General features: G+C 35.8%; 1 protein-coding gene across 1 annotated transcript; it reads right to left on the bottom strand.

Annotated features, from left to right (window-relative positions):
- Positions 1 to 63,472: 63,472 nt before the first annotated feature.
- Positions 63,473 to 131,038, bottom strand: TTC21B (tetratricopeptide repeat domain 21B). Its single transcript, XM_045559363.1, has 29 exons — positions 130,920 to 131,038; positions 127,135 to 127,264; positions 126,934 to 127,044; positions 123,866 to 124,032; positions 119,889 to 120,011; positions 117,014 to 117,171; positions 115,372 to 115,456; positions 114,139 to 114,237; positions 112,206 to 112,398; positions 111,679 to 111,776; positions 111,149 to 111,349; positions 107,114 to 107,243; positions 103,727 to 103,884; positions 101,986 to 102,210; positions 99,953 to 100,191; positions 98,321 to 98,393; positions 97,612 to 97,722; positions 96,745 to 96,883; positions 93,414 to 93,520; positions 87,219 to 87,407; positions 85,949 to 86,059; positions 84,865 to 84,946; positions 77,056 to 77,206; positions 76,700 to 76,861; positions 74,506 to 74,701; positions 70,034 to 70,258; positions 66,935 to 67,055; positions 65,151 to 65,218; positions 63,473 to 63,922 (listed from the first exon to the last, which is right to left on the bottom strand). Exons 1-29 carry the CDS (start codon positions 130,938 to 130,940, stop codon positions 63,845 to 63,847), a joined length of 3,951 nt encoding a protein of 1,316 aa, XP_045415319.1. The 5' UTR covers positions 130,941 to 131,038; the 3' UTR covers positions 63,473 to 63,844.
- Between the last annotated feature and the right edge of the window lie 325 nt (positions 131,039 to 131,363).

The raw sequence follows: 131,363 nt of genomic DNA, 5'->3' as shown, positions 1-131,363 counted from the left end.
CACTATTTTTTCCTTTTGTGGTATTCACAACTTTCTGTTTCAGCCTTCTTTCTGCTGTTAAGGCAAACACTGACGCACCCAAGACTGGGACTTAAAATGGCCTTTATACCTTTCTGTGAACTCATTTATTTGGCTCCATCTCAAAAGTACATAGGAATATCAATAGAAAAATAGCTAAAAACTTTTTGGTGGCATCTTTAATTATATGGTGGCAGGTTTTCCTATAAAGTTTAGCTGTGGCCTTCCTCCTACATTTTGACCCCATACTCTTATGGTGCTTATTTACTGGTTTATTAGTGTTATGTGTGACCTAAAAATAAGGTTTGAAATACTGGTTAGTGCAGTATGAACAAGTGTACCTTTAGTACTTGGCTAATCTTAAGACATTGATTTTGGCATCTGTAGTACTATTTTATACTATGACACTATGACACTATGAATTAGGTTTAAGGCGTTAGGTAATTCTTTGTTCATTTTGTATATTGTGGATTTTTTGCAAACATAAAGGAAACTTTATGTGTTTGTAACATTTTAATATCAGTACCCACAAGCAATTTTAAGGTCCCCCCCCAAAAAAAACAGTTCAGGAGATACTTGTATATATTACCGCACTAACTTGGTAATGTTTGTCCTTAAGTACAGAACTGAAAACACTAACTCCCCAAATTCCCTTCTCTTTTTGTCAGTCCTGCAACTTTCTTTGCTGTTTGCCTCTAAATGGAGGTAGTGGTTAGTCTTTGGAAATTTGGGGAGATACACTAAATGTACAACCAAAAAGTCTGTATCCTTTGTCATACACCACCCATCTCTAAATGAGGCAAGAGCCAAAGATTGTCAGAGTTTTGATGTCCCATCAGGCGGAGAGCAACAATTTTCACTTGACAATCAGGACAGAGCAGATGGATATAGAATAGCAATCTGGAATCCAAAGACTGGGATACATTGACAGCAAGACTAGTAACATTAAATAACAACTGAAATGAGAAGCCAGGGCAGACCTATAAAAAGAGAGAGCAAGGATATAGGACCAAAATGCTGTCTGAGGAGTGAAAAAGAGAACAGAGAAATATAAAAATGACCAGGTGTTACTAAAAATTGACTGTCAGTTTTACAATGGAGACAGATAATTTAAAGAAGGAAGTGGTATTTCTGAGTCTGGCATTACTTGTACAGGTTGAGTATCCCTTGTTGGAAATGCTTGGAACCAAAAGTGTTTTGGATTTTGAATTTTTTTCCAGATTTTAGAATATTCATATATATATAATGAGATATCTTGGGGATAAGACCCAAGTCTAAAACAAAATTTATGCTTCATATACACCTTATACACATAGCCTGAAGGTAATTTTATACAATATTTTTAATAATTTTATATATGGAACAAATTATGTGTGGAATTTTCCACTTGTCACGTTGACACTCAGAAAGTTTTGAATTTCGGAGCAGTTCAGATTCTGGATCTTTAGATCAGGGATGCTCAAACTGTACTATTTCATAACAACATTAGTTGTACTATTTCATATCATTCTTAAAGCAAAGCCTTAAAATTAATAAGGGTTTTTCTACTTCACAATAAGATCAAAATGCTGCAGGCCCAGGAAAAATTATTATGCTGAAATGTTTAATGCCCCCAAATCTAATAAGATGCACAATTCTGAAAGTACCATTGTATTCAAAATTATGAAATAAAGAATCTTCTATGAAGGAAAAATTAGCATTTCATCATAAAGTAAAACCCAGGAGCCTAGTTTAGACATGCTTCTCTAAAACAAGCTAATTTTAATAGCACATGTTTGGCACATAATAGCAGTTAAGATAGAAACTTTGGCAGTTGTTACACAGGAAAGACAAGAAAAAAGTACACACCCTCCCTTCCTCTCTCTCTCTCTCTCTCTCTCTCCATATATATGTATATATATATATATATATATATATATATATATACATACACACACACATACATACACATACACACACACACACACATATACACACACAGGACCAGCCACAAAATGTTCATTTATATGGTTTTGAAACAATATTCACTCTTTAATAATTTCTGTTACAATTTGAATTAATGCGAAGACCAGTACCTGGTACTTAATAGGTACTCAATACATATCTGTTAAATGAGTAAATTGATCCACCAAATACCATGGGGGCAAAAAAAAAAGCAATATGCACAGTGTCTTGAGCAAATTACAGGTCCAAAGAATGGTTTAACCCAACAGTAGGGAGAACTAATCCAGGGCAAGTAAGAGCAATGGACTGGTTGTTATCTGAAGGACAAGTTTCTAACAACAATAGCTACCAGTTTTCACATACCTGTGAAAAGCAACTTACACTCCTACAAGTTACTTTACTTCTGGCTCAAATTTTCTCATCCACAAAATAAAATAGTGGAACAAGATAATCCCCAGGTTCCTTTACACTCAGATTCATGTAAACTCCATGCTAAGAGAATTTTTTTGGGGGGGGAAACAAAAAAACATCTTCTGGATATAGCAATAATAATTAATGAGCAATAAAGATGAAGAAAAATAATTGAAATATGTAATATAATGAGCACATTTGTACAGGGTTACTAAGCTCAACTTTAAACAATTTTGGTTTGTTAATTGTTGGTTACCCAGTGTTTAGCAACTTTAGTTTGAAACATACTTCCTGATTTAGCCTTTAAAAACAGTTTTGCCTTATGAAAGAACTGGAGTCTTTAGTCAGGATCTCAAAGTCAAATTGAGAGCCTTTGGCTCAAAGGCTAAACAGATTGAAATAATTTCTACTAAAAGATGTTGAATTGAAATGTTGATTTGAATGGAGAATAGAGGTGGTATTATAGTGAAGAGCCACAAATATGTGAATTTTTTAAAACAATAATTCAGCATAATCCTACATTATGCTTAAAATATTACAAGAGTTAAAACAGTGAGAAGACAGATTATTTTAGTATGAATTTTCCTGGATATTGTTTTGTATGAATTTTTTTCCCTCTAGAATATTATCAGAACAAACACCCTAGAGTTTCAAAGCAGACCACAATACTATGAGGACACTTACTGACCTAAATTGCAACAGAACTATGTCTTGTTAATCTTATATCCTTAATGCTTGGCACATAGTAGGTGCTCAATAAATATTTGATGAAATGTATTGAATAGAGTACAGACTTCCAAGCTTTTAAGCATTAGCAAAAGAGCAAAAGGAAATGCCATGCTGAGTCAGACTAATATTCAATCTAGCTAGCCCTAAATTCTGACAGAGGCACCAAAGACTATTTTGTGGGAAAATATGGTGATGGTCTTGCATGATGTTGACTTCAGAGATGTATTCAAGAATTCTTGACTCAATCTTTCCCTAAATTGATTTCTCTTTTTCTGTAAAATGATGTTTTAAATTGCAAAGCAATTACTACTATTCATTAAAGAAAAATCCGAAAATACGGAAAACTAAAAGGAATTAGTTTTGAAATACCCAGAATTACTCATACCAAGATGAATCAGCACTATCAGACCCTTTCTATCATACAGCTTTCCAGATTTTTTTTTGTTGTTGAAAAAGATGGGGAGTATAATGGGAGGAAGACAGAAACATGGTTATAGAATAAAAACTAGATCATTTTTGAGACTTGTTCTGTAGCCAGTTTTCTACTTAATGTATCATTCCACGTCAATACATTCATTTTTACAGCACTGTTTTTAATGGTTACATATTATCCCTTTGTATGGATATATTTTAATAGTTTTGTATTGTTGGGCAATGAAGATTGCTTTCAGATTTTGCTATTGCAAGCAGTGCTGTCATGATCATACTCTTTATCTGTTGAAACACTTTTAATGATTTTCTTCTGACTTTGATTAAGCAACCTTGTGCCAATTATCCAGATGCTAAAGCATGACAATATCATTAGAGGCATCATATCACAAAAACAAGTAAAATAAAATAAATTAACAATTTACCATTTTGTATTTGGAAGAATAAGAATACTAAGAATATTACTAATAATTATAGTTACCGGACCTTTATGTAAAGAATGCTCACTATAATTAAAACTTTATAACTTTAGAAATATAGAAGTAGAATACCCCACTTATTTCAGAAAACTCAGATCTCTTACTTTCCCCTGATCATACCACATGCACTTTCACACCTCTGAAAAGTCTATGTATCTCTTAAAATGATTTTCTTCCCTCTCTTTGCCTCTGCAAATCCCTGCCAGCCAACTGAGACTCCTGGATCAGTTCAAATCACCTCGATATTTATTAATTCCAGTGCAGTGGCATAAAGTAAATTTCCTTCCTGCCTTGGTCCTCAGCACCCTCCTGACTCCAACAACATGAAGTAAGAATTGAGGAGAGATGCTACCTAGGCATGGTATCATTCATTGCCAGATAAGTTATGATAATTTGTTAAGGAACTCAAGCCATAGTGGATGAAGATGTGCTTTTAGCCTAACAGATTTGAGATATTAGGCCAAAATAAATAGCATCATTGTAATTAAGTTAAAAAGAGAAATACTGATTTTTTTCATGCATGTCAGTAGGGGAATTCTGAAGGAAATTAGACTTTTTCAGTGTCTTCATATATTTATTTTCAATTTACTAGGAGAAAATTCATTTGTTGTCCAAGGTAGGATCCCTTTGACATACCTCCTCCCCTGGTCACAGAACCAGAGTGCACCTATCCTGCATTCCCAAGCAAGTTCACAGACCTAAGGTCACACCCCTCTCCCCTCCCTGACATGCTGCTGACATTTGGAGTGCAGACATAAAGTCACTGCTGGGGAAGGAAACTTATTTCTATCGGAAGGGCTAGTGGATAACAGATAAAAGGGGAATGGAGACAGGGAGATTGCAGTGGGAAAGAGGTTAAAGGGTTTGGGAATGGTAAAGAAAGGGAGGATGAGAGGGCAAAAAACATCATCCATGTGGGGCATCCTCTAAAGGCCCAGGGAGAATCTTTGGGGACACACTCCCCCCAAGGTTTGAGGAAGTAGCTTCACTCCCAAGAGTGTATAGGAGCCAGGAACAACATCCAATGCAATTTCTTTTTCTCTCACTTTCTCCTCCCACTGCAAACACTGTACAGCTTTGGCATTAACTACCTAAACTTTTGAGTAAAAATCTTAGCCTTCATCAAGATCCAGTGTGTATTTGCTTCACAGAAAGTTGGTATCCAGCAGGGCCTCCATTGGCCTCAACAATGCTTTGTGTGAATTAGAAAACATCCACACTGGACAGAGAGGGTCTGCAGCACATAGCTTGGCAAGTGGATGGCCCTTCCTGCTAGTGGAAACAAATCCCCTTCAGGGCATCCAGCTGGCTGAACGGAACCTCAGCTGCATTTCAGCCCTATTTCCCTTTTATAAGGTACCTTTATATAGGGCACAACCTATACAACCCACTGTCCAGTCAGGTATCAACCCCATCCTCTTATAGCCACCTACCGTCAGATGACCACCATGATGAGCACATGAAAAGGTTGCCCTCAGCTACAACCTTGGCCTTGGGTAGGTGGTGGATTGTAAAAGCATGGCTGCATATTCCTCCCACCACAGTAAGCACGTCTTACTGCAATGTGCCTTGCTGCTCTTCCATCAAAGGTAAAGTCTGTTTCCTTACCATTTTAATCTAGGGTAGGTATGTGACTTGCTTTGACCAAGAGAATACGGTGGCAGTGATGTATGTGACTTCCAAGGTTAGGCCTTAAGAGATTTTTCACCTTCTGCTTTCACTCACTTGGAATGTTGCCCTAAAACTACCATGTCATGAAGAAGCCTGGGATGAATGAAAGACCACGTAGAGAGAGAGGCCCAACTTCCCCAGATGTGCTTGCTGAGCTCAGACCCCAGCCAACTGCCAGCTCAATGCAAACTTAACAGAGTCCAAGCAAATACTGGCAGAAGAACTACCTGAATCATGAAAAATAGTAATTTGTTGTTGTTTTAAACCACTAAGTTTTGGGGAAGTTTTTTATTTAACTATTTCATCTAAGTTTAGTCTCTCAACACAAACATAAGCACTTTTTACATTTGTACACCCTTTCTACACTCTCTATTCATGGAGAGAAAGCTTTTGAGGTAGAAGACCTTGAATTTATTGGAATTTTGCAAGTCTAAGCCTTGAAGGATTCTACACAAAATATATACCACAATCCATATATTTTGAAGAATATGTTTTCAGACTAAGCCATTTTTCTATTCCCACCCCAAGTCTTGATAATATTTGTGCAGAATGGAGAAAGAGAAGATTTTCAGGGTAGGGTGGTGGTGGGTGGGCATTGGGCATTGGGCTACAGGGCTTCTTCTTAGGTAGAAGAATGCCCTGTAGCCCCTCGCCATGCTGGACCATATTGCACAACTACAAGGGCTACCATTCACATAGAATAACATGTTGAGTAATGTGAACTTGACCTTTGAAACCAGACTAGTGAGGGGGCTCTGAGAACAAAAGAGAAGCTGGGCTCATAAGCCCTACTCTGGAGAGCAGTTAAGACCCCAGGGTTATTCCTTGCCCAGTGTTGAGTAAGAACAGAAAACATTTCTAAATAGGGTCCTGAGGCAGACAGGCCTTGGACAACCCCACAGTCCCCATATGCCCCAGAAAGACTTAGCCAAAACAAAGTTCTTCAATGCAGGTGGGAATGGTTTAGAGCCGTATGTTTTAGTAAATTAAGTGTTACTGGAAGAGAGACATGCCCACTTATTTACCTATTGTCTATGGCTGCTTTGAGGCTACAATAGCAAAGTTGAGTAGTTGTGACAGAGATATATGGTCCACAAAGCCTAAGATATTTAGTATCTGGTCATTTATAAAACAAAAATCCTCATTTTAGATGAAGCACAAATAACTGGGAAAACTTAAACCTTGTGTGTTAACACAAAACAAAATTAAACTGCGTAGATCATAATCAAAGGGCCCATTGGGACCAGGATGTAGTGTCAGTACATCTGGATACCTGTGATGACCTAACACCAATCGTCTCACACAAATACATCCTACCATTCCCATCCCAGACTTGTACTAGGAAGTACCTATGGAATGTAGCTGCATCTCTAGTAAAATAGGGTAAGTCCCTGGTTTTATTGAGATTTAGTTATTACTACATAGTATAATAGGGATTTAAGAGAGAAATTAACCTTAGGTATACATGTAGAAAAACAGTGTTATATTAAGGTTCTTCTATATCTGGTTCTGTCTTCAGAAACTAGTACCCACTATAAGGCCTTCCATAATGATAAACACAAAATTGATACAAAAGATATACAGGTTGAATGTTCAGCTCAGTGAAGTTTCCCTTGGTCTCTTACAAAACTACATGATGGCATTGCCGTTCCATATAGGAAGCATGTTATTCAAAACTCACGTCTTATATTAACTTTTTCTGATGACAATGTGATGATGATGACTTATTAACTTTCAGCTCCTTCCTCCACTGTAAATTTTTCTATTTTCTGAGACAACTATTTCCTTCTCTTGTCCTAAACCCCAAGGATGAAAGAGGTGCACAGGAAAACATCTATGAAATGAGTGGGAGGAGGCAGGAGGGCAGGGATGCTGAGGTCTGTGGTTTATCTCACAAAAACCACTGGGGAGAGCTTTGAAGGATAAGGAAGTAGCTTATTATCTTTGCAATGGCCTAATGTTCTTGTATTAAGAAAATTTCTCTTCCACTCTGAGCTGGGGTGTGGGAGCAGGGGGAACATTTACTGAGTACTAATTCTGTGCCAGGAATTATTCCTCCATTATCTCATTTAGTCTCCACAAAAGCCCTATGTATTCTTTCTGGTGAGGAGACCTCAGTGACAAGCACAAATAGGCAGAGCTAAAGAGCTGAAATGTGAAAGCAGATCTGTCAGACTCAGAAACCCATGCTCTATAAATTACATCACGGAAATTGTAAAATAATTTTGCCCTGAATCCAAGGGTGAATGATTTGTCATGTTCAGCTTGTCCTTAGGCATTCATTAACAATTTCTACTTTCCTGGTCTTTATTTCATTCACATAGGGATAACAGATGGAAAAGGTAAGTGATATCAGGTTTTGTTTTCACATATAAATTTTACAGTATCTTCAAATATATTAAAACCAAAATTTTTAATTTCCCTTCATATAGGGATTCCTTTAAATATAAGATGCTATGAAACACGATGTCATGTCAAAGCAAACACATCAATTTCTACGATAATGACATTGAGGAACACAGGAATCTATAGACTCAAGGGGATAAAAGGGAGTACAATTTATGTCAGTACAGTGCTTCATTTAATGATAGCAACATAGTGACTTATCACTATGTTGCTATCATATTTGTTCATTTGGCTGCTGTAAATATAACTTTAAATATAATGAAAATTCCAAAAAAAAAGGATTGTTACTATTTTGGTATAATTGTATAATAACTTGGTATGTAGTATTTTAAAACATAAAATACTTCAAAGTAATACTTTATAATATTTAATAGTATAATTTTGCCCATTTAGTTATAACTAGAAAAATATTCATAAAATACCTCCAGATTAATATTTTGATGTAAAAATAAGGGTCTTTCTGATAAATAATATGTAAACTCTTGTTGAAAGTAAAAGACTTTTGGACCAACAATTCTTAACTAAAATTTCTTGACAGAAGCAAAAATGTGAAATGAGACGATACAATAAATGTCATTAATATTAAAAAAGAAACTGTGAGTTTTGTAATTTAATTGTATTGGAGCACATAGAAACACACTAAATATGTGTGGAATTTCAGAACCTGGATTGCATTTAAAAAATCATTCTAGAAGCATATAATATAAAACTATTTCATGAAAAGACAGATCATGAATTTATTTTACAATATGTCCGTGAGAGAGTCTTCACAATAACTTTTCATTTCTAAACATTGTCAAACACAAAAGACCTGGGACAGCCTGTCGAGTGCTTTATGGAATTTGACCTTTGTAGCATCACAGACCACAGTGAACCAGACTTACCAGTTTTGCCGTCTTTTCTTTTTCTTTTTACAGCAATTAAATACTGCCATAATATCATAGACATCAGGAAATAATGTTCCAGACCACACACAAATGGATGGGTCATGAAGGACTGAAAGATTATATTACTCTTCAAATATTTTGCTTAGATAGGATAATGGCAATGATTGTTTAGCTCCCTTTATTTTACTGTTTTTACCAAATATTGAGTAGTTTTAAACGAAGACTTATTAAATACATGCAATGTATAAAGAATCATAATGTAATCAACAAGCATGTACCTACCACCTACTTAAAGAAAACAAATATTGTTTTGATTATCTCCTGTGGAATCATCTCAAGTCCTAATTTTGAATTTTGTGTTCATCATTCTCTTTCTTTTCTTTAGATTTTTGCCACACACATTTGTATGCCTAAGCAAAATGCTGGTTAATGTCATACATTCTGAGCTTTAAGTATTAATGAAATGTGTTATATGTGTATTATTTGGCTACTTGATTTTTTTGTTCAACATTGTGTGCATGATATTTGTAGATGTTGTGACACGTAGCTATAAGTAATTTTCACACTGTGTTGTGTTAATCCATTCTGTTCTTGATGAACATTTGAAAAATCTCCAGGTGTGCGTGTATATGTAAGAGAGATTATAAACAATGCTGCTCAGAACATTCTTACACTTGCTTCTTGTTAAAGAGCATGTGAAAGAGCATCTCTTGGAAAAATGATTGAAATTGATGGTTTATAGCAAATTTACCAGATAATGCCCAATTATTTTCCAAAGTGGATATATAACACATCCTTATGGTTTTATGGCATGTTTCTTTACTAATCTATTACATATACATGATATATGTATCCTTTTATTTTATATACATATAACTCTTTTTCTGAAAATTATTTTATATACTAGAAATCTAAATAACAGTATTAGTTCTGCATTTTCAAAGAACCAAGAATTATGAAAGATGTGGTTGATTAGGAATTTTTGTCACTTGTTGCCAGGAAACATATTATTAAGGAAAAAATGGGAAGAATGTTTTAGTTGTGTCATAACAGATGGAAAAACAAATGTATTTATCTTTCACTTGCCTTCCATTACACTGCCGATGTCTTCATTTCTAAGACTGAAATAGGCATTCACTCCATTTTCAATCTTGGTCTTTGGTTTTCTAAAGAAATCCAAGGGCTGATTGATGACATTCAAAATAATGTGTTATACAAGAAACCAATTTCAGGGATGGACCATACATCTTCAGCTACAATTCCCAAAAATCATCAGAATGAGAACACTAGAAAAGAGTTTAATATGTTTTTGTCTCTTCTATAACTCTTTATATATATTTTTGTCTCTTATGACAATTATCCACTTTAAGTTGAAGAGGATCCACTTAACTGTCCAACTGGGTATATTTCAAATACTCTAAAAATTTAGATGTGACTTAACTAAAATCCTCTTGGTACAATACCACCAGAAGCACAGGCTTCTCTCTTATATCTAATAAAGTTTCTTTAATCAGTGCAGGCCTATAAAAACTTGTTCTTTAAAAGAAACATTTTGCAAAATGCCAAAAAAGATGTCTTTCATACCCCCTTTGTGTAAACAGCCTATTTTTCAAAGCTACCCAATGTTATAAGAACTTCAAATTATTTAAATTAGAATCAATCAAATGGTAACATTATCTTGAAAGTTCCTTGAGTGGTACCCTCCTGACTCTTGTGCTCTGTTAATTAATGTGTGTGCTCCTGATGGTCTCCTGTACTAGGACCAGAAAGCTGCAAGACCCTATCTTGCAATTAAGATACAGTGGCTTAGGTATTTCAATTTGTGTTTATTTCAGTGGAGCAGTAATTCACTACTATGCTTTATAAATACTAGGTGAGTAACCAGAGGTATTTATAAACAATCATTGATAATAACCTAATGAGGAATTTATTGGACATTAAATACTACCATAAGAAACCTATCATAGTTCTTTATTGCAAATTAAATGGAGAATTGCAGAAATATTCTGGGTTTTCTAAGCAAAATATATTGAGCCCCAAATTATTTGGTTATTATTATTGCTTTGCTGATGGAGAGCTACTCAGTGCAGAGATGCTTTCTAATCTGTAATCCAATATTGCAAAGCAAGCATATCAGCTGTTAAAAAAATAAAACATCTTAAGTTCAAATAATAATGATATAAAGTGAATATTAATGATTGCTTATTACATGTATGAAGAATTTTGTACACCCTATCTCACTTAATCTGTACAAAAGCCCTTTGAAGTAATATTACTACCCTGTTACAGAGGAGAAAACAGCCTTAGAAGATTATGTGAGTTACTCAAGGCTACAAAGCTAGTGAGCAGCAGAGTGAAGATTCAGCTCATGCAGGCTAATGTAGAAGCTGTGTCCTTACCACACCATGCAAATCTAATAAGATGTGTCCTCCATTTATACCTTCCTTCTCACAGCTATGAACTCTGATGGTCCAAACCTACATAACCACCAGGTATATACACTCATGACTCTGAATGAAATGCCCGCCATGAGCACCGTGCTGTGGGAAGTAATATAAGGACTCATTCATCCTTTCCCCAAAGATCTTACAATGTAGATGAGGGATAAGACATGAATACAAATACACTGTACATATAATCAAAAGCAAAATATGTCAAGTGTCATAAGAGACACTGTGGCAATGTACAAAGAAAAGAAATCCTTTTGGCTAGAGGGACAAGAGTCTTTTTAAAAAAGGAAGGTAATGCAAATCTTTTGGGGAGGGGTGAAGTGGAAAGTTAGGATTTTGCACAAGGTATGCTTTATATCCAAAAATCTTAATTTATGTTGTAGGCAGACTTGTTTTATTCTGGCTGGGCTAGGGCAGAGTATGTAAAAAGAAGACCTAGATGCCGGGGTGAGGGATTTGTACTGAATTATTAGACAATGGGAAACCACTATAGGTTTTGAAGCAGGGAATGATATTATTAATTCAATAAATATTTGTGGGGTGCCAGTATGTGCCAGATACTGTGCTAGATGCTGGGAATATTGGGGTGAACAAGACCAGTCCATTCCCTGCCCTCATAGCTCCTGTAAGCTGATGAAGGAGAAGCTAATTTTCACTATGACTGAGAAAATAATGGTTGTCTGTAAAATAGGAGGAAAAACTTTGATGTCTTTGTTTATGTTTCCTCTGTTACTGCTTTTTAAATAAACATTTTATTTTACAATAATTTTATATTCTATTATCATTTTAAATTTACTTTAAAATAGTACTATATTTTTATATATATTTTATATACATATATAGATGATATCTTTCTCTATTTTTTAAAAAAATCTTACATAATGAAACTGAACTTCATTATTTTCACAGCTATGCAAAACATTTTCTTAATAATAGTTTTCAGTAAAGGCAATTTAGAAAATTCATCTCAATCACTATTAATATTGATATTTGATCATTTAAGGCAAATCATTCTATGTCAGAACTCTGGGGGACAAATTTCAGAAAGACTAACACATTTATACATTGGTTAGTTGTACAATCCAAACTGCTACTGTGACTAAATAGACATGTTAAAGAAATGTCTTGGGTATATCTGTATTTGGCTCTGATCGCTCTGAATATAGCAAATCACAAAATGTTACTGGAGTTGGAAAATTTTGTAATGACCAATAAGTATTACAAATACAGGAAGGCTAGTTTTTAAAGAAGTCAACAGAAAAGGTATATGAACTCTCAACTATGATCAAACACCTCCTTGAAAAAAATTTTGTGGGTGAGACCTGCTTGTATTAAAAGTTTATAATAGGCTTAGAAGCATAAAACTCAGATATTTATGAAAAAATGAAAAGTAAAGAAGATTGCTAAATTAATCCTGAGGCAAATAATGTCTCAGTAGACATTAACAGTAAGCTAAGCACTCCAAAAGAAATTAGTATGGGAACACAAAGTGATTTGGGGATGGGGGCTGCGATCAGTTAGGAATAAGAAATCAGACTGCAACCAAATTTTTTAAAAATTTAAATGGAATATACTGAGGCTTAGTTTCCTTTAAGTATTTCAACACATGATATTGACAAATGTGGAGACAGCTGGTAAAATTGTGTGTTAATTGACAACATTGTATAACTAATATTTACTATAAAAAATTTCCCCCAAATAACTTTTTTTATCATCAGATAGCCATAAATGTCTAGCATTCTCTGTTTGTGTTTTAAGATGTATATATTATATTTTTCCTTCTCCTTTCAGTATTAAAATATAATTTTTTGTTCCCTAATGTATCTACTTTAAGAATATTCTAAATATTGAAAATCAAAATGTTTTCCTATAAAGTCCTACTGACAGCTGTTCTTTGCTTATCATTTCTTATCGATATGAAGAGTTTATTTGCTCAAATAAATTGTGTTCTTATGAGAAGGAGCTTCTCAGAAAAAACTTTCCCTTTTCCATTTTTTTCCACACCAATGATATTTCGCCCTACTGCTTACTTTTCCTGAAATTTCACAGCAGCAGAAATTCTGCTATACATTATCCTTTTATCTGGCATTTATTAAAAATGCATTTGGCTTCAATTTACAAAAAATATAACTAATAATGATTTAAATGGAGGTTTATTTTCTCATGTAACAAGTCTAGAAGTAGGTGGTTGCTGCCTTTAGTTCAGTTATTCAGCAATATAATCAATAACTTTCTTCTCTTTTTGTATTTCTGTTCCACTTTTTTTAGCATGTTGGTTTTCCTTTCTCATGGTTGTCATAACAGGGTCACATGATGGCTGCTGCTGGCCAGCAGTACTTGCATGTTCAAGCCAGGGCAGGACGGAGGCAGGGGCTGCCAGCCATATCTGTCTCTTTGTGTCAGAAAAGCAAACGCTTTCCCAGAAGCTCCCTTAGTGATTTCTCCTTACATCTCAAGGCCACCACAAACTTAAAGGAGGCTGGGAATGCAGAAAGCAAGATTCTCGTGATTGCCTTAGACCATTGTGAGACATTGCCTAGGGGTGGGTACACTGATAGTTCAAACAATCTTAAATTCTATTAGCCAGAAGGAGGGAAGAATGAATATTTGGTAGGGAAAAGAAAGGATCTGCCTAAATGCTCTAGTTCATTTGGAATGTAAAGTTCTTAAAGACCGGGATTATGTCTATTTTCTTTCTTATGTGTAGGACTTAGGTTGTAACAAAATATTACTGACACTACAAATCCTATATACTAAGGCAGTATACTTGAATTTCACTCAGTTGTCCTAATACAAGAGGTGCTATCTGAGTTCAAAACTAGAGGGTGATTATAAATATACATATTCTTAGCTCAAGCTGCTATCACAAATATACTAGGGGGCTTGAACGACAGAAATTATTTTTGCACAGTTCTAGAGGCTGGGAAGTTCAAAATCAAGGTGCCAACAGATACAGTTTCTGGTGAGAGCCCTCTTCTTAGCTTACAGTCTCCTTCTTGCTGCGCCCTCACATGGTGGAGAGAGAATCCTCTGGTCTGACTTCCTCTTCTTGTAAGGACACTAATTCCATCATGGGGGTCTTACCCTCATGTCCTAATCTGAACCTAATCACCTCCCAAAGGCTCCACATCCAAATACCATCACACTGGGAGTTAAGGCTTTAACATAGGAATTGGAGGCAGAAGGGGTGTATGGACACAATCATTTAGACCATAATATATATTATATGTTAAAAATAATGTAGAATATGCCTGAGAATAGATTTTGGTTCCATGTCTTAGAGTATTTATTATACCTTCCTGTGCCCAGCAAAATTGTAGACACTGAAAAATACCAGCAGAAAATGGTCCCAGCTTTTAATACATTTAAGCTGAGATGAAATTATAAATACAGATCCAAGGTGAGGTAAAATGTTATGTAATCTATATGCTATTGACATTTTACCTCATGCCTATTATGTGTTAGCACTATAACATATTTTATGTTATTTAATCTCTATAACACTGCCAGGTAGTTATTAGCCTCATTTTTAAAGATTAGGAAACTGAGGACACAGAGAGGTTAAGTAACTTCTTCAAGGTCACCCAGGTCATAGGCAATGGAGCTGAAGTTTAGACTACATCTCTTTTTTCCACAAGCCATGTGTGCACATAGGACACACACCATTACATGCTGATTACTTCATTTTGTGCATAAAATATTCCCTCATTTTATAATTTGGGTATGTTTTTACCCTTTTTCATTTTAAACTTTGTCACTGGTGACTTATATAAATGAGTAGATGGAAATAAGAACAGATTATTAGGAGATGATAAAATGATGACGGATCAGATTATTGAGAGAAATAAAGTTAAGAGGTCAAGGTGAATGGAACGGTAGAAGAAGAGGGAAAAGCTTAGTAAATTGTGAAGGGAATAAATAAACAGGAAAGAAAAGAGAGAAGAAGGGAGTGAAAACTGACTGGGTACTTCTCTGGGTACTGTGGATCGGATGGAATGGTAGCATCCCATTCTGTGGCCCTGTCTTCTCTGATCTGTGGCCAAGCGTGTGGGTTGGCAGAGTACAGCTAACAGAAGAGTTCTGGGGAGAGGCTCATAGTAATGACTGAATTACACTTTCCCTAGCTATTCTTGTGTTCTGATCCTCCCCTGAATGTCTTTTATGGTTAATCTCAAACCATATAAATATTTAACTCTCCTTTTAGTTACATTCCAGAAGCCTGTTCTCAAACAAGTATAAGTTAATACTCTCAAGTTTCAGTAACCACAGCCTGAGATGAATCTACCCTAATGTCACTGTGTTCTTCCTCTTCCAGTGAGTTTAAAGCATTGATGTACAAAATTGGCTGTGCTCATTTTGCACCTCCTTTTACTTATTTCCTGTTAATGTAGCATAGAAGCTCAGATATGGAAAGGAGATTAAGGTCCAACTACTCAGCCAAAATTAAAATCCACCTCTCTCCCTGACTTTTTTTTTTTAATATACATTTTCCAAAGGGGTCTTAAAGCTCTCTTCTCTGTTTGATTACTTTCAGTCTAGGGAACTCAACACTTCTTCAAGTAGTCCTTTCCATCCTTGTACAACTCCAATTTTTAGAGAGTGCTTTCTTATTTTATTGGTCAGGACAGCTAAGCAACTAATGACCCTAAAATGTCAGGCTTATTTTTCTCTTACATTATGTGTCTGTCGCAGATCACCTTGGCCCTGCTCTTCCATTGATTTCCTCTGAGATCCTGGCTGAGGGAGAAGCCCCTCTCTGGGACATTTCCAGTCTCATGGCAGAGAAAAAGAGGTCGCGGTGAATCACATACTGGCCGTTAGAGTTTTCACTTTTCATTGGGCAACACAATTCACACAGAATCATCCCACAAGGAAGGACAAGGCAAGGAGCAAGACAACCCAGACAAAGGCAGTGAAGATTTGGAATAATAATGCAATCTACCACATATTTATTGAATCAAACCCTTTTCCAACTGATGTCTGTCCTTGCTCGTTGCCTTTTCTCTCTACTAGCTCTACAGATGTTAGAAAGCCTCAGCCATGCTTTCCTTGAGCTGTCTCTTTTCTAGTTGAATCGGCTCCAATTCTTTTATCAACCCGTTTACTGTAATTAGTGGTCTCACCTAACATCCTATTGGGAGTCTGTTCAGCTGTCTTGGGTCATCTGGTGAGAAAATTGTTGGTCTATTCTCTGAAAGAGGGTACCTTGACATACCCCCCTTCAGGATGACAGCTTTGGCTGTGACTGAACCTTCTGGACCAAAAAGCTTTCCTTAATACCTACCTAATAGGCCTCCAAATATTTTGGCAGCTCACATCTTTAGGTTTTTCACAAACACCCAGGACCCTTGCCTATTACTCATTAGACTGTAGAGATCTTTGAACACTTCTGGAGGGCAGAAGTCACATTCCTGAGTACACTTGAGGTAAGTTAGCAATTTGAAGAAGTCTTTGAATGGAAAAAAAATAGTTGAATTGGCAAAATTCAAATCTTCTATTGTTACATAGGACTGGTTCAGAACACAAACTTGGAAATCAATTGGTCTTAGATCAAACCCTGATTCCCCTAAGTACTACCTGTATGCTATATGACCTTTGGCAAGTTAATTAATCCTGAGCTTTTATCTTCTCATCTAAAGCGATGGAGATAATAATAGTAATCTTCCTCACGTGCTTGTTGGGACGGCTAAATGGCACAACAGTGGGGCTCAATTGGTGTCTTCCCTTGTTGGCATGCTGGGGTCCCAGCACTCAGAGCTATCTCTGCTCCCATGCAAGGATGAGGTCCTCTAGCATCCCCTGGGCTTACCATGGCTGTAAGTACTGCCCTTCTCTCCCACCAGGTGTCCTCCTGTCCTGAAATGTTTCATTCTCCAGTCAGCATTATCCAAGTTTTACCAGCATCTTTCAAAGTGTTGTCTTTAGAATAAGCAGTGCTGAAATTGTCTGAAGGATCACGTGACTCCCTTTCTAACTGACAGAATTAGAATACCGAACTGGTAAATCCGCATTTTGACATGCTCCTCCAGCTATGTCACCAGATAAAATATAGGGCATCCAGTTGAATATGAATTTCAGATAAATAACAAATAACTTTTTTAGCATAAGTATGTCCCATGCAATATTTGGAACATATACAAAAAATATTTATTGTTTATTTGAAATTCAAATTTAACTGTATGTTCTGTATTTTTTTAATTGCTAAACCTGAAAAACCAATCCCAAAGATTCTGATGCTTACTAAATTTGAGGACCACTGGTCTAAGACATTTGGCAAAAATCTCAAATTCAACTTTATACAGCTTCCCCTCAAGCAAAAAAAGAAAGACAGGAAGGAAGGAAGGAAGGAAGGGAGGGAGGGAAGAAGGAAGAAAACCAAGCCCAAAGAAGTCACCTAGATGGCCCATGCATCCCCAAAACAAATATGCAGAAGAGCAAGGGCATAGTTTTCTCTTCTTCAGAGTAGGATAGCCTTTGTTTCAGCAGCCACAGTAGCAAAAGCAGACAATCCAGCAGCTAGAGAAAAATTCACTTCTTTCTTTCCCTCATACTATTGTATCCTTGGGTCAGACTTTCACTGTCTCTATCTTCTTCTTCTTCTTCTTTTTTTTTTTTTTTGGTCTAAACATCCCCATGCCACACCAGCAGTCTTCCATTTGCTATTTCCTCTTTTGCTTTCCTAGAAGGCATCTTGGGCCCATATCAGAATATCTCATGACGTAGCCATCTTTCTCCCTCTAATATTAAGTCTAGACTCCCTCAATTTAAGTTCTCTGATAGGAAGTTCCTAATTGTCAACGTATTCTGCTTTATGTGAAATAAGGTAATGTGTTGTGTTTGTATGGTTCGTGTATGTTTATAGAGTCCTTAAAGTAAACATTATCTTAGCTGATTTTCACAATAACTCCATAACCTAAGCAGACGAAGAACTGAGGCCCAGAAAGTTTAACAGAAGCTGAGACTTCAGTCTGGAGCTTTTTATTCTAGACCAAGATGCTTTTCACTCAAACATTGCTTCATCTCAGGTTATTCCACTCACATTGCTCATTTGTCATTTTAGGGTAGTGATTAAAGCACAGCTGTATAACCTCGAGCAAGTTTTTTTTTAAGCCCATGCTTCCATTTCTTCATTTGCAAACTTAGGTTAACAAGTACCTACATCTTGGCCACTGAGTTTAATGAGGTGATCAAAGTCTTAGCACCCTGACTGCACATTGTAAGCACTTAGAAAATATTAGCCATTATGAAAACTACCTTGCGGGCTGTCTCCTTTCTGGGCCCAGCTTTCCTAATGTTGTCTTTCAATAAATAGTGACAGAAAATGGGAAATTTAGATCAAACCCAGGGAAAGGAGATGAATCAATGGCTGCGCAAGGAAGTAATACAGATCCACGCTGAATTTTCTCTTGGCAAACAATTCCTTTTGCATACCACTCCCTCCCCAAACTTTTCACTCCTATAATTTTATGTTAGGTAGAGTGAAAAATATAACTATCCTAACCTATACTTAGCAGTCCGGAGAGTAACTGATTGAAATATTGCATCTTTAGTCAAAAGCAGGAACTAGAGTGTGATACTAAGAATGGTAATTTAATTATTTGCAACTTGTCTATCTTCCCTATCAATACTAGCCTCCTTTACTTTTACTTCATTCCGTGGTAACTATGGTGTCCCAATGGTAGCTGTCTGGGGCTACAATAATTACCACTGTGTTCATCTTCTTTTCCCATTAGATTCTTTATATGATAAGTGTAATATGATATTTCTAATGAATGAGATAGAGTGGCCCATACATGAGTGAGCTCCAAACACTTTTTTTGCACTGCAGATGCAGTGCAAAATTAGGAATATTGGGAAAATCAGGACCATTTTCTTCAGAAAACACACAGGGCAATGCTACTGTGGGTAATGAGAAACAAATGGTGGGTTTTGCACAAGGAAAACGAATGTCAAAGTATTGAATAAGGAAAAAGGGAATCCATCTAGACCAGTAAGTCTCAAGTCAGGGTCACTGTGCAGTACCAGACGAGACAAAGCAGAGAAGCTCTCTTTTCATGACCATGTTGGCACTTAACATCACCATTGCCTTTCTTCTTAGAAGCAGCAAACAACTATCTCAAAGAAAAAAATAAAAAACCAACAACATGCTTAGGACACAAGAAAGCAGACTCCTACTAGCATTTTTGGGGGAAGAAAATTGATATTTGATTTTTTTTTAAAGTCATCAACAGTGGAAAAATTTGGAATTTCACAGGATTTTTATAGAATTATTTTTGGTTTAGAGAATGTTTTTATGTTTGTTTTTAACTATATTTTTGGAAGGGTGGAGGATGGATGGACATTGTAATGTTTTTTAGTGTTCAGAAACTCTAACTATCTTAATCTTAGTCCAATACTACATAGGGATTACTTGATTTTTGCCATTGAGATAGATATCATAGTCCTTTTACCATTCTATCTGGAGAATGTTGATACTTTTCCCCCCTCTAAGATGTGGAATTTCTCAGTATCATCACTCCCTTATGACTAACAGGTCAGAGTATGCATAAGTATTCTACACGGGCCCTCCCATAAAAACTGCCTCTGAAACCTCTAGTGGCTCAAATACTTTTGTCTTTGAATGGTATAAGGAAGTAAAATATACCTGGGGCATAGACAATACTTGCCTTTCTCTGCTTATTGACATTCTAATACTTTGGTGAGGCCCATTTTATTTACTATGTAATTCAACAAACAGCTCAATCTCACAAATAGTGTGTAAGTACCATGTGCAAAGGATTCATTCAATGAATATTTTCAACTCTTACCATGTATCATACATAAGAGATTCACCTAGAAAGAGGAGGAGGAGGAGGAGGAGGAATCCCAGTTCTCAGGAGCGTCTTATCTTCCCAGGGAGAAGACATGCAAGCATAAGGGAATACAGTTCATGCGTTCCCTCTGTGGATTGAGAGTGAGAGGGAACAGATCCTTGAAGAAATAACAGTGTGCTATAAGGAAATAGATGCTGGGCAGGCAAAAACTTCTGCCGAAAATTACAAACTGAGACTGGAGTCATGCCCTATGGTGAGGTCGGCGTTTTATTCCAGCTGAAGCATAAGCAGTAGAAAATGTATGGATTTGGGAGTTAAATATAATACTGAACACATCTTTGTCAATAAGCTGTGTGACCCTGAACAAGTTATGTTACCTCTCTGAGCCTCGTCTCTAAAATAGGAATTGTGATGCTTAGCCCAAAGTGTTGATGTATACATCTGCTCAAGCCTCGAGGCAGTGTCCTGGCCCAGAGCATGGACTCTAAAGCCAGACTGCCTGAGTTTGAAGTCTGGTGCCAACATTTTGCTATTAAACTTGGGCAAATTACTGAACTTATCAGTGCCTCAGTTTCCATATGTGAAAATGAAATGATGATACCAGCAAACTGACTTCTCATGGTAGTGAGAATTAAATAAATTAATTATGTAAAATACTTAAAAAGGTGCTACACATGGCAAGCCCTATTAACCATTTGCTATCATTGCCAAGTGTTTAATGATGCAATATAAGCCATAAATTAGTATATCGCCTGGATAGTAGATGCTCAGTAAACTTTTTATTAAATATAGTGCACTGTGCTAAACATCATGAGAATATAAACCTGTATTTTCGGGAAGGACAATGAAAGAAATTATAGCCTAGTCATAAGTAACAGTCACAGTAACCATAATAAAGATGGTATGTGATAAATATTGCAAGAAAGAACAGATGTGTCCTCTTAATAGTTCAGAAGAATAAGAGATCAGGAAGAAAACTAAAGAAAACTACAGTAGACATATGCCCTGAGCATGGGATGCTAGGGGAAGGAGTTGGTATATTTTCCAGGGTAAAAGGAGAGGTAATAATCGTTAGTCAGCAGCGCAAAGATAGGTAGGCTGTTGCTGGATGGATTAATATAGGGAAGCCGTTCCTAAAAAACCAACAATGGGTTCAAAGGCACAGAAGCATGAGAGGGCCATGTGTGTGTATGTTGCAGAGAAAAGCAAAGCATTCAGGATAGATAGATCATAAGATGTGTACTTGGGGACATCACATGACAGATAGGGATACAAAGATGAATAAGACATGAAATATTTTTCAATGATGCATGCTGGAGACTGTTTTTTGTTTCTTGTGTCCTTTCTTCCTTACCTCCCTCCTACACTTCCTCCACCATTTCTTCCTTCAAAATATAATTATTGATACCTACAATATGCCAGAGAAATGTATTTTCCATTATGTCACTTCTTATGTAACATAGCTTTGTCGTATGAGAAATGATATAATAGAAAGTCCCTCATGTCAAAGTTATGTCATGTGAGATGTGATATGATAAATATTTTTCGAAGATACAATAAAAATAGGCTCCAAATAGGGCTGTTTCCTTAAACACCTTGTTTGTGCAGTTGCTTTCTCTCATTCCCATGTCCCTGGAGAGCAAGAACAGTACAGAATTGTTTGTTTTTCAGACTATGTGGGCTTAGCAAAGTATGGGCAGGCAATGGACACTTGCAGAATTCAACTGAATTGCTAGAGAATTTGGTTTCAAATGCTCTAGAAGGTATCCTCTTCACAATTTGGTGACAAATTCTTTCAGGAACTAAAAGTTGCATGTTTTTTAAAGGAGCATAAACTTGTGGAGAGCCTTTCTTTTTGGTTTAATGGCTTTTACATGATTTTTTTTTATGTACTGAATATTCAAAAATGAGTATTTTATTGACCTTTAATCATTGCCCATTACTGTTCATATTTTATACAGCAAACACCTTGTTTTTTTTTAATATTTTCAGTGCAAAATTATTCAAATGAAAAGATAAAACTTTGTCAAATCTATTCACCAGGGAGCATTTGAAATGAGGCAGAGACTTTGACCTAGCAATTCCACTTCTAGAACCTCACCCTGCTTACTCATACTTACGCATATGTGCAAAGACATGTATATCTGAATGTTTATTGTTTATTGAAGCATGGTTTGTATGGGGGAAAAAAGAAGCAGGTAACAACCCACTACCCTCTGATAGAGAATTAACTAAATAAATTGTGAAATATCCATATAATTAAATATTATGTGCTCATTAGAAAGAGTGAAATAGATTTATACGGGCTTATTTGGAATGAACTCCAGGACATTTTGAATTTAAACACACACACACACACACACACACACACACACACGAACAAACAAAAGAGAGAAATAAAAATACAGAATGGGCATAAGGAAGAAAATTTTCATTTGCAAGACATATGAATATTTATCTGTGTGTGTATTTTATATTCATTTATTACACATGAATGCTGTGATTGCACAGAAAATTTCTGAAAAGATAAGCAAGAAAGTACAATAGTGATTACTTTTGGGTGGAAATCTGGACCAAGCACCATGCACATTTTTCATTGCATATCCTTTGTATTCTGTAATTTTTCCCATGCTTATGTATTTTTTATTAAAAATTATCTAATTATGTTCCTGTGATAGTGACTTAAAAATTAAAAAATCTAATTAAAGAAAGAAAATAACTAATGGAAAGAAACCATTTTTGTCAACTCCATAGTGGCCAGTTACATACTAAGTAATATGCAATCTTAACATTAATGCCCAAATTAATAAACCAATATTTCCCAGCCCTGGTTTTATTACAAGGGCATTTCTGAAAAGCTCAAGAACATGTAGAATTATTTTAAAGATCTCAAAATAAAGATAAATGGCAATTTGCTTTAATTTTAAAAGGAAATATGTTTCATACAGTTTGGGAAAGAGAGGTATTGTTTTCAAAAAGGGAACAGTGCCTTAATGAACAATCCATTTGCATTTCTGTGTATCTTTAAGCTGAGAACCTACTTTAAAAAAATTGTTCTTGTGGAGTACACTGTAAAATTGCTCTCATTTCCCTATAATCAAAGGTCAAAACATCAGAGATCCTATTGCTCTTAACTTCAACTCATTTGAGTAATGTTTCTCTTTGCTCTGGAACACAGTTAGCTCTTGGGAAAAGAGGCCTACTTTTCAGTTTCTGCTTTTCATGGTTTCTGTCTTCCCCTCTGCTTCGGTGCAGGTCAGTCACACAGATAAGCATTATGCCCAGAATAAAACTGGCTCTGTTTATCTGGACTAATAAATGAATGGAACCAGTTATTTTCATTGGCTTGGTCTGGAAGGAAACCAAACTAATTTCCACAAACCTTAAATTGGACCAAACCAAGTTACTTGTCCTCATTAATAAGAGCAATAACAATGAACCCAAGTATAAAAGTAAAAATTTTTGCAAAGGTAATACATATTTGCTATAGGAAAAGGAAATTTGGTTAAAGCTAGGAACTGATACTGGGGACTCTCAAAGCTCTGAGAGATCTGCTTCATTTCCATTTCAATGAGCTTGAGCCTTGCAGGTCAGTGCAAACTGTCTTTATGTTCTAGAGCTCAAGTTTCTCTGTGGTCAATTTTCCTGAACAAGTTATGCTGTCTTCTGCTAATGAGCAGAAAATACTTATGTAGTACAGTCAAAACTTTTGCATAGACTTCTGTCTTACTTAAGAAACTTAAAAATTCACATTTGTATCCCCAGGATTTCTGACACACTGGCATACTTTATTTTACAATTTGTTCGTGAAGTGGTGAGATTTTGACTTCCATTATGCACATGTAACAAAATGTTCTCATCAGTGATATTTACTCAGTTTATGAATAAGGTTACTACCTCTACCCAAAAGGCATTGCTGTTCTCATTTAAGATTTATGGTTGGCCTTTTAATTATACTCCCAACACTGTCCCTAAATATATTCCCATGGAAATTATATGAAAATATTTCACTTAATTATTATCTTGCTCAAAGATAGGGACAATTTCTTATAGTTGCTTCCAGGACTATCGTTTTATCATGTGAAGGTTGTTTACTTCTTTTTCGCAATAGTTAATTCAGATATATTGAAAATGGAATAAACTCTTTGTTGGAAGGACTTGTAAAGAACTTAAATCAAAGAGTAATTAATTTCCTATGGTACATATTTTAAATGAAAGTAGCTTATTCTTTCTTTCTGATTAAAAAATATTGCCTACTTGTGGTAAAGCAAAATCAGACAATTCATTAAAATTTAAAAAATACAATGAAACCCACCCATATTCCTAGGTACCCAAAGAAAACCACTGTAAAAATTTCCATGTACATTCTCTCAGCTGTATATATAGATAGATATTAGGTATACACACATTTTTTAAGACAAATGGGATCATAACGAAGAAGTTTAAGACATGACACCCCCAAATATGCCCATCTGGCATGTTGATTATTTTGAGCTGAAGGCACTTGAAAAATAGCAGGTGCAGAAGGGATTTCTGACCTCCTCTTTATTACCTAGAAACAGGCCATAAAATTTCTCATGAGAAAGATGCCCTCCCTGTACCCGGAAGAGAAAAACATCTTTATTACCAGGGACTGAAATGAATCTGTATAAACTTACTAAAATAACTTATTGCCCACTAGTGTCCCTCAATATATCTCTTAGTCACTTCCCCATAATTACTACCTCAGCTCAAACCCCTTTATCTTGTCACTTCTTCAACAAATTCATCATTTCTTTGTCTAAAACTATATAAGCTTTCTGCTCCAGTCACTTCTTCAGGTCTTCATTTTCTTGTGAAGATTCTCAGGTACATCTAAAATTCTAATAAAACTTGTATGTTTTTCTCCTGTTAATCTGTCTCATGTCAGTTTAATTTTCAGGCCCACTCAGAGGCCCTAAGACAAAGTTTTTGGAGATAAATTTTTCTTCTCCTACACTACCATAGTCCTTTTCAATTAACAATACACCCTTGAAACCTTTAACACATTGACTGCCACACTAGAAAAAAATCTTTTTTCCCTCGAGCCACGGTGTCTTATTAAAACAAAATGATCATTTCTAATTTATTATTCTTTATTGTTTTCTGTGTGAGAGTTATATGCAATGCAATCCATATTTTTAGAATTAAATTGTCGATATTAATTTTAACAATGAGAACATCAACAAGTAAGATTTCACGAACCAACTGCAGGGTTTTGCTTCATGTGCCCCCAGGCTCAAAACTAGCCTGAGTTAAATACAATTCACATAGCAGTCAATGGATTAAAGCATATAAATATAGATAGATGATTAGACAGATAGATAAATAGATCTATCTTCATCTCACCACTTAAAAGGCTCCATAGTGTCTGTTCTATTGTATGTATTTCATCAGTCCACCACTGATGAAATCTTAAGTAATTTCAATTCAATTTTAAATAACATTGTAGCAAAATATCTATGTGCATTTGTTGGATTACCTTTGTAGGTTTTATTCCCAAAAGTTACTATGAATATTTGAAATGTATTCTCAATTTGTTTTCCAAAAATGTTAAAACCCATAGCATGGTTTTCATGTCCTTAAAAGGTAGTTTCTACTTTACACAAAAGTTATTTGGAAAGAGCTTTAGGGTGAAGGAACTTCTTAAGAGGGATGGAGGATTAAGAGATAAAGATAAAACTAGATATAGTTCTTAAGGAAAAAACATCTGTGAGAAGTGTTAAAACAGAGATCATAGGACTGACAGAACGACTCTTAGTGGCAATAAAATATCAAATTATAAATAAGACTTAAGTCTATGCCAGATAAGGGTTAAGTCATGCACCACTACACTTAAAGAATAAACTGTGTTCTAACTGCCACAAGGTTTTTCTTTTTCTCTAGCAGCTAACCAAGCACTGGTGTTGAGACAAGTGATGCTAAAACAACTACAGCTCACTGACCACCAGACACTGACTAACTGACCCCCTCTTCTACAAGCCATCACTACAGCTTTGATTGGACAAGAGACTGAGTTCAGTAACTTTCTCTGATATGAGACCACTGACCATGGACTGGTTCTGGATAGTTTATAGGGGCTGCACACTGAGTGCCTTTGTGTCCTCTGTTTCACCTTTTGATGCATAGGACCTAACAGTAATGCTTTTAAGTGTTAAGTCTCCAGCCCAAAGTGAACACAGGACATATAACTAGCATGTTTGCTTATTACACATGCATACACCCCCTTCATGAATATTCATAGCTCCTCCTATAACCTATTGAATATATACACTTATCCAACCCATTCAATGTAAATTCCTGTCTCATCCTTCCCTTTCTCAAAGTGCTCATTTTCATTTTTCACCTGCAGATTGTGAGCTTGTTCTTAAGAAATAAAGCTCCCTCTCCAAATTTATGAACTCCTATCTTTTTAGTTGAAGGAAGGTAGAAAAATGAATATAGCTCAGAGATTTTTAAAAAATAACAATAATGAAAAAGGCATGTCTTACATGAAGTCAGGCACCTATCCAAAGAAATTGATGAGAGAACGATCTTGTAAAGCTACAAGTTACCTACAAGAGAAAAACCACAAAGTTTTAGTATGAATGGGCTGGAAGGCTCCTGTTTTGCTCAGGAGATTGGACAAGATAGCAAGAGATCTTGCCTAAATCTATTAATATTTCCAAATTTAATATTACTAATTTTTTAAATGGGCTATAAAAATAAATCTTCTGTTTCTCACTACAGTTAAAAAATGCATCGTCCTCTTTCCCCCATCCTTCTTCCATTTGTACCAACACCCAATGGGTTAAATCTAGTTAACAAACATTTCTAGGGAAAATACATTTAGAGAAAAAAAAAGTTATTGTTTTGCAATTTTTTAAAAATGAATTAAGATAATTCTTACACTTCTAGAGATATTTAAGTACAGGTATGTTTGCTAGATGGCTAAAACCACAGAGGTCTTTGGTTTTGTAAAACAAGCCCATGGCAAACCAGTGCAATGGAAAAATGTATCCTTCTGGACACTAGTGTCCAATCTTCCCCACGCTTTCTTGGGTGCACAACCTTTCCAAATAACACTGCTACACCCCTCCAAGCCTCTTCTCCAGTCTGGCTCCACCTCTTCTGACAGAATGCCAGGTGGGGCCCCCGAAACCAGATTTACCTCATTCTCTACGCCCTCTGAATGCTTTAGTCGGACTTTGTTTCCTCAAGACACTCCTAAATAATGCTCACTTATTTGATGAACGATTTTGAAAATTAACGATTAAAGGTAGTACAGTGTGTTACTACCCCAGGCAACAAGAGCAATGTAAAAGTGGCCTTTAATGCCTAAGTGGAAAGAAATCTCTTTAAAAGGAATTCAGGCTTCTTGCAACAGGATGTTTTCAGTTAAACCAACTATCATACCAATGGGGCAACAGCTCTTAGTTTTTCACAATCATAGATACTCGTAAAGAGATACCCATAAATATTATTTCAATGGAGCTTCAATTTTATTTAATTGTTAATTTTATCAGAGTAATACACATATGCATACTTTTAACAAGTAAAATAGCACTTTAAAGCTTTTAATAAAAATAAATAATAAAAATGTTTTTATTTTAATAAAAATAGCTTGGCTGCTCTATTGTCCTACTTCAAAAGCAGGATCTTCAGCACTTGATTTATTTATATGTATCCCCAAATTTCTAAACTACCTACTAACTCTATTGACTTTTCAATTTTAGATATTACTGAATGAGGTACCTGTATGAAAAATGAAGGTTAGCAATCTGATATACCCTTCCTACCACACACCACAGATACATGTGCCTCTTCGCAGCATTCCACTCTATTTACAGCAGACATTGGAGTTAAATCAATATTTAATATTTACATTGCTATAACTGTGCATATCACTCATAGTTGAACCATACCATGTTTTATAATTTACATTTCTTTTCTTGTATTAATCATCATTATTCTTGGTCTCTGAAATAGCACTGCACTGTTTTGTTTCCTTAGTTTCTTATGTACCTATCATTCATGCACCCACAAATATTATGACGCTGCTGCTAAACCCTTACTAAAATCAGACACATTAGGTAAACTGTCAGTGTGACTCTACATAGAGACCATCTTCCTGGGGTCTACCCTTTTCCTCCCCAGGCCTGCTGCCTTGGTGTGTACTGGAAATCCTATCTGCTCTTATTCTGGGTATTCTCATTATTTCTAATTTGTAATCAACCCTTTACAGTTTGGATTTTATGTCTTCCTCTTTTTTATTTACTCTCTCATTTCGAAGAAGTAAATGGTTCAGCAACTTCTTGAGAAGGAGGACTTTGAGGTAAATATGTTGAAGTACTGCATGTCAAAAAATATCTTTATTCTTTCCTTGCATTTGATTGTGGTTTGGCACGGTTCAGAACTCAAGGTTGGAAATCATTTTCACTCGTAATGCTAAAGGCAATGCTCCAACTGGAACGTGGCCCATGTTGCTGTTGAGAAGTCCAGTGGAATCTGATCCTGATTCTGAATCCTTATAATCAGAGCTGATTTTTCTTCCTGGGAAACTTTTAAGGTCTTTTCTTTATCTCTGGCTTTCTGGGGATGAGCCTTGGTGTGGGTCTTTCTTTATTCACTGTGCTAGATTCTTAATCAGTCCTTTCAATCCAAAAATGTGTCCTTCAGTTCCAAAAAGTTTTATTCTCCTATTTCTTTCATAATGTCCCCTGTTAATACTCATCCCTGTTTGTAGAACTCTTGTTAATTGGATAGGAGGCCTCTGATTCTTGTCTTTTCTAACCTATTTTCATCTCTTTGCTTTTTATTCTATTTTTTGAAAGACTTTCTCAAATTTTGTGTTTCAATTCTTCTGTTTTTATTTGTGCTACTTAATTTTGAAATTTTAAAGAATTTTCCCCCCCAAATGTTCCTTTCAGATAGCATTCTGTTCTTTTTCATGGGTGCAAAGTCTATTTTTGTCTCTGAGGACATTGCTTATAGAAACTATTCCTATCTCTCTATGAATGGTTTCTAGTATGTGGTGTAATGGTTAGAAGCTTAGACTCTACAGCCAGTTCAAATGCCAGTTAGTACTGCCGTTGACAGTGCCTATGACTTTAGGCAAGTTATCTGACCTCTGTTCATCAGTTTTCTCAGTCAAATCGAATTAATAAGAGGATTCATCACATAGCATTGTTGTGAGGTACAAATGAGATTAATACGTACCAAGCACTTAGAACAGTAAGCCTATATGATATGTTATTGTAACAATGTCTTCAGAGTTCCTTTTCGCCCCCTATGTTTTGTTTTATTTTAGTCTTTATCATTTGTGTTAGGCACTTTCCTCGAATGCCTGCTGATCCTTGGCTGTGTGTTCATGTTTAAGAATGAGGAGCTGAAAAGCAGGTTGGAAGCTCTCTGTGTGTCTTTGAACCCCATGTGGGAAAACTAATACCCTAAAGCTGCAATGCTGGAGAGACCACACGATGGCAGACAGAGGTGCTCAAGGACTGCCAGGTGTTTCAATCACCACCTGCAACCACATGAGACACCCCACATGAAAACCACCTTGCTGAGTCCAGTCAACCCCCAAAAGCACGAGAAGTCATAATAATAATAAATAAATTGCTGCTGATTTATGCCATTCAGTCATGTAACAATAGATGAACGGTGTGGAGAATACGCCCTAGAATGAACAAAGGTCCCAGCTAGTCTCAGAGCTTTTAACTTGTAAATTTCAATTAGTTGTCCAGAAACAGCCTCTCCATCTCCATTCCTTTAAAATCTATCAGGAAAAATCCTTGTTTGATTCTCTACAGACATACTAAAATGTTTATCTCTCTTTGCAGTTTAAAATAGGTCATAGAATCACGGCCGGAGGTAGGGTGGGGTATAGAAGATGCTCCACAAAGGCATAGTAATCACTCATTTTCTAAGCATTGAGATAATGCATAATGATAAACCACCTACAACAAACACAGTGTAATTGTTACCTGGATTAATAACCCTCTTTTACTCTTTGCATCTCATCAGTTCCACCACTCATCTAAATTCATTCCTGTGCCAAAAACAGAACTTCAGAAAAGAGATTGCTTTGCAAACTCAAAAGACTGCCTTAAAAAAAAAAAAAGAAAGAAAAAAAAAAAAAGAGAAAAGCAAGTAAGCTAAGTAAGATGAGAATGCCAGAGAAACCTTCTCAGAAGCTAAAGCAATCCTTTGAAAAGAGATGCCCACACACATTAAGGCTTGACTTTTAGAAGCAGATGATTCAGTATTAAATGAGGTGCAACATAATTGTTAAAGAGTATATTCTTTTAAACTGTGAGACAACTATTATATTGTGAAGAGGTTTTCTGGACTTTTTGACAAAGACCTTGAGTCTAAGACAGATTTATTTCAAGTCAGTAGATGTTGTTTACGTTTCACTGCTCACTTTATTTCTGTCACTGAGAATGAGATTAGACTTCCCTCAAAGAAGTCATTGCTCCAAGGAAGGGTAACAACAGAGAGTAGTCAAGGAGATCTCACAGAGGAAGGTAACTAAGCATCCAAATTGAAACCCTTAAGTAACAGCTGTAAACCATGTAATCAGCCATTCAAAACATTAACTGTCAAATTTGGCTCCACTTATTGAAAATTCTACTCTGCATTTATTTGAAATGTTTCAAAACTCTAAGTTTAGGATGAGAATCATATTAGGCGAGCAGGGGAAATTTTACCTATTCTAATTTTATTAAGTTACAGTGAACTACAGGGAAGCTGGCACAAGTTGCCTGGAAGATATTTACTGAAACTGCTGCCAACACCATGGACAAGTTGAACCTTAACCCTCAGCAGTCAAATGCTGGGTATAAGAACATGCAGCAGGGAAAAAAAATCTATCCTTTAAGTGATTTTTATTGAAAAAAGAGATTTACACCTTTCAAAATCTTACATTATCTCAAAAAATAATGCAGCTACTGTTTTAATAGATTACCTTTTTGTGAAGGGGTCCTGGGCCACAGACTGTGATCTAGGCAGTTGTAAACTATGGAAAAGAGCAGCGGTTCTCAAACTTAAACACACAGCAAACACACCTGGAGAGCTGGAGGAGCCACAGCTTTCTGGGCCCCACCCCCACAGCTTTTGATGCAATACATCTGGAATGAGCCTGTTAATTTACAGTTCAAATAAGGTCCCAGGTGACGCTGATGCTGCAGGCCCAGGGGCTACACTTTGAGAACCACCGGAGTAGAGCCATCATTGTGAGGACCCGTAATAAATGCTGTGTGTTTTCAAATTCACATGCACAAACGGCAAAACTGGCAGTTTTAGGAGGAAACACTTGCATTCTTTGACAGTTTGCATGTGTTTCCATGAAAAATAAGATAAAGTTAAATAAAATTAAAATGAGCACAATTCACTCACAGATAATAAAACCCCAAACCAGATTGGTGGTCCAGAAACATGGTCCTAACGGCCTTCATAGTGAAGCTGTCGTTAAGCGCTCTTTTCACATTATCTCCTTCAGAACTTGTAACAGTGTTGTGATAAATGTGTCTATATGCCTGCTCTACATTTGAGAAAACTGATGTTTGCAGAGGCTAAGAAAAATGGTGAACAACCATCCTGATTTTCCCTGGACTTAGAGGTTTCCTAGGGTGTGGAACTTTTACTGCTAATACTGGGAGAATCCTGGAAAAACCAGGATGGTTGGTTGCCCTGCACAGCGGCAGGTCAATTAGTTACCAACTGGTTATGGAGGGCATGGCTAGGCCTACTGCATGGAAAGTTTGAGAACACTACATAGTGGCAAGCATTTTTTCTCTGTAGGAGGGTGTTTTTCTGAGTGCTAACTTACATACTCACCCCTGCCCCCATCCTCAGACCTGAGAGATGCTCATTTTGTATGATCTGCTAAAGCAACACAGTTTGAACACACCCCTGTGTACCTATGAGGTTTAAAGAGCACTATTCACATGTATCTGACATAATACCTACTTTTATGATAGAAAAAACCTGAAGTCCAGAGAGGCTCCACTACTTAACCAAGGTGCCATTTAATTTGATTTCTGTCAATCACCTTGAAAGTAAAAGAAACAGATTGTTTATCCTTTCCATTAGCAATCCTTAGTACCTGGACTAGGTACAAAGGGTAAACTGTCAAGAAGGTAAGATATTAGTTCTCTTTTGAGAAGAAGACAGTATTTGAAACTGGTGATACTGCATGTTAAAAATACATGCTCTTTAATGTGTGCTGTATTGTTTGAGGATAGTTAATTCAGCTAGAGAAGACAAGAAAACAAACAGGATGGGTGAAACTCAGAAGATGCATTAAGCATAGGTAAGTAGATTAGTAACCTCTAAGACATGTTCAACATAAATAAGGTCAGTAGAGCATATGTATGTGAATATAGATAGAAAGGGATTAAAGGACCAAGTGACAATAATCATTTATGATACATGAATTATATATGTGGCATATGAGGTACCAAATAGTCACATCACACAAAATGCGCAATGTTATGTGGCAAGTGCTCAGAAAAGGAGTTCTTAAACCAGATGTGAAAGGGAGGGTTCATTGAAGAGGTGATACCCAAACCCAATTCCAAAGGCTCAGTGTAGGTAAGGGTGGGCTGGGGAGGGCCTTTCATATGGAGCCCACCAGTAGGTTGCTGGGTAGATGGACATGGGAAGGAATCACTGTGAGTTGATTCTGTGGAAGTGACTGAGATTTCAAAAGAAAGCACAGGCCAGAAAAGTACCCAGGATGAAACTCAAGGGGCTCACAGGCTACTGAGGAAATAGATAAGACAATGTGTAGCTGCTGACTTACTTACAGTGAAAAGGTCTCAAAGCATGTGTGAATGTCTTTAGTAATACTAGATCTAGGATGGGCCTTGGGAACATGTATAGATGTGGACTTATCTCATTGAGTCAAAAGATATTAATGTTTAAGAATTTTGTTACCATGTCATCTCATATATCTTTACTCAGGGATCTAGGAGGTTTTCTTTGAATATCAATACAGTAACCGAAAAGGGTAAGATCTTGACTAGCATCTATCAAATAGAAAATGTTACCATCCATCATCATTATCATCCTAGTTGTAGTCATCATTGTGGTCATCATCATGATCATCTTTGCTATTTTATTATTTAAATTAATCTTCATTGTATTAAATAATTATCACACATTATCATACTATAAAATAGGTACAATAGTCCCCCCTTATCCTCAGGGGATATATTGCAAGATTCCCAGTGGATGCCTGAAACCTTGGATAGTTTGGAACCAAACTGCTATTATCTAAACTTGTTTCTGTTCACACACAAAGAACCTGATCATCACCTGTGAGACAGCACATGCAAAATCACTAAGTCAGGAACTTGAACCAATGACTTTCTGGTTCATTGAGCAAGGGATCTAAAGTGCCATCTGAGTGGGTCAAAGTCTTCACCATTCAAAGGAGGGATTTGAAGTGTTTCTCCCTGGACCCGTGAACACTCGGGGGCTAAGTCATGTGTTTTGAGAAATAGTGCCATGCAGTGAAAGACAGTGGCCTTCTTTCTAGAAAGCCCCCTTAGTGTTTCTCTTGGGCAAAAAGAAAAACAGAATTTCACAGAAAATTAAAGCTTCATTCTTTCTCCTTTGATGAAGAAATCTGGCAAGAATCATCACATAGTTCAACGAACATTAGTCATTCAAGGATCCAAATTGCTAAAGAACACAAAAACCTGTTGATACAAGTTTCTTGTCAGGAGTGGCTGGTACTGACCAGGCTGCCTCTCCCACATAATTTGGCCACTGGATCTCAAAGACATAAACTTTTAGAGGTGTATTTAGGTCATGGGTAATTTTAGTTCTATTGAAGAGCCCTGCCATTTTGATAAACTTGAAGATATGATTTGTGTGCATTTGTCTATTGTATCTATTCGTAATAAGAGAGAGACAGCAAGCTGCATAAGAGCAAGAAATGTGTTGTGTCCAGTTTTATTTATTTATTCACTGAATGAATAAATAAAACAAAAGCCTACGAAATAATTTTCATGCTTACATTTTGGGAAGTTTTAATGATGAAGAATGTGGTAAGAATTAAACAGAATAAGAAGAAGAAATAAAACCACTAATTCATCATGTTATTAAACATATTTCGAAAATAAAGCCAATAAACCCAGAAAAGCTGAGCTTGAGAAACCTGCAGAGAAATGAAGCAGAAACCTGCCTTATCTCTGGATTAGTGTCGAAACAATGTGTTTCCTCATCGCTCAAACAAGTTTTTCTATTATTTGTAACTAAAAAGTATAAAAATTGATTCAAGATCAATGTGTTTACTTCCAGTGGGACGTATTCATTCCAATAACCACATTGCATTTGTTTCTTCCCCTAGACATTCCTTCCTCTACTGTAACATCTAAGAAATCAGATTAGTTATCGGAAGTTCCTCTCCTCCCATACCTCTCTCCCCTCCTGCGTGTAGAGTTCTTTAAAAAGGGAATGGGATGTTTTTTCAGAGTTTTAACTAAATGTTTAGAAATCTTGTTGAAGTATTGCTACCCAGAAACAGGGTGAAGTGCCCTCTCTAGTCACTGAGAGATTTAAGATGCTCCATAGCAAGATCTTTTTTTTTCCTTCTTGATCAACGGTAAAGACCCTCTGTCCTTGTTTTCTTCTTTGCTTCTCTTTGTGTAGACCACTATTCAAAACAAAGATAACATGAGCCTCAAATGCAAGCTACATATGAAATTTAAAATTTTCTAGTAGCTAAATTTAAAAAGTAAAAAGGAATAGGTGAAAATGAAGTTGATGACATACATTATTTAACCCAATACAGCTAAAATGTCATTTCAACATATAGTTAATATAAAAATTACTAATGAGTTATTTTACACTCTAACTTTTGTACTAAGTCTTCCAAATCCTGTGCATATTTTATACTTACAGCACACCTTAATTTGGACAAGACACATTTTAAGTGCTCAATAGACAGCACAGCTGTAGCCACATACAAATCTCCTTAACTTGTTACAGCATAAAACACTTAGATACATAACCTTTAGTATCCAATTAATTATGTAACTATATTACATTGTTATTGCACTCATCATTAAACTGCTGTCTTTCCATCCCTACATTGGATTTAATGCAATTTTACATAACATGGTTTCTAATATTGAGGTACAAGCCAGTCTTGATTGGTATAGGGCTGTTATTTCTCTTTATCCAAGGATTTCCTTATTATTCTTTACTGAATGCCACTTTTGCAGCTATTAAATGGAAATATTATAATTCATCCTAGAAACTCCTATTTTTAAACTATTGACCAAAAGTACACACACATGGGGTGTCTGTTTATTTCTGGTAGCAGAATAGCTAATACAGCAAACAGATACTCAAACCAAAAGCATCTCTGCTAGTTGAGCTTTTGGTTAACTGTGTTTTGTATCTGATTAGTTGAATTTGAACTATTTTAGGAAAGATATTAAGAGTACAAGAGACAGTTTACTATGGTGGAAAGAGCATGAGCTTCAGAGTCAAACAAACTTAACACTATTACTTACTAACTGTGTAACACTGGACATATTTATTAACTTCTCCCTTGTAGAATGAGAATCATAACATTATGACTGAGACTGCTAGTTTTACCCCAATGCTATTCTCCCCTTCACCATCAGTAAAACACCCCAAAAGTTAGGTAGATACAGATTCCCAGAAAAAAAGTCCATGTTTCCAAACTTTCATGCCACAAGGGTGTATTTATGTGGCTAATTTCTGGCCAAAGGGGTAAAAATAGAAGTTGTGTTTGCAACTTCCAAGTATCCATAATAGAGGAGAAAGGATGCCATATTCTGTCCACTTTGCCTGCCTGGTAGCTGGAATTCTGACATGATGGGTGGAGCTGGAGCAGCCATCTTGAACCATGAGATGCAAACTGTGTTGAGGACAGCACGGCAAGAGCAGGGACCCAGGCCCCTTACGATCTGGAACCACCACAAAAGCCCTAGACCATTTACCCGGGCTTTTAGAGAAGAGAGAAATGCATTTCTCTTTTGTTTGAGCCATTATTGTTGTCTATTTTCTGTAACTTGCAGCTGAACATAATACATGCTTAGCCTATGGGACTGTTTTGAGGATTACATTGGGTAGCATACATAGGACACTTTGTACAGTGCCTGGCACATGGGAATGCAGGTGCTTAATAGATGACTGCTATTATTACTAGGATAAAATATCTTCTTAAAAGGGTCACTGGAAGGGCCAAATGAAAACTATAAGTTAGCATGTTTTTTAATCTGTAAATCTGAAAATCACTGTATAAATGTTGGCCATAATTATCATCATCATTAAATTATTACAAGGGATTAGCTAATTGCCATCATACTCTATGTGGATCAATCTATTTAGGTCAATTTAAAAATAGATACAGACAATTTTACTTTTGTTAGGTTTACTTAGCTTTAGTCAATTATGGATGTTTATAGGCTTGTCATTACATTGATTTAAAGCTAGATGAAGCACTCATTTGGTTAGTATAACGAAAATGCTTTGAACTTGAGGCTATGGCATCTTTATTGATTTATTTTTACCTTAAAAAGTTCTCTATTACAAAAATCAATGTAGTGTTTGTAGTTAAATCATAATTGGCCAGGCATGATGGCTATTGCCTGTAGTCCCAGCACTTTGGAAAGCCAAGCCAGGAGGATTGCTTGAAGCCAGCAGTTCAAGATGAGCCCGAGCAACTTAGAAAGACCCTGTTTCTACAAAAAAATAAGAAAAATTAGCTGGGGGTGGTGGCACGTGCCTGTAGTTCTAGCTACTCGGGAGGCTGAGGCAGGAAGATCCCTTGAGCCCAGGAGTTTGAGGCTGCAATGAGCTATGATGACACCACTGCACTTCAGTTAAGACAACAGTTTATTTTTAAATAAACTGTTTTATTATTTATTTACTATTTATTATTAAATAAATAAATTAATTAATTAATAAAAAGACTTGAGTAAAGTCAAAGAGGAGAGTTCACCCCCTTTCTTCTCTCTTTTGTCCCATTCTTTAGAATTAACCATATTAACAATTTAATTAACTGTATTAACAATATGATGAATAATTCATTGTATGTATCTTTTTAAAAATTTCACAATATTAAGGAGGTACAAATATTTTTGGTTACATGGATTACTTTTGTAAGCTTAAGTCATGGCTATAGGTGTGCCCATCACCCAGATAGTGTTCATTGTACCCATTGGGTAGGGTTTTGCTCCTCCCCTCCTACCCCCTCCTGCCTGCTTGATTTCCACTGAGTTTTACTTCCATCTGTGTACATGTGTGCTCATTGGTTAGTTTCAACTTAATAATGAGTATATATGGTGTTTGTTTCTCCAATTTTGAGATACTTTACTTAGGAGAATGATCTCTAGTTCCATCTAAATTATTGCAAAAGGCAATAATTCATCCTTTTTTAAGGCTCAGTAGTGCTTCATGGTATACATAAATCACTAAAAATCTTCTGCACATCTAGGGAAACAATCAACAGAGCAAATATACAGCCTACAGTATGGGAGACAATATTAGCAAGCTATACTTCTGATAAAGGGCTAATAACCAGAATCTATAAAGAACTCGAGCAAATCAGCAAGAAAAAAACAATTCCATTAAAATGTGGGCAAAAGACATTAACTGAAGCTTTTCAAAAGAAGATACACAAATGGCCAATAAACATACAAAGAATGCTCAACATGAGTAATCATCAGGGAAATGCAAATTAAAATCACTTTACCCCTATTAGAATGGCTTTTATTAAAAAGTCCCAAAACAATAGATGCTGGCATGAACGCAAAGAGAAAGGAACGCTTATACACTGTGGGACTAAAAATTAGTACAATCTTTATGGGAAACAGTATTAAGATTCCTCAAAGAACTAAAAGTAGACCTACCATTCCATCCAGCAGTCCCACTACTGGGTATTTACCCAAAAGAAAAGAAGTCATTTTATCAAAAAGACACCTGCACTTGAATGTTTACTGCAGCACAATTCACAATTGCAAAGATGTGGAATCAATACAAGTGCCCATCAATTCATGAGTGGATTAGTAAAATATCTTTTTTTAATAATGAGTTATACAAATGTATAATATACATTTTCTCTTTCCAAACAAACTGAAACAAAGAATCATTTTTGCAGAAAGTTCAAAATTGCCAAAAAGAAACATTTGCAACAGCTTTTTTTGTTTTAGTCTAGTTTATTTCTCAGTTTAAAATATGCCCTGGACATTTTTCCATGTAAATACATATTCACCAATCTCATTTTTTAACACCTTCTAGGAAGTCATTTAAACATTTTTACTAATTAGTTATTGTGAAATTCTTTGTAAAATAAAGGAGACTGCCATTAAAATAAGTTGAATAGTAGATAGCATTCAGCATTGTGAGGATTTAATTAAATAATTCAGGAAAATGCTTAGCAAAAGCCCAGCACATAGGGAATGATTAATAAATAAATATTAACCACTATGACTTTGATGATAATGATGATTAAATTTGACCATCTCTCTGGACTCAGTCTCAATAAATTTTTATTGTTAGAGAAGTGGTTTCTTATACATACATACATAATTACCCAATACGTGTAATATTTTCCATTTTATTCTTTCACTTTAAGGACCCCTCTTGGGCTCTGTCATATGGTGGAGGTGTGTGCTGTGTCCTGGAAAGACTGTCAGACTCAGGTTGGCTCCCTCCAGGATCTGCCCAGCTCATGACTATCCAGGTCAGTGCCAAAATTGAGCAAAAAACCAGCCTATCCATCTGTCAGTTGGTGAGGCAGCAAAGAAGGTATTTAGCTTCTAGGGCATTTAAGAACCTAAATAAGCCCTATCCGAAAGAAAGACTCCTGCTGGGTGGGACTCACTTCCTTTGAGCCTTTGAAACCAGTGGGGATTTAAATGGATATAATGACTCCTGAATAGCCACCAGGTAACCAGTGGTGCAGCCTACCCCTCTGGTGGGAGGTGACTCACAGGGTGCAGTGTGGGTTAACAAGTCCCTGGGAGGAGTGAAGAGGGGTATCTGGGTCTTAAGAAAGGGATGAAATGCTGACTGTCAGCTCTGGGGCAGTGGAGGGGCTGCAACAGGGGTCTTCACCCAGAAGGGGCAAATGGTAAATCCACACTGATAGACAGTGGCCTTCACCTTGTACATCTGATCATTTTGTCATTTTCAAAACATCTTAAGTGTAATTATACCAAAGCCTGAAAAAATACTGGGTAAGGAAAAACCTGAAATAGATTTTTTTATGCAAACACATAGTTCTGCTTTCAAAAATGTTAGGAGTCCAGGTAAATGGTGTTAAAAAGAATCCAAGAGCACCTCACTTTCTAAACTGGAGTGTGCAGGAATTTACATCCATATAAGGTGGTAGTGACAGTGGACAAATCACTACCTGGTCCTCTGCCAGAACATGTCTGGTTTCTTATGAAGCTGGCAACTGGAATGGTCACGAATGACCAGATATGCCACTGACCTCTGGACCATCATGTACTTTTTTCCGACTCTGTACAAGGGCATCTGGGGACCTGAAACCAATCCTTCACAGCTCTTGAAAAGCTTTGTGCCTAGAAGGATGTCTTGTTGTGTCTACCAGAAGGGGGCGTCTTTTTATAATTCACACAGAAGCCTTGCTAGTGGAGGTCCTGCCTGGATGAACAGACTAGTTTTGTATCTCAGCTGAAGTATCTTCCAGCAGCATCATTCCTGTTAACATAACGGCCATTCTCAATCCTACAGATTCATAGGATTGTAAAGACTCGTGGAATTTCAAACCAGTTAAATGCCTTAGAAATTACCAATTCCAACCCATTTTATAAATGAGAGAACTGAAGCATAGAGACGTAAAGAGTTTTGCCCAAGTTAAGATAGCTAATAATAATTTTTATTAAATGATACTTAATGAGTTCATTTATAGACCCCCTTTTTTAAAAAAAAAACTAAACTAATGGATCCCTAAAACTCTATGTACTTATTAACTGAGGCTTAAGCTATTAATACAATATCAAGCAAGCATGTGAAAATAAAGATAATTTGGCTTGTTCTTTAGATCATAAATATTTAGTCCTCAGTGTAGATTTTCCCCTTCCATCGCTTTGCTGCTGTTCTATGTTTTTAACTAAAATGTTGCAGTCACTTCCTATAAGAAGTCTTTCTTCTCCCCTCCAGTGTGAGTTGGGTAACCCTCCCAGGCTGGGTCACCTGAGCATCATCTTGGGCTTTCTGTCTCATAACTTTTGTGAAATTATCTTGGAATTGTCTATATAATGTTGGTTCCCTAGCAATTTGTAAGCTCTATGAAGATGAAGACTAACTAGGTATCTTTTTTCTTTTTACCATTGTATCCCCCGTACTTAAAAAATAGTGTTTGAAACTATAAAAGGGGCTAAATAAACATTCACAGAAAGAAGAAAGAAGGAAGGAAGCAGAGATGGAGGGAGGGATTCACATAGAAATTGATATGAAAAAGTAGAATGGAAAACACCTGTTAAAGAATAAGAGTTATAAGTAGAAATAAATGTAAAGAATTGAATAGTTATGTAATTTACAAAGTTTTAAGACTTTTCTGTAAGTAGTTGACAGAGCATAACACAAGTCAGCAGAGCTTTCTGTCATTGTTTGTCTACTCACAAGTGGTGTTACTGGAGGCATGTGGCAGAAACACTCCAAGGGGCTGGGCTCTCTGTGATTCTGCCTTTGTGTAATTCCTTGTCCTTGAATGTGGCCAGGACCTGTGACTTGCCTCTAACCCAGAGAATATGTCAAAGGTCATGAGGTGTCACTTTTGTGATCCTGTTACGTTTGTATAAGATTCTGTCTTGCTGGCAGACTGCTCTAGAGACTCTCCTTGCAGGCTTGTTGCAGTTAGTAGCCATGTTTTGCAGGCCCATGTGGCAAAGAACTGCAGGTGGCCTCTGGGCACTGAGGGTGGCCTCGAGGAGAGGAGCCGCGGGTAACCTGCAGCCAGCACGCAGCAAGAAGCCAGGGCCCTCTGTTCTACAACTTGTGAGGGAATTAATTCTGCCAGCAATTCTAATAAACTTGGAAACAGATTATTCCCTAGTTATGCCTCCAGATGAGAATACAACCTAGGTGACGTCTTGCTTGCAGCCTTGTGAGACCCTAAGCAAAGGCCCAAACTAAGCCATGCCCAGTCTCTTAACTCACAGTAACTGTGAGCTAATAAATGTGTGTTGTTTTAGGATACTAAGTTTGTGATAATTTATTAGACAGCAATACGTAAGTAATATGTAAAGTGTTTGGTTATAAAAGAGCTATAAAAATAAATAGCATCTCCATAGAAAGAAAGAAAGAAGAAAGGGCTAAAGGAAAAAATGAGAGAGAGAAGAAGGGAAGGAGGAAGAAAAGATGGAAGGAATATGGCCTTGGTTAAAATTTCTGGATTTTTTTAGGTTTGATTTGGTAATTTTAAAATCAACACAGAAAACATCCAAAGAAATGATCTTATAGGATTTTAAGAAAATAAACTGATGAACATCAGATATTTATCAGATCTGCAAGGGAACATAAGAAATCTGACAACCCATCACCACTAAAATTTAGGCAAATTTGTATGAGTGAATTCTATGAATACACAGGACTGGAAAAGATCTTAAGAAGACAAATAGTCTACATTTATCATCAGGTAAGGCTTTTCCTACATCCTTCTAAACGATGATGATGATGACATGAATATTATGAGCTTTCATTATTGAGTTCTTCATATATATCAGACAGAATAAGAGGAAACCGATGTTTATGGAGCACCTACAATTGTCCATGCATTGTACTGCAAACTTTATGCAAGTAATCTTATAGCAAATAACAATGAACCTCTCACAATAAGCCAGTTATTATTTTACACACACACACACACACACACACACACATACACACACCTAGCCAGAGAAATAAAGTACCTTGCTATAAGTCACCAGCAACTAAGTTGTAAAACTGTGATTGAAACCCATATTTAACAGTTCTTTCTATTTGAGAATATCTCCAAGTAATTTGATTTCCATCTCTCTTTTTTTTTTTTTTGAGACAGAGTGTTGCTCTGTCACCCTGGATAGAGTACATTGGCGTCATCATCATCATAGCTCACTGCAACCTCAAACTCCTGGGCTCAAGGCATCCTCTTGTCTCAGCTTCTAGAGTAGCTGGGACTATAGGCACACTCCACGGCACCTGGCTGATTTTTCTATTTTTAGTAAACATACGGTATCTCTCTTGCTCAGGCTGGTCTAGACCTCCTGAGCTCAAGCAATCCTCCTAGGATTACAGGCGTGAGCCACCGCGCCCAGCCTAATTTCCGACTTTTATGCCATATTTTAAGACAAAAAAAATGTTATATAGGTAAACATGCTAATTCATTCCAATCATTATATACTCAAAAAATGGTGAATATGCTATGAACATATTCAGCAAATTTAAATAATGGCAAAAGCTGTGAAAAGGTAATTAATAGAAGAGAACTTCAAGTGGCTAATAATACATGGTAAAAGGGTCATCATCCCTAATAACCAGAGAAACACAAATTAAAATGAGATAGCCCTTTATACTCATCTGGTTGGTAAAAATTAGAATTTTCAGTAATACTAAGTGTTGTTAAGACAGTGAGACTTGGGAGCCTTAGTGGGAATCTACAACTGATAAGTTCAGTTTGCAATATTTGGAAAAATTTAGCGTATGTACTCTAGACCCAGCACTAGGGTCCCCTACCTATTTCATGGGAGCTGGTATCAAACAAGACCTATTATTAGGGAATGGATAGATAAGATGTGTTGGATGTGTACTATAGAATAACATGCAGCAGTTAGAAGCAACAAATTAGTACATAGAGCATCATCTTAAAAATAAAGTGTTTAGTGAATAAAAAGTATGGCAGAGAATGAAATCTAATGCACAATATCACTTATGTAAATTAAAACATGCATGCACATAATGATTTTATATATTTTTCAAAGATATTTATACATTCAATGACATATATCAAATTTGTTAGAATGGCTGCCTGTGGGGGAAGACGAAATGGAAATGAGGTCAGAAATGAACTGAAAAAAAATCAAGAAAAAGAAGAGAGGGGCCTTGACCAGACTGATAATGACTGAACATTATGAACTAGAAAACGTGACTAACTCATCTCTTGGCGCTTGAAGTCTCCCAAAAGGCAACTAACAATGTGTGGAATGAAGCTCTGTTGTTATCGGCTGAAGAGTTTATGCTGACCTGAAATATTTGAATTACAAAACAAATAATATATTACCCAACTTTTTATTGGGCAAAGAAGCTACGTCAGAAAAATTCACTCTAAAATGCTAAGGGAACAGAAGAAAATTTTTTCTAAAAATAAAATAATTAATTTCTTAGATTTGTACTTGGAGAAAACACAATGGCAAAAGTTTTGGCTCGGTGTTAGAACTTGTGCAATAGTCTTGTCTTAATGGAAGAGGATCTGTTTGACAAAATCATTGCACTTGAGCAGAACAAGCTTGTGGTAGATCTTTACTCTACGTATAAACAGCCAAAAAGAGTTTCAGCCGGGGTTCCAACACCACTCCCTCTCTCACACTCACTAACTCAGGTCTATGTAGAACCTAGCTCAACAGGCAGAACACACCAATGGAATTGTTCTCTTATCCTGGTCAGTTTGATTTCACAAAGAAGAAATTACTAGGAATAGCTGATATATTCCTTCTCCAAATAATCACATACCTTTAACATTTTTAGACATGATATCTGAAATATACTTTCAGTTCATTGTTTAAGAACTCACTTAGGAAGTTAGAAATTATACATGAATAAATAAATAAACAACTTAAAAGAAACGAAACAATAGAAAATCTAGGATACAGGTTCTTACCCTCAATATAACTATCACTCTTGGCTACAGATTTGAGGAAGTATGTCCAACAATAAATGTTATGATTTGGCTGAAAATGATTTTTCGCTATTTTGATAAGTATCAGATAGATGGAGGAAAAAGAAAAAAACAAGGTGAATAAAAAATAACTTCATTTATCTAAACTTTTTGAGAATGATGAGGTATTTTATGTAAGTGATTCCTCACTTAACCTGATGACTCCTTCATTTTAGTTCATGCCCCCTTTAAAAAGATCCAAATGCTTTCAATAGAATTTTCTAGTTCCTATAGTAATTAGAAATTATTAATATCTATACATGTTTAGGTACAAAATCTCCAGGTATTCATCAACTATTTTAATGTGCCTTAACACAGTAATGTCTACAAGGGCCATTGAAGTACGAGGTCTTGGCATTATGCAAATAGCTCTGAACTTCCACATGTTTACAAACCCAATCTGCCTTTTATTGGTATTTTTCCTGTCTTCTGTTACTTCTTTTTGCCATAATTGTTCTTTTCTCTTTTACACCCTCACTTGGCTGTCCTCATCCCTACCACTGTCTCATCCTTTCCTGTGGAAAAAAAAATACATGAGTTTTATAACAACCATGTAGAGAAGTTACTTTCTCCTTACTTCAGGGTATGTGTATCTACCACAAGGGAAATCCTAAAAGCTTCATGGTACCCAGAGTAAGAAATGCTTTCTGTTCAAAATTATTTTAAATAAAGTGTCAAGGTTTTCCTTAGGATTTTCCTGTCTACTAATAGTTATATGTGTTCCTCTTGGGGTTCATATTTTATTTCATTCTACAAGGTGATCAACCAAAAGCACCAGATAGAATTTTAGTAGTACCTCTTTTATTTTGCAGGTCCTGAATTTTACTAGTGAGTTCAAAATAAGGGTTTGGTTTTTTTTTTCCTTTTCTCTCTTCTGCTAACTGCAAAATTTTCAGAGACTAACAAAATCTGAATTTTGTTTGGTTCTAGTTATAGCAACAGCAAAACTTAGCATTGGAAGGTACAAACATTACTTCATCTGAAGAGGTATGAATAAAACTTCGCAGTCTTTTTTCTCATTAGAATGCTGCTTTCCAGATACATAGAGTAAACCTTGTGAATGGAGCTATGTATACGGGCTTAGCAGGGGAATTGTAGCAAAATTACAGTAACCACCTTTTTGTTGGAAGTTCTCTGAAGTTGGGCTGTTAGCATAACCAACAGTACCTAAAGTGCAACCTGCAAATAGGGCCTTTCAAACACCAAATACAATGCCCTATCTATAGCAGGCACTCTATAAATAGCAGAACACCATTTCCTTTCTCTTAATCCTTAAAACAGCCTTAACTGGTAAACATTGTCATCTCATTTTTAAGAATAAAAAAACAATAACTGCTTGGCCCCACTTGGTCATTATAAAAGAAGATATATCTGACTACCCAAGATGGTTACACAAGCTCAGTGGCGAAACCATTTCTGAATTGGTCTGCATTCTCTCAACTTAAGAATCTTGCCTTAAGCATTGGCCATCATCTCTCTTTGCAGAAGTGCAATTGTTGAAGAAGGATTGGGTGTGCTGGCTGTGCACCATGGAACATACTGACAATTTCATCAAATGACCATAGAACAGCTCAAATGCCTACAGGAATAATTTTCAATGTGTAAGCACAGTCAGAGAGTACACAAGGATAGCAACACGGGTCTAAAAAGCATGAATTGCAGTATGCTGGGCTCCTACGATCACAGTCTAATCCAATAATGTCTTAAACCAGTATTAACAGAAGATCCTTTTTCAAGGGTTCACAGGTTATTTTCCTGAAAGGAATGAAAAATGCTAGAAAATTACCTTCTAATCTGTAACTACATTTCTTTAATATTATTAAATAATAAGGTACAGTCAACCCTAATGTCACACCGAGAAAATGTTCTCATGTAAATCTAACACCTTTAGTATACTCTCAAGCCACAAATATGATTGCATCACAAATTTACATGTAATGGACAGCCCCTCCCTAAAGAACTCTACTCCTTAAAAAGTAACAAAGCATTAGGCATGTTTCTGAGTAGTAACATTCAGCTAAAGATCACCAACAAGTTAAAGGTGATAATTTTCAATGAAGAAATCTATTGAAAATAATTGAACAAGTTCTCCATTAGTGGCAGAAATAAAATAGTCCACACTTGATGTATTCTGTGATATTATAAAAGCATTTCAACAATGGCAAATTCAATAAGAAATATATGCATATATGAAATTTTTCTCCTGAAATACATATACATTAGAAGAACTCAATTTAAGAGTGTCCAGTGGAAAGGTAGTTTTTAAGCATAATACAACAATAAAACAGCAATAATTAAAACATCTACAATTCATGAAATTCAATTCATTCTTATACTTTCTACCTTAAAGTTCAGCAATTCATCCATGTTATAATACTTTGTAATTTATCCCAATTTAATCATACTGCAAGATTAACTTATCTGCAACTTCTTCTCTTTAATATTCTAGGACTAAAAGTTCTTCCCAGGTTTTTAAAAATAATTGACATTTTCTTCCCCTTGATGTATAGGAGAAGGAGTTTTGTTTTGTTTTTTTTTTAAATACCTGTTAAATGTAAGTGGGCATCCTGTTATGCATTATCTTGGTTTAAATCAGTAAGGGGTGGAGGGAAATATACTCACAAAATATAACTGCCATCCAGACTCTTCCATTAGTTCATTTTATATTTTCTTTCTTTTTTCCTCCTTGATGAATGAGAAGAAAATAAATCTTTGGCATTCCCAGTGAGTGACTCTGAAGTGTAAACTCCATCAGATCATCTAGATGCACAACTGTCGGACAACATAACAATAAAGGCAGTAAATAAGGTTGCTCAAAAGACCAGCTGAAAAGCCTGAGTTTCTGTCAGTGGCCATGATTGAAGCTCATGATTTGGACACTGCAGCTGAAACCTGGAAGACGTATGAGCTGGGCAACAATGAAGATACTGTATAATCAACCAGAATCACAGAAGGAGGAAACAAAGTGCTTTCAGTCCATAAAAGAAATGATTATCACGAGGAAAGAGAAGTGACTGTTGGATTTAAAAGGCAATCAGAGAAAAACAAATATATATATATATATAAAATGTTACCACCTTACCCCCAAAAGATGTTAAAATCATGAAGAAAAATTTCCAAAGGGTATATAATAAGCTCACAGATGAAAAAGCATTTAACAAACCATTTTCAGCTGTACACTTTGCTAAATGATCTGCAAAATTAGAAAAATAAAGTGATTCATTGTTGAGGTCCATTATCTAAAGAGTACACAGTGTCCAGAAATTCTTTTGCTTCTTTCATCAGAATCAATGTGAGGTTTGCATTAGTAAGAATTGTGTAGTTTAAAAATAAAAAGAAAGAAAAAGAACAATAAAGCTAGAGAAGTAGTATCAAGCTAAGAAACAAAAGGTAGTGTCAACAATGTTCGTTTCCCAATGTGGAGAGGGTTTATTAAAATATACCATTTTTTTTCCTTCAGCTATTATTTGTAAGTTAAAAATCTCCAGTGCTTCTGAAAACGTTGTTTCTACAAATGATACACAGTCTAAATACCATTCAGTAGTTGTTACTGAAATTTGGCTTATGAAAATCTGTAGTTGTACTTTTCATGTTGCAAAAATGCCACTATGCTTGTCAGTTAATTGTGTTATACCTTGCCACTGTTTTGTTTCATGTGCATTTGTGTCAACAATTTCAGCTTATAACAGTGGTTCTCTTCCTTTTGCATCTCAACACACCTGATGTGAACTTTATTCTCTCATCAGTCCCAGTGATTCATGACACCAGCCATGAAACCATCTGTAGGAGGCAATGTTAAGTGTTACAATCTCTTTCTAGGGGGAAGCCGAGGAGAGATTGCACAGTTAAGCATATTCCTCAGGAGATTCCGATGTGACCCCCAAAGGTGGTAAACCCCTTCTCCTTCTGAAATCACTAATCTATCCAGGGGTTCAAAACTCCCTCCCTCCCCCCTTTTTTAAATGCAGATGTGGATCCCCTCCCCTTTGGAGAATTATTGACCTTTGAATAGAGCCAAAACATTTATTTATTTTTTTTCTTCATGCCTTCAGGCTGATATGCTTCTAGAACATGGTGTGTAGGGACTAGATGCACCAAGGACATTCATTAATCCACATTTGGGAGAGCCGATACTTTGATTTTTTTTTCTTATAGTGTTAAAAGATTTATGCCTATCTATAAGCTTGGTTGTGCTCACCACATAAGAAGGTTGTCAGAGGCTGAGGGGTCTAGACAGGCCATGGGATAGAATGAAGTTTCACTTTGGATTATTTGCTCAGTGATTCTAACCAAAGCTAATAAACCATAGATCAAAGTGATATGTTGACAGTAATATCAGCAGCCTCAAGTCTAAATAAATTATCTGAGCTTTTTGTTCAGATATTTGGCTGTCAAGAAGATGGAAAGAAGAGGTCAGGCCTAGGCTTGCTATGACTACATTCACAGCACCTGAAAACAATTAGATTCCGTAGCCACACAAGTCCATAAGTGCTTCCTGACTATTCCAATGAGTGAATATAACTGTATGACAAAACAATCCCATTATAGGTAGGCATTGTCATCTCACAGTGGATGTCATGGAAGCTGTCACTGCTCTATTCAGGATCAAGGCACTCATTCCTCCAGATGCCAGGAGTGTAGGCTGCCGCAGGCTCACAGCTAACCCCGTCTCCAGGACTGTCCTTGGCCAAGATCTTATTCCCTCCTGGGGGGAAGGTGGGGGTAGCCCATATACAATACAGGGCCAGGACTAAAGTCAGACAAAGGAGAAACTGGCCTTGGGTGCTAACAAACTCAGTAATCAAGATACACAATATTTAATGTAATATTTTAAAAATCAAAAATGCAAAAAATCTGTGAGGGTAAAAAATATCACAATTTTAAATAAAAATATCATCAATAGGTACAATTTTTCCTCTTGCCCAAGGCTCTGTCTCCCCAGAGTACTCTTAATATTTTAATGCATTATTTTTAAAAGAGTAATTAATACAAAAATCCACACTGAAAATAATACTGTAATTTTTAAATAAAGACTGATTTTTGCATTTAATGTATATTAAAAATAATGTATTAAAATATTATTTATCTTGGTTACTGAGTTTTTCAACACACCCTCTAACTTTTGTCCTTAAGGCAAGTACCTCACTTTCCTTACCTTAGCCCCAGCCGTGGCAGGTTGACTCGGGGGTACCAATGCCTGGCTTCTTTGCCTGAGAGGGGGACAATGCTGCAAGGCCACTCCGCCGATGGAGTCCCTGTGGGATCAGCTGAAGCCTTTCTTATGACTTCATCACAGTTCAGTTCTGCTTTGCTCACTTCCTTACCAGCGTTATTCTCGAGAGTACTCCTGCAGACAAGTCTCTATCTCTGCGTCTGTTTTCCCTAAGACCGCCTCATAGAAGAGAGGTGAAAACGGGGCCTCACCGAAGTTGAGGAACTTGCCCAAGTTTTCAGAGTAACTGAGTGTCGAAAACCCAGGTTAGTCTGACTTAAAACCAGTGTTCCTCATCGTAACACCCTAGAGACTGGGGACAGAATTTGGGGATACAGAACAATAAGTCAAAGGGAAAACCCAGATACCAACAATCCCCATGTACTCTGCTAATGGAAATTTTTAACTGTGAGCTAGAAATCAGGCTCTCTGGTTTCTGGGAAGTAGGCCTCTGGTTATGTCAGACCCTGTGGCCAGTGGAATAATGCCCCCCAGCCAAAGGGGTCTACATCCTAATCCCTGGCACCTGTGAAGGTGTTAACTTACAGGGCAAAAGGGACTGTGCAGATGTAATTAAGTTAGGGAGCTTGAGCATATCCTGTATTACCCAGCTGGGTCCAAATAGAATCACAAAGGTCCTTATTAGGGAAAGAGGGAGGCAGAAAAGTTAGAGAAGGAGATGTCATGACAGAATTCTAAGTGATGCAACCATGAGCCAAAGAATGCAGTGGCCTTTAGAAGATGGGAAGTTGAACAGATTCTTCCCTAGAGTGTGCAGAAGGGACACAACTCTATCACCTTGATTTTGGTTCTCTAAGACCCATCTTGGACGTCTGACCTTCCAGAAGTGCAAGAAAATAAGTGTGTTATCTGAAGCCACCCAGTTTGTGATAGTTTGTTACAGCAGCAACAGGAAACTAATAGAGACCCCTAAAGGGGTGTTTTTGCCCGGGCACCATGGCATCGCCCACATTGCTGTGAGTTGTCATGGATCCCTAACAGAAACCAGGAAGAACCATCAGAGGAGTTTAATGAAGACTTCTCAGTTGTATTATATTTTAAAAATTTTTCGGAAGAACTTGCATGTTTGGAAGGATTGATGATCTGTACTGACTGCAGATGGTCATGTTCTCCTGATGACAGATGGAAGGCTAGGACAGGCGGGCGATCTACACGAATGCAGGAGAGAAATGATTGACATCAGAAGCCAGCACAATCCAGGGACTCTTTATACAAGCACAATTTTTACTTTTCTGATTCTTCAGTCATGTTTTTTGAATTGTGGCAGGCGTTGAACATTCCTATTATTTTAATGCGGAACCAGCTGTTCTATTTTTTTTTTTCCTCTTTCCTTGTACTGGAAGAGTTTGTAGTTTAAGCTCCTCTTGCATGTAAGCAAAAATAGATACTTTTAAAATTTTTTTGTTGATTAGACATTTGGGTCTGATGGGCCATCAAGGCGTATTATAAAACGGTGAATGTTGAAGATTTCTTTTTCCACATTAGTTATAAAGAAGAGGACAAAATGCCTTGGCTAGAAGCTAGGACAAGGGGATTTGGAACATCAACAAAATCTTTTGAACAGAAACAGAAGAGAGCAGGGTTTCACTCTAGGCAAGGAAGGGGTTCTCCCATGAGGATGAACTAGGAAAAGGGAGAAGAAAGTGTGTATGTAAGTAGGGGGATGAGGAAAAGGAGGAAAGGGTAGGTAGTTATTGCTAAGTGGATACTGAGCAAACTTGCAATGATATTCTTGCCCCATGTGTGCCAATGAGATATGGTTCTAAGGCCAGTGTCCCCATAGGAGCAAAGTCATCACTGGGGAAGCCACAACTTTTATCCGGATGGGCATCTCTTGTCCCTGGGGGCTCAGTTAGCTGCTCTTGCCTCTGTGTCTCCTGAGGATTTCCCTCCATCAGTTAGCATCTTGTTTGCTGACCTCCCTGAAGGAGTGAGACCTATTTCCTTAAATTTTGTTTTGTTTCTGTATGAATTACTCTCACCTCACAATGCCCCAGGACATATGTGAGCCCAGAACAATGGGAATAGAGTCCTAGACATTGAACAGGACGGCATAACAAGGACTCTTTGAAGGTAAATGGAGCCGGCCTGATTTGATGTGCTCCCAGCATCTACCCACTTTCACACGAGCCAGGACAATGGTTAATGGCTCCCTTTATGTGATAATAAAATAATGTGTAAATGTAAGGGCCATCTAGCACAGAACAAGGAATATAAAAGTCAAAGTTCTTTGTACATATCAACACAGTCTTTGGAAATAGCTTACTAGATGGATGAACATGGATCTTTATGGCTGCTTCTTTGATGAGGAAAAGTGTTAAGACCGGGCAGCAATCGAGTCATTGGTACTCTCAGCAGTGCAGGCCCCACTTAACTCCTAGTTAACAGTAGAGTGGGGCAGCCCTTGGTACTGTCCTGGAGGAAGAAACAGATGGAAGAATTATGGTTTTGGACAATTAATTTACCTTGTTGCAAATTGCTTCATTGGTGAAAGTTGGGTAATTTTCTCCATTAGTAACTAAAATTTTTAAAATGTAGTTGGTCAGCTATGCTAGTGTCTGAGTGCCTTTTAAAAATATATATTGGACTAAGTACTGTGGAGGGAGAGGTGCAAAAGGATCAGATGGCATGCTCACAGTGCAGCCTTTGGAGCTGTCTGCCCAGCAACCTTCTGATCCACAGAGGTGGGCCTGGGTAACCATTTTCACCTGCTGGCCTCCCTTCTGGCCAAGAGTGTTGGGGTTGGGGGCTGAGGGACTACACATCAGCTGTATGTGGCTTAACTTGCAGCGTGGGAGCAGTGAAGCATATGTGAGAACTGGACAAAATCAGATCTGCCTGGTATGAGGGCTCTCCTACTGCCTGGCACTGCGCCTGGCATAGAATAGATCTTCAGTGAATATTTCTCAAATGACTTGAATTTGTAAATGGAGGAATAGGTGAGTTTGCACCAACATGCAGAAAATACCAGAGGAAAGGCATGGAGTCCTGCTCACATTCCAGTTTCTTATTCCAGTTCCTTCCCGCTTCTCAGCTCCACTGCTGACTAGTTTCCATGAGATCCTTGAAAGCTTACATATAACCCAGGCCATCCTAAGTTGGTTTCTGCTACTTGCAAATTGTAGAGCAATCACTAATAAGGATGGTCTGTAGTTTGGGAGAGCTTGGAGTCTACTGTGAGACAATCATGAAAAAAATTTATGTATCTGTGTAGCTGATTCTCTCTCTCTTCACATATGTGTGTATTTATATATGAGTGTGTGTATGGGTGGGTGTATGTGTATATTTATATAATATTGTTTGTGTGTATATGTGTATATACAAATGCATATATACAAATGAATTAGGCAAATTAAATTGAGCTCTATTGCTTATCTCTAAAATGAAAGAGTTAGATCTAGAATTTTAAAAGGTATATGCTTTCCAGGAATTATGTCAATGCTTTGTTGTAAATCACTAGAAGGCTATACTGTTTCCAGAAAAAGAGTGCCCTGCATAGGCACTTTGGGAATTCATGTATGTTCCATGTTGTGCCATTGCTGGAAACAATTTGGCAGCTCTTTTGGGAAGTGCATTCGGAAGTGTTCACACATTATTTCAACTCCTTCCATAGAGGCAAATGTCCGGTCTCATGAATATGACAACTGAGGGTGCTGGTAATGCCAATTTGGGTGGAAAAGCAAAATTCAGCTGGAAAATGGCATTGAATTTTCCCTGTGAATGGTCCTGGAGGCAGACCCACAAGGAGTATCGTGTCAGTGTGCATAGAACAGTGGGGAGGATGACATACCAGAATGAAGTGTCAGAAAGGTAGGTAACTTGCGGTTGTGCTCTGCAAACTTGGCTGCCCTATTTGTGGATGAGGCCTCAATATCCCTCCCACATCAAGCACCATGTGGGGCATGTGCCAGGTGTTCAATAAACACCGGGTGATTGATTAATCCAAATTTATGATAACAGTTATCAGTGTTTGAATCACGCGCTTTTCTTACTTCATATTGTCAACAATCCTCTTTCTACTTCATTTTTAAAAATTAGGAAACTGAGACTTAGACAGTTTATGGAACTTGCCCAAGTCACATTAAGTGCCCAAGGATGCAAACCCAGGTTGTTTGACTCCAAAGCTCACCATGCTATTCTGCCTCTCTCTTCTTGGCCTTAATCAGAGGCAATTGAGAATAGCATAAAGCATTTTCCCTTTTACCTGGTTTTTAACGTATAAATATCCTCCATAAAATAGTATCGATCTGAACCATAATGTTCTCCTGAATAGCATCATCTGCCTAGAAAATAAGGTTAGAGGATCATAAATGTTTCAAAAAATGTGCATAAGTATTTTCACAATGTGGAAATACATGAATGTCTAGCTATTACTTTCACTTTGCATTTTCAGCGATGTCTGAAAGGGCAGCGCATCTTCTATAGCACTCTCCTCTAGAGCTCTCAGCTGTTCATGTGGGTTTCACTGGCATGTATCATTATTCCCCCTTCTCTTGGATGCCTAAGGTAGGGCACTTTTGCCACCACTGAAGTTCGGTTCTAAGGTAACAGCTTTAAGGGAATAACAGAGGGCTTAGTTATTTTTCCAAATTAGTGTTGAGAAAAAGGAAGCAAGCAGGTTCTGCCCAGATGCCTGATTTCTAGTCAGCACGCTGCCTGAGTCCCCTGGTTGAACACATTTCAGCCATCCTGTGCCTAAGGAGAAAAACACCACTCCTGGCTCACGTCGCCATGGTAACTGATACTCAGCAGGCAGTTGCAGTTTCATTTAACATAACTGGCTTTTAGAACTTGTGGGGAGAGTATGCTTTCATACAAGAGAAAAGGGAAGATGAGCGGTTTAATTAATGGGTCTCAATTTAACATAAGGATACAGGTCACTTCCACTGTTTGACCATATAGGGTCTAGCTCCACTTTATAGCTGTATCAGATCTAAAGCATCAAAGGACAGAATATTTCTCTCATCGTATGTGAAGTGCAAAAAGTGGGCAGAAGAGAAGAAACAGGTTGTGTTGGACCCTTTGCAAAAGGTTTTTCACTTTATAAAACCATCTCTGCTTGAGAGTGTATAGAAGAATTGCTTTCTCTTCTCTCATCCACAAAAGAGGCCTGAGAGATGGGTTGCTAGGCAACCTCACACCGAAGACTGGGGCGCTTTGAAATTAACATAGCTGACCTCCCCATCATCTCTGCAGCTCTGCTATTCAAAACGATTTTATGAGGCCTTAGGACTGGAGAAAATAGATATAAAATGTACATACAAAAATAAAGAATAAGGGAAATAAATCTAACTTTTTCAAGCAAAGACCAGGATTCACTCGATGAAAAAAGGCAGCAATTGGAAAGGGCAGGTTTGGGGGAAAAAACAGTGTTGGTTGCTATAAACCAGAAACTTGTATTTTGAATAATATAGGAAGAAAATTTTCCTCACTATTCTTTTAGAGATGTTTACAACTGCCATGTAAACTATCACAGCAAAGGGTCTGAAAATACTTAGATAAAAAAATCAGTTTATAAGAATGTAGATCTACTACATATTTTTAACAAAAAGCTCAACTCTTATTCCTCACCATATGATGGTTTGTGTAAGTTCCAGAGTCTCCTACTCTCCTTTCTGCCACTACCTCATTAATATGGTTGGCGTGGGAAGGGATGGCATTTATTCTGCAAGAAGATGAATATTTGGAAGGAAACTGCAAAGCTAGGCTATGAAGCAGAGTGCATACTCTTATCATCAGTAAATTATTTAGCTTGATTTTTAAATACCTCATGGCACTAGGAAATGGTTATGGTAACATTTTAAAATAGATTGTTAAATTTATCAACATGAAATTAAAAATCAACCAAAGTTGGTAGGCTTGTGGGAGGTGGGAGACTGAACAAATCCTGAACTCTTTTTTGTAGGTTTGGTTTTTGTCATGGATGTTTGGGTGAAACCATTTTAAGTGGATTATGAGGCTGAAGAGATGAGCAAATAGGTTAAGGTTGTTATGATCCAGGGTTTCACTGTGAAAGGAGGGTCATGCAAATAAAAACTGGAGGACAGCAAGAAGGAGTTCTATGGGGATGAATTGGAATGGGAGAGGAATGATGTAATTTTGTGATTTCTAAAATATGTCAGTATGTGTCTGTGCACACATATGTGCAAACGTGTGTATGAACAGGTGTGTATGCATGTGTGTGTGTGTATATATATATACACACACACACATGCATGTTTTCTATCTGCTGAAAGGGTCTTTAAGCAATTACACTCTTGTAGCAATAAGCAGATTTAGCACTTAGATTGTTTTTGTTTTTTTTTAGAGAGAGGAGTCTTTCTATATTGCCCAGGCTGGAGTACAGTGGCTGTTCATAGGCACCGTCATAGTGGACTACAGCCTGGAAATCCTGGGCTTAAGTGATCCTCTTGCCTAGTCTCCCAAGTAGCTGGGACCACTTGCCAGGCCCGTGCCCTGCAGCACTCAGATCCATTCCCCGGTAAAGGAAATCAGGGCTCCTCGGAGAAAAGGCTGATTCCAAGGCTCAGGCAGGGTACTGCCTGGAAGTTGAGCCTGGGATATCTTTTATGCTAGAAAGTAAGGAAGTGCTCAAGAAAAAAAAAAGAAAAAAAAAAAAAGAATGATGGGGACATGTCACAGGGACACAGGAACCAGCCTGAAGGAGCTCCTGCTGGCCAAATCTGAAACTATTTGAGCACTGAAATAATTAAGGATATTAATGAATTATGAAATATTAAAAAATACATACTCACAAGACTATAAGCTATTAAATAATGGATAGGAAAAACAACAACAATAAATAAGCAAGGGAGGGGCTCTTGCTTACAGTGAAAGGCTGTGACGACTGCTGGGTGCACGTGGGGAAAGTGCTGACATCAGAATACCGTCCTTTATAACCATCACAGCGAAGACAGGATCAGGCAAGAATGATGATAAATCTAGGGGACATTTTCTGAAGAGGAGCTGGCTGTATGATCCACAAGTGTCCCCTCACAGGTTGGTTATTAGTTGCAAGGGAAAAATAACTATGTAGTGGGGAAATTTGACTGAGTAATCAAAATTAATTCAGCAATGAGGGCAGACGGACGTGTGTGCTTCCAGATGTGACACCCTGAGGACACGACATCACTTATGTAGTGTCATGGGCAGTAATGTTTAGCTCAAACTCAATCACGAGGAAGTATCAGACAAACCCCAAATGAAGAACATTCTACTCCAAAAAAGGGAGAGGAGGAAGAAAGAGTATTCTTCAAAAATATCTATGTTGTAAAAGACAAGGCTATGGAAATGCGCCAGATTAAATATGACTGAAGAGACATAACAAGTAAATGCAATATCTGATCGCAGAGTAGATCCTGACTGGAGGAAGAAAAGGACATCACTGGATCAATTGGTGGTAAGTGGTGGTAGATTGAAGTATTGCATCCATGTTAAATTGATTGAAGTTGATTAACTGTACTTTGATTATATAAGAGGGTATCCCTATTCTCAGGAAATACATAACACTCAGGTATTCAGGGGTACAGGGGGGTATACAATGCTTGTAACCTACTCTCAGAATATTCAGAAAAAACACTTTATATTATATATATGTGTGTATATGTGTGTGTAAATGTACATATAAAAATTTGTATGCAGACACAGAAAACACAAACGATAAAGCAAATGGGGTAAAATATTAGTAATTTTTCCATATGTATCATGGTATGTGGGTACCCTTTGCACTCTTTTTATTCATGCAATTTTCTGTAAGTTTGAAATGATTTCCAAATGAAAACTTTTTTAAAAAAGAAAATTTGTTTTCTGTTTGTAGAAACATAATTTTTATTGAAACCAGAATAATGAATATTTGGCATTTTAAGAAATCTGAAAACAACAGCAGCCTAACACATACAATAAGATACCACATTTTATAAGCAGTAGTAGATTTATGTGTTTAACCAAAGAAGTGACATCAGGATCCACATGTCTCGTTTGTCCCATTTCTTCATTGGCCACTGTGTGGTATGTGTTCAATCATATTAAATTTGCTTTTGGGATTTCTCGAAATCCTGGACTTCCCCCTACCGCTATGAACCCCCTCAAACTGTCTTCTTCAGTTTTGACTTAGGGTGATGTGGGAAATTGGATAAAAAATTCTTCAAGAAGCTATACATCAGGGAGTAGTTTTCATTTATTGACCAGAGCAACTCCAAATATTGAACTTAAACTGTATGAAAAGAACATTTCCATAACTGCTTAGCAGTTCAGTGCATTTTTTTCCTCCAAAGTTCTTTTAAGCTTAGTGTATTTTTCAAAGAAAGTTTAATTTCTAGGTGTGAAACAGGACCAATTACCCTGAGCCATTGTAAGTGAGTATACTACTGAATACTTTACAACTCTGTTCTTCATGCTCCAAGTGTTTTTAAAGGTTCTTACATCATTTACCCGTTAAAAATAAAACTAGGCTGCCTTTGGCGGAAACGGAAATAGTAATTACCTTCTTAAAATACCCTTATGTTTTTTTAAAAAACAGGGTTTCTTTTACATTGCCAAAAGAATTTGTTTGAAGACAGATAAAAATAACATACATACTATTTGAAAACAGCCTGGCTTAAAGATTGCCATTGACTCTAAGGTTATACCACTCGGAAGGAAGACATTTAGAACTTGCTCATTACTCAGCTTTCCTCATTTATGGGATCAGATTGCTTTGGTGGGCACTGTGCCAGATTCATTGATGTGCACTGGAAGGCAGATTGCAGAGTGAAACATTTTTCTAGAAAACATCTGGTTGTTAAGAAGAGTATTAAAAGGTGGGTAGCACATTTCTGTTCATAACTGTGATTTATTATGTTACAGTAAGTCCCCTCTAATCTGGCAGGCAGACTTCCAACAACCACAACCAGGAACCTGGAAATAAGTGAAAAATACCTCAGAGTCCAAGGAAAACAGAGGTCCAAGATCCTGTGCATATGAAGCAGTGGTACTGCCTTTAGGTCAAAGTCTATTTTGTTTATTATGAAACTATTAATGCCAATTAGCATAAGGGCTCCTGGGGCCACCTTTACATGCAGCCCCTCTTTCTGTACGTCTTTTGTTCCTTCACTCCCCTTCCAAAAATCTTGCATCCCTCGTAACTCTAATTCTTCTAAACATCCCCTGGACTAGAGCCTTTCCCTACTCATGTCTCCCCCTCTTCTCTTTCTTATACCTTCAATGTTTACTGGCTTTTCCCCATACATATTTCAAGATGCCCAAGTAGCTCTTATCTTAAGAGATAAAGAAACTTCTCATATCCCTTTGTGGCCATCACTCTTCACCCCAAGCCCTGTATCTAAACAGTTTTCTATACTATCTCTGGTTTCTCACCTTCCATTCACACGGCTACCACTAACCTACAAGAAAGCTGTGTTCACATTAGAAAAGGGGGTCTTCTTCCTCCAAGAGGATGCAGTTGCAGGGTGCAGGACTTGGGAGGATTTCAGCCTCCCCCTACTGTGCCCTCAGCTGGGTCACTCTGTGCAGTACACACACTGCACGGCCACTCGTGCTGGCCCTGTATGATTTCGGTTATTTCCACTGGCTTCTAATTTGTTATATTTGATAGGATCATCATTAAAACTGTTACTAGAATAATAGACTAAAAGAACAGAAAGCTGGTTTTGCTCTCAATTCTTCTTGTAGCTGCAGGGCCGTGTTCTGCACACCTTTTGGCAAGAGAAACTTCGTATATCCCCTCAGTGATTCCTGCTGTCTATTACTACTGCTGTTACCACTCCTATTACTATTTTCTGGCAGAGTCTTTTTTTTTTTTATCTTCCACTTCCTGAATATTTTCCTCTAACAATTGTAATAAATTAAATTACATTTTGTATTAACACTTAAGTGCATATATAGTAGCAACATTCATCGGGTGTCAGGCAGATGAGAGGGGGCGGAGGGGATGGGTATATTCACACCTAATGGGTGCAGTGCGCATCGTCTGGGGGATGGACATGCTTGAAGCTCCGACTTGGGTGGGGCAAGGGCAATATATGTAACCTAAACATTTGTACCCCCATAATATGCTGAAATAAAAAAAATTAAAAAAAAACAGTAGTAAAGTGTGGGGATTAACAGTTGAAAGGTCAGCTTTTGTTTAGTTTTCTCTACTCATCCTCGCTCAGCAAAATAGCTTTAAACAGTCAGCAAAAGCAAATTTTCGAAGGTTGTTCTCTAAAAAAACAAAAAACTTTTTGGAGTGAAATATATGTTCATGGCAGTTACATTTTACAATGGCAAATAAATAAAACTTTTCTGATATTTCATCACTCAGATATATAACTGTTAACAATTGGGTTAGTTTCATCTAGTTTGGTGTGTGTCTATTACCTATACATTGATCTGTATTTTTTGGATATATTATTCAAACAGTTATGTTTTCCTCTTTTTCACTTATTTTGTGAGATTTTCAACAGTTAAAAATCTTTTTAAAAAGTTTAAACAAACACATAAATACATAAATCTTTGAAAATAGTTTTTGACAACTACAAAGTACTCCATTATTGGATAAATCTTAAATATCTGACCACTTCATGTTGGATGTTTGGTGACAACCAAAAAAGCCAAAAAAATTGGTGTTATAGTTTTGTAACTGCAGAACTTTGAGGAAATTTCTGAATATTTCTCATGATAAATTTCTCTAAGTGGGATCACTTGGTCAAGGGACAAGGTCTTAATTGATACTGCCAAATTCCCTTCCAAAAGGCTGTACTACACTACACTTCTACCAGTGGTGGATGAATGTGGTGATTTCCTTGCACCTTTGCTAACCTTGCATTAAAAAAAAAATACTACTCTATCAGCATTGTTACATGAGCCTACTTTAAAGCTGTTCACTTGTCACCTCCAGTCCCAAAGTAGGAGAGCATCTGTGATTCTCAATCGGTCTTTTTGTTTTCATAGTGATTCCATTATGTACTTGTAACCTAGTGCAACGTTCAACCTAATTCCTCAGCCGTCCATGCATTAGATCCTTCCAAATATGCTGTAGCTTCTTGGCTTCTGATAAAGTTATTTCATCATACTAGCTGGATTAAGGTCGAAAGTGCATTAAATTTACAACTGCTTCCTTACCATGAGGGGGTGTGGCATCCAAATCACAGATCTACAGAAAATTCCTTCATTCCTGCTGTGCCCCTCCCCTCACCATCCTGAGTGTAGGCCTCAAACTTTCTTTTAACAGGTCATGGGCCTTAGTTCCTTCAAACAGCAATTCAGAGCAGTCTGGGATCAAGACTGCCTAGTCTGAGTTCCAGCTTTCACAGATTTGTGATCTTGGCCATGTGGCATACATCAATCCTTAGTAAAGAAGAAAAACATCAGAGGGGTACTAAGTGCTGCGTAGAGAGTTTAAAAAGGGTGATAGGATATAGGATGACAGAATGGCTACTTTATATTGTGGGCCTGGACACGAACATGGCCTCTCTCGGGAGGTGATGATAAACTGATACCAATGAGAAGAGCGAGGAAGCCTAGAGAGAAGCTTGGAGGCAGGCAGCGGGGGTGAAGCGACAGCGGAGTAGGGGAAGAATCCCAGATAGACAGGGTGGGGCAGAAGTATGTGCAAGGTGGATGAAATGAGATGCTGTATGTGGAGTCTAGCATCATGTTTGGTGGGTGGGAAGAGAGAAAAAGATGGAGGGAAGGAGGGGAAGAAGAAGGATGAGGAGGAGAAGGAAGGGAGGGAACGAATGAGAATCTTGAATCCTGTATGACAGCTCTCTAGGGGAATTTACTTGTCTTTTTGTGTAGCTTTGGACTCTGTTTTCTCTTCTCAGTTGCAGTTATTACTTGGCCCCACTCTGCTTATAATAAGCAGAGCTACTATTTATTAAGAGCCTAAGTGAGTCATATTCATTATAGGTTTTATATACATTCCCTCATTTAATTCTTACAACCTGGGGCAGGTTATTATCTTTACATGTTTCTTTATGGGTGAGAAAACTAAGGCTCAGAGAGCCTATGTAACTTGAGAAAGATGAACCATCTAGTAAGTGGTAGAGCCCAAACTTCAGTCCAGGCTGGTCTGACTTCAGATCCATGTTCTTGACTGCTACACTACCCTGCTCCTCAATCAGCCTTCCCTTTTACAGTTTCTACATTTGTAGGAACTGATCATTCCACTCAGTTCATCTTGTTTCTCACTACTTAGCTACCTCTGTGATAGAACACTTAGTTTCATCTGCTAGCTAGATGTAGACAAGAGAATTTGTTCTTATAGACACATTCTCGCTTAGGCATGGAAGGCGTCTTAATAATATAGTAAAGAAGGTGTGGGCTTTGAGTTTGGTTGGGCCAGTATGGACTCTAGATTGTAACACTCTTCTGTGACCTGGGGCAAATCATTTAGTTCAAGTCTCATCTTCCTCATTTGAATAGTAAGAATATTATTTCTTTGGAGAGTCGAGGGAGAATTAAAAGACATAAAGTAAGGAAAGCCTCCAGGATAACAGCTAACAAATGGTAGACGTGAAAAAAATGGCTGCTTAAGAAACAAAAACAAAACCCTCATTTTATAGACAGGAAAACGGATTTGGAAATGTCTTGCTAGGGGAACAGATGCTCTACTTTCTCTATCCAATTTCCATGATTCTAGCATCCCATGATGCAAGTTCATTGGAACTACTAAAGGCATTCTGTTATGTGATTTCTGCCTTAGTCAGCTCGGCTGCAATAACAAAATACTATGAACTGGTTGGCTTATCAACAACAGAAATCTATTTCTCACAATTCTGGAGGCCAGAAGTCTGAGATCGTGGTTCTAGCATGGCTGGGTTCTGGTGAGGGTCCTCTTCCAGGCTGCAGATGGCTGACATCTCATTGTATCCTCACATGGTGGAAAGAGCTAGATAACTCTCTGGGGTCCCCATTCATGAGGGCTGCATCTTCCTGATCTAATTACCTCTCAGAAGCCCCACCCCAAATACCATCATATTAGAGATTAGGATGTTAACATATAAATTTTGAGGGGACACAACATTCAGATCATGCAATGTCCTTAACAATGTCCATTCAGGCTGAAATATATTTTTTTCCCTTGAATTAGAAAAAAAGAGGTAATTTTTCACAGTTCCAGATCTGTAAAACTGGGATAATAATACTTGTATTATAGGGTTGTGAAGATAAAATGTACTAAGACATGTGAAATTATTTTAACAGATATGACATGTTTTATAAATGCTATGATTAAACACTTTTATGTAATGCCACAAATACAGGTGAAAAAGAGGAATGACTGGTATTTTATAATATATAATTGAAATTAAAAAGGATTTTGAAAAATTGGAGAAGTGATCAGAAACAAAAAAATGTAGCTCACAATAAAAAAATGTGACACTTAAAGAAAAGCAGCAAATGACTTTTAAAAATACCGTGTTCATTACAAATGCAAATAAAACTGAAGGGTGTATTTATTGTATTTTTAAAGACAAGTGAAAAAGATGTAAATGAGAATTAAAAAAAATAATGCTAAGGACTAGCTTATCAAGGGTGGGAAATGCTGTACCAGGGTGAGGTTAGGCATAGTTGGGTAAACAGTTGCTTTCATATCGTGTGCACTGTGACTCCCTGCTGACCAAAAGTATTTCGTCACCCTTCTCCACCAGATGTTACAGTGTCAGAAATTACACCAAAAGACCTAGTCTTCTGAGCTAGGGTTAAATATTGTTATAAGGGTTTATCTGTTTAATCTGATTTCAGATCATATTTATTTCTTAAGATCACATTGGCACTGGAAGCAGGAAGAATGAGCTCAACAGAGGGAAGGGAAACTCACACTCTTTATATTTTTCCAAAAAAAAAAGATTTTTCTAAGAAAGTCACATTTTCTACAATACAGCACTAGCCGTTAACACAGAAGACTGCATGGGGAACTCACACTGATTTTGCAAAACTTACAATGTCTTCTTAGTTTCAATAGGAATATAAACCATATATTTATAAAATCTTTATTAAAATATACATTTAAAGTATATATTGTCTTTTTCATAAATTATTTACAAGGAGGTTTACTCAAATCTTCAAAACAACATAGAATATAACAAAAAAAAATTAACAGAGAACAATACATTTTAAATATATTTCCTAAAATAAACAACTAATACTCCTTAGAAAAGATACAGGATATTTAATTACCTAGATTTTAACAAAATATTCCTTATAGAAAAGGGTTATAGTCTTAATCACAGAGCCATCAAATCTGTAACTAATCAAGAGAGTCAAACAGAGCAGCTCTCATTCAACTTCTCCATTAGAAAACACGGATTTGACAGAGCACTTCTGTTTATATACAGCGGCACCCTCTGCTGGAGAAAGAAAGTATCTTCTATAACAAAGCATCAGCTCAAATCTATTTTGAACTGGAAGAACTCAAAAGTTAGATTCCTTTCATTTCTCACTTAACCAACACAGTTAAAATTATTTTCAAGGTCTTAAAGATGTGCGGGCCTTATCAAGTATATCTTTTCTGATTTTGGGGTAAGATGGATATGCTTCAAGAACCTGCAAAACAAACAAACAAAAAACCCATAAGAACTTGTAATTAATTACTGAGAACTAGGGAGCTACCAAACTTACTAGAAATGAGAATTATAGTTGAGATTTCATTCTTCTAATACTAGAAAAATTATAACATTTTTTAAATGTGACATCTTAAATGTAACATGATGACTCGTTTATATAACTAGTTAATTTGATGAGAACAATAGAATATGAATAACACATGTGGAAAATATACCAAATATAACTGCTTCCTTAATGAGTTGTAGAAAACAATTATGCATCAATTTAAAATATTTTTGTTATTTAGCTATTCATTCAGAATATTTAATAAACCTTTAGAGAGCGATTTTTAACCAGGAGCACACATCAGATTTACCTGAAATGATTTTAAGACACACACATTTCCAGGTCTACTGAGTGTAGGAGTGGGAAGATAGTAATCAAAAAAAAAAAAAAAAAAAAAACAAAAATCCTCCACAAATGATTTTAATGCATTACTAATGTAGAACCTTAACCTTAATGAGAAATACTGCTTTACACAGAGGCTCAGTAATCAATAGCAACTATTGAAGACAAGTATTTACCATAATGATGCTGACACATAACTTTCTGGGATAAGGTTTTGCAGAAGTCTTTTCTAAGGAGCTCTTCCGGAGCTCTCTGCAATGTTTAACATAATGCCTTATGTGGAATATCAATGGGACAATGTGTATACATAAAGAAACTGCAAATCCTAAAACTGCAGTTTAAATATTTGTTATTTTAGTTGGGGATCATTTAGTAGGGGATGAATTACAGAAGGTAATTAAATAACTTCCAAATTACAGAATCCCTTTTATTTCTAATTTATCAATCTGAATTTGCTAATAACCAGACTTAGACACATTCACAAGAACTTCTATTCAGGACAATTATCTGGAGAATCTATACTATCTTCAAATATCTAACTTGAAGATTAAGTTTTATTTAGTATGTTTCTCCCACTAGTCTTTGCTTTTAAGTTGACATAAACATTTTACTGTTGACCTTAAAGTAAAAATACATTTGATTTAGGTAAACTTTATTATTTTCTAAATCTTAAACATTGATAATGTTTGGAATATATTTGATAAGTCATTTAACTGAAATACTATATATCCTCTACTTCTATTCACACACATCTTCAGATTCTTAAAGTAGGAAATTGTACATCTGAAAAATTTTAAGAAATATAAATTTAAGTGTTTACCTGATGACATACGTCAATTGCATCCACATATTTTTTTGCTTTTAAGTAATTAAATGCCAGTTTGTATCCTGTTAAGAAAAAAAAAATCCCATAATGATCTAGTACTATTTATAGAGCACACTGCTACTATTACTTTTTCTTGCCTCCTCTTTTGTTTGTTTGCCCACTAGAGAACTTGTAAAGAAGGCTGGAGACTGCACTACCATAGAGAGAAGTGATGTGATAATGGAAGACAAGTGACATGAAAGAAGAGCAAGTGGAAAAACTAAAACGGGGCTGGAAAAAAGGACCACAGTGAACATACTGTTGGTTAGCAAACTGCCATTCCAAAAGTGTGGTTTCTGGAACTTATTAGAAAAGTCTCATTTATTTCAGGTTATAGTAAAAACTCAGCATAGGTCAGTAAATGACAATACAACCATCCATTTATATAGTACAGATTTATTTAGCAGCACTTAACACATCAGGCAAACTCATTCCTACAGTCATGAGGTTTACATTCTATTAGGAGAAAGAGAACATTATTTAATAATTGCATGAGTAAATGAAAAATTTCACAACTGAGATAATGCTATGAAAGAAAAATCCAAGCCAAGTGAGTTATAATAAAGAACCTGACTGGAGATAAGGAGGGTGTCAGGAGATGTCTGAAATCTGAAGGATGAGGAACAAACTAGGCCCCGGTGGGAATCATGGATACTTTCAGGCAGAGGGAGCAGCGTGTGTCAAGGCCAGTGGTAGGACACACAAGGGACCGAATCAACTCGGAATGCGTGGTGAGCAGACACAGCACGCAGGACAGCAACACAGATGTTCCACAGAAATGATCAGTAAGAATCATCACAATTACTGATATTGAAACGTCACACTTCAACTACTGACAATTAGAATGTTTTAAGACATTCATTAATGATTGTTGTTTCCCTATAGAACGCTATAAACATGAGAAAACTAAAGAGGAGACACGAAAAGTAATAGTAGCTGTGTACTCAGTAAACAATATATAACACAATGTAAATTAATATATCATTTTTGCCTCTCAGAAATAAGGAAATAAGAGTGCTGCTCTTGAGCTCTAATAAAGTACCAAAACAAAATTTAAAAATTTCAAACAATTTTTTTTAAATTGACAAATAATCATCATACATATTCATGGGGTACATGGTGATATCAAACAAATATTTGAAAAGAATTACTAACATGACCAGATCATAGTAACACATACACACTCAGGGACCACATAATGATGGTTCAGTCAACAATAGACCATATATACAATGGTGGTATTATAAGATTATAATACTGTATTTTTAATGTACATTTTCTATGATTAGATATGTTTACATATACAAATTAACAGTCTATAAAACATTGGAACTAGATGATGTTTCTAAATGCACAGGAGAAAAAGAAATGTCTCATGGTCAAATAATTGTGGGAAACATGGCCTCTCTGTGACATCTGCCACAATATACATTAGTACCCGGACAACTTGATTTAATGCAATGTGTTCCTAACTTAGATTTTTGAAATAGCAGAGGGTGAAGAGAGAGAAAGGGGCAGAATTAGACTAGATGTCATCTAAGGTGACCGAGGACAAGTGTGGACCTCAGGAAATTATACTTAACTATTAGTAGCTAACAATTTATTATGAAAGGTTGACAATGAAAGTTGGTTCTTACTGTATATTTTGTTCTAGAAAAATCAGATGTATTTAAATGAAGTTTACAAATACAATACAATTTTCCTTCAAATACTTAGAGAGTCTCATTTGCTAAACTCACCGACTGCTGGATTCATCTGATTGCCATGTTTCCATGCCATCTCATAGTTTAAGGCAGCGTCTGTATATGCTTGCTCTTTTTCCGTAATGTATCCCATATATTCATAAGCTTTGCAGCAAGACTGAAAAAAAAAAAAAAGGAAGATGTAGCAACAGACTGCATTTGATACTACTAAGATTTTATGGGATGTTTATGACTATAGAGGTCAATCATATTAACCCATTCAAATGGCACATAAAACAATGGTTTCCCACTTTGGCGATGCAATCAAATTATTTGTAGACTTAATAAATGATTCTGATGCCAAGTCTTTATCTCAAACCTACAGAATCAGAAATACACATCAGGTCATATGTATTATACACATACACATGTACACTATTTACTATGAATAACTTCAACACACACACAAACACAGAAGTAGGAGTATAATGAATTCCATGAACCCATAGCTTATCTTTAACAATTAAGTCATGACTAATACTGTTTCACCTCTACTCCATACACATGTCGTTCTATATTAATAGAAAACAATCCTCAGATACGGTATCATTTCATCCATAAATGTTAGTATGTATCTCTAAAAGACAGACTTTGTTTAAATATAACCACACTTTATCACACCTGAAATGTAACAATTCCTTAATAGCAACAAATATCCTGTCATTATTCGAATTTCAAATTGTCTCTCACTCACTCTATCTGTATCTATATATATGTTTTTTAGTTTATTAGAATGAAGATCCAAATAAGGCCCACACATTGTGACTGGCTGAAATGTCCCTCAAGTCTCTTTTGACCTAAAAGGTTTCTGCTCTGGCTGTCTTTTTTCTTGAAATTAAATGTAGTAGAAACAAGAATATCCTAGAGTTTCTCACAACCCAGTTCAGTTGACTGCATCCTTGTGGTGCATTCCTATGTCGCTGATATTTCCCCCAAATTGTAATTAGATCTAGAGGTTTGGATTTGATTTTGATTTGAGGGAAGAGGGTGGATCTGCTTAAAAGATTAGTGCCCTGATGAGCCACACTGAAGCTTGAGGCAAAAGGAAAAATGCATAATCCTGGATGCATGTTTTAATGTATTTTTTAATTTCAAGTTTTTTCCAGAACATTAATTTAAAAATATTGAAGAATTAAATAGTAGTACAAGTAGAATTAAAACATTATTTTAGGATTGAATATTTTATTTATACCTATATCAAATTTCTTATAATTTTATTTTCTTACTTTAATGGAAAAAATTTTATCACTAACATTTTTATGAAAACCATTAACCATTTAAAAAACATAAAAAGATGAATATAGAGACAACATTTTCCCTTTTGATGCAGTCTACAAAATAGCTTGGCGCAACACAGACCCTGTCTATTTAACATTTTGATATTTTGATTTCTTATTTCTTTTGATTTAAAAAATATTTCATTAAATTATTATTTATCCTGATGACTACATGTTTCACTTGTCTCACCCCACCCTTGGCCCTCCCACAGATGGTATGTTCTTCCATCAGGAAGCACAGAATGTCCATTCTCCCTCTTTTTGTGATGTTATAATCATACATAGATTTATTTACATTGAAAAATGGTGATATTCTATCAATCTTTCTTCATTTATTAGCTGAAAAATGTCTATAATGAGAAATGTCTCCTTATCTACTATTCGGTTACCTAATAGTATAGTTTGTAGAGAAAAGGCAGTATAAATGCTTTATTCTTTCCCTTTATTTGCCAGCTTTAGAAATAATACTAATAATTACTTAAAGCTAATTAATTAGTTTTTGGCTCCTGGGAGTATCTTCAGGTTGGCTTCTAAGACCCTGACACAACTCTAATCACCTTTGATAGCTTCTTTGTCATCCAGTATGACAAGATGGTCTAGTGTCATCTTGCACATTTCCTGCCCCAGATCTGGATGGCTTCCATTTTTTAAATTGAATAATTCAAGGTTCCTAAGCTTTAGTTACTGAATCTCATGCTTCCAATATCAACATGTCTAACCATGGGCCGAACAAAGTCTCTAAAGCAGCAATTATGTTCCACTATACAATGTATTGCTGTCAGCATTCTGGCAAACTGAAATTCTGTGTGCATCAAAACCTTAATTTTCATGCAATCTTGGTTAATCCTAGATTAGACATATAAGGATCAACTGAACAATTTAGATTTTCAAAGCCTATTAATGAGTATTCTCTGTTTTTCAAGGCCAATTTAACTTAAAATTGATATAACTGATCACTTAGAATAGTCTATAAATTGATAAATGGCTGGATCTTTTAGGTTTTTAAGTTTCTAAGAAAGCATCTTAATAGTACTAGACAATCATAACTCCTTTTTGAAAAACAAATGATCCATTTGTAATCTAAATTGCTCAATGAGAACAAAACAGATTTACTGTGACTAAGATTTTGAAGTAATTGGTATGAATCTGTGAAGATAAATATTGTAAAGTTTCAAGGCTGAGTGCAATTGTTTCTCAACAAGAAGTAATGCAAATTTTAACTTGAAAAAACTGTTATAATAAAACATCTTTTTTTTGGTGATTAAGCACCAAAATATTAGTAAAAAGCCTTAAATTCTAAGGACCTTAAGATTTTCAATTTTATATCTAAAGAAAAGGAAGGACTTTTTATTAAACAAATCAAATTAAAAGCTGAAAAGACTTTCCCTCACAAAATATATTATGCATAGTGGATTCTAATAATGTGGAAATGACATGCAGCTGCAGTAAATTCATCAAGAGTATTTCTTAATAGGAGGGACAGACGTCCGCAATTAATGTTGTTCTGCAATTTTCATTAGTTCTGGGATGAGATGGATAATCATAGGCAAATGCTTGACATTCCAAAAGCACGTTCCATTAAGTAGGGCATCACTACAGCTGAAACTTGAAACTGCATAAATCTCTTTTTTTTCACTTTCAAAGGCAAATGGCTTCTTACTTATTGTTAATGTTTCTTTCCTGACTGTGGTAAGAATAAACATTTAATTTTCAAAAACACACAGGAATGCTTTGAAATGGACCAACACCCTATAAGACCTATTATAGAAAGCTTATGAAACAAAAGTTAACAATTATTTTTTCCTCTTCAATCCCTTACTCTATTATGACGCAGGCATCGTTTTAATAGCTCTTCCGCCATGTCATATTTTGCTGATTGAATATAAATATCAGCAAGTAGCAGCCAACTCTTCTCAAACTCCTCAGCATCAATAGGATTCCAATTCATTTTTGCAATCCGCTTCAGCTGGTTTCTGGCTCTTGGAGTCTGTTTCAAGATCATATACGCTGTTGCCATTCCCAAGAGTGCTGGGATATGATCCTTCTGCAAGAAAATATAACTTTAGACCACTAGATACACAAATATAAATGTCTTTTGTTCGAAAGAAAAACTTGGAAAGCAGCAAATGCTACATCATATAAGAACTAGTCTGTGGATTCTCTTTTTAGCTCCATCACAGATAACTCTGATTATACCCATTATCTAACATATCAAGTGACCTCAAGCTACCATGAAGAAACTTGGTCAGGCACGGTGTGGTCAAGATAATTCAAGATAATGGCCCTAACTACACAATTACAATAATTAGTGGGAATCCATCTTTAATGGGATTGAAACAGCCACATATTAGTTTTGTGTAGAAACAGAAATAAAATTCTTTTTCAGTAAAATCCTTATTGAGCAGTTTGTATTTCAGATTTAACATTTGGATCTTTAGTTCTTTTACCTATCAAGGAGGAATAGAACAGTGATTTACCTGCAAATGACAATCCTTATCCATACTAACTCCTATTGCTCTTTCTTCCTCCCTTCTCCTTTTTTCCAAAAACCTCTTTTCCCAATAAAGTATGAACAATAAAGTGTTATAAATAAGGCATAGAATTAATTAATCACTTGGAAATTACATAAAATAAACTCATGCCTTAAAATACGCTTTTAGATTTGGAGTGTGCAGTTCCCTGAAAGGGTCTATAAAGCATGGCATTCTTTTAGATACAGTTCAAAGACAGAATATGTCACTGTGTGGAACCAACAGGTTAATAACAATTGGTATAAGATGGATGTCATCAGCAATCTATTCAGAAAACTAACGTACATAAGCAATAATCTGTACATCCCTGATTAAACTAGGGTGGTTCTTAAATTTCAGCAGAGAGATTATGATACTTTTATAAAGAGGCAGTCTTCAGCTTAAAATACAAATAAAGGGTGAGAAACTGTGACTTAGAAATTGTAATATCTTGACTATAATAAAGGTGCACTGTAAGATAGCAAATTTGGGTAACTAATAAGGAATATTGCAAAAGGAGAGCAGACTGGTAAAATGTTCAATGTCCAACCCTGATTATGGTTAAGTCAGAAATAACTCTGGAATAGAGAAGGGCAATTCATTAGAGCTTGATGAAAACGGCTTTTAGGATTTTAATAAAAACATCTTTGGCTCTAATTCTATGTCTATCAATAAACTTCTAATATGTAATTTGTTTTTCCTAGATAAGGAATGGCAAAACTATTTCATTTGAGTGCCAAATTGAACCAGTTGGTAATAGATTTTGAAGGCAGGTGTGGGATGTTATCAATTATTGAGCCTCACCCTCGCCATCACCCCCGACCCCAGGTGGGCTTGGAGAGGACAGAAAAGAGAGGTCAGCCAGGTCCCAGGACAGCCCACGAAGACAAGGGTCCTGTGCAAAGGTCTCATGCTACACATTTAAAATTAAGCTCTCTGATTTTAAAACTACACACCTTGAATTTGGTTAGAATGAATCAGTGCTTCACATCTTGATCACTCCTGAGTGAACTGAAGAATAGTTTTTAAAACTGCCAACCCTGAGTACTAACCCCTGCATTAGACCAGGATGTCTTTTTTCTGATGCAGACATCCCAAGACCTTCAGCCAGTTTCTCTTTCTCACTCTCAGTCTCTCTAAACCACAAGAACTTTAGATGGCAAAGGACAAGATGCAAGTGTGGACAGCATAGCTCTACTATAAACAACATACTCTTACAGTTCAAGGTAATGCGACGAAAGCAACACTTTAGTTTGGGCTTAATGTATCTTCCACCATTTCCTCCATGACCTCTTGTCATGTACCTCTTTTCAATCCCTCTGCATGACACACAGGGTTGTGAATGTATGCTATGCTTTTCTGCCCCCTGACTTTGCTCATACCTTTCCCTTGATGTAGAACACACTTTCTCCATTTCTGCCTGTGAAAATGCAATTTATCTTGGTTCTTGATTCAAATCATACCTGTTTCTTAAATCATACCTCTTCTACAAAAGAGCCTCCCAACTCTCCTTATATTGTTTCCTACAGTATTTTTACAATATTTGCAATTCTAGGACAGAATGTAATACATTTTGCCTTGTATTACAGTCATTTTAGTAAGTATGCTCGTCTCCTCTTCTGCAGACTATGTGAAACTTGAAAAACGGGACCATACATTATTTATCTTTGTGATTTCCACTATGCTTAGCTCCCACTGGCTGCTTAATAAATATTCATTATATTGAATATATGTGGCCTATGAGTTAAAAGAAAAAAAAAGTGAGATAAAATTCGATGGTTATGAAACTTTAGCTCATACATAATTATCATTTGAATAATATGGTTAGTAAACAGACTTGAAGACAGTATATTACTAACCACATACGTAAAGATGATTAAAAAAAAATAAAGCAGTCTTAACACAGAAAACTGGCATAGTCTTTCTAGGAAATAGCTGTAATGTCATTCACTGCTCTTGGCTTTTCTCTCCCTTAAACTTCACAGTAGGAATAATACTCAAAATAAACTCTTCCTTTGTTATGTGATAGAATACCACTTCAGAACATGCATTAGCTATGACACCTCATTTGCGATTGTATTCCCTCACATTCTTAGAGATTTTCTTAGACTTACGTGATTGTCCTACTTCTGCACTCCCTGCATTTAGCAGCTGTCATCCATCTGCTGCACAAGGCCAATTCAACAGAGCATGACCCTTGAGAACATCACCGCAAGGTCTGCAGGAAGGCTCTGCTCTAGGAGGTGACTGCTGCTGACACTACCTTGCTGTTTTGTTCCAAGTGTGGCTTACCGTGGTTATAAAGCTGCTATCTAGGATACTGGCACCCAAACCCCTGACATCTGAATCTCCTCCAGGGTCGTGGCAGGTGGGACGAAAAGGATTACTTTAGAGGGTTTTGGCTGGTTTACAGCTACCACTGTGACCTCTGAACCACAACAAAACACAGCAAAATTCTCTATGTCTTCTGAGAACACAAAATTATGAGTTTTCGGTGGCCTATAGCTGCGGTCCCGAACCTCTGGGGTGCGGATGGTACTGGTTGGTGGCTTGTTAGGAACTGGGCCACACAGCAGGAGGGGAGCAGCAGGCTAGAGGGCTTCATCTGTATTCACGGTCACTCCCCATCACTCACATCACCACCTGAGCTCCGCCTCCTGTCAGATCAGTGGTGGCACTAGATTCTCAAAGGAGCACAAACCCCACTGTAAACTGCGCACATGAAGGACCTAGGTTGCACGCTCCTTATGAGAATCCAATGCCTGATGAACTGAGGTGGAGCTGAGGCGGTGATGCTAGCACTGGGGAGTGGCTGCAAATACAGATTATCATTAGCAGAGAGGTTTCTAAAATTATTTCATTATATATTATGATGTAATAATAATAGAAACAAAGTGTACAATAAACACAATGTGCTTGAATCATCCTGAAACCATTCCCCCATCCCAGCCCACCCCACCTCACCAGTCCATGGAAAAATCGTCTTTCATGAAACTGGTCTCTGGTGTCAAAAAGGTTGGGGACCGCTAGCCTACAGCATTGTTAAGTGGAAGAACCAACATGAAATCCAATAAGCAGGCTTAGAACTAGCTGTTACCAACTGCTGATGTGGAGGGTATCTAGAAATCCTTTCTTAATATCAATTAATTAAAGAAATACAACACTGTGTTAGGAAAGAAAAACAGAACACCCAGAGAGTGAGAAAGGAAGTAGATTTGAGTGGAGTGAAAACGGAAGAAAGCCTTTGATTTTGTAAGAATACTACTACTAAAATAATAATAATAAAAAGATTGCAGGAGATTATGTCAGTATTACTGTACATAAAGAACAATGTCACTATGTGCATGATCAAGTTATAAGTTGTCAGTATGGATCTCATTTAGCCCTAGAGCTGGAAAAATTCTATATTCACATATGTGAAAAGGTGAGATATCAAGGCAGCCCAGTTGTTTATTTTCACTTAGTAAATTAACCTGGGCTATATCCACGACACAAAAATTCTCCAGAGGATAAAGCCATTTCCTTGAGAATTAACTTAGACACTTTTGAAGAATTCCTTTTCCCTAGAATTTAGTAGAGATAAATGTATCAACAACATTTCAAAAAATAACAGTGTCTCTTCTGGAAACAAAGGAACATTGTGTAAAATTACATCAAACTATACATTAATTTTTAATTAGAGTAACTAAGTTAATTTTTAGAAAATAAACAACTAATCAAATATATATTTCTGTACTACCAAAGAAAGATAAAATGAAGTTGAAAAAGAAAATCTACTAACCTCAGATGTTGCTATTTCGGTGAAGGTATTTAATGCTTGCTCAACATTAGATTTCTGTTTGGTAGCCATTAGGCAACAGTTTTCCATTATGCGAAGCTGTATGTGACCCTGAACGGTCTGAGGTTTTAGTTCTTTAAGGAGTTTTTCTGCTGTTCTCACTGCTAATTGCACGGACTCTTGCTTCTCAGATGAATTACTGTATACAATTAAAAATAAATCACATATGTCTATTACTCATGATATAATTCATGGAGATTGGAATCAAAGATTTAGGGTACACCAGTTTCTCTTTTTGTTACTCATTTAAAAGTAATCCTTTGTGAAGAATGTCACTCATTCTCTTCTAATACAAAGCGAAGGATAGTTACAATGCATTTTTAAACAAAATAATATAGCCTTCAATATACCATTAAACATTAATTCACTTTATAATGAAGTAAAAAATCAGACAACATCTACATTTGGTAATGTGTTCATTTCAGCCAATATAAAACTAGAATGCAAGTAAAATCATAAAATTATCAAATGGTGTATCTATTCATAAAGCAAAAGGAAAGAAAAGGAGGAGGAAGACATGCCAAGCACTGCATGATTTCATTCTATCTACATTGAACCCACTTTATGTATGGGAAAACTGAGGTTCAAACAGCTGCAGTAATTTGCCAAAGGTCACACGGCTAATAAATGGTAAACTTGGGATTTGAATCTTAAGTTTGTCAGACATATAAATCTACTCTACCTTCCTCACCATGTTGCCTATTAGATTCTCAGAACAGAAATTATACCTCAAAATATAAACTTCAAGTATAATTTGAATAATTAATAGCAATTTCCATATTTTTTATACACACACATATATAAATCAATTAATACTTTAATAAAAGGAAGTGAAACTCTCAAAGTCCAGTCACTAAATCCATTGGTCTTTTTCTTAGGCCTTATGCTTTTTATCTTCCCTAAAACAATTTCACACTGTTGGCTATGTTCTCAAAGTTCCTCTCCTTTGACTTCTGTAACACCGTATAGCTTTGGTTCTTTTTCCACCACACTGATTGCCCTTTTCTTACTGTTCTTCCTCCTCCAGAGCCCTTAAATATTATCATGTCCAAAATTTCGTTCTTAGACTTCTGTTACTACCTTCTACTTGCAAAGAGGCCATTTATAGAGTTGCAACTATCCACATTGTGCAGATGTCTCCCAAATCTCTATGTCCAGCTGTGACCTCCCTTCTGAATTCTAGTTTAGTATTTCAAATTGCTTGCAGAAGACTTCCACTTAGATGGCCTATATTTCCATAACAGTATGCTACCTCAAACTTCCCAAAATAAACATAAAATATGCATGCCACTTCCCTGCTGTAAAGCTTTCAGTGGTCTCTGTAATCCAAGACTTAAAATCTGTCATTGAAACCCCTCAGCAATCTAGTTCTAATTTTTTCCCACTCGTCCATGCACCTTGCCCTGACTACTATATATTATGTATTGTTATGATTCCTGTGAACTCCTACAATACTTAATATCCATTCCTGTTTTGTTGCAGCTTGAACAGTTTCAGGTATTGTCTTGCCTCCAAGGTAAATTACATGCTCCTGAAAAGAGAAACTACCTCTTATATGCTCTTTATATCTTTAAACATGCCCCACCATGCCTTGCCCAGTACTGAGGACAAGCAACAAATGCAGGCTGATATTATAGAAATAACCATTTGCTCGCAGTCTACCACAGTGACTAGCAGGAGCTTTGAGGTCAGGTAGAACTCAGTCCAAATCTTGCCTCCATCATCACTATCCCATCAGACTAGCTGACTCAGCTTACTTTATAATACTGTTGTAGAAAACAAATGAGATAGTGAATATAAAATACAGAGCACAGAGTTTGGTATGTAACCACCATTTGTTCAGCAGTTACTGTCATTATGTAGATAAGTTGTGCCATAGTTGTCACATTCTACAATTTATCTAACTTTCAACAGAATAATTAGGGGAGTGACTTCATAACATGTCTTTTCTGATTTAGGAGGCCTCTTAACAGCATTTCATACCTGTTTCAGAGAATAGTAATTTTAGCTAAGATTTAGTCATCTGACCTTTCGTTATTGCCATCCTAGAATTTAGTTGTTTTTTGTAAAGTATCCCTGATTATTATAACCAACAAGTATTTTTTTAAAAAGGGACAGTGTGTCAAACAGTACTCACCCCAGGTCTCCATCCAGGTTTTCAAATACCTCACCTCCAATGGTTTCGTTATCTGGATTCAAACAGATTTCTATCATATTATAAAGGGCATTTTGGCCCCAGTCACTATCTTTCCGAGCTTTATTGAAATGTCGAAGGGCATCATTTGGTTCTCCAGTGTACCTTGTTAGATGTTTAAAAAAATTATTTCAATCACTGACTACAAAATTTATACTGGTTTATAATCTGTTTGGTAAATAAAACTAATAACATACTTTAATGTATAGATATTTTTGACTACAAAGAATAGCTTATTCTATTTGATTTACAATGAGAAAAAAAAAACTTATATAGGATTTATTTGCCAACAGATTTACCAAAGATATAGTCCTTTACAGTACTGAAATCCTGGCTCCAATTTTGCTCTGGTGTTACATTTCTCAGCCATTAAGAAAAATCTTGGAATGTCCTCAAGTTTTCCACATCTTCTTAGGAGATCAATCAAACGAGATAATGTCATATAATTATCTAGAAACAAATAATACTTCAGATATGGGCAATGCTTTGTATCTTTTGCTTTGATGGTTATAATTCTATTTCATTAAAGTATGATTTATTTCAAATGAAGTATAATTTGAATATAAGTGAAGGAATGGCCAACTTCATGATCACTAAATGATATAGGCCGGGCTGGGCTGATCATAGTGAAATAAGGTTCTAAACAGGCAAATCTAGAAAAATGTACAATTGTTGTAACTTACTTTTAATTGTTCAGTTGTTCTAGAAACAGTCTCTACCTAAGTAATCTAGACTCTAACTCTGTAATGCAGAAGAACTGACTTGATTGCAGAGGGCAAGTCTCTGTTTATCTAAGACCCTCTTTCCCACTTACTGCAGCTTAGAAGAGGGTGAGCACAGTGCACTTTGACAATAATGTTTGGAGTGGGCAGTAAAAAATTATATTCCAGACTTTCTTTAATATGTGTATATACCTAACATACAGACACTAGCTTACCATATTATAACCTTAACATGTTAGTCTCAGTACTTTAATCTTATTTCACTTTCTTCTAAGGAAAAAGAATTAACTCAGCCCTTTGGTTTCAGGTATAATTTCCTGGTAGGTTCCTAGAACACATTGTCCCAATTCTGTCCAGTTCTCTCTTGTCACTAACATACTAAGTTTTGAGAATAATTTAATACATATTTTTTACAATTATAAAAGTAATATATGGATACTTTAAAAAGCAAGAAAAAACACAAAAATATAAAGAAGGAAAAACTCACTCATCTTTCCATCTAGAGATTACCACACTTTGGTATGCTTTCTTTCCTGTATTTATGAGCAAAAACCAATTCACACATACTTAAATATAAACAAATACATATTTTTGCTTACATTGACACAAAATTAATCTTTGGTTCCAGTGTATACAACACTGGAGTCACAATGGAGTTTTGACTTAGATTCAACATTACACAGTATATATTTTCTAGTTGTCATTCAATAGTTTTCCAAGACATGATTTTAATGGCTGCATAATAATCTATTTTAGTGATGAATCACATTTTATTTATTTCTCTATAGTTGCATTTTTTTGGTATTTGGCACCAAAACTTTAATTAGCACAGGACTAGGGATTTGTAGGCGATTTGTAAAAATCTTTACATTAGCTATTCTGATCACTTTTTTAGGATTAAAATACACGAACAAAAAAAACCCATTTTAAAGCAATTTTCCTTGATTTCATTTTCCAAGAAAAGAGATAATACCATATGATTCAGCAATTCCACTTTTGGGTATATACCCCCAAAGAATTAAAAGCACGGGCTCAAACATATTTGTACACCAATGTTCATAGTAGCATCATTCACAATAACCAAAAAGTGCAAAGAGCCCAAATGTCCATCAACGGGTAAATGGATAATCAAAATGTGGTATATCATACAAAAATATTATTCAGTCTTAAAAAAGGAAGAAAATTACGATTTGTCCTATAACATGAACTTTGAAGACATTTTAGTAAGTGAAATAAGCCAGACACAAAAGGACAAATGCTGTGTGATACCACTTATATGAGGTACCTAACAATAGACAAATTCATACAGTTGGAAAGTAGAATGGTGGTTGACAGGGGCGAGAGGGGAGGGGAAAGGGGGGGGTCAGTGTACAGAGTTACAGTTTGGAATGATGAAAAACTTTTGGAAATGGATAATGGCGATGGCTTAGACAACAATGTGAATGCACTTAATGCCAGTGAACTACACACTTAAAAATGGTCAAGATGATAAATTTTATATATATTTTACCACAATAAAAATATTATTTTAAAAAAGAACCTCTGGAGGCTTTGCATCTACTCAATTACATGATGTCAGAATCATACAGGTTGACAGTATCATCATTTGTCCTCCCTGACAAAAATCTTGAGTCTAGAAATTTTTTCTTCTTGGCTTTTAGCATCACTAAAAAGCGGAGCATGATAAGAATATGTTTTCATGAGAATTCAAATATTGGTCTTGTCCTTTAGCAATGTGAATTCAAGCAAATTACTCAAATTCTCTGAGTCTAAGATTATTTTGTAAAATAGGATTATAATATTGACCCTAAGAGTATTATGCAAATCAAGTAAAATAAAGTAAAATATAAATGTCATTAGCAATATTTATACCTCCAAAAGGTCTTGATAAGAAATAGGATGACTACCCCAAAATAAAGCTGCAGCACATAGAAGATGTATTGGATTAACCAGGAACTAAAGGTTAAATTTTCTATCCAAAACTTTTTTTATGGTATTACCAATAACGTGTAATGTATGATAACGCTAGTATTATCTTAAGTCAACATTGGGAAGCCAGTTTTTTGAATAATTCTCCCTTACAATACTACTGAAAAATATTCTTTATTATTTTAAGTTATAATTACCACTGGTAGATTAAATTAAATTTACTTGTCTTTTGGTTTACCATGGAATTGGACAGAAGGCAAATTTCTACACTTAAGAAATCCATTAAAAACTTAAATGTATTACCCTCTAAAAAATTTGGCTGGTCCATCTTTATTGATGGAGAGTGGGAAGATATACAAATAATTATAGTGTGATGTGATATTGTATGCAATGCTATGGAATTACAAAACAAAGAATTCCTCCTAACTTTTCCTGGGAGTCAGGAGAAGTTTCACATAGGAGCCGAACTTTGAGCAGCCTCAAGAGTAGGAAGAAGATCTTGCTAGACAGTCAAAGACTCTCCAAGTAGCAGACAGCACATGCAAGGACAGAGGCAGAGAAGAGCATGGGGAGTACTGAGATTATTAAAGTGGAGGAATAGGGATAAGAAACATGAATACATGGAAAATTTGGGGCCATATCATTATTAAAATAATGCAATGATTTTAGACTTTACCTTGAAGCACTATCCTAAATTTTGAGCAAAAGGATAGCTTTTGATTTTTAGAATTGACAGTATAGATAGTCCAATGATAGCCAGGAGCAGCAAGAGCCTAGACACTAGAAGATTTGCTGGGAAACTGTACTAGTTCACATGAGAGGTGATAAGGATCTTAATTAGAGCAGTGAGCTAGGATGAGATAGACCGGATGTTTTAGTTAGCTATCAAGCAAAGAGAATGGATGGGACATGTTAACCAATTAGTATGAAGAAAGGGGAAAACTCAAGATGATTTGGAGATTTTGAGAGAGCAAAGGAGCAATCTGTCAAGAGAGCAGTAATCAGATTTATAACAGGCATTTTTCAACTAGCTAGGTTAAGTCAAATTGGACAGTACATTTCTGAAATAAACTAGAGCCTTAATCTACACCATAAGATGTTACTGAGGATGCCCCATAATGCACACATAAAATGAGTGTAAATGCATTTGTTTTAGAATAATTCTGAAAAACAGATACATAAAGTCTTACTAGGAATAAGGCATACAACACAAGATTAAAAATGTAAAATATCACATAGACAATAAAAATTTACTTAAAGTTTTGTATTTTTAAATGACTTGGTATTTCAGTCACTTATTGATCCATTCAACCAATAAACATTTACCTTGCATTATATATGTGTCTTGCATTGTGTGTGATATTGGGAATATATAAGACCATTATGATATGATCCTTGAATTTGAGGAATTTGCAGTATAATGGAGAAGACAAATATGTATATAAATATTTTCAGCAAAATACTGTAAGTGATAAAGAGGTCTGGACAAAGTAACCCAATATTAGGGTTACCAACTCATCCCAGGCAAAACTTTCTTTTAGCATGGGGAGTCCTGCCTCTGGGAAACCCTCAGGGCCAGGAAAACTAGGGTAGATGGCAGGTCATAGAACTAGCATCACATAAGACATTTTCTAATGTAGGTGGTGGCAGTGGGATACAGGTTTGCTACCCGCTCCCCCACAAGGTGGATATATTTTAGACTGTGTCAGGAAAGACAGAGAGAAGGGATGACGTAAAGTGCATTACAGGCAAAAGGAAAACATCCACACAAAGACTTGGAGGTGTGGTAGTATGTCATTTGGTATTGTTATAGTACAAGATCCTCATACAGAATTTATAAACAATTGATTTTATATTTGCTTATAAATAGTCCAAAGCAGACAGTCTTTGGACTAAGCCAATTTAACTATTATTTGGAAAAATTGCTTGTGCCAAATAATAGAAACTTCGGTGAGACAAAACTCACATGAAAAATGAAGCCTTCTTCACATCATAAAATACTATAATGTGTGACAATATTGCCAAGAATGGCTTAAAAACAAGGTTAGATCATTGTCTCAAAAAGGGAAGGCTGTGAAATGGGAACAGCTTGAGATAGAATGAACATATTATGTGTATTACCTTTAAATGGTAGCTGAGAGAAAGAGAACAGGACAAAACAGAGTCTGGAACTCAAGGTAGAAATGTCAGGAAAAAAAAATGACATAGAAAACAAGAGTAGGTTTGGGCACTGTGGGTGGGGAGATGGGCCCATGTTCTGGTCTCACAGTGAGTGGGAGAGGTAAGATGGACAAGTACAAACAAAGGAAATGGCCTATAGTGTTCAAAGGTGAAAAAAATTTTTAAAAGCTAATAAAAATAATAAAGAGAAATTAAAATGTTGATATTACTATTATAAAAACAGATCATATTTTTTCCTTTCAGTCTTTGCCCCAACTGAGGATATTTTATTTGTAAGTGCAAAGTGATGTTCTCTAAATTTAATTTTTTTTCATTAAAACCATTAGTAAATGTAACATGTAGAGTATATCTGGTTCTTGAGTTGGCCTGCTTTTTAAGTATAGCCAACTCTGTGTCTATGTTGCTCTAACCGGGCAGTTCTGACAGACTATGGCACCATCCTGAGGTGAAGGCACCAGAGTTTAGAACTGACACAGTTCCAGGACTTTCTCCTGCAATTTCAAACTCTTTTTTTTTTTTTTTTTGAGACAGAGTCTCACTCTGTAGCCCAGGCTAGAGTGCAATGGTGTCATCATAGCTCACTGTAACCTCAAATTCTTGGGCTCAAGCAATCCTCCTGCCTCAGTCTCCCGAGTAGCTGGGACTACAGGCATGCGCCACCATGCCCAGCTAATTTTTGTATTTTTTGTAGAGACAGGGTTTTGATACGTTGCTCAGGCTGGTCTTGAACTCCTGTCCTAGCCTCAAGCGATTATCCCACCTCAGCCTCCCAAAGTGCTAGGATTATAGGTGTGAGTCACTATTTTTAGTAACACAGGTAAGTAACACACAGTTATCTGTTGTTCAAACACTTCTCCCCTTCCTTCCTCTTTTCCTCTTCCCTCTCCTCCCTCCCTGCTTCTCTTCCTTCCTTTTCTCTCCCCACTGTTTTTTCCATCCAATGTTTGATGGTACCAACTCAGCCAGATACTGCTCTAAATTCTGGGAACACAGCAGTGAAGACAAGGCTTCTGGCCACCTGATGCTTCTGTTCTGTGATTTATAGTTTTGTGGCTTTGTTTCCCAAGGGCTATACAAAAAGCAAACAAACTAAGAAACTAAAAAAATCAACCCCCCAAAAACCAACCAAACAAACAAAAAACAGGATAAAAATGAAGAGCAGTAACTAGTGTTATTTGATATAGGATAGTTGGGGAAGGGCACTCTAAGGAAGAAGCCACACTGGAGCAAAGACTTGAATGATAATGAAGCAACAGCCACATGAATATTTGGAAAGTACATATGCCAGGAAGTGGAAACAGCAGGAAGGCTTGAAAGGCTTAAGGCAATAATCAATTTGGGCTGTGCCTACCTAATTTCTATTGTCCCTTTCTTCATTATCAGAATTCTGATTTTATTCTACGTGGCACTCAGTTCAGCTAAAAGATAACATTTCCCACCTTCCTTTGCAGCCATGGAGGTGATTCTGGCAAGAGATTTTAAAAGAGAAAAAGATGACTCACTGGGAGGTATTCTCTTTATCCCAGCTCCACACTCACCTCCCCAACCTAGGCCCTGGAACATCAATGCCTAGCACTGCAGTGGTCATCGTGGACCACCAGGCGATACTTAGAATGGAAGTCAAGCTAATGGTGATGGAACAAAAAGACAGAAGGGCTGAGGTTTCCTGATGATACTATGGAACCTCCATCCCATTCCCGATGTAGTCTAGTTTTGGATTTCTTTTACAGAAGAGGAAAATGAGAGCCATGCTTTTGTAGGCTATAATTTTGGGGGAATTTCTACTACTTTCAGATGAAAGCATTTCTAAACTATTTGCAGGCAAGGAATGGAAACAGAGATGAGTTACGAGGATGTTGCAATAATCCATGTGAAAGGTGATGACAGCTTAGGCCAGGGTGGTAATAGCAGAAGTGGTAAAAAGTGATGGAATTCTAGATATACTGTGAAGGTAGCACCAACAAGGATCTGCTGATGGACTGGCCATGATATATGAGAGAAAGATGAGACAAAGGTAACTATGAGGTCTGAGACCTGAGTAGTGATGCCATTCACTGAGACAAGGAGTGGAGGTCGAGTAAATTTAGAGGGAAAGAAAAGGATCAAGTGTTCTATTTTGGACATATTACCTTTGACATCCTCCTAGACATGTGAGTGGGAATGCAAATAGGCAGAGGTGTCTAAAAGTCAGGGCTGGGGATGAATGTTTGAGACACATTGGCACATACATGGGATATAAAGCCAGGGATCTGGATAGAGTCACGTAGGACGTGACTGTATCAAAGAGAAGAAAGTTTGGGGACTGAGGCCCGGAGGGTCCTGATATTTAAAGGTCATAAAGAGAAGAGGCTCTAACAAAGGAGACAGAAACAGCAGGCAACTGGGGGAAGAATAACCAAGTGAAACCAGCAACCCAGAGACAAATGACAAAACTGTTCATGATGGAGGGGAATGAATTGTGCCAAATACGGTGACAGGTCAGGTAAGCAGAGAATTGAGACTGAACACTGGCTCTGGTGGCACGGAGGTCACCAGCCACCCTGTAGAAGCGATTTCCCTGAGGGCAGGAATGGAGGAGACAAACTGAAGACAGTGCCTTTCAAAATCCTTTAGAGGAAATTTGCTGTCAAGGAGAACAGAGGAAAGATGCAATAATCGGAAGGGGACAAGAATTAAGGCTTGGTTTTTATTTATTGATTTATTTAAAGCAGAGAGATGTCACAGCATGGTTGTTTGCTGATTGGGAAAAAATGATAATGCAAGAAAGAGAGAGAACTAGAGGAGTGAGACCCTTTGGTAGGTGGTGGTGGTGGTGGGGGGCCCTGCAGTGCACACAGTGTGGAACTGGCCACAGGTGGGGTCACAGACCTCTGGGAACAAAGGCTGGGGAGTGGGTACATTTGGTGACAGGGGATGGAGAAGTTCTCTTCTACTAAGTTTTCTTAGTGAAGTGGGTGGCACGGTTTTGAGCTGAGGACAAGGAAGGGGGAAAGAGTCTCTCGAGGAGACAAGAGAGAAGAGTGAATTCATTACTGAAATGCAGTAGGAGTGCCAGGCAGCTCCTCAGGGCCCACTGGAAGTTTGTGATCATAACTTAACGTTAGACCAGTCAACAGTGTTGCATTTTCCTTATAGCCATTTTCAGCAGCTCAAACCCATGTGAAGAATAAGCAGAGTTGGATTCAACCACTGTTGGGTTTTTGTAAGAGTATACCAGCTAAATAAAGAAAGGAGGGAGTTGACTGCATTAAAAAAGTATAATCAGTGGGTATTTACCTGGTTTGCGTTCTAAAAGCTGCTGCAGGTGAAATACTGCTTGTTCATAGTCCTGTTTTCTGGACATGAGATCAGCCATCATCTATAAAGATAAAAGTTGGTTCTAAAAATACTGCCATATATTTTACAAGGCATATTCTTCCAATTAAGACTTAGTGCTATGAAAACACATATGAAAAACATGAGGTGGGGCAATGTTTTATAAAAAGGAGCCATTTAAAGTTCAGGCACACCTTGAGCAGAATGGCTTAGAGATGAGTGTAAGAGAAGATAATCAAGGATGTGAAACAGAACACTCTGTCTGCAAAACTATTTTTAGCAAAAAATGCATTTCCAGTGGTTGTCTTAAAAATAGAAATTCGAAGGGAAACGCACACTCTATACACTCTTGTAGAAAAGATGCCTTACTGGACTTGACTAAAATGCCAATTAGAATATTTAAAAACAAAACAAGAAAACTTAAATCATAGATGTTTCAAAGGAATTTAAAATGAGCAAGCCCCACTGGGATTTTTTTTTTAATGTATTTTAAGAGGAAGACATCTTCTATTTCATTTTAGCTACAATAATAACTTTAAATGAACCTCACAAAATGTCATCCATCCAGCTATTTGAAAAGCTCACAAATACTTTAACCCAGGTAAAAATAAGAAAAAAAAAAGAATAAAACTCTATTTAAAACAGACCATCTTAGAATGATACATGTTATTTTTTTCCTATATCTCTAAAAGTTCCACTGAAACTCTTATCAGTCTAGCATGCCTAAGTAAGTACTTAAAAGTTAGTCCTTAGCAAATTATAGCCTTACCACATGAACTCCACCTGACCAAGCATCCCCTTAGGCATAAAGTAAAATTAACTAGCCCCAAAAGGGCAAGTTAGGGCCTGATCCAGGTTTGTTATTGTTCTTATAAATAAAATGCTAAGGATTCTTGGTCTTTGCCAGTAAAATGTACTCATGTTAGAAATATGTTATTGCTTCCAAAAGCCAACATGAGCCTGCCTCGTGGGGTAAAATTTGAAACTTCCAGGAGGAACATAAAACACAATTTTTATAGTAATGAATGAAGTCTCTTGGACTAACCATGGTGGCAGCTTCATTATCCTGGTCACTCTGGAGAAGTAGTTCACAATGCCGCTGGCAGGCGTCAACGTCATCTCGTGCTAGGTATAATCGTGCCAGTTCCAACATTATCTATAAAGCAAAAGGTAAGCTTAGTCAGACGCTGTTCTGGAATAAAAAGTGAATGAGGAAAACGTCTGGACACCGATTAAATTTAGTTGACCAAAAGTTATTGCAATAAAAGTGTCAAGCATGATAGATAAGAAAAACTATAGGCATGCCTGTCTTTATTTTCTTTTATACTTAAAAAAATAAAAAGCAACAATAACAACACCAAAAAAACCCCAGAAAAACAAGTGGCAACTCATTTGAAAAGTAGAGAGACATAAAGCATTGTGAAAAGAACTCTGGTGTTAAAAGCAGGAGATTGCATTCTAGTCCCAGCTTCTCCACAACGAGGGCCAACTCGAGCCCCTTTTACCTCTCTAAACTTGCTTTCTCATTTGTAAAATAAAAAGCTTCAAGCAGACAATCTCTAAGTCATTCTTCAGATTTAAAACTAGAATTACAACTCTGTTAGCCACCACTGACAAAAGGTACCTGTTTGGTTATGATTTACTAAAGGCTGTTTTGCCCTTCATCTGAAAAATTATATTAATAAAAAATTCAATCTTAATCTTTAAATTCTAGAATATGGTTATCTTTTGTTCTTTATCATTTATTGAGTGTTTAGCCATTTATTAGAATATTGAAAAAATTAGTCATCTTTAGGGTCTTCTGGGATCTTGACAGAATAATGACATTTTAGTTTATATGACCAGCCATGTAAATAAGTGGATGACACCAAAAGTATCTTTACATCTGCTCTCACACTGTGCCATGAGGTCACAGATTCAGTCTCGTTACTCCTGTGTCCTTAGTACCAAACACCAACTGAAATACAGAAGTGTACGATAGCTGTTTAGTAAACTAAACTGAATTGTCTAAATCCAGATATTTGTGATTGAGGAATTGTTTTAAAATGATTATTTAAAATATAGATGAATATTAAAAAGAAGAAATTTGCAGGTTTGCTTTATATTACTGGTTCCATTATAATTTTTAGACTAATATTCATAACCAAAAGCATCATGTATTTTGAAAGTTTTCTAGAAATATTAATTTTTTAAACTTGTATTTTTGTTACATTTCTTTTGAAATCTTCTTTATAAATAAGCTATTAATTTTACATTTGGGGAAATCAGATGACATCTGAAATAAAAGGTGCTTGACATTTTATAAAAGTACTGACCTTATTATCCGTTTCACAGTGAACCAGAGCTTCTCTATAAAACTTAATTGCTGTTTCATAGTCTCGCTGAGCAACAGAATGTTTCGCAATCTCTGCACAAATTTCAGCCGCTAAATGTTTCTGTACAGGAACTGCATCTGGCTGTTCCATCTGAACACGTTTTAGTACCCGAGCTTGTAATTCTCTAGCCTAGAAAAAATAAGGATAACAAGAAATTAAAAAAAAAAAAAAAAGAAAGAAAGGAAATTAAACAATTCTCAGTAACTCACAAGCGGCATAATTTTACAGAAAATTTATTTAAGCATTAGTGGCCCTTGATCTAACAAAGCTGGATCCAAAGAAAATGTCTTACTGAGATCTCAAAAATGTACTTGTTTGCAAATGAGCCAGGCTGCATATATCTTTCCAAACAAAGTACTATAAAATTCTTGAGTCTTTTCTTACTGTTTTAAGGATATGTACAGAAGAAAGCTCACTAAGAAGGAAATGGAACCATGAAACAAATACTTTTGAAACATACCTAGATGCTATAATTAAATAAGCAAAAATAAAAAATGTTTATTAAATGAATAAAATAGTAAATTTCTAAAAACTATTAAATTAGATATCGGCAGGTTTCAGGCAGTAAGTCCAATCTTTTTGAGAAGCACCCCAGTAAAGCACACTAACTTGATAAAACTAACTGGGCTGTTGAACCTAGTTGTTCTATTCTTGAGAAGGTATTAAGGATATTATTTAGAAGGAAAAAAGTAAACTCGTTATCTGTTGTAAAGAAAAAACAATCTCTGTTATTTGTTATAAAAACAAATAGTTACAGCACAACAAAAAACAAAAACAAAAACCTGGAAGCAACCTAAGATGAGGAAATGACTCATTAATTGATGGTATCTAGTCCTGCATTATGCATAGGGGAAGGTGGGGCCCTTCCTCTGGGTAAGAATGTCGAGTGAGTTGCTACATTGGAAGAGTATGAGCCTTTCTGCCCATACATCTGGTTTCTGGAACATTGAGATCTTCCTTTAATAAAGGACAGAGAACTCCTATGCTTTAGACTTTCACAAATAAAATTTAACTTTGAGCTACAGATAATCATTCACTAACTAATGCATTTATTTAACGAATAGTAAATGCCCAGTCATACATTATGCTACAGGGTACCCTTCTGGGGATTCCTATCAAAATGTTGGCTGACAAATGGTATTTTATGAAGATAGTTTAAAGCAGGTTGTTGTGTTTTTTTTTTTTCTAAACCACAGGTTTAGATGGTTATAATACCATTATTTTAGAAATAAAAAAGATTTGAAAATATGAGTGTATATAGCATATGGTAAAGACTAATATTGTATTGTGAAATCTTTATTTTCCTTAAATTAATGTGTTTATATAAGTATGGAAGAATGTCCACATTTGTGTATTTTGGGTTATGTATATTAATATATATGTATATATCTATGTTCATGGTTTTACATACATGTGCATATACATATGCTTATAGTCAAAAAACTCTGAAAACAATTGGTCTAAATAAGATCATCTCCATCTGGCAAGGAAGGGGTCCTTGCATCCTCATATCTCTGCAATCTTGCACCTCCATGGACCCATATGTCCTCACCTGGCAGAGGGGTGGGGTGGAGGTGGGCATCCTCAGCACCTCAGGGTTAAGTGTCCCACCCCAAGGATACAAGCTCCCAAGCAGCCACCTGTAAGCATTTTGCTTTGAAAGATGTTCCTTCATTTATGGCCCTACCCTATTTTGTACCTGGACTTTGAATTGCAAGGGTAAGAAAGAAAGTGAAAACAAAAGAGAAAGTCCAACAGATATCTGCAGCAGAGGCTCCTGGCAAACTACCCCCAGGGGACAGGTGTCTCTTTATCCAACAATTTAAGTGCTGACATATCATTAGAAGCTTAGGCCTTGAAGACAGTCTCTATGTTTATACCTATTGTCTCAGCCTACTTATTAATATGGCCCTCTTACCCCCTTTCCAAATCATTCAATTTTGACTCATAAATTATATGGTCATCTTAAGTCTAAAAGATATGCAATTCATTTTCTAAGTAGTCTTGAGTTTTATCTCTGAAACAGCTGAATCTCTAGAAAGCCAAATATGTGCACCTTATTAGCTTAGCCTTCTAGAGAAACCCATTTATGAATTAGATTTTTGTGTGACCCTTTGCCATTTTGTTAAAGATATATAATTGAGGGAATTTTTAAACAAAAGTGTTTTGCATTTTCTATTAAAGATATTTTATAAAAGAATGCTTAATTTCTGAAAGAGTATATTCAATGATCATTAAGAAACATTTTCATATAGAATTTAGTGTTAGCAATAATTTACTTGAAAAATTGATAAGATTCCATGTTTTCCCTTGGTTTCCAGAAAGATCAGAGCTGAACTTAATTATCCTTTACAATAACTATATTAGCCTTGGTTAACACATTTACTTTTCCCTCCCCTTTCCTATTTTATTATGTTATTCTTGTAAATCCCTTCAAATTCTTCAGTAGAATATAGATACAAACATCTTTCTTTTATAGACTTCTTAATTCTCTTTCTAATTCCTTTATTGTATACATATCTTACCTCAGACAACCTCAAAATAAAATAGACCAATTAAATGGGAATATCATATTACTTTTTCTATGAGGAATATCAAACTATATAGATTGGAAAAATCTACATGTTAAGTGAAAAAAGAAAAACAAGTATCTGTACATGCTAGTGACAACTATGTGAAGTTATAAAATTGTTAAGTGTTTTATGTCACAGAGGTTCTTTATTTCTCATTTACTTAGATTTTATTTTCATAGAAAAGATAGTGAATTCATTGATCAATTCCAGGAGTCTCTTGGTTGAATCCTTGGGGTTTTCTAGATATAATATCATATCATCAGCAAAGAGTGAGAGTTTGATCTCTTCTGTCCCTATTTGGACACCCTTGATTCTGCTCTCTTTCTTGATAGCTCTCGCAAGGACTTCCAATACTATGTTGAAAAGTAATGGGGACAGTGGGCAGCCTAGTCTGGTTCCAGTTCTAAGTGGGAAGGCTTTCAATTTTTCCCCATTCACTATGATGTTGGCTGTGGGTTTGTCATATATGGCTTGTATCATTTTTAGATAGGCCCCGTCTATGCCTATTTTGTTAAGCATTCTTATCATAAAAGGGTGTTGAATTTGGTCAAATGCTTTTTCTGCATCAATTGAGAGGATCATATGGTCTTTATTTTTGCTTCTATTTAGGTGGTGGATTACATTTATAGATTTGCATATGTTAAACCATCCCTGCATCTCTGGGATGAAACCCACTTGGTCGTGATGGATTATTTTTTTGATAAGCACTTGGATTCGATTTGCTAGGATTTTATTGAGAATTTTTGCATCTATATTCATAAGAGATATTGGTCTGTAGTTTTCTGTTTTTGTTGCATCCTTTCCTGGTTTTGGTATCAATATTTTGTTGGCTTGGTGAAATGTGTTGGGGAGAATACCATTCTTCTCAATGTTGGAGAACAGTTTATGTAGGATGGGCACCAGTTCTTCTTTGTAGGTATGGTAAAATTCAGGTGTGAACACATCTGGTCCAGTGCTTTTCTTTTTGGGAAAGTTTTTAATTGCTGTTTTGATTTCAGTTCTTGATATTGGTCTATTCAGGAATTCTATTTCTTCCTGGTTGAGCCTGGGAAGGCTGTGTGTTTCTAAAAATTTGTCCATTTCCTTCACATTTTCCAGTTTGTGTGCATAAAGATTTTTGTAGAATTCATAGATGATATCATGTATCTCTGTGGCATCGGTTGTGATTTCTCCTTTCATGTTCCTGATGGAGGTTATTAGAGATTTTTCTTTTCTGCTCTTGGTTAGTCTAGCCAGAGGTGTGTCTATTTTATTTATCTTTTCAAAAAGAACCAACTTTTTGTTTTATTAATCTCTCTTATGGTTTTTTTGTTGTCCTTTTCATTTAGTTCTGATTTGATCTTCATAATTTCTCTCCTTCTGCTGGGTTTGGGGTTGGTCTGTTCTTCTTTCTCCAGCTCTTTGAGTCTATTCATTAGGTTATCTATTTGTAAGTTTTCTGTCTTTTTGATATAGGCATTTATGGAAATAAATTATAAGATGGCAGATATAAATCCAAATATAATTCATAATTATATTAAATGTTAACAAAATAAATATTCTAATGACAATATTAGATTGTTAGAGAAAAAAGTAATTTTATGCTGATGGATCTTCAACACAGACTGGAAAGTTTGAAACAAAAGAATGCAAAAAGCTAAACTATGAAACCACTAACCAAAAGAAAGCTTAAGTACCTATATAAACACCAAAGGAGATTTTAAAGAAAGAAGCATTACTAAAAATAAAGAAGGTCATTTTTTAATTATAAAGAAGTTAATTCACCAGGAAAATGTTAATTCACTAGGAAAATGTTACAGTTCTGAATCTGGATCATTCAATAATATATCTTTTAAATAAATAAAACAAAAATACATAGGACCAAATGGAGAAAGAGAAATCTGCAATCACTTTGAAAGACTTTAGCATACCTCTCATAAAAGCAAATTATACAAACAGACCACAACAAGTAAGCAAATAAAGAATAATCAAATCCTAAGAACAGAAAAGATCTGAACAAATCAACTTGACCCAACTGACACATAGTTGACTTAACTGACCACAGTTGTTAGTAACACTAGAAACACATTATTGCCAATACACATGAAACCTGTACCAAAACTGATTATCATGTAGCACATAAGGCAAGCTTTGACAAATTTCAAAAAACTGAATCATTCAAAGTATGTCTTTGACCACAGTGGAATTAAACTAGAAATCAATGTCAAAAAACCTAACAAAAAACAATCAGAACTGCTTAGAAATTGAATACTACATTTTTAAATAACCCATAGTCAAAGCAGTGATCAAAGTGAAAATGAAGAAATATTTTGAACTGAACGATAATAAACTTGTGGGACACTACTAAAGCAGTGTTTAGAGAAAAATTTATTGCCTTAAATGAATAAGAAAAGAACAAAGGCTAAAAATCTATTACCTAAGACACTATTTCAAGAGGATAAAAAAAGATCAGTAAACCAAACCCAAAGAAGGTAGAAGAAACTAATTATGAGGTAAAAAGTGAACATTTAATGAGGTCAGAAAAGGCAAAAGTTGATTCTTTGAAAATATTAATAAGATAATAAATCTCTAGCATAATTGATTATTGAAAAAAGGAAAATAAAATTACTAATATCAGGTCTGTAAAAGAGGACATTCTTTACAGCTCTTATAGATAATCAAATGAAAAGATATAATGAACAAATTTATGTCAATAAATTTGACAGTTTAATGAACTGAACAAACTAATTAAAAAATATAATCATCTAAAATGACATAAATTTTAAAATGATCAGTGTGAAATTATTAAAGATGTTGAATCCATTAATAAAAACCTTCATCAAAAAGTCTCAAGGTCTCAATGGTTTCAGTATTGAATTATTCCAAACATTAAAGAAATGGCATCAATCTATTCCTTGAGTATACATGCAGAAATCCTGAATAAAACACTAGCAAACATCTTTAAATTCTGGCAATATCCTTTAAAAAAACTGTAACAAGGTCACATTTATTTCAGGAATTTAAAGGCGGTTTAACATTTGAAAATTAATCAATTTAATACATTAAGAAAACAGGAAAAGTCATTATGACAGTCTTGATAGATGCAGAGAGTGTATTTGATAATATTTAAGTCACTTATAAAAAATTGTTAGCAAACTAGAAATTGAAAAATCATCAAAAAACCACCACTTAAGAATACATGTAAGGAAATGTGTGTAAAAAACCTCTACTTGGAGAACCACAAAATATTAACAGAAATAAAAGAAGATCTAAAGGAATGGAGGAAGGAAGCACTGAGTTCAAACCCTGATTATGACACTAGTCATATGGCTTCACACAAGTTATTAACCCAAGTTTCCTCAATTGTAAAACAGGACTAAAAATACCAACTTTCCCTAATTGTTATAATAATTAGCAATAATACGTTAAAATTGTACAATCCATGAGCATTCAATCATTATTTCTATTTTGGCAGATTTTCTGTGACTGCTGGGCCAAAAGAGACTGTTTTCTTACATGTGGCATATGCCCTCCTACAACCATCTCCCATCCCAGGACCACATTCACAAACAAATGCATTTACCTGCTGTAATGAAGTGATTGCATCACCAGGTCTTTCCATTTTACTATAAACTTTTGCTAGAAGAACTTGAGAACGTCCATCCTCCATGAGAGCTGACAGTTCATTTACTATGAAAGAACGGAATTCAATGAAAAGAAACGCTCATCTTAAATGTTTACATTTTTCTACAATTTCTAAAACTGGTCTTTAGAAAAAATTATTTTGAAAAATAGTGAATAAAATTTTTAAAATTTTAGTCAGTCAACTGAAGAATGGCCCATTTTTAAAACAAAACTTTAGGATAAAAACTGGCTGGAAGAAAAGTTAAAGAATTGGGTAACCGGAGATTTTTCTTAGACATATGTTTATTAAGAATTAACAATTCAGGACTAGGCACTATGGCTCATGCTTGTAATTGCAGCACTTTGGGAGGCTGAGGCAGGAGGATTGCTTGAGGCCAGGAATTCAAGACCAGCCTGAGCAACATAAAGAGACCCCATCTCTACAAAAAATAGAAAAATTAGCAGGGTGTGGTGATGCATTCTTGTAATCCCAACTATTGGTAAAACTGAGGCAGGATGATCATTTGAGTTCAGTAGTTTGAGGTTGTAGTGAGCTACGATAACACTACTGCACTCTAGCCTGGGCAACAGAGCAAGACCCTGTCTCAAAAAAACAAAAAACACAATGGAGTCTTGGCTAAGGGTGACAGTGACAGCAGTGGCATTAGTGAGATGCAGTAGGATTCTGAACATATTCAGAAGGTAGAGTCAACAGCATTTCCCAAGAGCAAAGGCAAGGGTGAGGGCAAAGATTTTAGCTCTTAGTAACCACGAAGAAGGATGAAGTTGTTATTAAAATAAAGAAGGCTGCATGCAGAGCAGATCTGGGGAGGTAGATCAGGATTCAGTTTTAGACGTGTTAAGTTTAAGATGTTTATTAGAACCCAGGTGTGCTACCCAGGAACACATCAAGAAAACTGAGTTTCAGATTGCTAATTTAACAATTGGAGTAATTATATTTGCCTCAAAGATTAATGTACTAATAAATAAAAAGTATGTGAAGGCATTTAAGTACACCACAGGGTGTGCTCAGCAAATATTTATTAAATGAAAGCATTTATATTATGTAAATATAATATGCCAAATGTAAGTAAAACATGTAATAATTGAATCTCTCTCCGCCTCTAACCTTCTCACACTGCACATCCACATGTAGGCCTTTTGAGTGTTTCAATGGAAGGTCTGACAGACCCATGCACATATGTTTATGAAACTAATAACTTTATACAGTAAATACATTCGTAATCATTATACAATAAATACATTACCATTATCAAAGCTAAATTAAAAGACATTTGGAAACATTAAGAAAACTTAGAGCAGGCTTGTCTTACCATATATCCAAACATATTTTAAAGCTACAGGAAATACATTGGCAAAAGAAAAGAGAAATTACTTCGTGGAACAAAACAGAGTCCCATAATCAGAATCATGTATATGAAAGAGTTTACTATATGATAAAGGTGGCACTTCAATAAATGGCACTAAAATAAAATTGGCTGTCCATTTTGGAAATTATATGGTAAAAATTGTATGTGGATTAAAGTACATGGATTAAAGCTCTCAATATAAAAATTAAAACAACAAAAATACTACAAAAACATATGGAAATACTTTTACAATGTTAGGATTAGGGAAACTTTTTTAGAGAATGATAAAAAATTCAGAAGTCCAAGAAAGAAAAGATAGGCAGACATGATATATGATCGTTAAATATTCCATCTGACCAAAGATATAATAAACAAATTTGATAAAGACAGGACAGCCTGGGAGAAAATATCTACAACAGAAATAATAGGTAAAGGATTAAAGACAAAGGATATAAAGCAGCAATTCCTAGAAGAAAATGAGACCTATAAACAAAATAATGCCTAACTCTACCAGTCATTAAAGAAATGGAAATTAAAATAAGTTTTTATTCTTTTTCATGATTAATATTACATAATGTTGGGTAATATTTAGTCTTATGAAAGAATACGGGGCAAGATTCAATTCTAGGAAGTACACAGGTATATAAACAAGAATTCTATCTCAGTATTGTTTCCAACTTTTATCCAATCTAAATGTCCATCAATAGGGGACGCATCAAGTAAATTATGCTATTAACACAGTGGAATACTCTACAGATGCCAAAAAATAAGGAAGAGCTATATTTGCCAACAAGGAAAGAAGTTGGTAAATGAAAAATGCATAGTACAAAATTATAGGTATACTATAATCCATTTAGGCAGAAAAAAGTGGTATGTGATTATGTGTGTGAGAGAAATAAAAAGATAGGGGTGGGAAGACTGATTAGGGTGATACACAAATCGTTAAATGTGGTTTTCTCTGGAGAGTGAGAGAGAACACAATTTTTCTTCTGTAATCTTTAAATTCTGGCAATGAGCAAGCACCATATTTTATTAAAAAATAAAGATCTTAGAAAAGTAAATTTGTACAAACTCATAAAGAAGCAATTTGATAGTACTGAACCCAATTTTAAATGTGCAAACCCTTTGACTAAGCATCCTACTCCTAAGACATACAAGCAAGTGTACACCGCTGAAAGAGATACAAGAATATTCACTGTAATATAGTTTATATCAAAACAATGGAAAATAAACTACATGCCTCCAAATTGAGGGAAAGGTAAATAATTTACAGAGTTATGGAACATTATGATGCTATTAGATAGAAAAAAATATGCATGTACTGACATCAAACTATATCTGTGACATATTGTATGTGGAAAAAATAGAATAGGAAAAATAGTACATTTTTAAAAAGAAAAATGACACTATAATACGTTTATGCGCGCGCACGCGCACGCACGCGCACACACGCGCACACACACACACACACACACACACACAGAATATATATTAAATCACAAACTGCCTCTAAGGAGGTAATTTGAGAACAAGGCAAGTGGAATTCATAAGAGAAACAGATGGCTTACACATTATATTCTGTTATAGTGCTTGAATTTTTAAAAAGAACCATGTGTTACTTTTTTAAAAAAGTAAAGATTATAAATATGTTAACATGTTTAAACACCAGAGGTAGTTGCAATTTAAAGATAACTGACTTTGTATCATTTTGGAAAGTAAGCTATCTTTCTATAAATCTCTTACTATATTGCAAAATACCTCATTTTAATAGAGTGGCATTCTGATAAAAATACTTATGTATCTATACAATCAACCATGCATATAAAATACTGAGAATACAAATCCATATTTATATAATATAAACATAAAAAGATCAGATTTATCAGTTATGCTTTTTTCAAATCAGAAACACTTACATACCAGGTTCATGAGCTACAGCATGTTGAAGAACTTTTTCTGCTTTGTCATACCACTTCAACTTTAATAAGAGCTCAGCCAGGTCATAGCAAAGATAATTCTGTTGTCCACTTTTAAGAGCAGCTTCATAATAAGTGATTGCCTAAGCAAAATTCATTTCATTTATGAAAAAAAGGCAATGAGAATGGCATTCAAGCATAGATATTTTCTACATCACAGATTTAAAGCATATGTACAATTGGAAATAACCAGCAAGAATGTTAGGATATACCTGTCTATCAGTTAAGTATGCCATTTTTCTTACAGAATCAAACACAGCACAAAGCAACTAAGATTTCTTACAATAAGTGGCTAAAGAACAGTGCTTGGCAAAAAAATTTTTTCACAGGTTTTGTTCTAGAGGCCAGTGAACCTTACTGAATACATATACTTTGCTAGCTGTTGTATATATATTCAAAAATTACTACGAATAGGGCAAGAATATAACAGTTAAAGCAAAATCCATTAACCCTAGTAGGAAAAAAAATAAAACACATAGCTTGCCAAAATTAGTTCAGTAGAAAGAACATTTATCATGCTTTGTCACATAATGAAAGAGATGTAAGAATAGCAACTTTATGGTAATTGATTTAGTGGCAAGGATATAACCGCAAAATGAAGCGTGAAGTAAACTCTGGGGCCCAAAAAATCTTCACAAAATGAAGCAATGAAGAATTTGAAACACTGAGAAAACCTTTAACACAAATCCTAGTTCATAAATACAAATTTGCAACTTACAACTGTCAAAGATGCAAATGGTTCTTGCTGAAGAATTCTCTGGAACAGAGTTTGATAAATTGGATCCAATAGACATATTTCAAAAGGACTTACCTTCGAGTAGTTGTGGGTTTTGACAAGTGCCTTCCCAATTTTACTTGCTAATGTCCCATCTTTCGGGTTCTGATTTAATGCTTGCTCATATGCTACTATTGCTTCTTCAGGCTAATATTGTCAAACACAAAAATAAGCAGTAAAAAACAGCTTAATTGGATTCCATTAAATGGCACTATTTCTACAGTTAAGAACTATATTTAGAATACGTCGTAAGACTAAGCACATATTGAATTCCAGAAACTTCAACAATTTCAGAAAGGTGACAGTGAATAAGGTAGTTGTAATTTATTAGTATAATCCTACCCATGTTAATTGTGCTTTTATCTACATAAATATAAGAACTAGGAGACAGCTTTCTGACTTTTCATTTCTGGAAGTTATTATAACCACCGTTAGAGAGAATCGGAGGATTGCCAGTAACTCTCTTCATCCTTCTGTTTAAAGGATGCTTCTAACATGCTTCTGGTATCATGTCTATTTCAAATAATGGTAGCACTGAATTACTGGATCTTAACTTGAAAAAAAATCATTTTTTTTAAATTGTAATGACTGTCTCCCTTTTATTGTGATGACTGGATCTTCAAATATCAAATAAACATTGTTAAAAAACCAAATTCCTTTTAATATAAAGTTACATTAATCACAAAGAGGTTTTTTTTTTGCTTTTTTTTTTTTAATATAAGTTCAGTAGCATCGGAAATTTTACCTCTTGAATATTCATGTACGCATCACCAAGGAGAAGAAAAGACCGAGGGCTGGGCATTCTTTCAGCAATTTCTCTAGAAATCAAATCAACTCTACTTAGTATATTGAATATAAGTATCTTCTTCTAAACCAATAAAATAAAAGGTAAGCCCATTTATTTCAATTAGGCAGTGGCTTTCAGAGTACTGTCCACATAATCCAACAGTGTAATGTTATAACCCCCCCATACCCATGCCCAGATTGTTTATGCTAGATCAATTATTTTTGTCATTGACTCTCTCCATTTTCTGAAATGCAGGTAACAGAGTACAGATAGACAGCATACATATAAACACTCATTATCTGGAAATGCACATTTTCCTATCTTTAATTTTGAAATGATGTAGGAGTGAAGGTACCAAAAAATGATAGGGGGAATAAAATCTTAATGTCCTCCTATGAATCTTGAGCTCTGATACTCATGGCATAAATTAAAGGCCAAAAGGAGTTACCTTAAAAAATGCAAAATCTTCTACTTCAGTATTTGCTGCTAATTTTTTACCTTTAATATTTAGACCACTAAATGTAAAAATGTCAAAGTTATTCAAATAATATGGTGCTTACATCTCTAAAATATAGTTTCTCATCTAATTGATATAAAAACTCTCTGAGAAAGAAAATCATTATCCCAGTTTTACAGATGATGTTAAGAGTTTAAATCTGTAACTAATGATTCAGATGTGCCTAAAACAAAACCTATGCTTTTAACTGTTACATATAGTGCATCCAAAAAAAAGCAACCCTATTTTTAAGTATTTTTATTTCATTTGAGATGATGGTACTGATCTTTTAGAAATATTTTAGAAAATATCACCTAGGAGCTCTAGTTCATCCTCCTAAACATGGGGTGTTGCTCAAGTTCTCTGAATCACTCAGCACTTACAAAGAATCTGAGCATATTTTTAAGCTTTGTTATTTACAAAATATAGGTGAACCAAGAATGAATTAATTCATCAACATTTTACTATGTTTTCAAGAACTAAAAACATTAATTTTCTTTTACATAAAGTATATGCTTGCTTGTTTACTTTTTTGTTTGGGGAGAAGAGGAAGAGCAACATGTGTGTGTCTGTTGTGTATCCCAGTAACTCCTAAGGGCATCAGTGTGACATAATTTTTAAAGCACCTGCCCTTTCACCAAGAAAAATGTGTAATCCATACCTTTCTGTGGTGCATACTAAGCCATAACTTCTTTTTGCTACAACTCTATACTGAGTATTAAATATGCCTGTCTATGACCTGGATTGCTGTTATATTATATAATCCTCTTAAGTTATTAGGATACATGTAACTGTTGCTCTTTTCCTTCTCAAACAGGAAGACTCAGAGTCTACAAATAACATTTGATGAGGAGAGCTGAGGAGCTAGAGTAAGCCACAGTTTGAAATAATAATTATGTTTTAGGGAGAGCAACTAACTTGGTTAGAGTGATTGTGATTGGTGGTAGGAGAAGCAATCAAGACTACATTAAGGAAAGGATCAATAGAGGATCTATAAGGCAGCTTAATGGAAGTAAAAAATAAATTTGTGAATTAATATTCAGAGGTAATAAAATGTAATGTGTTAAAATATAATGGTTGAGATAATTATTTACCTGTAACAAGTGATGTATAACATTTTCTCTTTTCTGTGCTTCAGATAAATATCTGCCATTTTTTCTTTTGCCTCTATAAAATAAGGTTGTTCAGTAGTAACATTTCGAAGCATGCTTAAAGCCCGCTCAGTATCTCCTTGGGCCAGAGCTAGGTCTGCGTTGGCAATAGTAACACGCAATTCTTCAGATGTTCCAGAAAATTCATAGATGGCATCCTGTAACACTTTTGCTGCCTCATGCTGTAAAGATGAAACGAAAATATCATTCTTTCAAAATGGTCAACAAATTTCATTAGACAGGGGGGTTTTCCAATTATACAGAATGAATAATAAATGCCAGCACAGCTATGATATTGATGAAATAAATTGATAGATTTTTCTGAAAAGTATAAAAATTTAAAACTGAACCCAGACACCAAAATCAGATGAGGCTATAAATATTTGTCAGCAGCATAAATGTTTTCAAAACTACGACAACATCAGTTGCTACAGAGTTACTGCTATTATAACTTAAAGAGTATTTACCCTGTACCCAACAATGTATTAGTCCATTTAATTCTCAACCCCCCCCCAATATGACCATTACTATTATTATCCCCACCTTGAAGTAAGGAAATTGAAATTTAGTTAAAAAGTTAACAAACTGGGGAAGCCCTGTCTGCAAAGCCTAACTTCTTAGCTATGTTGACTGCTACCCCTTGGTGGGATCCAGTCCAGTCTCCACTATACACACTGGCTCTTCCTTAAGTAGCAGATGACTTTATTCCCTCCACCCAAATAAAATTTTTGTTAGACCTTGGGTGACTATTTTACCTCATTTCCAAGTATGTACCTCAGTGAATCTAAAGTATCATTTAAGATTCGTCTCAACTTTATAGATTATAAGACATTCTGATTTAAGAAATGTTAAAACATGAAAAGTACATCTTAGAATCACCTATATATGGTAGAATTGGCCCTACTTATTAAGTGTATTTTAAGTTAATTGATTAGTAAAATAAAAATTCTTTGTGATTTGGCAAATATTTAGAAATACAGCCTTCTTCATTTTCATTAAAATATGAAAATAAGTAACTAGCAACCTCTGCAACCTAAAAAACTGATAAATGACTTTAACTTCTTCATTTTCCACAAGGTTTTAATTTCCCAGAATTACATTCTATCTAATCTGCATATATATATATATATATATATATATATATATTTTTTTTTTTTTTTTTGAGACAGAGTGTCACTTTGTTGCCCTGGCTAGGGTGAGTGCCGTGGCGTCAGCCTAGCTCACAGCAACCTCAAACTCCTGGGCTTAAGCGATCCTACTGCCTCAGCCTCCCGAGTAGCTGGGACTACAGGCATGTGCCACCATGCCCGGCTAATTTTTTCTATATATATTTTAGTTGGCCAGCTAATTTGTTTCTATTTTTAGTAGAGACAGGGTCTCGCTCATTGCTCAGGCTGGTCTCGAACTCCTGACCTCGAGCGATCCACCCGCCTCGGCCTCCCAGAGTGCTAGGATTATAGGCGTGAGCCACCACACCCGGCCTATATATATTATTATTTTTTAAAGTATTTGACTTTATGATATTCTTATGGGTTTACCAAAGCTGTATTAATCAAGTGTTTGTTTTGTTTTCTCAATCATAGAATTTCAGGTTGGTACTTTCATTTTATTTCAGTAGTACTTGTGTATGCATTTGTATGTATGTGTGTTAATTCCTATAGGGATTCACAGGATTACAACTGTATTATATTAATATTATTCTCTTTCATGGTAATCAACATAATTACATATTATATTATCACATTTCATAGTAGTCAACATAAGCACACTGATACTTAAAGTCATCCAGGAGCAAATTATGTTTAACTTTCAGAGGCTTACAGAAAGTATATGTTTTAGTGTAAAGTAATGAAAAATAAAATTTCTAAACTTTACCACTTGGTCAAGGGAATAATTCAACTTTTTCATTTTCTACTAACATATACACCAGAATAACATGTTCAGATCTCAACCACTGAATTTAAAACTTGACCTACCTGTTCTCCATTTAAGCGGTGAACCTCTACCAACTCAAGAAAGACTGATAAACGATGGCTTGTATCAACTTCAGTTTTTCTGCATTTGGATTTTGAGAAAGCTCCAATTCTTCTCATTCCTGGTAAATTCATTGCCATATGCAGAGTTTTAATTGCTTCTGTTATTTCTCCCATTTTCTTTTGTGACTGAGCTTTTATCAAATGATATAAAGGATATTCTCTCACCTAAAAAATATTTAGAAATGCTTCCTTAGAGTGCCTACATTAACATGTAATTTATAATCCATCAAACATTAAAATAATAGGATCATTGACAGCTGTCCATCTGTGACTGTACGCATGAGGTCTATTTCTGTCCTCTTCATTTACTATATTAAATCAGATTCAAGGAAATTGCCACTACCTCACGTTCTCCTGGATGACAAAGAGGTTGATTAGGTGTTTCTACTATGACAGGAAAGAAAATGCACAGTTTATAAGGGTGGCAAATACATTCTAAGAAATCTTCTGAGTTTTCAGGAAAGGAATTTCTTTACCTGGGACTTCTAGTACTGATATAAAGTTATCAGATTTCTAGAAACACAGTTTTCCCCTTGATTTTCTTTATTTTTTAATGTTGAAAATTTCAGGACACTTTAATCAAACATTGGCTTTACCCTTTGATACTACTCCCAAACATGTAGTAACAAAGCTTCTATCTTTAGTCTGGTGATCAACAGTATAAACAAAAAACATAAGAGAATGACAATATGAATGAGGAAAAAGAAGTCAAAGGGAAGGAGATGATCCGGAATGAGGTAATGTGGCAGCTACCTAACAATCAGTAAGTCTACAGTCCTCCTAAGGCTGAGGGTCTCAACCTTAGCCAGGCATCACATGTGCTTCTGGAGCTTCCTGTGACTACCCATGCCTGGGCTCTTCTCTCAGAAATTTCCATTCACTGGGGCTGGGGCACCAGCACTGGGGTTATTACACACTACCGGTCTTTAAAACCACTGCCCCAAGAAGCAGGTGGTATTTTCTGCAAATCTTGACTAGAACTTGAATTCTCTAGTTCATTCAAGGCTTCTCCCACCACAGGGCTCAAGATGCTGTAAAGCAAAGCAAAAGTTTGAGGAGCTCCTCTCCTTGACTCTAGGTAGCTCATGGAGCACTTGAACCTAGGATTTTCCCTAATCCTGAAGGGATACTGGACATAACATGCAAAATATCTTGGGTAGATATGGAGTAGTGTGTTTAGATCCTCAAACCACAAAATAACTTTTAAAATGACTAGATGTTCTTTGACAATGAAACTAAAAAGAAGTTATTCAAAACCAAGGTCCAAGAAAGAAATAGACAGTAAAATTTATTATCCTTATACATAAAAAGATTTGGCATGATGCTCTATAGTTTATAGGTATTTTTACATACATTCATTATTGTATTTAATTGTTGCATGTAATTCTCATAACAGTAGAGTATTATGATATGAGTTTTATTGAAAAAAAAACCAAGGCTCAGAGAGAGGTATGTGGAAAGACCAAACACTGACCCTAGATTTTTATAGCCAAGTCAATATAGTTCTTTAACTACATCAGAGGTTCCTCCACTTTTCCTCCTACTGCTTACGTGTTCAAATTTTTTTCCCATTAAAAATGCATTTATTAGCAAAATATTACAGGCTAAAACACAAATACTTGAATATGTAAACATTTAAGGAGGATGATAGGTCTTATCCAATTGAGTCTGGAATACTTACCTTAAAATTATAGCTCAGACTAAGTTCAAGAGACTGAGAACACAATTTGAATTTTTCTTGAGACAAATACACCTGAGCCATCAGGAGATGAGCCTCTGCGTAAGACGGATTACGTTCTAAGCAGTGCTGCAGGTTATTATAAGCTGCTTCATTGTCACCTAATGAGGGAAACAAAACATCATCATAATTCAAATGATTAAGAGATGTAGATCTGAGAGAGAAGAGGGGGGAAGAGTGTTTAGTTTACAGATAGTTCTAGTGTTCAAAGTTCTTTGTTCATAAGGCCATGATTTCATTTCTACCTGCATCAGTTAGCTTCCTCTTAGTCCATATGAAAGAATGTACCTGCAAGGCAGGCCAGCCCTTGATCTTAATGAGCAAACCAGGGAAAGCAGGAACCGATGAGAGTCAAGCACCAGTGTTACTGAGAGGCCTACAAATGTAACTTTATTTTCCTTGTCAAAAAAAAAAGTTTTATTTACTTCATTAAAGTAAGTTGTGTAAAACATAGACATTTAAAAAGCCAGAATTCGGATATAGTCTAGCAATCATTCTAGGCCAAAAACTTTATTACTACTATATATAAAATAACAAAAAAGGCACAAGGATATATTACAGAGGTTCAGAAGTATGAGTTATAGATTTAAAATGGCTTTAAATACCAACTGAAATATCAAATGTTTCAAAAACATCTGCTATATATCTGGGAGTCTTAAAATGGAAGGCAATTATCAAGATTAAAGTGACAAGAATGGTGGAATCAACCTTGGGCTGGCAGATGGGTTAGGAAGAGCCTCTTTAGAGAAAAAACAGCAGACTCTAGGTCCTAGAAGTTTCTCACGATGTAAACCACATTGATCTGCATTTAGCTACCTCATAAATTAGCCTTAAGTAGGTATAAGTAGGCCAACTTCCCAGGCAATTTTGCTAGAAGAATGGGGGAAGAAGAGATCGTAAATTATTTTCTGTTCAGATATGCACCTTACCTGATGCCTCAACAGACAAAATAAGGCCTGCAGTCAGTGCTTTCTAGTTCCCAAGGATTCAGCCTACTTATAAAAGAAATCTATTGAAACAGAAAATGTTCTTCTCAGAGACAGAGGATTAATAGACAAATAATTGGCTGAGATAGCATAATCACTTACTAAACACAGTCTCAAAATTTGGCAATCAACCATTAAGCATAATTAATAATGTTGGATTCTTTTTTTTTCCTTACTGTGACACAATCCAACACCTAGAACTGCACAGGCAAAAAAAGAAAAAAAAAAAAAAAAGCAAAGAGGAGCATTAAGATGATAACTTGAAGAAAGAGGTTGTTTTTATAGGAGAAAAGACATAGAGAAAAAATTAGGGTTTGCAACCAAGAGATTAAAGAAAATAAGGACTGCATGAATAATTGAGATCAGAATCTTTCTTGCTTCTTTGAAGAGTGAGAGGAAGGGTATGTGGGGTTAGCATCAGAAGGCCAATAAATATTTTAAAATGAGAAGTGGGTCATCATTATTGGAAAAAATAGACCATGTCAACACAGATCAACATCGACATCACATTCTTATCTAAGACCAGCCCCATTTCCCTTGAGTGAAAACGGAAGACATTTCTGTCCTACATATCTGTCTTTGTCAAGGTCCTGGGTAGTAAAATGTTTGAGTGGTGTTTTTCTTGGGTTCCTGTGACGGAGCCTCTAAATGTTGGAATTTTCCTAGCAATAGGAGTACCTTCATTAGTTGTAGTAGGCCCTGATTTTTATCCTAGTGAGGAGACTCATGGTGGACCTCTAGATAGTCTATCCTAACGATGGGACTCCGGCTGGGGGCCACCTGTGCCAGAAAGACCAACCATATCATTAGAGGATTGGGGCTTTAAGCCATGTGATATGAGCCAGAGGTGGGCTGGAATTGAGTTCAATCATGTGGCCAGTGATTTAATCCAGGCCTACTTAATGAAATCCCAATAAAAATTCAGAACACCACAACTGGCTGAGCTTCCCTGGTTGGTAATAGTCTTGAGTATCACCCAACTATGTGTCCGGAAGGTGATGTGTCCTGACTCTCTGGGGAGAGGACAAGGGACACTTTACCCTGGGCTAGCTCTCCCTTTTGGTGTTTCCTGTTGCTTTAATAAAACTGTAATCCTAAATCTAGTGCTTTCTTGAGTTCTGTGAGTCATTCTGCTAAATTATTGAACCTGAGGGGGCTGTAGCATCCTCCAAATTTACAGCCAGCTAGTCAGAAGAGCAGAAGATCCTAGGAATCCCCAAACTTGTGATGGCTAATGCAAGGGCAGTTTTATGGAGGACAGTGCCCTTAATCCGTGATGTCTGGCTCAACTCCAGTTAGTTGGTGTCAGAAATCTTCGGAGTTGCAATTTAGCAAGAATGCTACTATGTAGACACATGTTAGCAACATGTCAAATGATTTAAGCCTGATCTTTTTGGAAATATGGTTAATATAAGAAATTTTCATTCCTAGAGACTTTGGCAATTAAGTATTACTAGAGTGACTGATTTATATCAATTTTTAGAATAACTGATAAATATTTAATAAAGTAATTATAGAAGTGAAAGTCCTAGTTTAATCATCTAGTAGGTGATACCCATTCCAACTGGGAGGAAAGTAGAAATACCACGTGGCTCAATAGAACTCAATCAAAAGGTATTATACAACTAGAATATATGAGAGGTGAAACAATCTTTTGACATCACCTAAGTTTTTCTTTCAGACAGTTAAAACTGAAGTCCAAAAAAGCAGCAAAGGCAACCTCATCACTCTCTCCATAATAGGAAATAAGGATTTATGAAAATACTTTTAAGTTAGTTTCTGCCATTATGACTTTCTGAACTTTATTTACTTTGTATAGTATTCAGCTGGGAAAAGTACATATTAATATATTCAAAAATGATATAATGGTCTATTTTTATGTGTAAAGTCATGTATTTGTCTATGTCTTAAAAAGCTAAGGTTATAACTGGGATTTTTTTTAAGCTATATGTAACCATTCATAAAAAGGAAACAGGAATTAATCAATATATTTCATAAGAGCCTAAAATCTGGTATATGTTATATTTGGTTATGGTAATGGATTAAAAGATTGTAAATTCTTATTGCCAGTCTCGGTACCATCTCACAGACTTTTTTTTTTAAAGTTATACATTGTATTTTCCTAGCAATTCACTTGAACCACAAAAGTTTATAGTAATTGTTAAAGGATTAAATAATAAGTTAGGCAATTTTATTTTGGATCAAAATGACTTATCCATGCACATGCAAAATGTGTATTTTATGTGACTTTTCTCCACATATGTGAAGCGCTTAATTTATTTTCACCTATTTTTATCAACATCAGCATAAAACGGTTAATTTAAGTTTTTAAGGTACACTATACCTGACAAGTATTTCACTTTTGCTATTAGGAAGACAGCTTGCAGCAGACCTGGTACAGTTCTCACTATGACTTCCAAGACCGAGGTACAACGTCTAAGCAGTGGAGTAACAGGTTGCCCAGGACTTGCAGGCTAAATAAAACAAATTATATCATTTTACACTTTTAAAAATAATATTTAGCTACAAATAAACACATTAATTTTAGTATGACTAGTAAAACTGTATATATTTTTTCTAAAATTTCTCTTATTGTATTTATTCCATAAATGACTGGAGTAATATTAATTTATTTCCTTGAGCTCTATGAACAGACTATGCAAATAATGGGTTTTGTTCAGCAAAATAATTATGAAACCATTATATAATTACTGATTTGATACCATACGAAAGGAGCATATCTGTTCAAAAACTTTATTAAATAAATGTATCTATTCAAAGGAAAGATAACTGAGAGATGGAGTTACTTGCAAGAATTGATACAGTCAAGGCAAGAAGTGTCCAAATTCTTGATCTGCCTTGTGATTTACTCAATTCTATTACTTTCATTGCCCACTAGAGTTTGTTAGTTTTTAAAGAATTCAGATTTTTTTCCCCTACTAGAAAACAGAAGGTAGAACACTCAGGTACGCTATACTAAATGTCTCATACCTTGACATTCCCTACTTTTCTGCCTGGCATATTGTAGGCCCTCAAAGTTTTTCTTAAGAGTATGATAAAGCAATACTAGAACACTGCTTTACTCTTTTCAGTTTTTCTTATTCTTATCATGGCTGTCTGTCCAACCAACATTTACCCATTAGTCACCCAATTACAAGTTAGTAATGTGATATTAGAATTTAAATATCAAATGTTCTTTCTCCTTGCTTTGCCTTACTAATGCTGTTTCTTTTATATGAAGAAAGATCCTTTCTATACCCCCCATTCTCTAACTGATACACATGGATTCTGAACTGGACTGTATCCTCTTATGGAAAATCACTCCTATAAAGACCCATTATTACTGATAAGAAAGTGCTACATCTCACCTATGTTGAGACACAAAAAATGTATGCTTAGAAAGATATTCAGAATATGACTACTGTTGCCTAAAATACTTCAACTTCTTTAAATTTCTCACATATAATCTACATAATAAAATTCAGCATTGCATAATATACAGTTCTATTAGTAGTTTCAGATCTAGTTTTGCTTCTTTTATGGGACTAAGGGTCTTTACATGCCTTGAAGATCAGAATTTTATACTTCTTTGCATAGTACTAAACTCTTTTAAAATATGTATTTTTTAGCATAAGTAAAAATAGTCAAAGTATAAATGATGTTAAAGTTCTGATAATGTTCTGTGTCACCTGCTAAGAATTAGTTATTGAGAACCAACATTTTTATTGCAAACAGTTTCAGTGTGCAATCACAGAAAAAAACAATATGAAGACAATGCTTAATATATCATTTATTCAGTTAAAATTCAAAACAAAGTTATATTTATAAAAGTGTCAAAGCAGGCTGGGCGTGGTGGCTCATGCCTGTAATCCTAGCACTCTGGGAGGCGAGGTGGGCGGATCGTTTGAGCTCAGGAGTTCCAGACCAGCCTGAGCAAGAGCGAGACCCCGTCTCTACCAAAAATAGAAAGAAACTAGCTGGACAACTAAAAATATATAGAAAAAATTAGCCGGGTATGGTAGCCCATGGCTGTAGTCCCAGCTACTTGGGAGGCTGAGGCAGAAGGATTGCTTGAGCCCAGCAGTTTGAGGTTGCTGTGAGCTAGGCTGACACCATGGCACTCTAGCCTGGGCAACAGAGTGAGATTCTGTCTCAAACAAACAAAAAAAAAAAGTGTCAAAGCAATAGGAACATAGCTGGAAAGACAATTCTGCCTTTCTGATATTTCCCTATGAAAACAGCATTATAAATGCTGATTAGGTTCTACCATGCTGATAAAGTAAAATAGGATATCTAGCTGGATTAAAGACCCAATCAGCGCTTAATACATCATTTCTTGCTCCACCTACAATGTATTCTCAGCACAGCTGCCAGATAAACACTTGAAAACAGTAAGTTTTTAAAACGTTGACTCAGATCATGCTGGAAGCCCTCTGGTGACTCCTCATTATACTCAGAATTAAATCCAGAGGAATTAAAACAATCCCTATGGTCCTACCTGGTCTGGTCTCCTGTGCTATAAGCCCATCTCTGACTACTCCCCTCCTCTTCACTCCGTCCCACCCACGTTCATCTCCTGTGTCCCTTTGGGCTTCTGCACCAACTGCTCCCTTTGTCTGAAACACTCCACCATATTGTCACACGTTCCCTTCAAGTCTTTGTTCATATCTTACTCTCCTCATAAGGCCTACCCTGACCACCATATCTAAAATAACCAGGGCCATACCCTGCTCTATTATTTTCTCCTGTCGTCTTCTAAAAACATACTATATAATCTACTTAATTACATTATCTGTCTCCTCCTCTAGGAATATATGTGTCAGGTGGAAGGAAAGTAGCTTGTTTTTACACAAGTATTTCCCCAGCTCCAAGCAGAGTGCTGGGTAGTCTAGAAACATTTGTAGAATGAATCCTGAATACTGAATGGATACTGAAAAAATGTATTCCAACTTCTAACCAAGTGAAAAGGGATCATGACTGGGAAGACTGAGATCAATCCCAGGTACAATTCTGTGAGGGCTTAGTTAAAATAACAAAAAAAAAGTAATGAAAGCCTGGAGAAGAACATGACGATCAATAAAAAGCAGCATGGGTTCCCTAGGGGAAGGTCCTTTTCCTCTTTCCCCTTGTTAACACAGTTACTGAAGCTACAGATCAGGGAGAACACTAAGGACTTTGCTTCTAGCAATGAAGTATTTGATGGCGCCCCTCTTGATAGTAATGTGTTGAAATGTGAGCTGAATATAACAAAGTTAGGGTATTTGTATCTGCTTACTACCTGTAATAAAAGAGTACTGACTAATGAATCCACACCAATTTGAAAGAACTCTTTGGTAGTCCAACAAAGGTTCCATCCGCAGTTCTACTCAAAAATTGTTAATGCTTGGATGAGACCATTGTATGGTCTCAGTGCTAGATAAAGAAGATGATAGATGACCACAAAAATTCATATAAAATAGATGACAATCAGGATCCAAAAGGAATATGATAATATGGAATTATGGGATGAATCTGAGATGATAAAATTTCAAAGAAATAAATGGAGAGTCCTATGTTTAAATCCAAAGGTACAAGAAGTAGCAGATCTAAGGCCTTTAGTTAACTGTTGGTTCAACAGGGTCAATAACGTAATGTGATTCACAAAAAGAAAGCTGGATGGACATCCAGAATAAGGAAAGAAAGGGGTCTACTCTAGGTCTTGTAGGTCAAATACATGTTTGGAATAGTGAGCTTAATGAGAGGCACAGACATAATAAAGGGCATTCTTAGGTTTTCATAGCCAGAGTTCTTAAAACAATGTCATATAAAAAATAAATGGCTGAAAACATGGAATTGTTTAGGAGAACAGCAAAACTAATTTCTAAAATCTGAAGGTCTGTTTTATGAATGGGGAAGGATCCTTACTTTGACTAAGTAACTAGACTTGCTCTTTGTCACTCCAGGGCAAAGGAGGACCAGTTGGTCTTTTTTCAACACAAAGCAGAGTTTAACTTAACACAGAAAATAATGTCTAATAATCAGTTATACAAGACAGGATGGGCACTACGATGGTGATGTTACACAGTGGATTCAAAAATAAGGTAAGTGTCTGAATTAGATGACTTTTAATCGTTCTTCTAAACTGACGATTTTAAGATTTTATGAAATACAAATGAATATTTGCGAATCAGTACTTTTATTAGTTGTTATAAATATTAGTCACTATTAGTTGCTATTCATTGTTATAAATATTTTGATTAAAAACTATTTCAACTAATATGGATATGAAATAGTATCATTTTAAGATATCAATATAGCGTAATGCGTTAAAGATAACTTAGCACTGTTTACAAAACATCATGTAAAACTACCCTTGAAAATACGTTCCAGAATTACTCACCTGCATTGGACAGAAGTTCAGATATTCTTTAACAATTTCTAATAAGAAATCAGGATTTAACATTTCAAAATACTGTATGCCAAGAGGTAAATCTTCTAAGTGTGAAAAATGAATGTCTAGGACATCATTTAACAAATTAATAACTTCTTCCTGTCGTTTATTTTTCTTCATAGCAAGAATGGCATGTAAATAGGTTAATTCCTGGAAAATAAGTAGTTTTCATAAGTTATTCCATTCAGTTATAAAGCCATTTATTTCCACTTAGATTTCAAATGAATATAAAGTGCTATTGATAGTAATTATTTGTTCAAAGTTAAGTATTAACTACATGGACGTTTGGAATCATTTAGAAGAGTATTTAAAATCTAGTTTTGTATGGAGGTAAATTAATAAATGCAATTATACATTAAAATTAGCAAACACTCATCCTTTAAAGCCATTATTAAATAATAAGACTGATTTAAATTTTCATAGTTTATAAATATTAATAGTAGCTGGGATCTACGATCTGATAAAATAAAATACTGTACCGCAGATTTTCCAATGGACTGCTGAACTGCACTAAAAAATTCTAGCTGCTGATCTGCTTCCTCTATTTGCCCTTCAATTAATTGACATTGGATAATTCCTAAAACCAAACAGGACAAAAATAGTCAAGTTCATACCAATTCAGGCAATATACACTTCAAGATAACATAAACTACATTAATAAAACACATTTTCTTCCCATCACAATAAAGTTTTAGATTTAACAAAACACAGAAAGAAAGAAGAAAAAGGTGAAAGAAAGTAAAATGGGTAGCCTTGAAGCTATACAATATCATTTACTAAAGAATTTATAATTTATAGGAATTATCTTATAAAAATCTATTCTTTCAAGATATTATTTATGAAGCAAAAATTTTCCTTTCAAAGACACATGACTTTTTCTATTGTTGATAGTAGAGAACAGTTGAATTTCAGAAACCTGCAAAATACGTTCGCTCTTCTTTAATGGCAAGTTAAAAGCAATTATTTGCATCTATGTTAGGAACATTTATGAAAATAGTTACCATACCAAATAGTGAAGAGATATTAGACTCATCCAGGGTCATGGCACTCTTATACCACTTCACTGCCTCTTTGATTTTTCCTTGTAAAATCATTTGGTATCCAAGTTCTATAGCAAATTCTGGTTGCTGGGAGTTTAAACTAAAAGCTCTCTCTAATAATGTCTGAAGTTTTTGAAGAATGGGTTGACTACGTCCACACTAAAAAGAAAAAAAATTAAGTTAGACTAGAAGTCAAACAACTTCTACTGAGACTGAGGGATTTTTTTTTTCTAAATATATATATAATTATACTTCATAAGAGTGAAGAAAAAGCAATTACTTAAAATTAAAGAAAAATAACATTTCTCTATTAACCATCAAGAAAGAGTTTATATTCTATCAGAACTTGTATATCCTAATGAATAGGGCTTTTACAAAATAGTTAGTATGAAAAGTATACTTCTAATTATGTTGCTGCACAAATATATTTTTAGAAATCCTTTTTCAAGCTATCTCATGATTTCTTTTACAAATTAGAAAAGAAAATCATTATTGTAAGGACATGTATGTATGTGTACATATATACACACACGTTATTTCATATATATAAAAAATTAAATAAAAAACTCAGACTAGAATCTGATTTCTCCCTAAAAACAAGCTGTGCCACCAGTGAGAATATTTTAAAAGACCTTAGAATCTTGAAGAAAACTTCAAAACTATTTCAAAAAATGGCAAAGTGGTTAAGATTAGAATAAGTATATAACTTTTGAAGACAACTTTTAAGAGTAAAATATTTATTTAAATGTTTGGATAAATTTAAATAATTTTATGAGCTTAATAAAAAACTAACTGAAATGTTTCTGGCAATAAGGTAAATAAAAAAGGTAAACACTCTTCTTAATTCCAACTTTTGTAATAACAAGGATTTGTTTTTACCCTAAATCTCACACAATCTGACAATCTTTGTTTTTAAATAAGAGAATTCAGTTTATTCAAGTCATTTAACAATATCCTTCCTTTATTTTTTCTTTCAATTTTATATTTGCTAATTATTTTACTTATGTGTATCTTTTTACTTATGTTTTGCTAGTTTAATTCACTTTTTAATCCTCTCATTCCTTGTATTGATTTCAAGATTCTGTTGTATTCTTCTATTCCATTCCTGATTACCTTCCTTTTATTGGGTGCTTATAATAAAAACATTTCTTTACTAGTGCAAAAAAAATAAGATAACCATTTTTCCACCAAAATAGTTTTTTTCCACATAGTTTTAAAAAACAAAACAAGAGCCAAGAATAACCTAGTCATAAATCCTATTTTCTGATTAAAATAAACTCCTTTGTATTTTCTTTACCTAGAAGGCACTTCTCTATCCTTATGTTACGGCAAGTGTTATAAGCGGCACACGGAGAGTCCGAGAATCAACGTTTTATTCGCCGGCGGGCTCCAAGGGGTCTCGCCACCAAATTCTGAGCCCCGTCTACCTAATTTTTCCCATTTTTATTAAGTTGGGGTGATCCAAGGGGAAGGGGGTCTCAGGTGACAATGCCCGCCAGGTAATAAATTTAGTGTCTGCACTAGGCAATAGGATTAGTGTTATGCTAATACACCAAATGTTAGGTTGGTGATATGTTAATTACCAGGTGTTAGGTTAGTGATATGCTAATGTGGGTCCTCCGTGGGGGGTGGGGGTCTCAGGTGGCTGCTCTGCCAAGTAATAGATGGGAGTTTTCCTTATCACTTAAAGGTACAATAAGTGCCACTTCCTCCATGAAGCCCCCATGATGGGTTCTTATAGTTGGAAACCATATCACCTTTCTGAGGAATGTATCACGTATTTAGATACACATGATATTTTCACACTAGGCCATATGCTCTTTGGTGCCTCAATCTTTCTGACTTATTTTATATCCCCTACTATAGATAAGAGATCTCATACATAGTAGGTAATCTTACAGTTCTGCTGAATGCTAGTGTAATCTTATAGAAAAGTTGATCATTCTGTGGTTCCATGGCATCCAATGCATTTTCTAACTTTTCTAGCTTGGTGGAAGCCTAAAATGAAAATAATCACTATTAATTTCAAAATTAATTTTATTTTCTTAAAACATTAATTTTAAGAAAAAAGAACATAATACATGTATATATGCACTAATAAAATATACTATTACTAATATATTAAAAGACCTTTGCTTTTACAAATTCCTTCTCTTCCAAAAGAATCTTATATGTTGTAAGACATATTAAATTTTTTTTAACAAGCTCAATAATTATAAATAAAAATTGTTCAGTTTTAGAATGTATTCTTTTAATATTTCTTATTTAATGGAAACATTTGGATTGGTAAAGATACCCATAATACTCAACTGACTGTATATGCCAAGCTCCCCCCTAATAATTAATTTATAATACAAATGAGGTATGAATGATAACATATTTACAAACAATATTACATGAGATCAGCCTTGAATTGTCTATATAGACTGGTTTACATTTAAAATGTTTTCTAGAATAGAAAAATCATTAAGGTAGTTAGTATAAGTACTTTCAATGCCTGGAAAGTTTACTGAAGATTTGCCTCAACTAAGATTCTTTTAGTATTTACTGAAGTACTTATTAGGCACTATCACATTGACCAATACGACCACCCCAAACACAATGCAAATCCACTACATGTTATAATATTTACTTCAGATTTTGGTACTCCATACTCTAGTCAATGTATTCATTACTACAGACAGATATACCTTAGAATAAGGTACAATATTTCATACTAAGGTACAATTTCATCTTAAGCCCATTTAACTTTTACAAATTCAATTAAATTGTAAAAGTATTATAAATTGTATTTTGTATATGTACTTTTTCAAACACAGTAATACTGGTCTCATTAATCATACATATTATGGCACAGAAGTTTTATATAGAAAACTACATACACTATGGTTAATGATTTAAGGGAGTTTTGAAGGCAATTTCAACTATATAATATTTTTGTTTTACTAGTTGATTTCAGAAGCTGACCTCTTTGTTAAAGTGTATTATTTCTAGTAATCAACTAAAAACTACTATGACATACATTCTAAAATAGGAGTTCAACGCTTTAATATGTGTGCATGCACACGTGTGTGTATGTGTAATGAAATACATTTTTAATACAGGAAATGTAAATAATACAATACAACTTACCTTCTCTATATCCCCCTCCCTACATAAATAGTATAGAGCCAGCATTCTTAGTGCTTCCACATTTTGGCTGTCTTGGAACAGTAACCTGCAGAAAAACATTTCAGTCAAGGTTGAAATAAATTTACATACTTTCTTTTATTCAAGGGCTTGAACAATTGGTTTGCTTGTCTCACATTACACATTTATTCTCAATCTCATAGTTTTAAATGGCATCTATATGCCAGTCACTCCAAAATATCTATCTCTAACCTAGACCTCTCTCCAGAATTATAGCCATCCAGCTACCTACTCATACATCCATCTCTAATTTGATTTCTAAGAGGCATCTCAAACTTAAAATATCCAAAACTAAACTTTTTACCTGCCCCTAAAACCTTCTTTTTCCACAGTCTTCCTGTTCAGCTAAAGACAACTCCATCCTCTACCACAGATAGCATTTAAGAGCACAGACTTTGGGACCAGAATGCTCTACATTTGAATCCTGACTCCACCACTAACTAGCAGTGTGGCTTTGGATAAACCACTTAACCTTTCCCAGTCTTAGTCTATTCAACTGCAAAATAGAGATACTAATGGTACCTACCTCTTAGGGTTGTTGTAGGGATAAATAGCACTTCTTATGTGCCAGGCACTCTGAGAACTTTACAACAGTTCATCATCATTATTGTTGCTGTTATATTAGTTGTTCAGGCCCCAAATCTTGGAATTACCTTCAACTATTCTCTTTCTCTCACTTTCCCAATCAAAACACATCCAAATTCCAACCACTTTTCAAAGCACTTCCACTAGCACTCTGCTGGGCCTGCCACCAGCACTTCTCTTCCCAATTATGGCCACAGCTTGCAAAATAGTCTCCCTGCTTCTACCTTTCCCCGCTTCCCCCCAGTCTGTTCTCCACACAGTACACTGATTCTTTTCAAATGTAATCCAGATCATAGCAGTCCTCTGTTCAGAACCCTCCAAAGACTTCACATTTCAGAAGAAAAATCAAAATACTTTACAATAACTGATAATACCCTTTACGTCCTTCCTCTGACCTCACAGCCTACTCATCTCTCTTACTCCTTCCCACTCCTCAAACTACTACAGGCCATGTGCTTCTGCTTCAAGGTCTTTGCATTTGCTTTTCCTTTTTTCTGCACATTCTTCTTCCAGATATGCAGATCTGTATTGCTTACTCTCTTACCTTCCTTAGGTCTTTGCTTACATGCCGTCTTCTCAGTGAGGACCTCCCTGAACGCCCCATAAAGTTCAACGCCTTAACATTCTCTGTGTCTTCCCTGCTGTATCTTTTCTCTATAGCACTTATACTTTCTAACAAATTACATAATCTACTTATTTGGTTTGCTTAGTAGATGGTTTCTCTCACTTGAATACAAGCTTCCAGAGGGGAAGGGATATTTGTTTACCTAAGAAGAGTTATCTGTCTTAGAACAGGCATTCAGATATTTATGTAAATCAATAAATTCAGTTTTTAAAACTGAATGTGATTTTAAGTGTTTTAAAACTAATATGATTTTAGGTGTTTCCTCAATTCTATACTGTTTGGAAAAACCAAATTAAAAAAATACACATAGATTTTCCTTTTTCTCAAAATAATAACCAGATGCAAAGAGACTTATGTCATCTTTTTTTACTTAACCTTTGTGCTGTCTCAACTGTCTGGTCCCAATCCTGGAAGGCTAGTTGTAATTTCATTTTCTTTACAAAAGCAGGAAGGAAGTTTGGAAAGTTCACAATCATCTGGTTCACAGTGTCCAAAGCACCTGAATAATTCTGGCGCATCTCAAGGCATTGTGCCTAATGGAAGGAAAAAAAGTGACATCAAAACTGTGATCTTACATATTAAGGTTCTTACAATCCAGAGTAGATAGAATGATAGTGCTTCATATTTCCTGATTTTGCTGTAAAGAGCAGTTATCACTTTAACGAGGAAAAAAAAGTTTTTATCAAAAAAAAAATTTCAAAATATTGCAGAACAAAAATATATTTTATATAACTTTTAAAATTCACTTTTCAATAGCTAAAAAATATGATTAAAGGATAAAATTTTTAAAAATGTTTTTAGAAATAGCATAAAATATTTTGATTTAGAACGGAAAACTTATCTTTTTAGATTAAAATATTTCCAGGTACTTGCAAGTAGCATCTAAAATTTAAGAAATTTCTGAAATTTTGCATTTTTTTTTTTTAGAAATTACTTTTAGGTTAAAAAGATACAATTTTAAAGAAGCAAAATAAAGTTTATACAAATATTTCTACTTCTACTTTTTCACTTCCAGGAATTATCTTAAGGAAATAATCATAAAAGATGACAAAGAAGCATATAGATAATTTTTATGGCAGAATTGTTTCTGTATGACAGAAAAACAAAAATAACCCAAAATGTACATGGATGAGTAGTTAAATCATAGCACATCTACTTAATAAAATTTTAGGTAATCATTAAAAGTGATTACAGACTTGTTAGATCTATATTCATTTACATGAAGAGATATCATATATAATAGTTCAACTGGTTATTTCTGGTAGTGATGTTTATTTTCTCATTCAGATTTTACTGTAATTCTGAAAAAAAAGGTTTTACTATGCCTATGCATTAATTTCATCATTAGAAACAATAAAGTTGTAAATGTAGTTAGTACAAGAAAAACAGATAATGAGATTTTTTTTTTAATTTGCTTCTGTATTTCCTATAGGAATAAATTTAGTTCTGGTATATCTCAATTAAAAATGTGTATCCAGTCTCAACAGATCTATACTAGAACTGCAATATATACCTAAAAACAGTTTGAGATTATATTCCTACGAAACTAAAAGAAAGTATGAGAACCACCCAAAGATGCTACTTTACTAAAATACATTAGTATATAAGTTTCTAAATAACTAACAACAATAGAAAAGAGATTCATGTAGATAATTTTTTAAAATTAGATTTGCCATTGGCATCTACCTAAATAGCTGGTGCTGTAAGGTAAGATCATGCTACAAAGACCTTATGTTTATCCACATCTAATACTTTTCCTCAGATCATCCCCCTGCCATTTAAATGCAAAATACCATATTAAGCTAAATTTGTTGTACATGTGGTTTGTATCATTCCTAGTTGGAATTAGACTAATGTAGCCCTTCTGCTGAATGAACTGAAAATGAATACATAATTGGAATGGGTCATATTAGAAAAAGAATTTAAACCAATCTTGAGGATTGGAGGAAAAAGGAAAAATCCCTCCTAAGCTATTTATATTAACACCTGGAATAGCTCCTACTCCAGAAGATTATGAACTAGCTTTTTCAAGAGGAAGAAAAATGATCAAGAAAAAGTGTTTCTTAAACTTGCCCAATGCCCAATTCCTACAGCTGTGCCATCAGGTAAAACGTGAGGGCAACCGGCCTGAGCAGTAGTTGTACTCACAGCAAACCTGAACAAGCTGGCTATCCACAGAAACTGACAGGATGAAGGATGTGAGGACATTAACAATAGACACAAATCCTCTCCTCTTTTTCTTTTTTATCTCTTCAAGTTACTGCTTATCTAAAAGACTATTGTTTCCTCCCCCCAAAAAAATTATTTTTGCTGAATCAAAAATAAAAAAAAATAAATTGTAACGTGTTCAGAAGGCATCAATGGGGATTGAAGAAAGAGTTCTACTTAAATATTTTCACCCACCAATGATATCTAAGGACTGTCAATTGCTCATCCCTCACAATGTATGTCCACTCACGTTATTTCTATGCTCAAAACTTTTCACTAGCTGCCTAACTATCTAATTCAAATTAAAAGCCACAGGCCTTACAGAATAGGCCCACCTCTCCTATTACCCCCACACCCAACTTCTTTCCTCTGGCCTTCACATCTACTCTCTTCACTCTTTCCACGTTGGTCTCCTTGCTACCCCTCAATGTCTTAAGGTATCTGAACCCGTTATCTCCTCTATTTGAAATGCTTTCTCCCAGACGCCCACAGCTTTAACCTTCACCTCCTGTAAGTCTTTTCTCAAATGTCACTGTCTCTGACTGCCTCATTTAAAATTGCAAGCCCATGCCCCAGTTCTCCTTATCCCCCTTTTCCTGCTTTACTTATAATTTTTCCATTTCTCATATTAGCTTCCAGTGTACTGTATAATTTACCTACTTATTTTTTTATTGTCTGTTTCCCCCAGTAGAAAATAAGCTCCACAAAAGAAGGAGGTTTTCTTTTGCTCAGAGATTTCCCTAGAATCTAAGAGTGTTCTTTGTACATATTAGACACACAATACATGTTGAGGAAAAAATAAATAAGTCAAAAACAGCAATAAAAACAAGTACAACCAATCCCGAATTCAGGAACTTTGGCAGGGAATACATTTCTCTAGTTTACTATGTCCTACACAAATGCAAGTCCCCCTTACAACTGAGAGCTGATTACAGTCATCATGAAAACGATCATCTTTTTTGAGCTACTTAGTTTTGTTGGATTTTAAATATATTATGAATGCATTTTGAAACATGATTTATTTACCCTAAGTCCAACTCACCTTACCCAGCAAAGCAAAAATATCATTTCCATCTTCTAGTATCTCTTCAAAACACCTTAGTGCTTTTTTAGTATAAGGTTCTTTTCCTCTTGTAACATCAAGCCATGCTTTCAAAACTTGTCCCTGTAAAACAAATAATTCTAATTATACTTCCATTTATTTAGAAATGAAAGAAATAAATGTTGATGAAAGAGATAAGCCTAATGTTATTATTATTATTATTTTTTTGGTAATTAACAGCAAATAGGACTTACCAAATAATGTTATGAACAATAAAATTCTGTATAGTGAAATCATTTTGGAACCCTTGCCAGCCTAGAGTCTTAGGAATTATATAATGAATTTCAGCCCTTAAGATTACTACTGGGCTCAATATTAACATTAAGAGGCTTGTGGGCCGGGCGCCATGGCTCACGTCTGTAATCCTAGCACTCTGGGAGGCCGAGGCGGGTGGATCGCTCAAGATCAGGAGTTCGAGACCCCATCTCTACTAAAAAAATAGAAAGAAATTATCTGGCCAACTAAAATATATATAGAAAAAATTAGCCGGGCATGGTGGCACATGCCTGTAGTCCCAGCTACCTGGGAGGCTGAGGCAGTAGGATCGCTGAAGCCCAGGAGTTTGAGGTTGCTGTGAGCTAGGCTGACGCCACAGCACTCACTGTAGCCTGGGCAATAAAGCAAGACTCTGTCTCAAAAAAAAAAGAAAAAAAGAGGCTTGTCAAATATTCCATTACTGTTAAAACCAATATTCTTCCTTGAAGCTTCACTGATAATTTACTATTAATAATTGTTAAACATGTAATTTAATATAAAAATAATAATTTATTGCATCTTTTTAGACAAATAGCCCAAATGAACTAAGATGGAATAATAGAAGATATCTTGCTTCGCATATATTAAAAATTCAGATAATTTGGCAACTATCTTCTTAACCTCTGAGACTAGTCCAGTAATTTCAAATGAAAGGATGAATGGCCTGAGAAATTAAAAACTGAAGAAGTCATGGATCTTTACCTTTAGACATGTTAGTGGGCCAACAGGTGTAAGAGATATAGGATTGGTAAGAAGATGGAAACCGATTGTTTATTTTTTCTTTTAAGATCAAATAAAACATTGCAAAATAAGCTCTTCTATTTAAAAAGGTCTAGGTTAGTTCATAACTTTATAAACCTTTAAATAAGATTACATTTACCTTCCTGTATTTCGCCTGAAAATACAGATAAGAGTCTCAATCAATGCTGCTTCCACTCACTAGATTAGTATCATCATTTGAATGGTTTTAACTACCATCTCTGTGAGGATGACTCCCAACCTATATTCCTAGCCCAAAATCTCTTCTAAACTTTTCTTCTCTTTTTCCAAAAGCTCATCTGCTATCTCCATCTTACTATTCTGCCAGCACCTGAAATATAGCATTAAGTCAAATACATCACCTCCCTCCAACACTAGCTTCTCATCCCAAGGTATTTTCTTTTTTTTAAGTTAATTTTAATTTTTTTTAAATTTCAGATTATTACAGGTGTACAAACATTTTCGTTACATGAATTACTTTTGTGCAGTTTGAGATAAAGTTATAAGTGTGTCTATTACCTGGGTAGCATACATTGTACCTGTTGGATGCGAATTTACCATTCCCCTCCTCCCTCCTCCCACCTGCTTGATTTCCATTGAATTTTACTACCATATGTGCACATGAGTGTTGATCATTTAGTTCTAATTTAACAGCGAGTACATGTGGTGTTTGTTTTTCCATTCTTGTGATACTTCACTTAGGAGGATAGTCTCCAGATCCATCCAGGTTGTTACAAAAGGTATTACTAGTTCACCATTTTCTTATGGCTGAGTAATATTCCATGGTATACATATACCACATTTTATTAATACACTCACGTATTGATGGGTACTTGGGTTGTTTCCACATCTTTGTGATTATGAATTGTGCTGCTATAATCACTCGAGTACAAGTGTCTTTTTTATAAAATGTCCTTTTTTCCTTTGAGTAAATACCCAGTAGTGGGATCACTGGATCAAATGGTAGGTCTACTTTTAGTGCTTTGAGGTATCTCCACACTACTTTCATAGAGGTTGAACTAGTGTGTATTCCCACCAACAGTATATAAGTGTTGCTTTCTCTCTGCATCCACGCCAGCATCTGTTGTTTTGGGACTTTTTGATAAAAGCCATTCTGACTGGAGTTAGGTGATAGCTCATGGTGGTTTTAACTTGCACTTCCCTGATGATTAGAGAGGTCAAAAACATACAATGGGGAAAAGAATCCCTATTCAATAAATGGTGCTAGGAAAACTGGATAGCCACGTGTAGAAGACTGAAACAGGATCTGCACCTCTTACCATTCACCAAAATTAATTCATGACTGAGTTAAACCTAAGGCATGAAACTATAAGAATTCTAGAAGAAGAGTCTGGAAAAACTCATAGGTATAGGTCCAGGCAAAGAATTCGTGAAGAAGACCCCATAGGCAGCCACAGCAACTACAAAAATAAATAAATGGGACCTGATTAAATTGAAAAGCTTCTGCACAGGCAAGGAAACAATCAACCAACAGAGCAAATAGACAACCTACAGAATGGAAGAAAATATTTGCCTGCTATGCTTCCAATAAAGGGCTGTTAACCAGAATCTACAAAGAACTCAGGCAATGAGCAACAAAACATCAAACCACCCTATTAAAAAGTGGGCAAAAGACACGAACAGAAGCTTTTCGAAAAAATATAGACTAATGGCCAATAAACATATGAAGAAACAACATCGCCAAGGTATTTTCCATTTATGTTAATTGGTCTCTGAATAATCTAGGCTTAAAGCCTTAAAGACATCCTGCCATGTGACACCTCGTTATCTTCCCCCACTACTTATTATCTATCAGTTGACAAGTCCTATGGGTATTTAAAAATTCTCAACTTTGTAATCACTGTACAATATTTTAGTGTAGTCCCTCAAAACCATCTGCCAGAAAGTACTACCTTTTCCTTTTCTTATTTTTTTACCACATTCCAGTTTCTCCCCAAGCTAGTTCATTCCATAAACCACTATTAAATTCATCTTCTGGATTTGCACTCTAATATCACTCCCATGATTAAAAATCTTCAATGGCATCTCAACGCCCATCAAATTAGATACAAATATTTGTACACAGCAGTCAAAATCCTTCAATTTGTCCCAATCTACCTCTCCAGGCTTTTCTTCCACCCTTGTCATGTAGGTACCCTGTGTTCCCATTAGATATGAGGTCTCACTGTACCCACCTAGAATCAACATGTTTCATTTCTATCTATTATTTCCCACCTTGGTAGTATCTACTTCCCTTTTCCATAATCTCTGCCTGTTGAAACTGTACCCATGTTTCAGGTTTTAGCTCAAATGCTACTTTTTTCAAAAAATCCTTCCTCATTCTCCTAACACTTATAGATGTGGTCTCTCCTCAATTTAAAATTATTCCTAGCACAAAATAAGCAAGAATAAATGTTAGTTATTACTTTCTTAAATATTTTAATCACATCTATCTCATACCATTTGTAATTTTTCTCACAATATTAGCTGGGTATATGCTCTATGCTACTACTAGATGATTCATTCATTAAAGTAAAGCTTACATATTCTTTATCTTTGCATTATTAACAGTATAAATAATTGTACCTTGTATCTAGAGCTATTCAATAAGAAAAGAGGAAGAGAACAAAGGAAAGAGATAAGGAGGGAAGGAAGGAGGAGGAAGGGAAAAGAGAAAAGGGGAGGGAAGGAACCAGGGAGGGATCTTTTCAAGCGTTAACAGTATAAAAACAAACAAGCTTAGAGAATCCCTATTTTACAATATAATATTAAAATAAAGCTGTTATTTATAAAGTGAGAATAGAGTAGACAGGAACAAAGAGCTAAACTGCAAATACTATTGAATATATCAATACCATAAGCTTCTTTTAATGTTACTATTTCAAAATAAGAAAAACAGCTACCTCTTTACTACCATCTGATATTTTGATCATTCTGTCAATATATTCTCTCGCCTTCTCATGGCGACCAACGTGCCATAAAAATAGGCCTGCATGGTATAATGCTTTCTGTCCAGCTCCTTTACGTTGGTCCTTCAGTCTGGCATCTGCTTCCAGAATAGCTTCTCTATCTGGGAGGGAAAAAATGACATTAAGTGGAAATTAAGCTGTGGATCAAGTGTTTATAATAGATCAGATAATTAACAAGGCAGAGAATTTAGCTCTTCTCTCTACAGTAGTACTAACAGAAATAAAATGCAAGCCACATATGTAATTTAAAATTTTCTAGAGCCCCCATCAAGGAAATAAAAACAAATAAATGAAATTAATATTAATAACATTTTATGTAATCCAATATATCTGAACTATCATTTCAAAACATAGCTGATATAAAAATTATTGAGATACTTGGCATTCCTTTTTTCTTACTAACTTTTTAAAATCTGGTATGTATTTTATACTTAGAGTATATCTCAAGATGCTAAGTTTTCTTCAGAAATACTTGATTTGTAGTTAGATTTCATAAAACTTATCACTGAAAAGCAGATTCATAGACTCAAGTTGTTCTAAATGTAAGTTCTCTAATAACTGAATCAAGTACCAGTTTTAAATTTAAAAATTACAAATAAATAAAATTTAAAATTCAGTTCCTCAAACTAGCTATATTTCAAGTGCCCAAATGCCACATGTGGTTAATAATCACTGTAATGCACAGTACAGCTATATAGTTTATGTCAGTGCCAATATAGAAAAGTTATTTATATGTGCTAATTTTTTTTATAATAAAATAATGCAATTATTAGGAACAGGTCCTGTACTAGTACTCAAATTACCTGACTCTCAAATCCAATTCTAAAATATATAAACATGCAAGGCTACTGTCATGGGTCAGTGAAACGGTAGCATAATTATTCTTACACAGTTTAACACTGCTTGGATACTCTCTTAAATAGATGGCCTCCTAATAACTCTATTTACTTATATTAAATCTACTATATATGAGTATCTGGTTAGGATACAAATGTCAATCATATCCAAATTCTGGAATGAATCAGAATCGGGACTAGTCATGCAATAAGAAAGAAGAACTATCAAAGTTGAGGGTGGTGCATCCAACAGCTCTGCCTTTCTGGAAATGGCTACCAAGGAAAAAGGTAAGTGACTCTTCCCTTCAACTCTTAAGATATAAATTTAAATGTGGAATTATCAAGGCACAACTCTGTGAGTTAAGGAAACAAAATCGTCTCTGTAGGGCTACAGATTGCTTGGCATGAAGACCCTTTTTCCCTCTCCCCACTTTCCCCCCATAGTCCCGTCAGAAATTGTCATTAATTAGCCATGATGTAGAAACGGAAAAGAACTCATCAGGGCAGGAGAGGAGCAGGCATTATACTTTTTAGACCAGATTTCCATCAAGTCCCTAATGGGGTATCAGTTAACTGTGACACTGTCTGCACGAAGTTGGCTATTGCCAGATCTCAGCCTAAGTCTTTTTATAACCAGGGCTTACAGGAGCATTCAGGAAGAATGTACACTAACAACGCAGGCCTTTCCTAGGCAATATTTACAGATAGCAGGGCCCCTACTACAGCTCAAGTCCATTCAGCATCATCCATGGCAGAAAGCAGAGTCAGAGTTCAGGTGTCTCTAAACAATATTTCTGTCTACATCTTTTCAGTGGGCTGGAAATCACATTTCCCAACAGAACTAATACTGCTGGGAATAACCAATTAAATGAAAATTTGATTATAGAAAGAAAATATTTTGTAATAATTTCTTTTATTTAGACTTAACTGACTACAGCTCTCTTATGTAAATTCTCTGCTCTAGCTAAACAGTATTTCCACTGGAGCATAGAAAAAGGAGATCCACAGAAGAGCCTAATCCTGAACCACTTCCACGTATTTGCCCATCTGTTTCTCCTATCTGCCCAATACTGCTCATATTCAAATTCTACCTGTCCTTCATAAATCAGATCAAGTTCTAACCTTTCACAAAGCATTCCCAGCCCACTCCTGTGGATTAATAGTATATGTCAATTTCAATATATTATGGACTTGTTTCATCTTTTATCATTTATAGTAACAGTAGAATTTAATCTTTGTGGTTTTTTACATTGTTTTCTCAAGTAGATTATAAACTTTATGTCATGGGTCACTTATTACAATTCTTTTGTATCTTCCAACCCTATTTGGCACAGTTCCTTGAAAGTAAGCAGGTAACTGTTAAGTTTATTTATTTACTATTGATTTGTATATGTGTACGTGGAGTAAAGGAGGCATGTGATATTTTGATTAAGAAAAAAGTCTTTTCTAATACTTAAGAAACCATTCTATGACATTTGATTATCATTTAATTATTTGTAACAGAATCTATATTTATAATCCTATTAGCTGTTACTAGATATATATGAAAGAATATAATGCTATTACTTCTTTATTATCTATAATTTGGATATTCTTCTGGTCTTAGCCATTAAGTTAACTATACACTAAGATAGTTCACATAACTTTAATTGCTGGTTTATGCATAAGGTTTCTTCTATAACCTAATCACATTTCCCAACCTACCACTAAATAAAAATTTACTGAATATTTTCCAAGACCTAGCCCCCATGCAGGGTATAAAGCCCTTCAAGAAACTTAATATAAAGAAGAAATAAACTGCATATAGCTACATATTTGCACATAACAAGTTATAAAATTGGCTGCTGCAGAGCTATTTATGTATATACAGCACCTGTTTTTTGGCTGTCCTATTTTTCCATAACAATCACTAAATATATGTTCACTTTAAGTTAAACAATTGCTATGTACTAATAAAACCTTTGCCATAGGATATAAGGAATATGAAAGTAGTATAGACACATTTCTTGTGCTTGATGAATTTATACTCTTCCCAGAAAGATAAAACATGATATAAATAGCACCTACATATAATACAGTATGATCAGACTGAATGGTGCAATTGAGAAAAATCAAAATGAACTGAATAGGAAAAATTGTCCTAAGCATTATACTTAAATACTATACCTGGATTAGGACTCATTTTATGGGTGTAGATCAGTGCAAGTAGAGAACAAAGGGATACATCTTGTTTATTTTTAAGAGCTTCAAATTCTCGAAGAGCTTCTTGAATTTTACCTGAAAATCAAGATTATGATATGAAAAATCGTTCATAGTACAAAGCAAGAATTTAAAACTGATGGAAGATGTTTAATAACTAGCACATACCTTCCATTAATATACCATAGGCATGAAAAAACCTGAAGACTGGGTCACTGCCATACCTCTTAATTCCTTCACTGGCAACAAGTAACATATGATGGAAATATCTCTCTTTACAATAGTAATTAATCAAAGTCTAGAAAGAAATAATGACAAAATATTATAAAAGGGTATCAGTGCCCTGAAATACTCTAAGAAGCAGATGTTAATGTAAAACATGGAATAATCTAAAACTTAGGTAATGTGATATTTTTTTCTTCCAAGTTCCTTAAAATACTGTTAATGGCTAACACACAATAATAAGGATTATAGAACAGAATAAAAAACAAAATTACTGAAATAATTCAATGTTTTCTAATAATTCCAGTCTTTTTTCCTAATTTTTTTAACAGTACTGAAATCAGGCTACTTTCACCTCTTTCTTTTCCTTTACCCATATTCTCTTGAAGGTTCTAGAAAAGAGAAAAATAGACCAAGAATTTTTTTAAAAAGACAAGAGACTTCCATTGCCAGACCACAGATTTCTTAAAAACAAAATCTGCTTTTTAAAATACATAATATTTTGTTCTTATGGCATTATAAAGTAATGACAAATTAAACTCAGCAATCTGTCAAACGTCATTTTACTTGTTTTATGTGTGAATTCTGCAACAAATAAAAGAATAAATGATCGAAACTGTTCTCCAATGGAAATGATTGTCATTAAGCTTTTTCAAAATTATATTACTTTTGATTTACAGGACAGAAAACTACTAACAGGACCTACTAAATTCTGATTAATTGAGTCTGTGCTTTACACCATTTTCCTCAGGATTCAATCTAAAGCTTGGTTGCTGACCTAATCAAAGAGGGAAGCCACACTTCCACCGTCATTGTGATACACCTGATTCACCTCCAGAAACCAATTTGGGATATCCCATAGCCCCCTACTCTGACTGTAGCTCATTCAGCAGGAGTGGGAAATACGGATAAAGTGCTAATCGACAGGGTTGAAGTCAAAGGGTGTCTGGACAGCTCTGTTCTACAGTCTGTTGTTTCTGGAAGACTCCAGTCCATGTCCTTCTCTCTAGATCAGTTAGGCAAATGTTCTCTCCAGCTTTTACTCTGCTTTCCTCCTTGTGGTTAAAGCTCTCTGTTCTTCGTCTTAGCCACGTTTCTTCAAAGTATGAACCATACCCCACCTCCCAGACCTCCACAGCACACCTCATAAACTGCAGTTCTCCTTCAATGCCCCACTCTGCTAAGGTCACAAATAACCTCGTACTTTGCCATAACTAAGGACACTTTTAATATTAATATCATCTTATGTGAATTCTGTCTAGCATTTAGTATCACTTAGTGCCTATAATCCTCCTGAAGGGCACTGTCATGGTATCATAAAAAGGACATGGATTTAAAAGTGAAAAGATTTGGTTTCCTATCTCTGGTCCATCCTCAAAACCTCAGTCTGCTCATCTGTAAAATGCTGCTAATAATTTACAGGTTGTTGTGAGGATTAATTAAGATGTAGTATAAAAGTCCTGTTCTGAAAAGAAAAAAGTTCCTCTGAACCCCATATGTTGATGGAATAAAAAACAATGTGTCCAACCAAGACCTCTCCTCTGAGCTCCAGATTCATATTTCCATTTGCCACCTGCTACCCAAGCAGAAATTGCATCATGAAATTTTCCCTTCTTCCTAAGTCTCACCTGTCAGTAGCTTCTTCTATTTCTCTATTCTAGCTCCCACTAAACAGACCTATGGCCAGTGCCTTGGTTCATGTTAGGCTGTTCAGTCCAACAGGTATTTACTGAGCAACTACTAGTGCCAGGCACCGGGCTACTGTGAATATAAAGGTGAATAAGACATGGTTTCTGCCTCAGAAAAGCTTATTTTTTACAGATGAGACTATAATCTAAAGACCAAATGAAATGCAATGTAGTAAATGCAAGAGAAGGACTTATAAATTGCTTTGGGAATGTAGGATAGCAACATTTAGACAGCTTTGGTACCTGAGATGGGCTGAGGGAAGGATAGAAGAGTAAAATTAAGGAAAGATTCTTGGGGAGGATTTCAGAGCTGACTCTTAAATTGCAAACCCCTCACTCTCCCTCCACACACATACACACTTTTCCTATTTGCCTTTCATGATTTTGAGGAAGGTACAGGAGTTAGGCAGAGGAACTGTGACAACACAAATAAAAAAATTATCAGTGGTCCCTTGGGATGGGAGTGGTGATAGAAATCACTAAAAGCCGCTCCGTATTCTAGGGCAGCGGCTGGCAAAGTACAGTCTGAGGGCCATATCTTGCTGCCTATTTTTGTATGGCCAGTGACCTAAGAATGGTTTTTACATTTTCAAGCACTTGGAAAAAAAAAAAAAAGAAAGATGTATTTTACAATTTGAAAATTATATGAAAGTCAAATTTCAGTGTTCATAAAGTTTTACTGGAATACAACCATGCTCATTTAAGTATTGTCTATGGCTGCTTTTAAAACACAACAGCTGAGTAGATGTGACAGAGACCATACGGCCCACAGAGCCTAAAATATGTACTATCTGGTCCTTTGAAGTGAAAGTTGGCCATTCCCTGCTCCCGAGGCTTAAGTAAGACAAGGAGTACTGGAGGATGACATTGGAGAGGAAGGGAAGGTGAAGATGATGCTCAAGCCTAAGTGATGAGCAGCCAGATTTTTAGCATGAAAGTGTTTGTATTAAAGAGTTAATTTGGGTGGCAATGCAAGGGATATATTTACAGGGATGAAAAACTTGAAGGGGATGGGGGCATAGCTTGACAGAAGGATAACGTAAGAATTCAAGCAAAAAGGCAAAAGATACTCTAGCACTCCCTAACCTCCTGCACTGCCAAGTTGTCCTCCATCCACTTATCATCTCACAGGGTACATTTTATTTACCTACTTATTGTCTGACTCCTCCTACTCAAATGTAAGCTACAAGATTGGAAGTGTCTTTCTTAGCTTTATTTTTGCAGTATATTCTGTGCTTGGAATAGTGCTAGACACACAGAAGCATTCAATAAGTATTTGCTGAATGAATTGAATTAAGGTTTTTCTCCAGCATTAGACTGTAAAATCTGTGAAGGCAGGGAGCGTTCAGTTTTGCTCACTGACATCTCCAGCTTCTCATGGACATATGGTCAGCCTTTCATAAATACTTGTTGAAGGAGTGACTAGAGAAGACCATCATCTGAAAAAACTTTTATTTTTCAAGTCTCATGTCTTTAACTCTCTTATACCAGCATTTCTTAAGTGGCCCACCATTAATATTTGCTGAATGGATGAATCGGTGATAAATAAAGACTATCACCCTACAATAAAGACCTCTCGATTTTCAAGTCTCATGTCTTCAACTGGTTTCGTATCATCTTCCTGTGCCCCTTTTACTGTCCAACGGTGGAGCTGACAATATTAACAGTTCGATGTAAGTCCCTAAAAATCGCACCCGGAGGCGCAGTGTCATACGTTACCCAAGCTTTCCTAACAAACGTGATGCACAAATAAAAATAAACGCACCGACCAGGGTGGGGCCAAGCACACTAACGACAATTCAGGAAGCAGCGCGCAGGGGGGGCTGCCCCGGACCTCCAGGTTCCCGAGCAGGGCCCGCGGAGGCCGGCCAGGGGACGGGGGCCGCCGGGCCTCCCTGCGGGCTGCGACCGCCGGGAAACCGGGCGGCAAAGGCCCAACGGGCAACGACGGCCTCGCGAAGTCCACCCGAGCTCTCCACGTCCCCCAGCCCATCGCCACCCGCAAAGGAGCCCCGTCCGGGCTCCGCCTGCCCGCCCACTCACCTTCAGCACCTCCGAGTCCATGGTTCTCGCAAGGCCGGCCCGCAGGGATCCCGCGCGAGCGCTCGCCTCAACCCCCGGAAGATCCAGGGGCTCAGGCCCCGGCTGAGGCCCCAACCCCGCCGGAGCTCCGGGACGCGGCGGGAGGGGCGGGAGGGGCGGGGCGGGGCCGCGCCGCCATTGGCTGCCGGCGGGAGGGGGCGGTCCCTCGCGGCAGGGATTGCGGCTGGCGGACGGCGGACCGCGGGCGCGGGCGGGGGCCTCCAGGCAGGGCTGCGAAGTCGACCCTGCGGGACCCCGCGGGGGAAAGGGCCGCGGCCGAATGGTGGAGCTGGAGAAGGAAGTCAGCTAGGGAAACGGCTCTCGGAGGACCGTGGGTGGGCGGGCCCGAGAATATGCAATAAGGGAAATGCAGGAGGAAGTAGGGAGAAGGGCAAGTCTGTTTCC

The sequence above is a fragment of the Lemur catta genome, chromosome 8, assembly GCF_020740605.2.
Source record: "Lemur catta isolate mLemCat1 chromosome 8, mLemCat1.pri, whole genome shotgun sequence".
In the NCBI taxonomy this organism is placed as follows: domain Eukaryota; kingdom Metazoa; phylum Chordata; class Mammalia; order Primates; family Lemuridae; genus Lemur; species Lemur catta.
Note: the sequence above shows the minus strand (reverse complement) of the source record. Positions and strands in the feature narration are given on the sequence as shown.

Excerpts from the sequence above, each read along its gene's own strand:
- TTC21B (XM_045559363.1), bottom strand. The coding sequence starts at position 130,940 with ATGGACTCGGAGGTGCTGAAG. Across the intron at positions 112,399-114,138 it reads CACTAGCATTCAGCAGAACT|TGTGGACGTAGTCAACCCAT; the intron begins GTAAGATTACCT and ends TTTTCTTTTTAG. Across the intron at positions 86,060-87,218 it reads ACTGTGAAACGGATAATAAG|ATAATGTTGGAACTGGCACG; the intron begins GTCAGTACTTTT and ends TTTGCTTTATAG.